Below are 144,179 nucleotides of genomic sequence, written 5' to 3'. Positions count from 1 at the left end.
GCGAGCCTGCAAAACACGTATTATCAAGCTCCTGCGGTAGCTGATTTAAGAGTGGACAGCAACTTTCTGTTGAAAATTGACTGTTTGCTGGGTGGTTCGAATCCATCATCGAGAATGGTTCATGGTGGAGTACGTGTTACGCAGACTAGTACACACTCTCTTACAGAGGGGGAGGGGGGGGAATTCGTTATGGGAAGAATACTTAGGCCATGGCTAACTGTTCTGCTTGAACATACCCTACCTCATATGGGTGCCAGTCAAGCAGCCTTTACATAAAGTACATGTGCCGTTTAGTTAGCAGGATACAGGTACTTAGAAGTCATGGATAGTGGGCAGATAGTTCAGTTTCTATCTACCACTAGCGAACCCGGCAGTGCTTCGCAATTGCTACATGTCTATAGGAATGTCCTAATCTCCTTCTCCCCCCTCTCACTGTACATCTCTTCCTCCCTCTCTCTCTCTCTCTCTCTCTCTCTCTCTCTCTCTCTCTTTCCATCTCCTCCCCCACCCTGTCTGTCCACCTCTTCGTCCTCTCACTTCTCCGTCCAACTGCTCCTTCCCGTTCTCGCTGTCCATCTCCTGCTCCACCCTATCTCTCCACCACCTCGTCCTCCTCTCTCTCTGTCCCTCTCATCCTTCCCTTTCTCTATGTTCATTTCCTTTCCCCCTTCTCTGCCCATCTACTTCTCTACCTCTCTCTGATCTTGACCCTTGTTTATTGTTATTGCAGTTTCAGATTCTGTAGTAGTATTCCAATCATAAACTGATAAGCAATAAATACAACTTTTCTGTTTTCTGTGAAAACCGGATGTGAGGTGGAAATCAGGGCAACACATTCTTGTGTATAGAATTTTTGGTTAAAAATACACATAATGAGAAGAATGTGTATGGGACCAACATTTTTTATAATTGTTCGAATGCTCTACTGTCGTAGTTCAAACCGATTGTGAGACACAAACCAAAACCACACATATTCACATAAAAGCACAGCATTTTCTTTCTCGCAGTTAGTTTTAGCAGAAAACAGCTACATTGTTGTTTGAAACAGATATAGCCATATGAATCCTTATTAGATTGTCCTGTAAGTAAATTGGTCAAGAACTTTCGAGATTTTCGCAAACAACATTTCCGTATTGCGTACATTTATATTACATATTAAAAATATATCGGCTATGTTCATCCGTGCTTCCCCTTCATGTATTGCTAACTTAGCGCCCACTGCTTCGCTCCCGTAGGCTGTATAGTGTGCTCGGAATTTTTTTGCTGTTTTTTTTATTTTCCTTTAAACGAGTTTTTGTGTTGTTCACATATTGCAACGTCTTCTAAATTTTTCGTGCTAGTTAAGGCCATATGAACGGGGTGTTTCAAAAATGTCTTTACAACTTTGAAAATTCGTATAGATTAATTCATACTACCTACAGGGGTGATTGTAGCGTCAATTTGTAGGGAAGTATATCAAATTTTGTCTTGTGTAATTTGCTGGTGCCGAATCGCAACGTAAGGAGCGCTAGCGTCAGTTGCGTTAAATATGGCTGCCTTCGCTGGACCAAAACACCCGTGTGTTTAGGTTTTAAGAATCGAAGCCGGCGGCACCAGTTAAGCGTAATTTTCGTACCAAGTACGCTAAAGATTTTCCTAGTAGGCCTACAAGCTATGAGTGGCATAAATGTTTTGTGGAAACAGGGTGCTCGGTAAGACATGGGAAATCATCAGGTCATCCAAGCACATCTGACGACGTCGTTGAGCGAGTGAGACGTCGTTTTGTTAACAGCCGTACGAAATCGACCAGGCGTCCATCTCGTGAACTGCAGATATCACGTACCACTGCTTGGCGTGTGTTGAGAAACCGTTTGCATTTGATACTGTACAGACTGACGATCGTACAAGCGCAAAAAGACGTTGATAAATTTGCTGGCAAGAACTTCTGTGCGGATGAGGATGAACATTTCTTGGACAAAATCATCTTTTCTGACGAGTCGACTTTTCCCTTAAGTGGCAAGGTTAACACGCATGGCTGTAGGATTTGGGGCAGTGAAAATCCACATTAGACATTGCAACATGTTCGTGATAGCCCTAAACTGAACGTTTTTTGTGCATTGAGCAATAACAAAGTGTTTGGCCCCTTTGTTTTTCGTGAGAGGACCATCAACAGGATAGTGTACCCGGATATGTTACAACAGTTTCAGACACCACAGATCGATTAGGATGGCCAAGAACGAAATGTTTACTTCATGCAAGAAGTGATTGCATTCTAAGTCAATCATTTGACCGTGATGCACCAATTGGATGGCCCGCGCGCTCCCCAGATCTGACACCACTCGATTTTTCTTGTGGGGATTCATCAAGGATATCGTGTTTGTACCTCCTATACCGGCTTCTCTACCTGAACATAGAGCAAGAATCTACGCCGCCACTGAGCAAGTTACACTTGTAGTGCTACAGCGAATTTGGGAAGAAATTGACTTCCGGTGGGATGTGTGCAGGATAACCAAAGGAAGCCACACACAACATCTTTAGTATAAGGTAAAAAATCTTAGTGTGTTTCCATACAAAAACTCACTAAACCCAGCTCTCTAACTTCTTTCAATAAATTTATGTGAATTTTTAAAGTTGTAAAGTCTTTTTTGAAACACCCTGTACTTCTGACCAAAAAGCGATTCTGGTAGCTCGAGTCGGAGGCCTTTGTCAATCCTGCCTTTTGAGATCTTGTGGTGATATTTCCACAGACACTTTCATCATATTTCTTTATTTCTAATCAAGAAGTCGAACACCAATTTTCATAGATTTAGCTTTAAAAATTTGTAATATGAGGAAATATTTTCATAAAAATTTTCGTCTGTTATTTCACCCCCTTACGGCTTAAATTTACGAAAAACACTGAAAAACGTTGTTTTTATTTCCAACCAAGAGCCCAAAGACAAATTTTCAGAGATTTAATTTCAAAAATAATGAAATATTTGCCTTAAAAACTTTCATACCCAATTTTAGTCTCTTAGAGGTCGAAGTAGAGAGGATATAAAATGTAGACTGGCAATGGCAAGGAAAACGTTTCTGAAGAAGAAAAATTTGTTAACATCGAGTATAGATTTAAATGTCAGGAAGTCGTTTCTGAAAGTATTTGTATGGAGTGTAGCCATGTACGGAAGTGAAACGTGGACGATAAATAGTTTAGACAAGAAGAGAATAGAAGCTTTCGAAATGTGGTGCTACAGAAGAATGCTGAAGATTAGATGGGTAGATCACATAACTAATGATGAAGTATTGAATAGAATTGGGGAGAAGAGGAGTATGTGGCACAACTTGACAAACAGAAGGGATCGGTTGGTAGGAGATATTCTGAGACATCGAGGGATGACCAATTTAGTATTGGAGGGCAGCGTGGAGGGTAAAAATCGTAGAGGGAGACCAAGAGATGAATACACTAAGCAGATTCAGAAGGATGTAGGCTGCAGTAGGTACTGGGAGATGAAGGAGCTTGCACAGGATAGAGTAGCATGGAGAGCTGCATCAAACCAGTCTCAGGACTGAAGACCGCAACAACAACAGAGGTTGAATTTTCAAAAACCATGAAACACATATTTTTTTATTTTTAAACCGAGAAGTCGAATACCAATTTTCATATATGTTTCTCTAAAAACGATTTATTAGTATTTTAATAATGATTTGTTAAAAAAACTATTTTACCCCTTAGTGATTGAATTACCAAAACTTCTGAAGTACATATTTTTTTAATTTCTGACTGAGAAAGCAATTACCAATCTTCGTAGTTCTAGCCTCAAAATTTCCTCAATAGCGACATATTTTCAAAGAAACTTTCATCTTTTACTTCACCCCATTAGGGATGGAATTTCGAACAATCCCTTACTAAACGATACCTACAGTATAAGATAAACATCCTCTCGAAATCTCGAATTTCTATCCTTATTGGTTTGAACTGGGGCATCATGCGACAGTTAGTCAGTCAGTCAGGACATTTCCTTAGCGTATATAGCCTACGTCAGTCGGAATGTTCGTTAGTTTATCAAATAAAAATCTGAAGTAAATCGGTCAAGTACATTTCGATATTTATGGTAACAACGATTCTCCTTTCTATTTAAAAATTTATTCATATAAGATGGCACTCCAGTAGGTACATTAAACACGAACGTATTCGACTGCAACATTATGTCAAAATTTCAAAGCAATCAATGAAGAACTTTCCGATATTTAAAATGTCGTACAAACGAACATTTATATTTACACAGATTACTTGCAAAGTAAGTAAGAATCCCAGTTACTAGTCAAAAAGACACTGTGTGATTCTAGTACCTTACGGAATGTAGTAAAACCTATACAGAGCTAAGAAAACAGGACAGACAGGTGAGTACAATGCAGGTATGTACAGCCGAGAAGAACTGTCTCAAAGAGTGATAGAAACGGTTGTGAAGAACAAAAAAAAAAAAAAAAAAAAAAAAAAAAAAAAAAAAAAAAAAAAATCCGTGTGTTCTAATCATATTTTGAAGATGGATGCGAATTTAGAGATTACTCACGTTCGTGAAGTACATATGTTACCGTCTGGCACGCTTCCGGCACCATTTGTTACCGATGTCAGGACAGGCCAACATTCAGGACGCTGTCGCAGGATGGTGGGCAGGTTCAAAATGGTTCAAATGGCTCTGAGCACTATGGGACTCAACTGCTGTGGTCATCAGTCCCCTAGAACTTAGAACTACTTAAACCTAACTAACCTAAGGACATCACACACATCCATGCCCGAGGAGATGGTGGGCAGGGTGCAGGGAGCGAGGGACCAGTTCCTCGGCCGTCGCGTAATCGTTACCAGATTAATCTCATATTTTATTTAGCAAGAGCTCGTACAGTAGCCAAAGGTAGTGTCTCAATGGTTCCACTGGCCGACCGTGATTTAACAACGAAATTCGTAAAATGCCGAGGAAGCAAAGGCTGTTGCACTCTCGGTTCAAAAGAGAACGCGCAAATGCTGCCGACAGACAAAGGTTATTAGACATGCGTGAAGCCTGGCCGAAAATTCGAGAAAATTCAGGTCCTTGCTAAAATCGCTAAGCGGGTCTAACGCTTCCATCCCCACACTCGTTGACCAGTCTGGCGCGACAGCTGAAGACAGCAGAACGAAAGCCGGAATTTTAAACTGCGCGTTTAAGAAATCGTTCACGCATGAGTATCTTTCATACATACTGTCGTTTGACCATCGAACAGATTCCCGTATGAATGAGATAGTAACACGTATCCCTGGCGTAGATACACAACTGAAAGGGTTGGAAACTAATAAGTCCCCAGGTCCGGATGGAATCCCAATTCGGTTTTACAAACAGTACTCTATGGCATTAGTTACTTACTTAGCCTGCGTTTTCCTCGAATCTCTCTCTCAGCGCTAAGTCCCAAGCGACTGGGAAATAGCGTGTATAAGAAGGCGAAAAGAATGGTGCCGCGATTCGGCTGGTAAGGGAATCTCGAAGCCGATGTATCCTCTCCTGAAGCAAACTGGCAAACAACTATTGTAACTGGTCCTTGATGTTCCGGATATTGGAAGTGGGACAGAGTTGACCTCAAAAAATGTTCAAATGTGTGTGAAATCTTATGGGACTTAATATGTAAGGTCATCAGTCCCTAATCTTACACACTACTTAACCTAAATTATCCTAAGGACAAACACACACACCCATGGCGGAGGGAGAACTCGAACCTCCGCCGGGACCAGCCACACAGTCCATGACTGTAGCGCCCTTAACCGCTCAGCTAATCCCGCGCGGCAGTTGATCTCAGAGGTGCTCCCACACATGTTCTGTTGGGGGTGAGTATGGGGATCTTGCTAACCACAGGAATACCTCAACATCAAGCAGACAGTTTACAGAGACACATGCCATTTGTGGCGAGCATTGTTCTGTTGAAAAAGAACACAAGAGGATGCAGGATGTCCTTGACGTACAGCTGTACCATCAGAGCTCCCTCAATCACTGCGAGCCATGACCTGAAGTCACATCTGGTGCTATGACACCAGGAGTAACAATCATCTGACTCTCCAACACTTTGGAAAAATGGAACCTTACCTCAGGGCGCCGCCACACTTGCAGGGGGTAGTCATCTGCGGTAACGCAGAACGGCGGTTCGTAGCTGAACACAATGCGACGCCATTCCAGTTTACTGGTCACTACACCACTTCAAACGAAGTCGTTTTTGTTGTAGTGTTAATGGCACCCTACGCATGGGACGGCAATTCCCTAGCGCAGAAGTCCCTAGTCTCCCATCCGTGGTGCTGTTTGACACAAAGTGTTTGTAGGCAGTCCGCTAATTGCTCTCGGATGGTAGCCACAGAAGTGAAGCGGTTACCATCCGCTTCGTGTGTACAGCTACGTTCACTTGTGTCGATCAGATATGCTCGACCGGTAAATTGACGACGAATATGCCAGCCATCATGTACCCCTACTGTCCAACATTGTGGCATTGCCACATCCGAATGTCCCACAATTCTCGTTGTATGATTCGACAAGCCAGATAAATGAAGAGCTACAATGACGCTCCTTTCAAAGCCTGTCAGTTACCGATAACGCTGTCCTCCACAGTGAACACTCAGCATCTGACTCTGACACCTGTATACAGGTGTGGTAACAACACTAACCATGACAAACATTAATGCATTCTGGGGTTTGCTCTACATGTCACACTGAATTGCAGTTCATTCTTTGGCTCTGAGCACTATGCGACTTAACTTCTGAGGTCATCAGTCGCCTAGAACTTAGAACTACTTAAACATAACTAACCTAAGGACACCACACACATCCATGCCTGAGGCAGGATTCGAACCTGTGACCGTAGCGGTCGCTCGGCTCCAGACTGTAGCGCCTAGCAATTCATTCCTTCATGGCATGAGTAGTCTATATAGACTTCCAAGCCAGTGGCAGAATCTCAATGATTAACATATATGCATATTTAGGTCTACGGATTATATTGTACTCAGGATGTTAATTATAGCTGTGGAATTACGTTTGATGGTGAAATTCGGATACGTCCTTCCAGCTTAATAGACAATCGCTCAAAAGATCTTTTTCATTCATGCATTTTTCCTAAGAAGTTGTCAAACAAAAGAATGGCAGCAGCGATAACAATTCGCGCACATGAACAATTTACTGCAACTACCTACTAAAACAGATGCTCTGACTGTTGTATCTTGTAATATTATTCTGATACGTTATACTGCTCCCAGTGGGTGCAGAAATCTTTGATGATTAAATATTGCTGCTACCATTCTAGTTATAATTTTTGTTTTACGAGTATTTATTGTAATGAAAATCCTGATCTGCAATCAGGGTAAGAAAAATGTTTAGCGATTCATAATCGTTTTACATTCACAGATATATATGTATTACTGTGAATATCAATTAAAATTAATGATGCTAACACAGCGTACACGTCAGTATGTAATAATTCATTTTAAATAACGGTTTTGGCCCTTGGACAGTAGAAATTCTTTGTCAAAAGATTCAAGGTTTAGCATTATTTCCTTTTCCTTAGGTAGTAAGTATTCACACTTACTTTTAATTTTTGGGCTACAACAATTGCCATTCTCAAGAGTGAAAGAAATTCGAAGTTACCCGGGATTATCTTTTGTATACTCCCCCATTTGGACTAGTCGGAGGGAAACCCTACTGAAAACCTCAAGCAGAGTTTTCAAGTTCTTGAGATACAATTATGACATGATCGGTCGTAGCAATAATATTGTTATATGAATCTTTTTGTGTTCATATGAAAGTTATGAAATATGAACATCTCTTGTGGACAGGCTGACAATAATTTTCAAGAAAGTTAGTTTGTGATACGTATAATACGATATTCTTTATTTGTGGTAAAGGGTATGTCATTGGGATGTTGGCGAGAATTGTTGTGGATTAGTCAGCAATACTAGGTCTCGAAATCTGCATGAAGGCTTATGGTAAGTATGGGTATCCTCCTGTGAATAGCGTCACACAGCAATACTGATGGCGGGAATACACGAAACAAACGAAGAACAGTATGAGACAAAATTATGGATAACCTTCCCGAAAGAAACCAGATTGTGCAAGATTCTGGTACGAGCAGAGAATATACAAATATTATAAACATTATCCGCTTTATACGGGGATTGGAAGTGATTTGGGTATAGCATTATCCACCTGTAACTGGGATCGGGAGTCATTTTGATATAGCAATTGTAAGGTACCTCTTATTTGCAGATAAGAGAGCATTTTAGTTGAATTTCCAATTTTTTTTATTTCGCATATGTGAAGTGAATGTATCAACACTGCTCTAGGTTGGGAGTAAGGCCCGTTTCATACTGGGACACTGGTGACGGTTGCCAGTGATGGTCACCAGTGGCTGTGGTGAACGCTCCTGAATCACTGGTGCCCGACACCGCAGGTGTTGCCAACTGATCAGTTAGTGAAATGGACTCGTACAGGGGTACCAACTAAATTTCGCTGGCGTTTTATGGTCCGAAAAATAAGGTACTAAATTTTTAAAAAGAACATATAACTTACCAATTTTGTTTTTCTCACCCATGCTCTTCTCATTGAAATCAGGCACAAACTTCGTTATAATTTCTTGCCACGCATTATTTTTCATCACTTTGTTGCTACAGTCATCGCTTTTCACATCTGAAATAGCAGGACGACTTTCTACTTCACTTATATGATCTTCCGTGTCAATCAGACATAAACTCGTGGCTACAGTGTGTACAGTATAATGTACAATGAATGTTTCGTGTCGTTGTCTCAAAAATGACTGCCGCCTGTTGGCAAATCTGGAGGGCTGTGTCTGTGACCTGTATACCAGTGCTAAGACTCCAAACCGATGTCCGGAGGTGACTGCTATTAAGGGGCTTCGGAAAGGCTCAAAATCATGAAAAGTTCAATTTTTACTTTTTTGCGTTTTCTGAATCTGCAGACTATTACCTTTTAATAGATATATAATTTATTCAATTCCGAAGACTACAACTATTTTTAAATTTTTTTTGAAATGTGTTCTACATGGGCGTGGCCCACTGTGGCGCTGTTAAACTGCTGTCAAATGGTGTTATTATTAACGTCCGTGTTCATCAGGTACATTTTAGTGATGTGAGATAAAGTATGTGTTGTGGCTAACCTATGATGGTTCAATATATATCGCTGGTGTGATTGTCGATTGTTTTATGTTTATTTACTCTGTCGTTGCCTCGAAAATATTCGTAATTAATTCTGTTTCTTGAGTCTCTGTTTTGTTGAAGTGTAATAATGAGTAAAAGTAAAGTTATTAGAAATCCTCTGAAGGCTTTTAAGAAAAGGAGAAATGTTGGAAAGCCAAAGCTGTGTGTTATTACTGTAAACAATAAAGACGATAACCAAGTGAGTGAACCTAACCTCTCAAGTACACCTGCCCATAGCAGTCAAAGTGGGAAAGAAAATACTTCACAGAAGAAGCTTGGTTCAATGAGTGAAAACTATGAATGTTTTATGGGCGAATCGGATGTGAATGAAATATTTGATATGTCGGTTCTCAAAGGAATTTTTTCAAACTGTGTAAGATGTATTCATTGTAGTGAAGTTGGTCTGGAACTCTTCATAATAAAGCACGTAGGACTTGCTAGTGAAATACAACTGAAATGTGATAAGTGTTCATACATGACCACCTTTTGGAACAGTGTTGCAGTAACTGCAACTGAAGAAAATGGTAGCAAAATCTACGAACACAACAACGAGCGATGCTTTCTTTAGACAAGGAACGCCTTCGGGCTGCAGACAGGGCTGTAAAGAGTCTAGAAATACAAGCAAGAGTAAACAGGAGGAGGAACAAGAGGAAGCTGGAGGAGGAGTTTGCAGAGGATGAAGATAATCCATCCTATGGACCTGGAATGCACTAAAAAGTTAATCCAATCTTTGTCGCTCGATTCCCAAAACTTTTATTTTCGCATACTAATTACATGTTTTCTAAGGATCTTCCAAACATATTTGTTTAAAACTTTCAGTAAATGTTACACAGTACCTTCTACATTATTTAACACAGCCTTTTTCCAAAAAACTGTATATTTTTGAATATATAAATAAAAAATTGCAAAAAAATGTTGTGAATTTTCATTACAATTGAAAAAAAATCATCTTTAATAACTGAACTAAAATTTTGTAAAATCCCTGTGTTAAGTTGTAGCCCATACTCCAATAAATAATCTGTAAAAAGTTCAACTTCCTACCTCAAATACTTTGTGAGGAAAGATGTAATTTATAAGCGTTATTTTAACATTGCAAGTATAGGGCGTTCCGGAGCCCCTTAACACAGTGACCCTGTCCGTCCATGTGCCGAGGGTGAGTCACTGCTACGTCACAGTGGCTCTGTGAAGCAGTGTAGTGTCCCGGTGTGAATGCTCCAGTTCAAACGAATGTATCTCTGTCGGCGACCGTCACTGGTGACCGTCACCAGTGTCCCAGTGTGTGAAACGGGCCTAACTGACGAGCGGTAAGTTCCCACGCTGGTTAGCAGAGACGGTTGACCATCCGGCGCTTTCAGAGCCAGTGGGATGAGGTGTCGATGCAGAATCGCTCGTGACGTCAGCAAAGCGATGTGTAGGGAAAGTACATTTATTCTGGCAGGAGTAATTAATAAATATTTGCTAACAAAAGTTCCCTTTTGTCTCTCAGGCATTAGCAGGAGTCTACGAGTCACTATCTTTCAGTAATTTTATAATGCCAGGAAACGCTGATATTAATAAAGAAATGAATAACTTTGGTGTCACCGAAGACGTACGATCTTGTACACTGAATTTACAGACTGTGCACCATAGTTCGCAGCTGTCGGTAGGATGCCTTTCGATCTAGTCATGCGATAGACCATGCTCTCGTACCGTTAATAATTAGCTTTTAACCAGTGTGAACAAGTTCATTTCACAGTGTTTTATAAAGAAACGCATCATAAGGGTATCCCATGTACAAGTTATTTGCACAAAAGCTTCTTCCTGATTCATTACGTAAAAGATACACAGTAGTATTGCATTTTCAGAATCCAACGGCGCTGTTATGGCTCTAGAAGGGGACATAAAACTGCGAGAGCATCTTCACATAACAGGTATGAAGAATTTCTACACTGCGGGTCACTAAGTCAGTTCAAGGACGGTCTGGCTTAATTATCGCAAAACTCGGTTGGGGAAGCGTGGTCAGCTATACTGTACGCCCCTTAAACCACCATCTAAGGACTCACAGGCTAAACTGAGACATTTCTGGAGGTTTACTACGAGTGTGGGTGGGCGGGGGGGGGGGGGGGGGGTTCCTCCACAGTCTGAGATTGAAACTGATGTTATCGCAGACAAACATTACGCATCCAATAGTAATCTACATCGAATCATCATTTAAACATAGGAACAAGCTCCAAACTGCCAAGTTTCTGTAAGCCTGTTATACTTCTACAAACACAGTCATAGATGGTATTTGTATAGTACACAGAACAGATGTTTTTACAGAGTGAGTATTTTCAATGTCACTCAACGCCGGCCCCGTTCCTGCATCATCAACACTATTTGGTAAGCCGCATTCATCGATTAGCTTCACCGCTGTGTACGGCGGCTTTCTTACCAAAGTCTGGGCGCTCAGAAACCTTTCAGTTGTCCTCCACGCCACAACATTAATTTAATCATTTCGTGACGCCATGTCCCATCCCGTACCCAAGATCGTTAAGTTCGCACCACAGTCTCACAAGAATGAGGCGAGTAAACAATCGCGGCACTCAGCTTGAGCAGATGGACTTACACAGTTCTGTTCCTCCAATCTGAAGCACACGCATCACTATTTCATATCGCAACACTACGAATTCGAATCTGATTGCTTTTGCGCATACCAGAGTCAGTCCGACTGAAAAAAAAAAAAAAAAAAAAAATGGTTCAAATGGCTCTGAGCACTATGCGACTTAACTTCTGAGGTCGTCAGTCGCCTAGAACTTAGAACTAATTAAACCTAAGTAACCTAAGAACATCATACACATCCATGCCCGAGGCAGGATTCGAACCTGCGACCGTAGCGGTGCTCGGTTCCAGACTGTAGCGCCTAGAACCGCACGGCCACTGCGCCGGCAGTCCCATTGATCTAGCGTTCATACATGCACACAGACTGCCATAGAATTACCCACCAATTCAAGTCGTATATGTGAAACTTAGTATTAGGGACATATATAACAAACAATTTATAAAATATGGTTGGAGAAAAACGGAAACCTCTGCTCCTGGGGCATTACTATCGGCCCATACCTGAAGCTCTCCTTTTAGCACATTATCTTTTCATTAGTCATAGTACAGTCGTACGCTTTTACTTGCCTGTAAGGATGGTATTAATACAAGTATCATATCCTCGTTATGTCAGATAACAACGGCACAAAATACTAACTGGGATATATTCAGCAACCTCGAAAATACTGGCGCATTCAAAAATCTGAATTAATTGAAAGAACACAGTCTAGGGACTCACTGTTGCAAAGTCAGCTGTTAATTGGTAAGTCTTTTTTATGGAACTCGACTCCTAACTGGTACTACTTTTGGCGCCCTCGCACGCCCAAGCGATAATGCATTGACAATTTGTTACACTCTTTAACAATAGCTGACTAGGCCAGCGTGTCTACTTACAAAATGTTAACATTCCATGCGTATTGTCTTTCTTACATAACAAATAGCATTTGTAACTTGACAACATATTTACAAGAATAATATTCAGCACAACTAATAAAACAATCTTAGCAAAACACGTAAAACATGTATGATCATCCACAGAGTTGTTGTGTTACAAAACCACCCGTCTGCTAGAGGTCTCAATTATTTGAGGGCTGCTGTTGATTTCTTCATCGATTTTCAGAAATGATTGTGAGCGTTTGTATAATCACTGTTGTGTGATCTGGTCATATCTGTGGACACCGCCCTGGTTGTCCTAATCTTGTCAGATGCACAGTGGAATCAGTTAACTAGTTACACCAGGTCGTCTACTAAGAGAATTCCTACTGATAGTTTGTTGTTAATCATGAAATGTCAGTGAAACCGCTCGGCCGAGTCGAGTCGTGCTAAGTGTGGCCCTGCTCGAACGGAATTTATGTCTGTTCGTTTTGTGTGCTCGGGGACTCCAGAACCGGGGTTAGTATTCTGTAAGTTGGAATAGAGAGTCTAGTGGGAAGTTACTATTCAATTGATCTGATCATTGTTTTAAATTCTTCCACCAGTTGCATTCTGTAAGTTATAACAGTAAATTTGGCTGGTTGTGTTGTTGTTGTGGTCTTCAGTCCTGAGACTGGTTTGAAGCAGCTCTCCATGCTACCCTATCCTGTGCAAGCTTCTTCATCTCCCAGTACTTACTGCAACCCACATCCTTCTGAATCTGCTTAGTGTATTCATCTCTTGGTCTCCCTTTACGATTTTTACCCTCCACGCTGCCCTCCAATGCTAAATTTGTGATCCCTTGATGCCTCAGAACATGTCCTACTAACCGGTCACTTCTTTTTGTCAAGTTGTGCCACATACTCCTCTTCTCTTCAATTCTGTTCAATACCTCCTCATTAGTTATGTGATCTACCCATTTAATCTTCCGCATTCTTCTGTAGCACCACATTTCGAAAGCTTCTATTCTCTTCTTGTCTAAACTATTTATCGTCCATGTTTCACTTCCATACATGGCTACACTCCACACATATACTTTCAGAAACGACTTCCTGACACTTAAATCTATACTCGATGTTAACAAATTTCTCTACTTCAGAAACGCTTTCCTTGCCATTGCCAGTCTACATTTTATATCTTCTCTACTTCGACCATCATCAGTTATTTTGCTCCCCAAATAGCAAAACTCCTTTACTACTTTAAGTGTCTCATTTCCTAATCTAATTCCCTCAGCATCACCCGACTTAATACGACTACATTCCATTATCCTCGTATTGCTTTCGTTGATGTTCGTCTTATGTCTTCCTTTCAAGACACTGTCCATTCCGTTCAACTGCTCTTCCAAGTCCTTTCCTGTCTCTGATAGAATTACAATGTCATCGGCGAACCTGAAAGTTTTTATTTCTTCACCATGGATTTTAATACCTACTCCGAATTTTTCTTTTGTTTCCTTTACTGCTTGCTCAATATACAGATGGAATAACATCGGGGAGAGGCTACAACCCTGTCTCACTCCCTTCCCAACCACTGCTTCCCTTTCGTGTCCCTCGACTCTTATAACTGCCATCTGGTTTCTGTACAAATTGTAAATAGGCTTTCGCTCCCTGTATTTTACCCCTGCCACCTTTAGAATTTGAAAGAGAGTATTCCAGTCAACATTGTCAAAGGCTTTCTCTAAGTCTACAAATGCTAGAAACGTAGGTTTACCTTTCCTTAATCTTCAAAAATGGCTCTGAGCACTATGGGACTCAACTGCTGAGGTCATTAGTCCCCTAGAACTTAGAACTAGTTAAACCTAACTAACCTAAAGACATCACAAACATCCATGCCCGAGGCAGGATTCGAACCTGCGACCGTAGCGGTCTTGCGGTTCCAGACTGCAGCGCCTTTAACCGCACGGCCACTTCGGCCGGCCCTTAATCTTCCTTCTAAGATAAGTCGTAAGGTCAGTATTGCCTCACATGTTCCAACATTTCTACGGAATCCTAACTGATCTTCCCCGAGGTCGGCTTCTACCAGTTTTTCCATTCGTCTGTAAAGAATTCGCGTTAGTATTTTGCAGCTGTGACTTATTAAACAGATAGTTCGGTAATTCTCACATCTGTCAACACCTGCTTTCTTCGGGATTGGAATTATTATATTCTAGTTGAAGTCTGAGGGTATTTCGCCTGTCTCATACGTCTTGCTCAGCAGATGGTAGAGTTTTGTCAGGACTGGCTCTCCCAAGGCCGTCAGTAGTTCTCATGGAATGTTGTCTACTCCCGGGGCCTTGTTTCGACTCAGGTCTTTCAGTGCTCTGTCAAACTCTTCATGCAGTATCATATCTCCCATTTCATCTTCATCTACACCCTCTTACATTTCCATAATATTGTCCTCAAGTACATCGCCCTTGTATAGACCCTCTATATACTCCTTCCACCTTTCTGCTTTCCCTTCTTTGCTTAGAACTGGGTTTCCATCTGAGCTCTTGATGTTCGTACAAGTGGTTCTCTTATCTCCAAGGGTCTCTTTAATTTTCCTGTAGGCAGTATCTATCTTACCCCTAGTGAGGTAAGCCTCTACATCCTTACATTTGTCCTCTAGCCATCCCTGCTTAGCCATTTTGCACTTCCTGTCGATCTCATTTTTGAGACGTCTGTATTCCTTTTTGCCTCCTTTATATACTGAATTTTTATATTTTCTCCTTTCATCAATTAAGTTCAATATTTCTTCTGTTACCCAAGGATTTCTACTAGCCCTCGTCTTTTTACCTACTTGATCCTCTGCTGCCTTCACTACTTCATCCCTCAGAGCTACCCATTCTTCTTCTACCGTACTTCTTTCCCCCATTCCTGTCAATTGTTCCCTTATGCTCTCCCTGAAACTCTGTACAACCTCTGGTTCTTTAAGTTTATTCAGGTCCCATCTCCATAAATTCCCACCTTTTTGCAGTTTCTTCAGTTTTAATCTACAGTTCATAACCAATAGATTGTAGTCAGAATCCACATTGCCCCTGGAAATGTCTTACAATTTAAAACCTGGTTCCTAAATCTCTGTCTTACCATTATATAATCTATCTGATACCTTCTAGTATCTCCAGGATTCTTCCGTGTATACAACCTTCTTTCATGATTCTTGAACCAAGTGTTAGCTATGATTAAGTTATGCTCTCTGCAAAACTCTACCAGGCGGCTTCCTCTTTCATTTCTTAGCCCCAATCCATATTCACCTACTATGTTTCCTTCTCTCCCTTTTCCTACTCCCGAATTCCAGTCACCCATGACTATTAAATTTTCGTCTCCCTTCACTACCTGAATAATTTCTTTTATCTCATCATACATTTCTTCTATTTCTTCATCACCTGCAGAGCTAGTTGGCATATAAACTTGTACTACTGTAGCAGGTGTGGGTTTCATTTCTATCTTGGCCACAATAATGCGTTCACTATGCTGTTTGTAGTAGCTTACCCGCACTCCTATTTTTTTATTCATTACTAAACCTACTCCTCCATTACCCTATTTGATTTTGTGTTTATAACCCTGTATTCACCTGACCAAAAGTCTTATTCCTCCTGCCACCGAACTTCACTAATTCCCACTATATCTAACTTTAACCTATCCATTTCCCTTTTTAAATTTTCTAATCTACATGCCCGGTTAAGGAATGTGACGTTCCACGGTCCGATCCGTAGAACGCCAGTTTTCTTTTTCCTTATAACGTCGTCCTCTTGAGTAGTCCCCACCCGGAGATCCGAATGGGGGACTATTTTACCTCCGGAATATTTTACCCAAAAGGACGCCATCATCATTTATCCATACAGTAAAGCTGCATGCCCTCGGGAAAAATTACGGCCGTACTTTCCCCTTGCTTTCAGCTGTTCGCAGTACCAGCACAGCAAGGCCATTTTGGTTAATGTTGCAAGGCCAGGTCAGTCAATCATTCAGACTGTTGCCTCTGCAACTACTGAAAAGACTGCTGCCCCCTCTTCAGGAACCACATGTTTGTCTGGCCTCTCAACAGATACCCCTCCATTGTGGTTGCACCTACGATACGGTCATCTATATCGCTGAGGCACTCAAGCCTCCCCACTAACGGCAAGGTCCATGGTTCATGGTGAAGGATTTGGCTGGCAGTTTCTGTTTAATGCACTGGATCATTTTATAAAATTCTGCCGACATTTGATTTCTAAAACTGGTAACAGTAAATTCGTTGGGCAGTTGCTGTTCATTTCATTGAATGCTGCTCCATGTTGATTTCAATAAGTCGTAACAGTAAATCTGGTGCACGATAGATGTTTGACTCAATGGGTCCTTTATCTAAATACTGCCAACAGTCACTTTTCTTAAATTGTAGTAGTAAGTCTTTCTGGCAGCTGCTGCTTTAACACTCATTTTATCCAAATTCTGTCAACAGTTGCTCTTATTAAATTCTAATAATAAATGTTGTTAATATTGATGCCGTTCAATCGCTGTGTTGAGCTTTTTTCGTAATTCTGCATGTCATATACTTTGGATCAAGTCTTATGAATGGCTGTTAGCGGCATATACCTGGCATATTTTACATTTTTCAAATTTCTTGCATGGTTAGGCAAAGTGCTTTGTTTAAATTCATATAAACTTAGTCTGGTAGAACACTTCACCACTCAGGCTCCCTACTGCTTTGAATGGTACCAGAGTGTGGTGGTAATTAAATGGCAGGGTTATCATCCTTCCTAGTGGTAGGGGTAGAAAATTTACTAGATTTTTTGTTACCAGTGTTCTAAGAAACATAAGGTAAATCATCAGTCAGAAGCCGATTCTAGTGATCTCCTACCTGATGAAAGATTTACTAAGATATGAGCTTGCCATCTGTGGGGGAAAGGCAGAAGGCAGAGTACCCGAGCTGACACAGCAGTTGCGCGGAGCGCTAAGTCGCCATCTTGTCGTCACCACCAACACTGTAGGGGCAGTAATTGGCGCCTGCTCTGTTTGCAGCGGCCTCCCGGATACTATACAAGCCAGCCTCCACTTATTGCACGGTAGTGGGTCCACATGCACGTAAGTATTTCGCGTTTAGGCGCAGTTAAATCATCTCATTCACCATGTCACTCTTATCCTAAACAGAAGTCAGTAACTGAAGCATTTCGTGATAAAGTGATTAAGTTGCAGCTTGAAGGAAGTACTTTGAACAGACAAATTAATGCGGATAGGGAACAGGCTATTGGTCCCGTGGAAAGTGGAGATTCGAGAACAGACTGTGTAGGAGAAGGGGATGGGCTGTATACTTGGAATTGTTTAACAAAATGCCCAGTCCTCTTCTATCTGTCATTTGGTGGATTTTTGGGTTTACGATGAACAGTAATGATCAAATAGTTTAATTATTATGGTTGAAACAGGACTATTGAGACCTGCTGAGAAAGGAAATGAAACTCTCAATGAAGTTTATGATTGGTCAATAAGTAATAAAGTGAAATTGCACATAAAGAAAACTAATGCCATGAATATCAGTTTGACCAAGAAAAATTACAATGTTAAATTACATAGGCTGTGTAACAAATGCAAAATTTCTAGGAATGAATAATGATTCTCAGTTGAAGTGGTGTGAAAACACAAAAGTACTTGCAAGCAGAATGCCATCAGCATGTTATGCCCTTAGAGTCCTGTCATCAGTGTGTAACATGCAGTGTCTTTTAGTTACATACTATTCATATGTACACTCAATTCGTAGCTATGACATTGTTTTTTGGGGAACAAATGCACAAAATATGAACACAATTTTCAAACTCCAGAAAAGAGCCATAAGAATAATAGCCAAAAACACTAGTTGAGCTCATTGTTAAGATCTGTTCAGAACACTGGGGATTTTAACTGCTCCATGTGAATACATTTACCAGTCAGTTGTACACGTCAAAAATAACATTGATAAATACTGCACAAACAGCTCTGTCCATGACCATGCAACAAAAGATAGACTCAACTTACATTTATTGAGAAAAAAAGAAAAACATAAAACTCAAAACACCATTTTCTACCAAGGAATAAAACTGTACCATAAATTACCAAAAGAATTTAAAGAAATTTCAAAAATACATTTATTTAAAAATGCAGTTAAAACGTACCTGTTATGCAATACATTTTGTACATTGAAGGATTACTTAGCTAAAATGGAGTAGTAGTTTGATAAAAAATGTTATGCAAATAAATAATATTAATAATGATTATAAGACACCCAACATTTTACATAACACCTTCACTTTATGTTTTTTCCTTCTTTTTTCCTTTCTACAAATACTTACCCCCAAGCTATGCATAACACAATACTAACACCTCTTCCTCTTTCTGAGCTTGACATCTCACTCATTATGAAGGGATGCTGACTCAGTTTTTCAGGATAGCAAATGGGAAGTTGCGGTACAGAAAATGGCCCAGAAACCACCAGTGTGTGTGTGTATGTGTGTGTGTAAGTGTAATGAGTGAAGTTTTATGAAACAATGTGTGTATAGTGTGTGAAGTGACTGATAGTGAGATATGAGTGAACAATGTGGCATTACATTATTCAATAAGTTATCTGTAAAAAAAGTATTGTATATCAGGAGTAAATCTAATGATTGTCTCTAACTAGAAGTTTGTAAATATATGTATACACGAATTAGCTTATTTTAAATTGATCTAAATTTGTAAATACTTTGACATGTCCTATATCCTTGTAAAAAGAGATCTACAGATGAATAAAGCTACTACTACTACTACTACTACTACTACATTTCTGGAATTCGTACATACTTTGGATGTCTTAAACGCTAAACGTCAATTTTGAATCGCTTATTATTATTTGCGCTGTTTGTTTGGTCAGAGTAGCCGTGTCGCTGGAAGATGTGTCCTTTTTTGTCATCGCTGCCTGGCAGCGATTAGCGCCGGATTTCTATCTTGAGAGTAGGAGTGAATCACACTCCGAGCAGAGGACTCACGGCAACATAGACGTAAAGTTAGGAGCATCTTTGTTTAAGTCAAACGATTTGTGTTTGAATATTTTGAAATAGAGGAGAAGAATTTTAATAGTGATTTGGAATGAAAAGAGTATGAAGAGGAACGAAAAGCATATACAATGTCATGTTAAAAGATAACTGACCCAAATCTTTACAATCCATCATTTTACAAGCAAAGGTTACGTAAAAGAAGACAGCGATTATTTTTTCATTAAACACAAAGGCATAGCAGAACACAAGAGCAAGAAGAGAAACAATAACATCTAATTTTCAAACAATGGAAAGTCCAGGATGGATTTTGCTCGCCATAATCCATTTTCTCTTACAGGATAACGCACAGAAGTATGCAATAATTCATTCCAGATAGTAGTGACAAAACTGCTAGCATATATATATTTGCACAGGTGTAACATGTACTGTCAGTAAGTGGTGGAGATATTTAATTTCAGTGCCTTACACTGAGCTATAATCAGGGTTCTTCCATTAAATGTAAAATTCTTATTGTAGGTGCTGTATATGGAGTGAAGACTTAAGGATTAATTATAGATGAAGTATGTGAAGCGATGATTTATGAATTTTTATATTGAGGACATGATTAAATAATAAGAAGTGAGGATAGCCAACTTTTTATGACTATTATGCAGACATTTAAGATTTACGTTATGAAGTATAGAATATAGATTTTACGGATTGCTGGGGATTACGTGTTGATTTTATCCGTGGTGCTTACATTGTTGATTGTGTTTTGCTGTGTTTCTCTGATGAGTAGTATTTCTAATGGTTTACGATAAGGTGTTGCCAAACGATAATACAAGTCTATTAATTTACAGGAAGGTAAACACTTTGTTTCAAGAGTGTGCACTTTTTTGTGGATAGAAACGTAAAGGGCGTGAGACGCTTATTGCCATATATTTACTTTGATGAATTTGTGACTTCGCTTGCGCTAATGGATTTTTTTGTCATTGACATGATAATACCATTTCTCATTCATTTTCAACTATAGTTCACCGACTTCTTCAGAAAGACATAGTTTCTTAATTATTTTCATTCTGTATGTGCACTTTGATTGTTCGTAGGTATTAAATACTCTTCTTGATACCACTTAAATTTTGCGTTTTGGGTAGTTATAACCGACTGGCACGTGCGTAGGTTAAGGTATTGTGATCACAGTATCATTTACTTTATGTTTTGTGAGTGACAGACGACAGACAAACGTAATAATTTCCTTTTTTCTACAGCAGCAAAATATTGTGCACATTCCTTTCTTTTCCTTCTCTTTACCCTGTATCTACTCGCATTTATTCGATTACATAAAAAGAAACAGTCTGCAGAAATCACTATTGTACCCTCGCATAACAGCACGAGTGGCCCACTCATACTCAAGTAAAAAGTAAGAAGACTGATAGCAAAGTTTGCCAGTTGACATTTTCACAATGGATCGTACATGTAATGACTACTATATTTTAATGTTTCTTTCCTCGCATAATATAAAACAGATTTAAATTATGATTATTATTTTTCAGGTGACACTATCGACACATCTGTATAAATTGTAATTTTGTCCTGTATACTGAGAATTTACCACACTTAGTTTTAGATAAATGTCTTAGCTATAGTTTCTTTCACTCTATTGTAACAGAATATGAATACTTTGTGAAAGCAGCGCATTCATGAACTCAGAGTTACTCTCTGCACTGTAAGAAAGTTCGACGTATTATGAACGTTTTCTTTACCACGACATGCCACATCGATTATCATGATTTTAGATGATTTCACAGACATTTGATGGAAATCACCTGTCAGTACCTTTTGTGAATGGTCTGCCTCTGAATTGTCAAGCACAGCATCCACTGAGTCCACTCTTAGTCACCGCATAAACAATCATGGTACAATGCTTTCATTTTATGATTTATTACAACGTTACAAGTGCTAAAAGGCACTTCAACATATGCTAGGTAGTGTACTGCATACACTCATGTCAACAGTTTCGTGTACAACAATCACGAAAAGACATTGCTTCGATACATACTTGCTAGGATTTAAAGACAATGTAATCACAGTCAGTCTCACGAGATTTTGTGTAGAATAACTACAAAAATAATAATTCCACGAGTGTCATTTTTTCCCATCATTGATGCCTTCATAACTAGTGTACATTAATGTAGTGGACAATATTCTTTAACTTGTGCACACTTCTATGAAACGAAATGTAGCATATTCTGACTGCACCTCAGCACCAATGTAAGCAACGTTTGTAATTTTACTTGGAGTGCACCTGAGCTTGAAATGCACAAAGCTGTTTGCAAATTAATTTATGTGCGACTGAACGCCACTACAAAACAAAAAAAAAGTTTTTTATGAATTCTTTACAGTGCATATATGCACGTATATGTTGTATGTTCTGTAATCTTTTTATGTTTGTCCATGATGTATTGTACTACTTCCTAGTTTACTATTACTTTTGTGTAATATTGTATAGACGAGTTTTTCAGTAAATCTTCGCCATATCCAAAAATCACCCTGCAAAATTCTGGTCAGAGAGGCCGTAGGATCGTGAAACAGGTCTATTTGCAGTTTGGTATTTGCATTTCTGGAATTTGTACATACTTTGGATGTCTCAAACGCTAAGCGACAATTTCGAATCGCTTATTAATCGCGCGCAGTCTTGGGTCAGAGTAGCTGCGTCGATGGTAGATGTGATTTCTTTCTTTTTTTACTCATTGCTGCTTGGCAGTGAATAGTGCGGGAGCTCGTTCGTTAGATATGCCGAGCAGAATACTCGTGGCAATGTAGACGCAAAGTTAAGTGCATCCACATCTACGTCCATACTCCGCAAGCCACCTGACGGTGTGTGGCGGAGCACCTTTGAGTACCTCTATTGGTTGTCCCTTCTATTCCAGTCTCGTATTGTTCGTGAAAAGAAAGATTTTCGGTATGCCTCTGTGTAGGCTCTAATATCTCTGATTTTATCCTCATTGTCTCTTCGCGAGATATACGTAGGAGGGGGAAATGTACTGCTTGACTCCTCGGCGAAGGTGTGTTCTCGAAACTTCAACAAAAGCCCGTACCGATCTACTGTGCGTCTCTCCTGCAGAGTCTTCCACTGGAGTTTATCTATCATCTCCGTAACGCTTTCGCGGTTACTAAATGGTCCTGTAACGAAGCGCGCTGCTCTCCGTTGGATCTTCTCTATCTCTTCTATCAACCCTATCTGGTACGCATCCCACACTGGTGAGCAATATTCAAGCAGTGGGCGAACAAGTGTACTGTAACCTACTTCCTTTGTTTTCGGATTGCATTTCCTTAGGATTCTTCCAATGAATCTCAGTCTGGCATCCGCTTTACCGACGATCAACTTTATATGATCATTCCATTTTAAATCACTCCTAATGCCTACTCCCAGATAATTTATGGAATTAACTGCTTCCAGTTGCTGACCTGCTATATTGTAGCTAAATGATAAGGGATCTTTCTTTCAATATATTCACAACACATTACACTTGTCTACATTGAGATTCAGTTTCCATTCCTTGCACCATGCATCAGTTCGTTGCAGGTCCTTCTGCATTTCAGTAAAATTTTCCATTGTTACAACCTCCCGATATGCTACAGCATCATCCGCAAAAAGCCTCGGTGAACTTCCGATGTCATCCACAAGGTCTTTTATGTATATTGTGAATAGCAACGGTCCTACGACACTCCCCTGCGGCACACCTGAAATCACTCTTACTTCGGAAGACTTCTCTGCATTGAGAATGACATGCTGCGTTGTGTTATCTAGGAACTCTTTAATCCAATCACACAATTGGTCTGATAGTCCATATGCTCTTATTTTGTTCATTAAACGACTGTGAGGAATTGTATCGAAAGTCAAGAAACACGGCATCTACCCGTGAAGCCATGTCTATGGCCCTCAGAGTCTCGTGGACGAATAGCGCGAGGTGGGTTTCACGCGATCGTCTTTTTCGAAACCCATGCTGATTCCTACAAAGTAGATTTCTAGTCTCCAGAAAAATTATACTCGAACACAATACGTGTTCCAAAACTGCTGTGCTGAAGTAAAATGATTTGTGTTTGATTATTGTGAAGCAGAGGAGAAGGATTTGATGTGTGATTTAGAATGAAAATAATATGAAGAGGAAATAAGGTAATGTTTTTTTTAAATTGGCAGTAGAGTCGCGAATAGTTGGAATCATTGTTGAATGAGACATCCATATCAAACAAGTTTATATTTTTCCTTAAAGATTGAGTAATTTTCACTGTAAGGTACTTTTAATGTTTATTAATGATTTGTCTAACATTTGTAGGAGTTAGAGTTTGATATTAATGTTCCCCTTTCTCAATGTTAATGAGTATTATAACATGAACTGCAAACAAGTAACAATAAATGAGATAATTATGAACAGTTTGTGAAAGGAATATTTGATCTAAGGGCATTGTCCACATCCTCGAGCCAAGTCATTTTTATTTACAGGAGTGTCTCACTCAATGACGTGTATAACATAGTATACTTGTTGTCTGGACCGTTGCACTAAGCTCTCAGCAACTGTAGCTAGAAATTTGCAACTGGCGCACAGAGCACCGTGTTCCCAAGTAACTAAATTAAGAGGTAAAATATTTTCGTTTCAGAATGAGTTTTCTACGAAAATTATCAATCCACAGGGACCATTTCATCAATAGCATTATTAGGCAGATCATTAATACACAGGGCCACTTTGTTTAATTAAAGAGATTAATAGAAAAGTTCAGGATTTAATCAGTTTTCACATACTTTAGAAAGATTATAAAATAGGGCCAAATTCATGTTATATTCTCGCAGGCAGATGTTTTCGGTTTTTCTCGCAGGTGAAAATGCAGAATGTCACCCACAGCTAAGCAAAAGTAAAGTTACAACCAGTCAAACAAGCCAGAGCTTTTAATTTTTAAAGGAAAATTTTATGGTTAACTCTCCGATTGCAGAATCAGGACATGGTTTTGCAACTTACAGTTAACGTGATATTCCAGGTCATGTTTTCTTAATCTAGAGCAAACTGAGTTGAATAATTGCTGATGCCTTCACGGAAAATTGTCGCAGAGCAGATTCCGCCAGAGGCTACTAGAGAATAACTTGTCCAGTCGATTCCATAATGAACTTGTTAAGCGTCATGTTTACCTTCTCCAGGGCCATGGGGAGAGCTTGTCCTGGCAGTAGCTTATAAAGGCTGTTACTACTTTATTTCTTAAGATGCCTGATGTAGAGATCGTGAACAGAATTATAGTGGGGATTCGTTCTGAGAATTTGCCGAGAGTGCTCTTTGCAAATGAAGTACAAAGCTTCTCTGATTTAGATGAGTTAGTGGCAGATATCGAGAGGTTTTGTTTTAGTGATAGCAAGTGGGATTCCATTGGTGGTACCACTAACTTAGTGGGTGGGGAAACTCCACATAGGCAACGTCCACCATGGTATAAACATAACAGGGGGGGGGGGGGGGACATGTTTTCGGCACAATTTGGTGCACGATGCTCCAAAGATCCAAGGAAAAGAAAACCAAAGCTGACTCCAGAGGCGCACAGATTGTGGAGCCGCCTCATTTCCATTGCCAGGAAGATGGTGCTTTTTCTAAGAATCCAGCAGTAGTCATGGCAACTGAGTTCACTGTGGTAGGCGTATTGGGCACCAAGGTTCTGTTACGGTGCGATTTTTTTAAACATACGTGGTGTCCTCTGAATTATATTGATCAAGAGTTTACGTTTAAATTTTGTTCAGGGCCGGAATACCCTTTATGTCACCATAAGAACCACTGAGGAGTGTATTTGGTTATAGAGAAATGGTCTCCTTTTCAGTTGTCTCACTTGAATCTAGAGCAGGCTAGGGCCTTATTACACGTTTTGCAATAATATCCAGAGGTTTTGAGGGATAAGCTTGGTGCCACCAAAAAAATAGAATATAATATTCAGTTAACAGGTAGGGAACCGGTGCGGCAGTCGCCTTATCTCTCCTGTAGAGTGTATTCAGTATACGCCTTAGAGGCACTGGCAGTGTTGTTCGGGTTGGAATGTTTTCATTCTATCTTGAACAAAAGTTACTTCACCTAGAGACACACTATTAAACATTGTTGTGGGTTCTGGTCTGACCCTGTAAGAATGGAAATTTACACTAATGGGCAGTAAGGATTTCAGTGTTCCTTTTAGAAGTGCATCACATGAAGGGTTTTAAGAATCAAGCAGTCGATGCCCTAAGTCGGATTTTTCCTTAGGAGGAAGAACACATGAAGTTTTCCAGTGGGATGTTTGCGAGAGATCAACATTAGGGCAGATTCCGATCTTATTTGGAGATTTAAGGGAGCAGTAAGATGAAGGCCCACATTTACATCAGATTACGCATCAGCTCTGAAATGGGAGAGAAGTTCTGAGATATTGCCATAATCTACATCTATATCTACATGGATACCCTGCAAATCACACATAAGTGCCTGGCAGAGCCTTCATCGAAAAACCTTCATAATGATTCTCTATTATTCCGCCCTCGAACAGCGAGCGGAAAAAAGCGAAAGCCTATACCTTTCCATGCGAGCTCTGATTTCCTTTATTTCATTCTAATGATCGTTTCTCCCTATGTAGGTCGGCACTAACAAAATATTTTCGAACCTGGAGGAGAAAGTTGACGATCGACATTTCGTGATAAGATCCCGCTGCCACGAGAAACGCTTTTCTTTTAATGATGTCCACCCCAAATCAAGTACGGGGTGTCCCAAAAAGAATGACCCGATTTTAAATAGAATTGCCGACCGCGGTGGCCATGCGGTTCTAGGCGCTGTAGTCCGGAACCGCGCGACTGCTACGGTCGCAGGTTCGAATCCTGCCTCGGGCATGGAAGTGTGTGATGTCCTTAGGTTAGTTAGGTTTAAGTAGTTCTAAGTTCTAGGGGACTGATGACCTCAGATGTTAAGTCCCATAGTGCTCAGAGCCATTTGAACCATTTAAATAGCATTATTTATTAGAAAGAAGGGCTTAAACCAACAAACTGCATACTAAATTACTCAGAAAAGACAAAAGTTTATAAAAATCTATCATAAATCTTCAATGTGTCCTCCATTGGCTGCACGGATGACATCTAGTCAATGGCCAAATTCATCCCAAACTGTCACTGAAGCTACAGCAGCTGATATTGTGGTCAAGGTAAGGGAGGAACCTAAACTCATTGTTTAACATATCCCCACAGGAAGAAATCACATGGTTCTAAGTCAGGTGACCTAGGAGGCCAAGAGTGTAAAGCCCGGTGTCATGGTCCTGTACACTCTATCTAATGTTGAGGCACGTTGGCATTGAGCAAATTGTGCACGTTGTTGTGCCAGTGCGGTGGTGCTCCATCTTGCTGATAGATGAAACTGTCAGAGTCAAGTTGTGGGAATATCCAATTCCGTAGCATTGCTAGATAAGATTGTCCTGTTATAGTTTCTTCCTCAAAAAAGTAGTGTCCATAAACCTTGCTTTCCGAAACAGCACAAAAATCATTCACTTGTGGTGAAACACGTTCCTGTTCAATTGTTTCAAGAGGATATTCGAGCCCCCATATATGCTGCCCTAAAATGCTCGTCGGATTTGTTCCACTGTTTGTTCAGGAACGCGTGGCCGGCCAGGACTTTTGCCTTTACAGAGACACCCTGTTTCTTCAAACTGTTGATACCACCGTCGAATGTTCTTTGGTGATGGTGGTTTAGCACGAAATCGAATATGAAACGCCCGCTGAACAGCGATCACTGACTGAGTGCGACTAAATTCAATAACACAATACGCCTTCTGTTGCGCGGACGCCATATTGCACGAAACTGGCTGCACGCTCCAGATCAGCGCTCGTAGCGACATCTAGCGGATATTTTCTGAAGCTCTATACCATGCCGATTACATCTTGCGCTGTTTCAGTTACCTAGTGACATTCGTCTCAATATTATTACAAGTTAAAATCGGGTCATTCTTTTTGGGACATCCTGTATATTCTCCAAGACAATCTCTACATTATTTCTCGATAACAGAAAATTTGGTGCTCTTCTTTGAATTTTCTCGATGTACTACGTTAATCCTTTCTCGTAAGGATCTCACACCACTCAGCAGTACTCCAAAACAGGATGGATAAGTGTAGTACAGGCAGTTCTTTAGTAAAAATGGTTCAAATGGCTCTGAGCACTATGGGACTCAACTGCTGAGGTCATTAGTCCCCTAGAACTTAGAACTAGTTAAACCTAACTAACCTAAGGACATCACAAACATCCATGCCCGAGGCAGGATTCGAACCAGCGACCTTAGCGGTCTTGAGGTTTCAGACTGCAGCGCCTTTAACCGCACGGCCACTTCGGCCGGCTAGCTCTTTAGTAGATCTGCTGCATCTTTTAAGTGTTCCGCCAATAAACCACAGTGTTTGGTTCACCTTCCCCACTGCATTTTATATGTGGTTCTTCCAATTTAAGTTGTTAGTAACTGTAATTCCAAGGTATTTATATGAGGTTTAAGCCTTTACATTCGATTGATTTATGGTGTTATCGAAGTTTGACGGATTCCTTTGAACACCATGTGGATGACCTCAAACTATTCATTATTTACGATCAACTGCCAATTTTTGCACCATACAGATATATTTTCTAAATTGTTATGCAGTTTGGTTTGATCTTCTGATGACTTTACTGGACCATAAAAGACAGTATTGTCTGCAAACAACGTAAAACGGCTGCTTAGATTGTCTACTAAATCGTTTATATGTAAGTAGACAAGGAACAGCAGAGGGCTTATAACACTATCTCGGGGAGCGCCAGAAATCGCTTCTATTTTACTCGACGACTTACAATCGGTTTCTACGAACTGTACCTCTCTGGTGGGAAATCACGAATCCAGTCGCATAACTGCGAGGAAATTCCATAAGCAAGCAACTTAATAACAAGCCGCTTCTGAGGTACAGTGCCAAAAGCCTTATGGAAATTTAGAAATTTATGCACTCTGTCGTCAGGCCACGAGTGGCCTACCGGGACCATCCGACCGCCGTGTCATCCTCAGTGGGGGATATGGACAGGAAGGGCGAGGGGGCAGCACACCGCTTTCCCGATCGTTATGATGGTATTCTTGACTGAATCCGCTACTATTCGGTCGAGTAGCTCCTCAATTGGCATCACGAGGCTGAGTGCACCCCGAAAAAATGGCAACAGCACATGGCGCCCCGGATGGTCACCCATCCAAGTGCCGACGACGCCCGACACTGCTTAACTTCGGTGATCTCACGGGAACCGGTGTATCCACTGCGGCAAGGCCGTTGCCCTGGAAATGTAGAAATATGGAATCAATTTGAAATTCCTTGTCAATAGCACTCAACACTTCTTGTGAGTAAAGACCTAGTTGTGTTTCATAATAACGATGTTTCCTAATCCGTGTTGACCATCTGTCAATAGACCATTATCTTCCAGGTAATTCATGATGTTCGAACACAACTGGTGTTAATGATATAGGCCTGTAATTTAGCGGATTACTCCTAATGCCTTTCTCGAATACTGGTGTGACCTGTGCAACTTTCCAGTGGATTTTTCGTCGAGCGAGCGGTTGTATACGATTGTTAAGTAAGGAGATATTGCATCAGCATATTCTAAAAGGAACCTAACTGGTTTACTGTCTGGACCAGAGGATTTGCTTTTATTGAGTGACATGTTTCACTACTCTGAGAATATCTACTTCTAAGTTACTCATGTTTGTAGCTGATCTTCATTAGAATTCTGAAAATATTTTTTTCGTCCTCTTTGGTGAAGAAATTTCTTTAGGCTGTATTTAGTAAATCTGCTTTGGCAGCACTGTCATCAACAGTGTTTTCATTGCTATCGCCCAACTGCCGCTTGCATACTTTACATACGAACATAATCTCTTTAGATTTTCTGTCATTTTCGAGACAAAGTTTCGTTGTGGAAACTATTATAAGCATCCTGCATTAAAGTCTGTTGTGTCTAGTAATCCTGCATACTCACTTCGCTAGAAAAACAATTTTTTTTCTTTATTGTTATTTTAGACACCTTGTGCAAAGGTGGGCTGTCAGCAGCATAATACGCTGCTCTTCAGCCGAGAGTGATACAATATAAAACATAATGGAGGTACAGATGATACAAGACATATGGCAGGTAAAAAACTGTAGACACTGAAAAACAATATACACGAAGCCGTTCACGCTGGGCATGAAAAAACACTAAAACCTGTGGACACGGCGCACAAAACACGGACGACTGCGACGGCACAGGTGAACAGTGGTGGCGTGACGGCGAAAGAACACTAAACACAAAACGAAGGCAATCAGGGAGGGAGAGCTGGCGGAAGCCACCTTGGGAGAGGGTAAGGAGGGTGGAGAGATGGAGACCGGGTGGAACGTGGGAATACAGGCGTGGCAGTGGGCGGGGGTGGGAGAGGATGGGTGAGACAAGCGCGTGAGGAGGATCGAGTTTACGGGAGGTGTACAGGATCTGCATCCTTTCAAGGAAAAGGAGGAGGTGGGGGAACGGAATGAGGTTGTACAGGATCTGTGTGGGGGAGGGGAGACGGATGCGATAGGCGAGGCAGAGAGCATGGCGTTCAAGGATCTGAAGGGATTTATAAAAGGTAGGGGGGGCGGAGATCCAGGCCGGATGGACGTAACAAAGGATAGGGCGGATGAGGGATTTATAGGTGTGAAGTATGGTGGAGGGGTCCAGACCCAACGTACGGCCGGAAAGGAGCTTGAGGAGACGGAGTCGGGAGTGTCCCTTGGCTTGGATTGTCCGGAGATGGGGGTCCAGGAGAGGTGATGGTCGAGGGTGGCGCCAAGGTACTTAAGGGTGGGGGTGAGGGCGATTGGACAGCCATAGATGGTTAGATAGAAATCGAGGAGGCGGTAGGAAGGGGTGGTTTTGCCTACAATGATCGCCTGGGTTTTGGAGGGATTGACCTTGAGCAACCACTGGTTGTATCAAACGGTGAACTGGTCAAGATGGGATTGGAGAAGGTGTTGGGAACGCTGCAGGGTGGGGGCGAGGGCAAGGAAGGCGATGTCATCGACAAACTGGAGAAGGTGGATGGGGCATGACGGCGGCAGCATGTCCGCCGTATACAAAAGGTACAGAAGGGGGGAGAGGATGGAGCCTTGGGGCACACCGGCGGAGGGAGAAAAGGTGTAGGAATCCATGTTATGGATGGTGTGTAGGAAGGACCGTGGGAGAGAAAGGAGCCGATCAGACAGACTTAGTTAATGGGAAGGGCGAAGGTTTGGAGCTTGAAGAGGAGACCGGAATGCCATACGCAGTCATAGGCATGTTCGAGGTCCAGGGAGAGGAAGATTGCAGAGCAACGGGAATTAAGCTCTTCGGAAAGGAGACGAGTGAGTTGGAGGAGAAGGTCATCGGAAGAGCAGGACGGCCGAAAGCCACACTGGGTAACGGGAAGGAGGCATGCTGGCAGAGATTCTGGTGGATGTGTCGGGTGAGGATGGATTCCAGGACCTTGGTGAAGACCGAGGTAAGGTTGATGGGATGGTAGGAGGAGACAGCTGATGGCGGTTTACCGGGTTTAAGGAACATCAGGATACGGGAGGTTTTCCACAGGTCAGGGTAGTAGCCGGTGGACAGGACTACATTGTAGAGCCTGGCCAGGGTGGAAAGAGACAGGAGCTTCACGAAGGTGGCAGTAGGTGACACAATCGTGACCAGGAGCGGTGTTGTGTTTTGTGCGGAGTGTAGCAATGAGATCCTATGTAGTGATAGGAGCATTGAGTTCCGTGTGTGCAATGTTGTCCAAGTACTGGAAACCAGGAGCGAGGGGAGGGACAGAGGTGTCAGTTCAATCGCGGACATCCGGGAAGAGGGAGTAATCGAACCGGGGATCGTCGGGGATGGAAAAGACATCGGAAAAGTAGATGGCAAAATGATTGGCCTTACTAAGGGTGTCAGGGAGGGGGTGATCATCATGGAGAAGAGGATAGTAGGGGGAGGGTTTAGTTCCGGTAAGGCGATGGAAGGCGGACCAGAACTTGGACGAGTTTATAGGTAGGGTAGCAGTTAAGTGGGTGCATGTCTGTCGCCAGTCCCGGCATTTCTTAGCTGCGAGCAAGTTTCAGATGTGTCACAGGAGTTTCCAGTGGCGCCATAGTGTGTCCGGGTCATGCGTGTGGAGGAAGGCACAGTAGAAACGGCGGGATTCACAGAGGAGGAGAACAGCCTGTGGGGGTAAGGTAGGATGGTGGGGGTGGATGGCGACAGTAGGGACGTGAGCCTCCATGGCCTCAGACAAGGTCTGCTGGAGAAAGGAGGCGGCATGGGTAACATCGTCAGGGTGGTGGTAGGTGAAGGGGTGGCCTTCGACCTGGGTGGAGAGGGTATCCCAGTAGGCATTCCAGGCAGCACGGGAATAATCATGGACGTACTTCGGGGGAGGGTCACGACGAGGGTCGGGGTGGGGCCAACGACCATCTGAAACGGTGAGGAGGACAGGGAGTAGGACGCTACCAATGGGGTCCAGGACATCCACCGCTATGTGGCCAAGAAGGTTGGGGGAGGAGAGGATGACATCGGGAGTGGAGTTGGATTTGGGGCGTGTCTGCTGGGGAATGGGGACAAGGTCGCCTTGGAGGGTGGAGAGGAACCGATGCCACCGCCGTAACTGGGTGGCAGAACGACTAAGGATGTTGAGGTCGGCGGCGATCACATAGGAGGAGAAGGTACGATCAATGTGGGAGAGGAAGTCGAAAGGAATAGGGGCGTTAGGGCGGTCATAGATGGTGGCACAGGGGATGGTAAGGCCAGGGAAGAAGAGACTAAGGATCAGGTGTTGGGTGGGGTCGGGAAGGAGAGGTTGGAGCCGAACCGGGATCTGGCGGTGGTGACCAATGGCAACTCCGCCACACGCAATTGGGAGGGGATTGTCGGAGCAGTGGAGAAGGTAGGGCGAAGTGTGGATGGTGTGGTGGGGTTGGAGGAAGGTTTCATTGAGGAGGAAGGCATCCACGCGGTCGGTTGCAAGGGTGTACATGAAGAGGTTCTTGGTGGTGGGAAGGGAATGGATGTTGTTGAATAGGATACGGGGCTGCCGCACCATGACAGGAATTCAGATGAGGGTGTCGAGATGGGAGAAGTTGAAATGGGCCTGGTTGTGGGAGTAGGTGGCATACATTTTTAGGTGGAAGACGGAACAGGCGGCGAGGGAGACCTGTTGGAGGATGTGAGGGCGCTGGAAAGGGTGGACATATTGCAGGACAATGGTGAGGAACCTGGTGATGTGCTCAGCGGTGGGGTGGGGTGAGGGTTCGAAGGGAACTGCCAGGAGGGGTGGGGGCATCCAGAGGTCGGACAGGGATGATGAGTTCAGGAGTTGTTGGATGGGGTCAGGCTTTACATTTTGGGAGTAGGTGGGATGGGGGAGATTGCAGGTATTACAGGACGGTGGGGACTGAAGGTTACGGCACTGCTGGAGAAAGTGTGCTTGCCTAGAATGCGGGCAGGTGGGGGCCTCGCAGCACTCAGCTGTAGCGCAGACACCTCTGGCTTGAAGAGGAGGGCACCCTCCTCCAGGAGATGGTCAATGGAGGAGGCGTCCTCAGAGAAAACCCGCATAAGGCAGGTGGGGCCGGCTGAGTTAAAAATGTGGTGGACTGCCCGCACCTCCAGCGAGGGATGCGCCTTGAGCTCTGACAACACCTCCTCCTCCGTGATCGTCAGACTAAGCCGAGTGATCACGGCAGTGAGGGTCGGCAGGTGACGCTGGGGTTGGGGTTGGCGGGTAGGAGATGGAGAAGGAGCAGAGGTGAGGGAGGCGTTGGGGCCAAACCGGGTGATGGGGAGGCAGGAGAGGATGTCAGTATGGAGGGTGGGGCTGGGGGAGGAGGTGAGAACTGAATCCCATCTGGGAGTGAGGAATGAGATGGGGGCACCAGGGAAGTGTTGGCGGAGGAGGAGGGAGAGGTTCCGGGCCTTGAGAAGGGAAGGATCGGGATGGGAGAGGAGGTATTTGTATAAAGAGGGGGGTGAGGAAGAGGAGGAGGCGGAGGGAGCAGGGCCAGGCAGGGAGACATCCATGGGAAGGAGGACGGGGCGGGGCCTTCTTGGGAGCGGAGGAGGTGGTGGTGCCACTAGGGCGTTTAAGGGCGGCGGAAGGGTGGGTGGTGATATGAGGGATGGGAGCTATAGGGAGGTGGCAGGAAGTGGCAAGTCCCAGCGTGGACGCAGTAGTCGGCGTCGGAGATGGTGATGGTGAAGGCGACGGCAACGGCGATGGCGGTGGCGGTGATGGTGAAGCCGATGGGGAGAGCTGGGCATGGGCAGTGGCCCATCGGGCCACCACCCTAGCTGGAGCTGCTGACAGGCTGGGGGAGTGGGGGGAATGGTTTTGAGGTAGAGGAGCGGGAGGAAGAAGATGGGGAGGGGGTGACAAAGAGCGAGGGAGAAGGGAGAGTTAGAAGAGGAGGGATGGAAAGAGGGGGGGGCGACTGGGCACACCATGTAATGGTGGTGGTGGCGGTGGAGGGCGAAGTATACACTATGGCAGTGGTGGTAGTAATGGCAGTGGTGGTGGGGGCTGACGTGACGACAGGGAAGAACTATAACAGTACAGGACGAAAAAGAGAGGAAAAAACCAGGTACGGAAGAAGGCGGGCGAAGACGGACGAAGACGAAGACCAGAGGTCCACGCTGCTGGCGCTGGCGGCGGCTGGCAGGAACGCCGCAGCTGCTGCTGCCGTGGACAGGGCCAGGGCCGCTGCTGCTGTTGCTGCTGCTGCTGGCTGGACCGCTGCTGCTGGTTGGCTGACTGGACTGCTGCTGCTGCTGTCGCTGCTGGCTGGACCGCTGCTGCTGCTGCTGCTGCTGCTGGCTGGACCACTGCTGCTGCTGCTGGCTGGACTGCTGCTGCTCGTTGGCTGGCTGGACTGCTGCTGCTGCTACTGCTGTTGCTGCCGCTGCTGCTGGCTGGACCGCCGCTGGCTGCTGGCCGGGACCACTGCTGGCTGGCTGGCTGGACTGCTGCGACTGCTGCTGCTGTTGCTGCTGCTCGGCTGGACCGCTGCTGCTCGGCTTGCTGGACAGCTGGACGGCTGACCGGCTGGACAGCTGGCACCTGCAACCCTAATGCTTCGATTAATGCTGGAATTGCTCAATCGAAGGGCAGTACTTGTAGCGAGGTACCGCCAGAGATGCTAGACAAACAATAAAACTGCTCTTATTAATGAGTTTTATTACAACAAGACAGGTACAAATACTTAACTTTAATAGATGTGTCACAAGCAAAGGGAGACATACAAAGTAATCAATCTTTTTCAGAATAGATAAACACAAGTCTGTGCTACGTTGAAATTGCTAATGATATAGGCTACGATACGTCGATTAAAGAAGTGTCTAACGTTGAAGCTGCTATCGAAGTGGGCTGACACAAGTTAGGGGCGGCGCTTATGTCCCTTCACCTAGGGGTCGCTACTGTTGCGTTGTCGTCCTGGAGGGTGGTCGGTCAGCGTGCGATTGGCTGACCTCTTCTCACAGCCTTCTCTTCCCTGTCGGGCCCGACTGGCGTGCCGGCGCTGACTTTACGCCGTAACAAAAATCTTCGCTAAATTTTGAGCTTCTGTAAAACATCGGCAATCGTAGAGACTTTGTGTTCATTTAAATCTGGCTTGCTTTTTTCGTTGTTTTTCCAATTGTGTTCTGACCCGTTTTGTGTACCATGGGGGATCAACACCGTCGTTTGTTAATTAGTTGGCATAAATCTCTCAATTTCTGTCGATACTATATCTTTGAATTCAAGCCACATCTAGTCTACACTTACATTGTTAATCTGAAAGGAGTGGATATTGTCTCTCAGAAGGCGTCAAGCGATGTTTTTACATGCTTTTTTTTAACTATATTTTTATCTTTTATTTTTGGAGAATTTGGGACTAAGCAGTATTCAGTCTCGCTACGATAACTCTGTGTTCATTAAGCAGTGTATCTGTGATTCTTGAGTGTCTCCCGGCGTATTTGATAATCAAAATATCCACGGGTGTACTGCCGGTCTACAGTGTCCAACGGGCACAATATTTCGGCGATCATACATGTCACCATCATCAGGTGAACTGACGGACTGAGCTCCTGTGAACGTGCCGGCACGGAGATCCGTGCACTATGGCTGCTCAGGGGGAACTGGGTTCGGTCGCGGCGGCGGCCGATTTAAATACCCTCCGCCCGCGGCGCGCTCACTCCGCCGTCCGCGCCCCCCGCCACGGTCGCGCGGTGGAACAGAGTGCGACGGCGTCTGAGATGACGTCGGTGTGATGGCTCTGTCCGCCGTGGTCGTCACAACTATACGTTTGCTCGATTTACTCTCGATTAACCCAATCGCTGGTTCCCAAGCCTTGCTAAGATTATAGCCACACTCACGGTTTATGAGGTCGTCATTGGTGCGAATTTCGATGGCCTCTCTAACAACGCTGTCCCAGTATCTCGACGTCTGTACCAGAATCCTCGTGCGTTCATACTCCATAGCGTGATTTTCCGACAAACAATGTTCAGCGACCGCCGACTTGCTCGGATACATTAGTCGAGTGTGCCTCTGGTGTTCACGGCATCGATCCTCGACGGTACGCATCGTCTGACCAATATACGACTTGCCACATTGACACGGAATCTGGTACACGCCTGCCTTCCTCAAACCGAGGTCATTTGGCGCTCCCCACCAGTGCACGAGTTTTATTCGGAGGACAAAACACAGTTCCGACCCGGTGTTCCTTCAAAATGCGGGCGATTTTCCCCGAGAGTGCGCCTGTATATGGGATAAACGCAGCGCCTACCTCCTCCCTCGTGATATCATCCATCTCCACAGGTTGTGCTGTAGTGGGTGGGCGGAGAGCACGTTGAATCTGCCACTCTGAGTACCCATTTTTTTGAAATACAGTTCTCAGACGTTCCAATTCTGTTTAGATGCTCGTTATTTGTTCAGGATTATTTGTTGCTAAGAGATCACGATTGTTTTCACAACCGTTTGATGGGCTCATGAACTAATTGCTAATTTTCAGAGAATGGGTTTAGCACAATTTTGGATGATGTTTTACACGTACCTCCCGATTTAAATATGCATTTTGGCCGACGTGTCGAAGGTAAATTCGAACACCACCAATTATAATTCTATGAGTCAGATAAATTAGAAATTAGACTCAAGTTTTCTACGAACCTCTCAGCAATTGTTTCACCTGAGTTGGGAGATCGGTAAATAGATCCAATTATCATTTTATTCCGGTTGCCAAGAATGACCTCTACCTACACTAACTCACGGGAAGTATCTGCTTCAATTTCGCTAGAGGATAAACTACTTCCAACAGCAACAACGCGGCACCGCCAACTGTATTAAGCCTACCCTTTCTGAACACCTTTATGTCCTGCGCAAAAGTTTCGGCTGAAAGCATCTCCGATTTTAGCCAGTGCTTACTATTAGCGCTAGGAGCTCTGGTACTTTCCCAACACAGCTACGACAGTTTACAACTATTACACCGATGGTTCCTAGATTTGTGTTCTTCCTGTGCTCGACCAGCATCCTTTCAGACTAAAGCCCTTTTTGGGTTTCCCCTAGACCCTCCAATCTAAAAAAGCCACCCAGTAAACGCCACACAGCCCCTGCTACTGGCGTAGCCCCCTCTCTTAAAAAAAAGAGACGCTTCGCTTTCGAACTCGGTAGGATAGGAGAGACAAGTCATATTTCCTCAAGGAGTTGGTTCCCGCTGTGTTTCAATATTTTCATCGTTCATTGTTTGGCCGTATCGATCTATTATGAAAATAAAAGCAACACCTAACCTGGCCTACCCTGAATGGGGACGTCAAGCAGCTAGTGAATCATTGCCAAGACTGTAATAAGGCAGAGCCCAGTCCGAAGACATGTCGAGGGGAACTTTCTTCAATTCAGGAGGAGAATCCAATGGACAAAGTGTTCTTTTCGATTACTTTGGTCCCTTACTGTGCTCTGCAATTTATTCGTAGTACACAGCGCCATTTTAGGTTTTTCTGGCAGTTGGTGAGCAGGTCAAGGACCAATGGAGCCCCGATTGAGCATCTAACTCAGTATATGGTACTACCAAAGTACTAGTGAGAGATAACGCACTACCATGTGCCTCAAATGAATTCAAGAGCTTCTACTGAAGCAAAGGGATGTCCTGTGTGATCGCAACTCTCTATTACCCCCAGCCCTGCTTCGCCGAGCGGGTGAACCGCAGTTTAAAGTCGGCTCTCAGCATCTTTCGTTTACAGTCGGACTTCAAATGGGATCAGTGGACTGAATTTTGCATTTAACACTGTTGTTCATGAGATCCAGTAGGCAACTCCTGCTATCTCGATAATCATCTTGCAGTGAATTCGCCCTTTTCCAATTTACGAAGAATCAATCATTCAACGCCAGAGGAAAGTGATCCTGAGATAATGAAGAGAAATTTGGGAAAACGCTAACTAAAATGTTCATGCTACTCGTTACAATCAGGGAAGGCGTCCTGTCTCGCTTAGGATGGTTAGCATGGGGTATTTAAAGTTTTCCAGGCACAAACTAAAGGGGCGCAGAAGTAACCTCGAAAATGCTACATAGATCCGTGGGGCGTTGTAAGATGGTTCAAGCCATCTCCATGATCAGTTACCTGATTCAGGATCCACCTTACCAAAAACTTATTAGGGCCTACATGAGTCAACTTACACTACTGGCCATTAAAATTGCTACACCAAGAAGAAATGCAGATGATAAACGGGTATTCATTGGACAAATACATTATCCTAGAACTGACATGAGATTACATTTTCCAGCAATTTGGGTGCATAGATCCTGAGAAATCAGTACCGAGAACAACCACCTCTGGCCGTAATAACAGCCTTGATACGCCTGGGCATTGAGTCGGACAGAGCTTGGATGGAGTGTACAGGTACACCTGCCCATGCAGCTTCAACACGATACCACAGTTCATCAAGAGGAGTGACTGGCGTATTGTGATGAGTCAGTTGCTCGGCGACCACTGACCAGACGTTTTCAATTAGTGATAGATCTGGAGAATGTGCAAAAAAACATTATCCCGCGTCCGTCCGCTCTTTTCATCAGGCCGGCCGGTGTGGCCGTGCGGTTCAAGGCGCTTCAGTCTAGAACCGCGTGACCGCTACTGTCGCAGGTTCGAATCCTGCCTCGGGCATGGATGTGTGTGATGTCCTTAGGTTAGTAGTTCTAAGTTCTAGGGGACTGATGACCACAGATGTTAAGTCCCATAGTGCTCAGAGCCATTTGAACCATTTGAACCATTATCCTGCTGAAACGTAGGGTTTCGCAGGGGTCGAATCAAGGGTAGAGCCACGGGTCGTAACACATCTGAAATGTAACGTCCACTGTTCAAAGTGCCGTCAATGGGAACAAGAGGTGACCGAGACGTGTATCCCCATACCATCACGCCGGGTGATACGCCAGTATGGCGATGACGAATATACGCTTCCATTGTGGGTTCACCGCGATGTCGGCAAACACGGATGCTGTAAACAGATCCTGGATTCATCCGAAAAAATGACGTTTTGCCATTGGTACACCCAGGTTCGTCGTTGAGTACACCATCGCAGGTGCTCCTGTCTGTGATGCAGCGTCAAGGCTAACCCCAGCCATGATCTCCGAGCTGATAGTCCGTGCTGCTGCAAACGTCGTCGAACTGTTCGTGCTGATGTTTGTTGTCTTGCAAACATCCCCATCTGTTGACTCAGGGACCGAGACGTGGCTGCACGATCCGTTACAGCCATGCGGATAAGATGCCTGTCATCTCGACTGCTACGAGGCCGTTGGGATCCCTTGTCTATGGCACTCAGCACTTCATGTGAATAAAGAGCTAGTTGTGTTTCACAGGAACGATGTTTTCTAAACCTATGATGACTGTGTGTCAATAGACCGTTTCCTTCGAGGTAATTCATAATGTTCGAACACAATATATGTTCTAAAATCCTGCTGCATATCGTCGTTAACGATATGGGCCCGTAATTTAGTGGATTACTCCTACTACCTTTCTTGAATATTGGCGTGACCTGTGCAACTTTCCAGTCTTTGGGTACGGATCTTTCGACGAGTGAACGGTTGTATATGATTGTTAATTATGGAGCTAATGCATCAGCGTACTCGGAAATGACCCTAATTGATATAAAATCTGGCCGGCCGAAGTGGTCGTGCGGTTCTAGGCGCTACAGTCTGGAGTCGAGCGACCGCTACCGTCGCAGGTTCGAATCCTGCCTCGGGCAAGGATGTGTGTGATGTCCTGAGGTTAGTTAGGTTTAACTGGTTCTAAGCTCTAGGCGACTGATGACCTCAGAAGTTAAGTCGCATAGTGCTCAGAGCCATTTGAACCATTTGATATAAAGTCTGGACCAGATATTCAGTCTCGCTACGACAAACCTGTGTTCACAAGTTTAGTATTAGTGGGAAGCATAGGAGGTAAAAATTTCAGAGGGGAGACCAAGAGATTAATACAGTAAGTAGATTCAGATGGATGTGGGTTGCAGTAGTTATCTGGAGATGAAGAGGCTTGCACACCATTGAGTAGAATGGAGACCATATGAAACCAGTCTTTGGACTGAAAACCTCAACAACAACAACAACATCAAGAGATTCCAGATGTTTACGGCTCCTGTTACCAAACGTTTGAAAAGGCCGAATTACGTTTTCCGCAATGCAATTCTAACTGCTACATCTTCAGTAATGCTAGAAAAGAAGATTCCTACATTAACCATACGCAAGTAATTTGCGTTGGCCGGCCGAGGTGTCCGAGCGGTTCTAGGGGCTACAGTCTGGGACCGCGCGACCACTACGGTCGCAGGTTCGAATCCTGCCTGGGGCATGGATGTGTGTGATGTCCTTGGGTTAGTTAGGTTTAAGTTGTTCTAAGTTCTAGGAGACTGATGACCTTAGAAGTTAAGTCCCATAGTGCTCAGAGCCATTTGAACCATTTTTGAATTTGCGTTGCACGGAAACGTAATATATCTGGATTACGTGCAGAGCTACTTCCGCAGAAGATGTAAAGAATTTATAAAGATGCAGCTGATGGTAGGATGTTGAGAGAACCACGGTAAGTCGACGAGCCTTAGTATGAAATCCCCTTCCAGTTACTACCATTCATAAAACAGAGGCCACTACACAATGAAAGAGTATTGTCATATCGCTGGTTTAGTTGTGGAGTATCTTTGCGGGCAGCAGCGTCTGTAGAGAGTCGAGCGCTGGACACGGAACTGTTATGTTGTGTAGTGTGTAGCTCTGCATGTGAGAGGCATTGTTAGCATGGAAGTTGAAGTGTTGCTACAAGTGCTATTATAGTAAAGGTATGATATATGGAAATGGTTAAGAGGAAAGTGCGTCAAGAAGTAATTGAAAATGAGCAGTGCCTTCAATAACGTATTTATGTATCCTCTCGTTGCGTGTCGCACAGCATCGATCATCCACGCCGTGTACGGTCTCCCAGAATGAACTAATGTGAATCAGTAAAAATTAGTTACCATAAAAGAGGGCAATCAAGTGCCAGTGTCTTGTAGCGAGCGCGAGAACGTGCGTTCGGTCATCGCGTTTCCGCATTGTCAACAATCAGCCTCGCCGCGACGGTTACGCGCACGCTCGTACAACTGAATAACTGTGAACTGAAAAATTAACCTGACGAACAGTGTTAAATATCATTACTAGTGTCAAAGAGGACTGGTACCAAATATCTGTGTATGCGTGACGAGCGTAAGAACTTTTGTTCGATCATTCGGCTTCTGCATCATCACCAATAATCCGCCTCGTGTTCGGTACGCGTACGCTCGTCCAAATGGACAGATAATCATCAAGACTGTCAGTTGGGGTAAACATTTACGACTTATAGTGTAAACAGTGGAACCTGTGATTTCCATACCATCTCAGAATATAGATGTTCATACCAGACGTAGAACAGTGTTGTGTTTTAACGTCGAGTGGCTCCCCTTATTCGCTTGCATATTTCGATAAATAATTTCAGGCAAGCCAGCAGCAGAGGGGAACAGAACAGTACGACCGCCGCGGGATTAGCAGGTACGTGTGTGGACAGGGCGCACGCTCAAGAAAAGCAGAAACGACAACCAGTTTAGAGGTACCACCCCACCCTTTTGTACCCCCGGGCGTGTTACAACAAGCTTCTGCACAAGGCTGCTTTTTGGTGAAAATGTGCCATATTGAGACTGTGCAGCCAAAGTAGGTTGCCGCAGAAAGTTTCAAAAACGGGCCGCATTTAAAAAGCACCGACATGTAGCGGTAATTTGTTGCCATGTACCACTTGAGATGTTTTCCATCTGTCCGGTCGTAATCAGACACGATTTATCTGACACGATTCTTTTTATCTCGAGTACACATTTCATGCAGTATAATGTGTTCTCGTCAGCCATCACGTTTGCGGCCGGTGTCATTTATTTGTGTTACCAGCGGCACGAGACCGTTGGCGCTATCGGGGGATTTTTATCTGTATCAACCTCCGGCGTCCATGTAAGGGCATGATGCAATGAGAAGTGATACAGATGAACGATGAAATTATCTGGCCGGGCCCTTAGATGGAGATCAGAAAGTAGCTGAAGCAGTACCCGAGTACCCAGCGAGCGCCGCGCTGCTACAGCCTAATGTCTGCGGAAGAAGCCACGGCGACGCCGCTCAGGGTAGCGGAAGCTCCTTCCGGAAAAAAGAAAGGCGATGGTGGCGCTGGCGGTGGACGCGGCGGTGTCAGGAAACAGTACATCGCTGCCATAGCCGGTGAGTTACAATGTTAAAAAAAAAAAAAGAATAGGGTGTGGGGTAAGAGCGAGGTAGGTGTGAAATGGAGGGGGGGGCAGGGGGGAGGGGGAGCAGGTATCGTGGCCTTTCTCTTCTATGAATCGTCAGTCTTCTGACTGGTTTGACGCGGCCCGCCGAGAATTCGTCTCCTGTGCTGGCAACGTCTTCATCTCAGAATGTCACTTGCAACCTACGTCCTCAGTTATTTGCTGGATGTATTCCAATTCCTGTTTTCCACTACCTTGCTTTACAGTTTTTACCCTCTACTGTTCCCTCTGGTACCATGGAAGCTGTTCCCCAATGTCTTAACAGATGCTCTACCATCTCGTCCCATCTTCTTGTCACCATTCACCATATATTCCTTTCCTCCCCAATTCTACAGAGGAGCCCCCGATTCCTTACTTTATCAGTCCACCTGATTTTCGACATATGTTTGTAGCACAACATCTCAAATGCTTCGATTCTCTTCCGTTCCGATTGCCCGACATTCCATCTGTCACTACCATACCGTGCTGTGCTCCAAACGTACATTCTCTGAAATTTCTTCCACAAATGAAGCCTTATGTTTGATACTAATAGATTTTTCGTGGCCAGGAATGCTCTTTTTGCCAGTGCTAGTCAGCATTTTTTGCCCTCCTCGCTCCACCCATCACGTGTTATTTTGCTGCCTAGGAAGGAGAAATCCTTACCTTCGTCTACTTCAAGATCACCAGTTATACCGTAGATCTCTAGAAGAGCGTAGCGTTCCGAAGGATTGGAAAAGGGCACAGGTCACCCCCGTTTTCAAGAAGGGACGTAGAACAGATGTGCAGAGCTATGGACTTATATCTCTAACGTCGATCAGTTGTAGAATTTTGGAGCACGTATTATATGCGAGTATAATGACTTTTCTGGAGACTAGAAATCTACTCTGTAGGAATCAGCATGGGTTTTGGAAAAAGACGATCGTGTGAAACCCAGCTCGCGCTATTCGTCCACGAGACTCAGAGGGCCATAGACACGGGTTCCCAGCCGGCAGCTGTGGCCGAGCGGTTCTAGGCGCTTCAGTCCGCAACCGTGCGACTGCTACGGTCGCAGGTTCGAATCCTGCCTCGGGCATGGATGTGTGTGATGTCCTTAGGTTAGTTAAGTTTAAGTAGTTCTAAGTTCTAGGGGACTGATGACCTCTGATGTTGAGTCCCATAGTGCTCAGAGCCATTTTTTTGAACACGGGTTCCCAGGTAGATGCCGTGTTTCTTGACTTCCACAAGGCGTTTGATACAGTTCCCCACAGTCGTTTAATGAACAGAGTAAGAGCATATGGACTATCAGACCAATTATGTGATTGGATTGAAGAGTTCCTAGATAACTGAACGCAGCATGTCATTCTCAATGGAGAGAAGTCTTCCGAAGTAAGAGTGATTTCAGGTGTGCCGCAGGGGAGTTGCTATACACAATATACATAAATGACCTAGTGGATACCAACGGAATTTCTCTGAGGATTTTTGCGGATGATGCTGTAGTATATCGAGAGGTTGTAGCAATGGAAAATTTTACTGAAATGCAGGAGGATCTGCAACGAATTGACGCATGGTGCAGGGAATGGTAATTGAATCTCAGTGTAGCAAAGTGTAATGTGCTGCGAATACATAGAAAGAAAGATCCGTTATCATTTAGCTACAATATAGCAGGTCAGCAACTGGAAGCAGTTAATTTCTTAAATTATCTGGGAGTAGGCATTGGAGTGATTTGAAATGGAATGACCATATAAAATTAATCGTCGATGTAGCAGATGCCAGACTGAGACTCATTGGAAGAATCCTAAGGAAATGCAATCCGAAAACAAAGGAAGTAGGTTACAGAACACCTTTCCGATCACTGCTTGAACACTGCTCACCAGTGTGGGATCTATACCAGATAGGGTTGATAGAAGAGATAGAGAATATCCAAAGAAGAGCAGCGCGCTTCGTTAAGGGATTATTTAGTAATCGCGAAAGCGTTGTGGAGATGATAGATAAACTCCAGTGGAAGACTCTGCAAGAGAGACGCTCAGTAGCTCGTTACGGGCTTTTGTTGAAGTTTCGAGAACATACCTTCACCGAGGAGTCAAGCAGTATATTGCTCCCTCCTGCGTATATCTCGCGAAGAGACCATGAGGATAAAATCAGAGAGATTAGAGCCCACACAGAGGCATACCGACAATCTTTCTTTCCACGAACAATAAGAGACTGGAATAAAAGGGAGAAGCGATAGAGGTACTCAAACTACGCTCCGCCACACACCGTCAGGTGGCTTCCGGAGTACGGATGTAGATGTAGATATGTAGATGTAGATATAACGTTAAGATTTTTGCTGTTTTCATTTCCGCTACTTCTCATTACATCCGTCTTTCTTCGATTTACTTTCGATCCATGTTCTGTGCTCATTAGACTGTTCACTCCAGTCAACACATCTTGTAATATTTCTTCACTTCCACTGAAATAGCAATGTGATCTTAGGATCCCATCACAAATGTCCTTCCCCCATCATGGCTTAAACACACAATGCACACAGTGTATCATAACTAAAAGGGGACACTGAGAAGCTTGAAAGTATGCGATAACAAAAGGGCAAACGTTCCAGTAAACATGGGCCTGCCAGCACGACGTTTGCGAGATAATCGCTAATTTATGGTTACCAGTCGCTACTGAATTCAGTATGAATTAGTGTCCTAGTGATAGTACAAATTTTTTAAATGTAACCTTTTCGATAAAGTACTCATCTAATTGGTCTCAGAATTCACCCATGTCGCATGGTTGACGAATGTGGCATGCAATATGGGACATCATTATTTTGCTGCTCGTGTATGTCTACATCAAACTCTACACACCTGCTCTGCAGTTCACACTTACGTGCCTGTCAGGGGGTTCATCCAACTCGTCGTCGGCTGATACTCGTATCCGAGTTTTCATTTCTCTCCTGAGATTTCCTTTGTCACGGTTCAGGCGTGGAAGTGTCGTTGATGGCTTAGCAATCCAATCCTAGCGTGGAACAGGCGGCCACAGACATTACAGCTGATGGAAGGTGGAGGACGTGGCTGAGCCTGGAGGAGTTTACGTCTCTGGCGTTTGTCATTCTCCATTCTTCGACGTTCCAGCTCAAAGTTTTGAAGAGCATTTGAGGTAACTGAGCGCCAGCGACTTCGGTCTTCTGCTATTGTGGACCAGTTACTCGGATCGATGTTCAAGTTTTTCAGATTTTTCTTGTACTGATCCTTATAACGTTTGAGAGGGGCACCTCGTGGCCTTTTACCTGTGCTCACTTCGCTGTACAGCATTTGGCGTGGAAGTCTGTCATTTTTCATCCGCTAGACATGTCCGACCCATCTGAGTTGATGCCCAATGATAAGAGCTTCCATGCTATGCATTTTTGCTTTCTCTAGAACAGCCGTGTTGGATATGAAGTCATCCCATTTCAGGTTCATGATATATCTTAGCTTCTGTTGGTTGAAGCGTTCTAGTTTCTTCAGATCGCAGCGATATAACGTCCAGGTTTCGCAACCATATGCATGTGGGCAGGGCATGGAGGTTGCTGTATAACACTATTTCTTTACCGTTACACTCTCCAACAGCGCCTGCAATAAATGAATACTTAAATTTTTCCGTGCGAGCTCCGATTTCTCTTATGATCATTTCTCCCAATGTAGGTAGTGCCAACAAAATATTTTCACATTTGAAGAAGAACGTTGTAGACCGAAATTTCCTGAAAAGATCTCGCTGAAACGAAAAATGCCTTTCTTTCGATGGTTACCACCTGAACTCCACTATCGTATAGGTGACACTCTCTCCCCTACTTCGCTATAATACCAAACGAGCTGCCCTGCTTTGAACGTTTTCGACGTCCCCCTCAATTCAGTCTGGTCAGTATGCCATACCGCACAGCTCTACTGTAGCAGAGGACGGACAAGCGTAATGTAGGCAGTCTCTTTAGTTGCATCTTCTAAGTATTCTGTCAACAAACCACAATATTCCGTTTGCCTTACCCCACAACCTTATCTGTGTGATCGTTCCAATTTAAGTTGTTCGTAGTTGTAACTCCTCGGTATTTAGCTGAATTCACGGCCGTTAGATTTGTGTGACTTATTTTGTAGCAAAAATTTGACGGATTCCTTATAGTACTCGTGTGGATAACCTCACACTTTGAAAGGTGGCTACACTGAGCCACTGCGCCAGAGATTGCGCCAAAGAGTATTATTCAGCCGCTTCCACAGTGCTTGTTAAGAACTCGTGGTAGTCAGTCCTTGGGCAGAACTTGTAGTAGTCTGTGCTTTTTGGGATGTGCTAGTGGTCGTAGGGAAGAGTGCTTGCTGAGATGTGATACTGAAAAGTTCTTGTTGAGATGTGGTAGTAGCGAGTCGGTGTGGAGAGATTGTACTGTTTAGAGTGCTTTTCATCAATATAAACGAAGGTAAAAAAAAAAAAAATTTTTTCTTTTCTCTCTCATTATTTCAGTGTCCTGAATAATGCGTCATTACAGGTTCAGTCAACAAAGCATCTGGCGCGTGTTCTTGTATTAGAGTGTAATTCTGGGTTTCTTGCGCAATTATAGTATTTCTAATTTTTTTTATCACGCCAGTATAAATGATATTTAAAATTTCTTGTCTTATTGAAGAAGAACCGTGCCAGATGTGTACGTTGAGTCATACTTCCGCACACAGAACAGTTATACTTGTGCCTTGGTTTTGTAGGTTTTATAGTTGCTGGGGACTTAATTAATTATATGTGTTAACGAAAATTTTCTTTCATTCTTTGTTGTTGTTCTATGCAGTCAGATTGCGTACTAAGACTAGTCAGGGCCAACCGTTTACGAGACTTGCGTAATCGGACATACAGTTACTAAAAATATTTGCATTTTATTTAATTAAGCCCTCATGCACGTGGCGACCCTCGTAACTGTATGTCCGATTACGCAAGTCTCGTAAACGGTTGGCCCTGACTAGTCTTAGTACGCAATCTGACTGCATAGAACAACAACAAAGAATGAAAGAAAATTTTCGTTAACACAATTAATTAATTAAGTCCCCAGCAACTATAAAACCAACGCAACAACAAGCACAAGAGTAACTGTTCTGTGTGTGGAAGTATGACTCAACGTACACATCTGGCATGGTTCTTCTTCAATAAGACAAGAAATTTTAAATATCATTTATACTGACGTGATAAAAAAAATTAGAAATACTATAATTGCGCAAGAAACCCAGAATTACACTCTAATACAAGAACACACGCCAGATGCTTTGTTGACTGAACCTGTAATGACGCATTATTCAGGACACTGAAATAATGAGAGAGAAAAGTAATTTTTTTTTTTTTTACCTTCGTTTATATTGATGAAAAGCACTCTAAACATTACAATCTCTCCACACCGACTCGCTACTACCACATCTCAACAAGAACTTTTCAGTATCACATCTCAGCAAGCACTCTTCCCTACGACCACTAGCACATCTCAACAAGCACAGACTACTACAAGTTCTGCCCAAGCACTGACTACCACGAGTTCTTAACAAGCACTGTGGAGGCGACTGAATAATACTCTTTGGCGCAATATCTGGCGCAGTGGCTCAGTGTAGCCACCTTTCAACTTTTCATTACTTGTGGTCAAATGCCACTTATTGCGTCACACAGAAACTGTGTCATTTTACAATTGTTTTCGATCTTCCGATGACTTTCTTGGATGGAAAATGGCAGCACCATCTGCAAGCAATCTAATACGGCTGCTCAGACTATCTCCCAAGTTGATTATGCAGATTAAGAGCAGCAGAGGGCATATGACACTTCCTTGGGGAACGCCAGACATCACTTCTGTAATAAAATGGAACACTTACAGCCGTCCTTACGATGTTATTTATTATATGGCTACCACTTTCGGTGCTTCAGCAAACCATCTTCAGGCCTTAACTGACGCTGAGGGGCTTAACTCCAATCGTATACATCATTCATCAGTCGCCAAAATCTATGACCTGGTTTTCGGAGACTACCTATAACAACGATGGCGTGTCTCCAAGTTGGTAGTCTGCGAAATCATGGACGTTCTAAAAACTTCCAGATAATGGGCTATGACGTCTAAATTAGTTGCAGACAATAAAGATTTTAGCAGTTTTGTAGTTGTCGTTTTCATTGATAGTTTTACAATGCACACTGTAATGGGTCGACAACATTGAAATCCGATCTTTATGGAGGCAAGGAAAGATTTGTTATTTCATACTTAAGTTCAAGAAACCCGTCACCGACGTTTCTAGGCGTGTGGGCAGGGCATGGAGTTTGCTGTATAGACAGGAAAAGGAAGGGTGTGTCAAACGACCCATATAGTAAATGACTTCCGGTTTTTTGGGGGTTAAAAAAGTTATCCCGTGTCGAACTTTGTACGGGAAAGTAAAATTCCGAATTAATATTTTCTCAATAAGTTATCTTCTTCTTCTTCAAACAATGGAAAGCCCATGATGGAAAAACGACAGTATTATGAAATGGATTGAGGAGAATCTGAGTCACAGACAGCCACATCTGAACTTTCTAAACGTACGTGTGCTATGTATCTGAGCTTTCGGCCAAAAGGCCTTCTTCTAATGTAGGAAACACACACACTCGCACAAACACAATTCACTACTGAAGTGGCTGTTCTTTGCCGCACGTTGGACGCCAAATCAAGTGGCTCTTCGTGAGGCGTATATTTGTTTATTTATTTATATTTTTCTCGTTTGTTCGGTGTCTAGAAGCACGCGTGAATGTAATTGTGCGGTCCAATATGCAAAAATTGATAAATTATTTTTAGTTGAAATCTATCATTCAAAGAAATTTAAATATAAGCTATGATTTTTGACTTTTGAGTCATTTTATTATTTTATAAAATTATTTCAAAATTTGTTTTACTTTTAGGTAACTCACAACTGAGCAGTAAAATCATCAAACATAATGGACTGACTTACTTCCAAGAAATTTACTTGAGAATGAAACTATAACAGGATTATAATTAGCCTCAGCGTATTTGTACTTTAAGAGCGAGGACTCAAATATTGAAATTATTGTGGACCCACACAATACTCGAAGAATACTCCTGTTACCATCATATTCAGGCTGTGGCAGTCGAATCCTGGCTCTCGGCGTAAGCTGGAAAGTAGAATCTTAAAACTAATGTTGATCTACTCTGCGGCTCATTGCTGTGAAAAAATGTCTGTTACATGTTAAAGCGGGCGTTCCCTGCGCTTCCGCTATGATTTAGCTTTGTAGGTCGGCGCGTAATGGCGTCAGTTGAAGCTGCGGGCGCTAAAATTGTGGAGCTGTAAACGTCTTAAGAAAAAATAATTCAATGCAAGGAACATGACAGAGGGCTCACTGTACATCGAAATAACTCACATATAAACTTTAACGTACAATATTAACAAGGTCAACAGTATAAATGCTTACATTACTTTCGTGGTACAAGATGTATGCTTCGTGTTACTAGAAACAAGCGAAGAGAGAGGAAGAGAAGAACAATCTAGGACAGTCGTTCTCCCTTGTTAATAGCATAGAAGTTATTACATTTAAAGAGTTTACTCCTTGATACTAAGATTAAATGTAATATTTAATGTAATACAGGAAAAGTTTACGCCGTATATGCGATCGATGAAACACATAAGGTTCGTGTACATTTATTTCGTCACGAAATACATTCCCCGTTCTAAGCATTTAAAAAAAAAATATCTTTGCGACACAACTGCCACTGGGACAACACCACTACCTTTGTCCCGCATCTGCAGAGTGTTGCCATGGATATTAATGGATTTAGTATGCTTGGTTTAACGAATGGCGTGATATCTTTTCAGCCACCACCCTGTAAGGTAAGGGAAGACGGCACAATCTTAATAGAACTGCATTTTTCAAGAGCCTTTGGAATGATCAGAGTCGTTAAAGGACTGAGAACCTGGAATTACTGTTTAAATGCACCTGCTTCATTAGCTGCAACATTGCAACAGAGTTCACGGGGAGCTCAAGTATTTCGACAGGACATGGAACACAGTGTACTGAGAACAAGCGAATTAGTTTTCTAAAATAGATCTGTTCTGTGTTTGTTACTTTTTGTGTCGGATGCTGCTATTCACTTATCGTGCACTAAGAGAAGCTTAGAAGCTCCAAGATGTAGACCATACTTTTTATTGCAATCTGTATCAGCAATACGGTAAACGGCCCAGGGAGTTGACTTGATAGTATATTTACTTGTACTTTGCCCATAATAGTCTTGACACTGTACACCACTTTGATGAGTAATCATGGTTTGATTCCTCATGAAACTATAACAAAAACTGCCGTTTGCTACATAGTCCCTGTCAAATATCAGCAGGAGGACTGCAGTATCACCTGCTTTTGGCTTTGTGATTGCAATCAAATATTTTCAAATGTGGTTCTGTTTGTCGGATTTCTGAATATTGTATGAGGAAAATATAATTATAGGTATTTAGCAGTCTAGCACAGTAGACTTTTCGCTTGTAGTAATGATAAATATATGAGTAGCATGACATTTACATGAAGGCATATATTTTTATTTGTGTTAGGAATATTTGTTTGTTACTTTTTACGTATGTATTTGACTTTATACTGAAGTTCTCCCGTGAAAGAATAGCACAATTTTCATTTTTCACATTGTGTGCTAAATAAGTCTTGAAAGATCAAAAGATCAAAAGGCCTTTTTCGTTAAAGGAAGCTTGAAAATATACAAAAAGGCGATCACTGCCTTACGATACTATTGACATTGATACTTTTGTTCCCTTGTTATCGAGACATAGATATAATTTTAGGTGTTGCCAAAGATACCTAACATTATATCGATTCTGGTGTTAGAACATCCCCAGCCCGGATTCCAACAAGATACCTGACCTGGCCCAACATCGCACTGGCGCGCGTTAATGATCACGTTAACGGAGTTCTAAGCTTTAATAGTGGCCAAAATTGGCGCATATGAGGACTGGAGTAACGACGTGTCGTCTATAGGTATATTTAGAGCTTCATACTACAACTACAGCGACCGTAACTGCACGAACACAATCGATTCTGCTGAGCGTCATTTTTCTACAGTTTCTGGTGTGTTGCTGTAGTGTGATGGTATTAATCTTACTTCAAAATATTAATCAAGATTTCATTTCATTACTTTCATCAGTATCTAAACATCACATTCAGTTTAAGTAGGAATATTTTTTATCACAGCGAGAAAGCAAATCCTTCCTTATGAAACTATGTTTCGCCATAAAAAGTTAATAATTTAATTTTTGATATGAATTATTGCTTTGTGCGTTTAGAAGCCTCCTCGTCGTTGGATTACCAGCAAAAGTGCATAAATGAATAAAATTTAATACATGAACTGCGATGGAAATGCCGCAAGAGCAATACAAGAACACTAAAAGTGTTACCTAACAGCAATTGTGTGAAGTGCGAAATCACAATGATATTACATGTCTCATGCCTGAGATAAAAGTAAAAAGAAAACTACTGAGATAAATGTCAAGTGGACGCTGAAATTCCGAAGTTTTATCTGCCACTGGTTGTTTATACAGACCTGTGCGTTGTGAGATCCTTTAAATGAGGTTGCTCGTAGGTGCTATCAGTGCCGAGCCGATAATATCATTGGTTTCAACAAGATACCGCTTTTCATCTAGAGGTCTACCGAGAATTTCGAGTCCTTACTTCGAGGGAATTCCAGTTATGATTACAAAAACGGTGACACTTCTTTGCTGTAGAGTTTCTTGACAGGTAACGCGTGGGTTTCGGTAGCGTATCTGTGGGACGAGTAGACTTTCAAACCACTCATCACCAATGGAACGCTTCATAGTAGGTGTATAATTCACAGTAGATCAAGTACGATAAAATTTTCCCAACTTCTGGAAAACACCGAAAACTTTGTAAGAAATTGGAGAGTAGACTTTCAAACCACTCATCACCAATGGAACGCTTCATAGTAGGTGTATAATTCACAGTAGATCAAGTACGATAAAATTTTCCCAACTTCTGGAAAACACCGAAAACTTTGTAAGAAATTGGACATAAATTTGCTAATGATAATACACCATGCGGAATATATGTCTTTTCTCGTCACAAAATTCACTTAAAAATTCCGAAATCTTTACACACCCATCGAAATAATTATGCCGTCACTTTACCACACTTTTGATGTATGAGACACTGTTAGATCCGGCAACTTATCATTTCCATCGGAACTACTACTACACACGTCCGAACTGTTTCATAGCTAGGGTCCGACTCCTCCCTAGAATACTTTAAGTCTTCTCTACCAGCAGAAAAAGGCGCGCGAAGAATATTGCTTTACCATTGGTCAGTTTACTCAACAGCCAATAGCAAAACAACATTATCCCGCGTCCGTCCGCTCTTTTCATCAATAACCAATCGCAAAATAGTAAACCTAACGACTGCACTTTTTACCGACGTAATTATCTAATATGCTGAAGTTTTGTTTATTCATAAAGTTATTTATTATTGTCATTTATACCTGAATTAACTTTCCCTTTACCATAAACATTCTTTACTAATCTATTCTACAAAAATCTCCTTTGTCCACATCCATACTTATGAGAAATGTTCCCACACTAAATCCCACTACATAACTCGTTAAACAATTATCTTCATATTAACCTTAAACCACACTCACGCATCATTCATACTGCTAAAACACATTTATAACATTTTACCTACACAAGAAGACATAATAACACTTTATGGAACAGTTTATGAAAAACATTCTATTACTTTAGTGCACTCTAGTGGGCACAATCGAAACTAAATCAGTCCCCTATCCAATACCGTCCTCTATCGGCTGATACATAAACTAATTGCGCGTCCAGTCTCGCGTCACCATCTGTCATTATCCAGCTCTGAGACACATATCCCACTTAACCGCCTCCAAGGCAGGATCGGTATATGGCGCAACGCCTCATAGTGCAGTATCACGTGGGGCAGTGAATCGAAGGACGAAGCAAAAATTATCAAGGTAAACATAACGCAAACCGATAAACAAACTTTCTTATGGATTGTAACAAAACAAGCACTGGATGTATGGATATGTCACAAGAACATTTTACGAAGTGAGACTGACTCCTACAATTCGTTTCTCAAAGCGCAAATGGGAAATGAATTTTCCTCTTGCCGTATGTCAGAAATGTGCCATCGCTGGGCAAAGTGAATAAAAAGTTTGCATGCTTTCAGCCCTGTTATTCTTCTTCAGTAATTGATATTAATCTGGCGAATCATGTAATAAAAGGAAGATAAGGATTTTGCAACACATACTGTGTTCGAATATTATGAATTACTTCTAAGAAAACGATGTATTGGCACATAACTAGCACGGATTTAGAAAGTGTCGTTACTGTTAAACATAACCGGTTCTTTGTTCACACAAAGTAATGAGTGCTGCAGACAGAGAATCTCAAGTTTATTCCATACTAGCTGAGTACGCGGCATGGGGTACATATTTACTCGAATTCTATTATTCTATCTCCTGCGTTCCACTCACTAATACCAACTCCCTCTTCCTCCCCCCCTCTCTCTTCATCTAGTCCACTCCCTCCCTCTGTCCACTGTCTCCATTCCCCATCCCCTATCCATCTGCTCCTGTACCTTTCTGTCCATCCCCTCATGCCCCTCCCTCTGTCCATCTACTTCTTCTCCATCTCCTCCTCACCCTCTAATTCCATCTCATACTCTAATCTCTTTTTGTCCATCTCCTTATCTCCCCTTCCTCTGTCCATATCCTCCCCCCTCTATCTCTGTCCATCTCCTACATTCCATCTGTCTATATCCTCCACCATCTCTCTCTGTCCACCTCCTTCACTACATCTCCTCCTGTTTCTGCCTCTGGCCTTCTCCTCTTGTTCATCCCTCTGTTCACTTGCTCCTCCCCCTCTTCCTGTCAATCTGCTCCTCCCCTTCTGTCCACTACATCCACCCCTTTTCCCTGTCCATAATCTCCTCCTCCCCCCCTGTTACTGTTAATGTCCTCCTACTTCCACTCATTCTGTCCATCTTGTATCCCACTCGCAGTCCATCTCTTCCTACCTCTTCCTATTGTTCATCTCCTCCACCCTTATATTTCTGTCCATATCCTCCACTTCCCATACTGTGTCCATCTGCTCCTCGTCCTCTCTCTGCCCACATCTTCCTCCCCCTGTTCCTGCATCTCCGTTCCTCTTTCCTTTCTCTGTCCAGCTCTTCTTCCGCTATCTCTTTCCACCATCTCCTCTTCACTTTCTCTGCTTACATCCCCCACCCCTTTTCCATCTCCTTTCCCCTATTGTGTCCATCTCGTCCTTTCCCCTCTCTCTCTCCGTCCATTTCCTTCTCCTCCATTCTCTCTCCAAGTTATCACCCCCATTCCGACAGGTAGATGCTGGTTATGACTCTCACCATAAAAAATGAAATGAGCGTATGGCATCGTTGGCTGGGGGGGCCCTGTTTGGGGAAGTTCGGTCGCCAAGTGCAAGTCTTGTTTCATTCGACTCCACATTGGGCGACTTGCGCGCCGGTGATGAGGAAGAAATGAAGAAGAGGACAACACAACACCCAGTCCCCGAGCGGAGAAAATCTCCAACCCGGCCGTGAATCGAACCCGGGCTCTCTTGCATGGGGTGGCGTGCACGTTACTACCCATCTAAGCAGGCGGACATGGTCGCAGTAATTCTTTCCAGACAGTAATATGTTCTCCAAGTTTGTTCTGAATCGATCCAGGGGGTTTAGAGAGCGTTTTCTGTATCGAAATTCGCCCTGCATTTAAATTCTTACGCTGCTCAGTTTTTATGAGGCCATATATCATGAACTATGTGTTGACAATGATGTATTTTGGCAGGTACGTCCAGTAGTATACGTGCATATCCTCTGTGAAATGTGTTGCGAATAGATCAGTAGTAAAGAAGTGATAAGTTAAAGTGGCATTCATGATGCAACAATTTTTCACGCATCTCAATATGTAACGTCATATCCCCTCAGCTATGTGTCGTGCAATAATGTATTTTTGTAGGTACATTCAGCACATATATGGATATTGTCTGCAAAATGTGTGAGATAGTAGCAAAGATGGGATAAATTTAAACGTCTTCAATGGTGTGGCAGTTTTCCACGCTTCTGTGTGTTTACGAAGTTCTATCTCCTGAAGCATGAGTCACACAATGATACAATTTTGCTGGTACATTCAGTGGTATATGAGAATGTTGTCTGCAAAATTGGTCGGGAATGCAGATAGTAGTAAAGAAGTAATAAATTACATCGGCATGCCTAATGTCGCAGTTTTAATCCATGAACAGGGAAAATGTAGTAAGCAATAAAAATTTTCCTGCTTTCATCAGCGAGACAAAGTTTTGTAAAGGTTTGAAATTATGCCCAAAGTTTGTTGCAGGTCTCCAAGTGCCCTCATTCTCAAACACTGGATGAATATAGTCTGCTGTTTGTGTGTCGTGAGCTACTATATTTTTTCACCCAAACCACATCCCTTTGACAGGTGCGTGATTATTGTCCCTACAGCGGCTGTTCTCAAACAGCAAGCAGTGTGTGTACCAAGTTTGTTTGAAATCGGTCAAGTGGTTTAGGAGGAGTTGTGGCACATACATACATATATACGTAAATCCATTTTTGTAATACGAATGGGTTTCTAGATATATAGAAGGCTTTTAACGCAGTTCCTGAATAGCGGCTTGTAATCAAACTGCGTGTCTATTGAGTACCGTCTCAGTTGTGCAACTTGATTTATGATTTTCTGTCAAAAAGGTCACAGTTCGTAGCAGTTGCCCAGAAGTCATCTAATGCAACCGAAGTGATGTCTGTGGTTCCCTGAGAAAGTGTTATGGGCCATCTGCTATTCTTCTCCTATACTGCATGTACTGAAATCGCATCTGATAAACGTCAGGGAGGTACTTAATTTAAGGGCGGCAGCAGCGTGCAGCTCCATCGTGTAACGGTTAGCACTCTGGTCCTCTACTCTAGAGATCCGAATTCGAGTCTCGGTGGAACCTTGCGATATGTTTTGCGATCGTTTCTGGAAATGTGGTGGAGCTGGTTATTGAGATGGTGTACGCCGAATTTTTGATAGAACAATGTAATGCAAATTATTATTAGTGGTCAGTATAAACGAATTTAGGAGGCAATCTCAGCAGCCATCATAAAGAATGTTCGTAACTGATGCTGTCGTGTACTGTCTCGTGAAGTCATCAAATGCGAATTGAAAACTAATTCAGTCAAGACATCAGCATGGTGCGAAAAGTGACAGCAGACCTTGAACAATAAAAAGCGTGCCGTCCTACATATGAGCACTAAAAAAATTCATTAAATTTCTGTTTGAATGAAGGTTATTGATTTTGCTTAATCTACATCTACCTGGGTACTCTGCAAATCACACTTAAGTGCCTGGCAGAGAGTTTACGGAGCCACCTCCACAATAACTATCATTCCACTCTCAAGCAGCGCGGGGAAGAAACGAACACCAATATATTTCCGTGCATGTTCTGATTTCCCTTATTTTATGATAATCATCGCTTCTCTCTATGGAGGTCGACGCCAACAAAATATTTTGCATTCAGAGGAGCGTGAAATGAAATTTTTGAGAAGATCCCGCAGCAACGAGAAACGCCTTTTGTTTTAATGATGTCCATCCCAAATCTTGTAACATGTTCGTGACACTACCGCTCGTATTTCTCGATGATAAGAAACGTGCTGCCCTTCTTTGAACTTTCTCGATGTACTCCGTTAATCTTATGTGGTAAGGATCCCACACCGCGCAGCAGTAATCCAAAAGAGGGCGGACAACAGTTTGTTGGCTGTCTCTTTAGCAGATCTGTTGCATCGTCTTAAGTGTTCTGACAATAAAACTGAGTTTTCGACTCACTTTCTCCACAAAATTTTCTATGTATTTTATCCAATTTCAGTCGGTCGTGATAGTAACTCCCAGGTTCAAAATGGTTCAAATGGCTCTGAGCACTATGGGACTTAACATCTGTGGTCATCAGTCCTCTAGAACTTAGAACTACTTAAACCTAACTAACCTAAGGACATCACACACATCCATGCCCGAGGCAGGATTCGAACCTGCGACCGTAGCAGTCGAGCGGTTCCGGACTGCGCGCCTAGAAATTCCCAGGTATTTAGTTGAATTTACGGCCTTTACTTTTGATTGATTTATCGTGTTATCGAAGTTCGACAGATTCCTTTTAACACTATGTTTTTGTAAGATGGACACTGATGAGCCAAAACATTAAGACCACCTGCTTAACGGCTTGTTTGTCCGCCTTTGGAACGAAATACAGTACTGATTCTGCGTATCAGTGATCCAACAGTTTGTTGATAGGCTTATGGAGGTATGTGGCATTAGAAGTCTACGCTCACCTCATGTATTTTGCGTAAATAACGGTGCGCTGATTCGTGCACATTGTCATGGCGTCCTATAAGGACCCAGATGGGTTCCATAGGATTTACATCATGAGAGTTTTGTCGCCGAGACATCGGCGTGTGTTCACTGTAATGCTCCTCAAACCACCGCAGCACGGTTGTGGCTACGAGAGACGGACAATTATACTGCTGAAAGATGGCACCACCCTCGGGGAAGATGTAACACGGAAAATGCAGGATGCATGGCACCTGCTATCGATATATAACTTTTTTTCTAATTGTATGTAAATATGTGTAATTTAAATGCTTTCTTTTAATAAGTAAGGACATCGCTTCACTGTATGAGTACGTTTAAATAGAAGTCTGTTGACCTTTCATTATATTTATCTGTGTTTTACTGTGAAACTCATAAGCTCTGGGAAAAAGCCAGAGGAATTGTTATTTGCATCGACTAGCAAAGATAACAGCAGTGCTTGTGCGTTGTAAAGTCTTTGGGTAGGGAGTTGTTGCGCAGAGCGCGCGGAGAGAGCGGGAGACGGGTTCCAGCGCTTGTAGTGTGCGAAAGTGTGGTGTCAACGCTCTCGCAGCAGAGAGCACCATTTCGGCGGCATCATGCACGCGCGCCGGCCAGATGTCTAGCAGCAGGAGGAAGCACAGTGGACGGGCGGAAGAGGCTGTACTAATTACAATTGCCCGTTCCTATCATTAGCCGTGGCTCCACAATATGCTACCATCTTCAAAAGGAGCAGAAGTTCCAGCTACACAGATTCGTCGTCAGCTCCGACTTTCGTCGTATGCACAGCACTGAAGTAAGACTGTTCATTGTTAGAAAGTATTAGCGGCTAACCCACCAGCACAACTGAATGTGATTTTATTGATAAGATTTATTTAAATAATAATCAGTTAAACTCAGGGCGATTGTGTCCTCATTGCTCCCAGACATTGTTACCAAGTAGGATCCTTGTTCTTTTTTTTCCTAATATGCTAACTGAGTGTCATAAGAAATAAATTGAATAGTTACAGCCAGTTTATTAATGAATAATCTCTCTTTTAAGAATCTTAGCCCCAGTCTACATTCAGTTAACTGTTATACATCAGAGGCTCCAGTAAATGATAAAGTAAAACAATTTCATTTTCCAAGTTTGAGAATCAATCACTGGAAAAATCCAAATCTAAAGAAATGCACAATTTAAGAGTGCGGAAGTTTTATTTTACATATAGCTTGGAGCACATGGCTGTTTGTTTTGGTACGTATTATAGTGTTTAATTCTGTTCAAGTCAGTAAAATAAGTAACGGCAGAATAAAAAGTGCTTGGTTTTTTTCTACATTTCTTTGATGACGTTATGCTGAGGTCACTGAAAGTCATTGTTCACATAACGAAGTTCAATACTAACATACAGTTTAATTACATATTTTCATGTCATTACTAGATAGCGTTTTTCAAAATTTAATGCCAAACATAAAGTGAGAGTGACTTCTCAGTTTGCTTTATCATTACATACTCACTTAAAATTAGTGTCAAAAAACGTGACAACCTTCAGTTGCCACGTCAGTGTTTAATAATAAATGTTTTTCTTTCCCATCATCTTGTACAGGATTTTGGATGTAAATTGCCCTAGTGGGCTGGCGACCGTTAGTTATTTCCTTTTCGTTCATTTGTGTAACTTTTGCATTCATGATCAATGGTACCCCTTTGTGTCCAGTGTTGCTCGTGAGTGAATGCACAAAATAACTTTCATTTTCCAAATTATAGCCCTGTTCGATTTAATTACTTTTTATTTTTAGTAGCCTTTCCATCAGAAGTGTCGGTTGTACACTTTCCTCCTACTTATCGGTATCACTTCTTCGATAGCCTTGTACAATTAGAAAAAATCCATCAGGCATACACGCGATCCGCGGTCATATTTTATATCGCAAGCAGGACAGGCCAATTAGTAAGAGGGAGTTTACAAAGACATCAAGCACGAAGGGATGCAGGTGGTTTTCAGCTGTCAGCGTGGCATCGATTACTACCACAGGTCCCATGCAAGCGCAAAAGAATGTCTCCCACAGCATAGTTTTGCTCCCACCAGTCTGCGTCCGTGACGCGCTGCACGTTTCCAGCCACCGTTCACCTCGATGACGGCGTTTGTGGAGACGAAGAACGACCTCTTGTAGCAAAAATGTGATTCACTAGAAGACCCGACACGTTTCCATTGATCGACAGGCGAATCCAGATGCTCTCGTGCCCCCTACAATTGTAACTGACTATGTCGTTGGGTCAACGTTTGAGCACATAAATGGTGGTCTACTGAGGAGCTCCATGTTCAACAATATACGATGAACAATGTATTGCGAAACATTTTTGCGTGCACTAGCATTGTGCTCTTTCGGCAGAGATGCCACAGATCACCATCAGTCCTGCTTTACAGAGAATACAAGACTTCAAACCACACGTTTTGTAAAGAGTCGTAGACCATTTGGTGCCTAGTGGTAGTTTAACTGTCCTTCTACCTCTTTCCGTAGATGCTGACGATAGTAGCACATGGACATTCGACTAGCTTCACCGGTTCCAAGATACTCGTTCACAGGCTCTGCGTCACAAAAATCTGTCCTTTGAACAAACCGTTTACCTTAGTGGATTTCCCCATTTATTGCACATATCTTCGCTACGGTGATCGTCTGTCTGTATCAGCTCCGTTTGCATACTTTTGTAACCGCGTCACGTGGCCTCAACGCCACAAGGCGGCATTCAATGTCGTGTTGGGCAGTATCTTTACGTTTTGTCTTATCAGTGTATAACTCGGGAAGTTTGACGTGACAAACATTGCGACAGGTGAAAAACCGGTTTTGTGAGGTAATCAGACGTTTGTAGCTCTTTTGTACAAGGGAGTTGGTTGTTAGGCCCGATCCACACTCATACTACATGATATGCGATACGATACGTGATGCAGTTCGCGATACGACACAGGCGCAACGCGTATCGGCGGAGCGCATAGAGACGTAGTTTGAAGCGATTTGAATGGTTCACACTGGGACGGCAGCGATGCAGCTCCGTCACGTATCTTGTCGTAAATCGGCCAGCACTATACGGAGTACTGGTCTCACCACACAACCTGTGTCGTGCGATACACGGCTACGTTCGTCTCTGTGGTTAGGTTCTCTTCTTTTCGCATAAAAGATTGAAAGCCACTGTTTTTGGATTCTCGCGTGTTCCCGGCTACGCAATCTTTATCATTCGATTTTGAGGGCACTATTCGGTAAACAAATATACGAGGGTTGACTGAAAGGTAATGCCTCCACCTTCGTGGCGCTTCAACAGTTGGCAGCATTGGTATGTGTCAGGTACTGGCTTCTTCTGTAGCCTCTTCTCTACAGCTCCAGTTGGCGGGAAGCCTTGTTACAGTGTTAAGTATGGAACCCTGCGCAGACGGTCGGTCAATGTGATTTAAGCAACGTGCAGTCATTGAATTCTTGACAGCAGAAGGTGCCACCCCAAAGAAGATACATCAGAGAATGAAAGAAGTTTATGATGATTGTGTTGATGTGACTACTGTGCGTCGTTGGGCGAGTAAGTTTAAAGATGTTGAGGCGGGAACATCTGCGTGAGAGACAAAGAGTTGGACGTCCTGTGACAGCAACCACCGAGTTTCACAAGCAAAATGTTGACAGATTGATTCAGGACGATCGTCTTATCACTCAGAGAGAAATTGCATACACAATCGGCATTTCACAAGAACGTGTCAGTCAAATTATTGGCTATCGGAAGATCTGTGCACGATAGGTACCCCGGATGCTGACTGTTGAAATGAAAGAGCACAGACCTGAAATTTGCCAGGAACTCCTCTCGCGTTACGAGAAGAATGAAGGTGACGCCTTTCTCCATTCAGCTGTGACAGGAGACAAAACGTCAGTCTATGGAATATCGACACAAAGACGCTCCCCAGAAAAAGAAATTTAAGACGCAGCCTTCAATTGGAAAAATCGTGGCCACAGTTTCCTTGCTCGTGGAACAACAATAAATTCAGAGCGTTACGTCACAACGCTGCAAATTCAGAATCGACGGCCAACAAGGGTCCGAAAGAAAAAGGGAAATGTTTTCCTGCAGCATGACAATGCCAAACCACACACTTCACGTGCCACCACAGCAGAACTTCAGAGACTGAATCTCACCACCGTACGACATCCTCCATACAGTCCAGATTTAGCACCGTCTGACTTCCATCTATTCCCAGTAGTGAAAGACAATCTGCTGGTACATCATTATGCTTCTGATGAAGACGTTGATAGAGCTGAGAGACAGTGTTTGCGGAAACAGAGTGTCGACTTCTTCCGCGACGGCTTCTGAAAATTTGTTCATTGAACCTTCCTGGCAGATTAAAACTGTGTGCCGGACCGAGACTCGAACTCGGGACCTTTGCCTTTCGCGGGCAAGTGCTCTACCATCTGAGCTACTCAAGCACGACTCACGCCCCGTCCTCACAGCTGTACTTCTGCCAGTACCTCGTCTCCTACTTTCCAAACTTCACAGAACCTCTCCTACGAACCTTGAAGAGCTAGCACTCCTGGAAACATCCCCCAGGCTGTGGCTAAGCCATGTCTCCGCAATATCCTTTCTTGTTGGCAGAAATGTATCCAATTGGCTGATGATTATGTGGAAAAGTAAATATTGGTAATTAAAGATCACACTCTAAGGATTATTTCTGCGTTTGATCTATTAAAATATTTCCATCCAAACCCAATTAACGAAAGTGGAGGCATTACATTTCATTCAACCCTCGTATTTTTCCTCGTCTTGCAGCCTAGAATCACAGGTTTATAATGAGCTAGTTTTCTTTTCGCTATTGCCCATAGTTATTGAAATACTTGGCAAATAAATAAACCACCAAGCATATTTTGAACAGATCGCAGTGAAGAATGCAGTCGATGGCCAGTTTACGTTTGGTTGGTTGTAGGTCATACATTGCTGCATACAAAGTATAGCTAACATACCGAAATTGTTTTAGCGGTGGAAGGAGAACGATACCTCTTCAGTTCTCAGGAAAACAAGTGACGTCTGTTGGAGGTTGTCCGCTATGAGGTTGGCAGCTACGTGCCTCACGCTGTTCTATAGCCATCTGCTATAGCCTCCTAAGCGGAGTTGCCTCGTGTGTCTCTTTTTCGTACGCTGCCGATACAAGCTGAAGCTAGAAGTGAGAAACTTACTGAAACGAAAAGACACGGGGAGTCGTCAGCTAATGAAGCTTACCGAATATTCTCCCGATTTCGGGAAAATTAATGACACATATAAAAGACATTGGAAAGCTAAATTCCTGTTGCTTCTGAATGAGCAGTTGGACGAAATCGAGACGGACACGTCGCGATATTTCTTATGAGCACGGGCTTCTTCCAGTTCTTCAAATGCATTGACTGCCCACGAGCAGAGTTCACCACCCCCTGCTACACCATTAACACCATTAATGATGAACTATCTCACAAATACAGCAACGTTTCTTCTGAATACTCATCAAGGTGAATAACATATTTTGGAAAACTGAACTGTTGACGAAATATCGTCCTAAGTTTATTAATTTGTAACCGTTATTCATACTTGTACCACACTGAATGAAGTAGCATATTAGGCGGTGTTACAAAAATAAACTTTTAATGGTGGCATTTTTAACGTGATTCACGCTATTTCACCAAGTTACCTTATTTTAATGAGTAGGAACTCAACACGAGAGATAGAGAGTAGAAAATTTGTGTCCTGCTTTGTCAGCGTAGCTGGTTGCTCCAAAAAGTGGAAGCGTGGAATTTTTCATGCTGAGAGACCTCACGAGAAACCACAGCTGATCTACGTCCGATATACAGGTTGTTACAAAACGATACCGAAAAACTGACGAACAATAGGCGGAAGGTCTCGCAATGTTGTTTGTTGTTCATCGACTGTTTCCGACTGCCACGATTGGTAGTGGGGAAATGGGGCTATATGCTGTGTATACAGGCCTTGTATCCTATGAACGCGACCCTCCTTTGCCTCGGTGGGTGACAGTTTCAGACACTGGTTTCCATCTGCAGTTTATTTTTCTCCTGTATACCGAAAAATACTAGAGATTTTAGAGAATTGCAGGAGAAAAATAAACTGCAACTGGAAACCTGAGTCCAAAACGGTCACCTATCGGGGCAACGGAGTGTGCGTTTGTAGGAGGCAAGGCCTGTCTGCACAACAGCTAGCTAGCTCTGTCTTCTCCACTGGCGATCGTGGCGATCAGCCGTGATCATTGAATAACAACACTGCGATACATTCCACCTACAGGCCGTCAGTGTTGTGGTGGCGTAATTGTTAGCATTTCTGCCTAGCGAAAAAAGAAGACCTGGGTTCGAGCCCCAGTCGCAGAACAAATTTTACTGAAACAGAGGATGACAGACTAAAAGCCGAAATACTAAATGTCTTTTTCCAAAGCTGTTTCACAGACAAAGACTGCATTGTAGTTCCCTCTCTAGGTTGTCGCACAGATGACAAAATGGTAGATGTCGAAACAGACGACAGAGGGATAGAGAAACAATTAAAATCGCTCAAAAGAGGAAAGGCCGCTGGACCTGAGGGGATACCAGTTCGATTTTACACAGAGTACGTGAAGCAACTTGCCCCCCTTCCTGCAGCGGTGTACTGTAGGTCCCTAGAAGAGCGTAGCGTTCTAAAGGATTGGAAAAGGGCACAGGTCATCCCCGTTTTTAAGAAGGGACGTTGAACAGATGTGCAGAACTATAGACCTATATCTCTAACGTCGATCAGTTGTAGAATTTTGGAACACTTATTATGTTCGTGTACAATAACTTTTCTGGAGACTAGAAATCTACTCTGTAGGAATCAGCATGGGTTTCGAAAAGACGATCGTGTGAAATCCAGCTCGCGCTATTCGGTCACGAGACTCAGAGGGCCTTAGACACGGTTTCCCAGGTAGATGCCGTGTTTCTTGACTTCCGTAAGGCGTTCGATACAGTTCCCCAGAGTCGTCTAATGAACACAGTAAGAGCATATGGACTATCAGACCAATTGTGTGATTGGATTGAAGAGTTCCTAGATAACAGAACGCAGCATATCAATCTCAATGGAGAGAAGTCTTCCGAAGTAAGAGTGATTTCAGGTGTGCCGCAGGTGAGTGTCATAGGACCGTTGCTATTCACAATATACATAAATGACCTTGTGGATGACATCGGAAGTTCACTGAGGCTTTTTGCGGATGATGCTGTGATATATCGAGAGGTTGTAACAATGGAAAATTGTACTGAAATGCAGGAGGATCTGCAGCGAATTGACGCGTGGTGAAGGGAATGGCAATTGAATCTCAATGTAGACGAGTGTAATGTGCTGCGAATACATAGAAAGATAGATCCTTTATCATTTAGCTACAATATAGCAGGTCAGCAACTGGAAGCAGTTAATTCCATAAATTATCTGGGAGTGGGCATTAGGAGTGATTTAAAATGGAATGATCATATAAAGTTGATCATCAGTAAAGCAGTTGCCAGACTGAGATTCATTGGAAGAGTCCTAAGGAAATGCAATCCGAAAACAAAGGAAGTAGGTTACAGTACACTTGTTCGCCCACTGCTTGAATATTGCTCACCAGTGTGGGATCCGTACCAGATAGGGTTGATAGAAGAGATAGAGAAGATCCAACGGAGAGCAGCGCGCTTCGTTACAGGATCATTTAGTAATCGCGAAAGCGTTACGGAGATGATAGATAAACTCCAGTGGAAGACTTTGCAGGAGAGACGCCCAGTAGCTCTGTACGGGCTTTTGTTGAAGTTTCGAGAACATGCCTTCACCGAGGAGTCAAGCAGGATATTTCTCCCTCCTACGTATATCTCGCGAAGAGACCATGAGGATAAAATCAGAGAGATTAGAGCCCACACAGAGACATACCGACAATCTTTCTTTCCACGAACAATACGAGACTGGAATAGAAGGGAGAACCGATAGGGGTACCGAAAGTACCCTCCGCCACACACCGCCTGGTGGCTTGCGGAGTATGGATGTAGATGTAGAAGTTACGTTAGTGGCCGGAGGGGTGACCTACCTGCACGCGCCAGCACCTACAACTTCGACGATTCGTAGCATCGTTGGATGACGTCCCAGTCGTGGGTTCCTATCCTCAATTTGTTTCTTAAGGCAACCTCCACAACTCCTCTAAGTTTGTCAGTTTCATTTTGTAACACCCTGTATACAGCATCTTTTGATCATGAAATAATGATAAAGCACAATAATGTCCTCTTCAGAACAGCTCACAATTGCTACTGAAATTGAAACAAGAGCATGATTCGCGCTGTCTTTATACTTTTTCTATGGCGAGTCGCATCACATGTCATATCAGATATTGTATCATTTCAGTGGGAACACAAGCATCCCACTGATAAGTGTCGTGTCGTGCGGCCTTTATTGCAACATGTCGTATTGCATATTGTATTGTCACAGTGTGAAAGTTCCTCACTGGTTCCATGTGAGGATGACCGTAGAGTGTATCATCGTTTGGAAAGGTATTTGAATCACAATGTCTGACAATTCCTTTTTGTTCAGTCATCAGTCTTCTGACTATTTTGATGCAGCCCTCTACGAATTCCTCTTCTGTCCCATTATTTCAGTGTAGCAATTGCAGTCTACATCCTCAATTATTTGCTGGATGTATTCCAATCTCTGTCTTCCTCTACAGTTTTCACCCGCTGTAGCTCCTTATACTACCACGAAAGTTGTCCTGTGATGTCTTAAGAGATGTCCTATCATCCAGTCCCTTCTCCTTGTCAGTGTTTTCCATATATTCCTTCCCTCACCGTTCTGCAGAGAACCCCCTCATTGCTTGCCTTAACTGTCCATCTAATTTTCAACGTTCTCCTGCAGCACTCCATCCCAAATGCTTCAATTCTATTCTGTTACAGTTTTTCCACAGTCCGTATTTCACTATGCTGTGCTCCAGACGTATACTCTCAGAAATTTCTTACTCAGATTACAGCCTATGTTTGATGCTAGGTGACTTTTCTTTGTCAGCAGTGCCCTTTTGCCAGTGCTAGTCCGTTTTTTATGTTCTCCTTTCTCTGTCATTTTGCTACCTATGTAGCAGAATTCCTTAACTTTGTCTACTTCTTGGTACTCAATTCTAACATCAGTTTTCTCGCTGTTCTCATTTCTGCTACTTCACTGTAGTCTTTCTTCTATTTACTATCAATCCATACTCGAAACTCATTAGACTGTTCATTCCATTCAACAGAACATGTAATTCTTTTTCACTTTCACTCAGGATAGCAATGTCATCGTTGAATCTTACCTCTGATATCCTTTCACCCTGAATTTTAATCCCACTTATGAACTTTTATTACTATCATTGCTTCCTAGATGTGTAGACTGGACAATAGGGGCTAAGACTACATCCATTGCCACCAGTTTTAATCCAGGCACCTCGTCCGTATTCTTCCACTTTCATTGTTCCCTCTTAGCTCTTGAACATATTGTATATTACCCATCTTTCCCCTATAGCTTACCAGTATTTTTCTCAGAATTTCGAACCTCTCCACCGTTTTACTTTGCCTAACACTTTTTCCTGGTCGTCAGGTCCTACGAATATGGGTTGATTTTTTGTCCAGTCCTGCTTCTGTTATCAACCGCAGTCTGCCCCAATATGGCAACGCCTGAAGTGGACCAGATTTTTTTTGTTATAGGATGAAAAGTGGCGGTGGCACTTAGTTATTTTTTTTGGTTGTTCCATTTTCCTAAGGGGCCCGGGTTCGATTCCCGGCAGGGTCGGAGATTTTCTCCGCTCAGGGAGTGGGTGTTGTGTTGTCTTCATCATCATTTCATTTCCATCTGGTGCGCAGGTCGCCCAATACGACGTCGAATGTAAGAAGATCTGCACCACGGCGGCCGGACCTGACCCGTAAGGGGCCTTCCGGCCAATCTACATCTACATCTACATCTACATGATTACTCTGCAATTCACATTTAAGTGCTTGGCAGAGGGTTCATCAAACCACAATCATACTATCTCTCTACCATTCCACTCCGGAACAGCGCGAGGGAAAAACGAACACCTAAACCTTTCTGTTCGAGCTCTGATTTCTCGTATTTTATTTTGATGATCATTTCTACCTATGTAGGTTGGGCTCAACAAAATATTTTCGCATTCGGAACAGAAAGTTGGTGATTGAAATTTCGTAAATAGATCTCGCCGCGACGAAAAACGTCTTTGCTTCAATGACTTCCATCCCAACTCGCGTATCATATCTGCCACACTCTCTCCCCTATTACGTGATAATACAAAACGAGCTGCCCTTTTTTGCACCCTTTCGATGTCCTCCGTCAATCCCACCTGGTAAGGATCCCACACCGCGCAGCAATATTCTAACAGAGGACGAACGAGAGTAGTATAAGATGTCTCTTCAGTGGACTTGTTGCATCTTCTAAGTGTCCTGCCAATGAAACGCAACATTTGGCTCGCCTTCCCCACAATATTATCTGTGTGGTCTTTCCAGCTGAAGTTGTTCGTAATTTTAACATCCAGGTACTTAGTTGAATTGACAGCCTCGAGAATTGTACTATTTATCGAGTAATGAAATTCCAACGGATTTCTTTTGGAACTCATGTGGATCACCTCACACTTTCCGATTTTTATCGTCAACTGCCACCTGTTACACGATACAGCAATGTTTTCTAAATCGCTTTGCAACTGATACTGGTCTTCGGGTGACCTTACTAGGCGGTAAATTACAGCATCATCTGCGAACAACCTAAGAGAACTGCTCAGATTGTCACCCAGGTCATTTATATAGATCAGGAACAGCAGAGGTCCCAGGACGCTTCCCTGGGGAACACCTGATATCACTTCAATTTTACTCTATGATTTGCCGTCTATTACTACGAACTGCGACCTTTCTGACAGGAAATCACGAATCCAGTCGCACAACTGAGACGATACCCCGTTTTTGTCAACCGATATGTCAGAACTGCCTCTCTGGTGTCTTTACCCAGCCTGATCGTCATCTAACTGATCCACGATTTTCTTTTCCAATCTTCTGCATACCATTCTCGTCAGCAAGTAGGATGCACGAGCTGTTCAGCTGATAGTCCGAGTGGCTTCCTCCGACAGCCAACCTGTCGGCGGTAGCTGCCGGCGCCGTGCTGGGCTGGTCGTCGCCGGCGCTGGTGCGGATGCCGCTGAACGCGGAGCAGCAGTCGTGGGCCGGCTCTCTGGTGGCGGTGGGGGCGACGCTGGGCCCGTGGGCCGGCGGCTGGGCGACGGGCCGCGTGGGGCGGCGCGGCGCGCTGCTGTGGGGGGCGCTGCCCTACCTGCTGGGCTGGGCGCTGCTCATGGGCGGCCTCGCCTCCTTCTGGCTGCTGCTCGCCGCCAGGGTGGTGCTCGGCGTCGCCGTCGGAGTCACCTTCACCGCGCTGCCCATGTACGTCGCAGAGATAGCAGAGGTGGGTCACTCCCTGCAGCTGGACTGTCACAGAAACTGGGTCCGCAGCTGTAGACATCCAGTCTCGAGCCTCACATGATCGGGACTCTTACCACACTGTCCACATGGCAGGTGGGCACTTTATAGCTCTGTTAACTCCTCAGTGTCGTCACGGCGTAACTGGTGGCTACAGCGAGAGGAACTTATGTTACCGATTTCTGATACGCAGTAACTCAATCAGGTGTGCAGTATGTTAGTCACTCCATCCCTCACCACATAGTATCATCCACACCCACGGTCTTTTACACGATCCCAGCCACTCTGGCCACTCATATGTCTTCCTCTGAACCCCTAGTGAAATCAGGATACCTGACAACGAGGCAATCTGTCGCACTTATAACAGTGGGTGGTGGGCTACTCCTCCTTCTAACAAACTGTATGTAGCAAAGGGGACCACTTCTGTGTTCTGTTCCTCCTACAATTCCTCACAGAGGCAGCCCACGCATCTACAGCGAATCTGTGTTGGCTACTCATCTTACGTATGGGTTCATCCTGTTTAGTGAGCTTGCTCCACTCCACTCCCACCGCCACCCATCCACTCACTGTATAAGGGAGTTCAATATTTTTCTCAAAGCACTCCAACGAATCCAGAGCCTTGAAGATTACTTATTCTTGACTCTGGCTGACCAACAAAGAAAAGTCGAGTAGGTTTTACGCTTTCTTCGACTGTGAGAGTTCTGCTCCTGACATCGAAGTTTTAACCACAACAGAATCAGACATGGGTCAGTTGCGCGAGGGGTGCTTCTAGCCACATGCGAGCCATGGCAGGTCACCGACTGTCTCTGCCCTATCTATTGGATTCATCCTTGTTTTACTCTTTTCTGTTCTGTGATCTCCTTTACTATTCCATTTAATCACTTTTCACTCAACTACTTGTTTCATTCACTTTGTCGTGCTAAAAGATTATCTGCAATTCTCGCTGTATTGTGTACTACCTTATTTTATTTGGCAACCAGTTGCAGCGTTTTACTACGCTATCTTCGGGCCCCTGACCGACGTGTAGGAATAATCTTGCTGGCTTGTGATCGAAACAGGGGCCCGCAATATCGGTATCAGTAGATATCTGTTACAGTGATCACTTCAACCATCGCCTGCCGAGTCGGCAGAAAGGTGTTTAATTTGACATCCTCTATCAAACAGACGGGTCCCGCAACCATCGCTGAAAAGATGGGCATACGGAGACTTCTGTTCTTTCTACAATTCTTCACAGAGGCAGCCCTCACGTTTATGCCAATTCTGTGTTGGATACACTCATCTTAAGCATTGGTTCATACTGTTGAGTGAGATGGCTCCACTAAAACCGCCTGCTCCACCCCCTCCCCCCCCCTCCCCCCCCCCCCCCCCCACACACACACACACCGCACTCACTGTATGAGGCGGCTGAATACTTTTCTCATAGCACTACAGCGAATACAGTGCCTTGAGGATTATTTATTGTCGATTCTGGCTGACCAACAAAGAAAAGTCGAGTATATTTTACACTTTCTTCGACAGTGTGAGTTCTGCTCCTTACATTAAAGTTTTAACCAAAACAGGATCAGACATGGGTCAACTGTGCGGGGGCGCCTCTGGCCGCATGCTGAGCCGTGGTGGGGTGCCGACTCTGTCTGCCCTATCTGTCGCCTTGACCCTTGTTTCACGCTTTTCTGATCTTTACAACAGTTTTAGTCCCTTGCCTTCGAACCGCCTAGACCCTACACTCCCCTTATATTCCATACAACTACTACAACCCAAGGTTTCGTTATTGCCCCAAATTCCTCGATTCTACAATGCTACACACCAGAGCAATCTGTCCGGATGGTGTTTCCACTAGCAGGCAAGACTACCCTTTAATGGCTTGTTTAGTGAAGGAGAGGCCGATGACCATGTAGTTAAGTCTTCTTACATCCTAATCGCCACTGTGGCCAGAACCCACGCACTGCTACCGATGTGTCGCGCGCTCGATAAATAACGGGAAGTATTACTCCGCAGATTCACTCGAAAATGCTTACTGGCTGATCTTGACAGTCCTCTGCACTGCTACACTATCAAATCGGTCTAAATAAAACTTGCTAGAATCACTTCTTGCCGGTGACACGGGATTAAACTTCAGATTACTCCGCAGTTAACAATTAAAAGAAGTGTATCTGTCTAAGTGTTTTCAGAAAGATTTCAACATCAAATCACTGGACTGGAAAAGCTACACCACTAACAGTTCACACCTAGCCTCCTGATGGCTCCTAGCAACTTCCGTCTATGATCTCCGTTACTATTCCATTTAATTACTTTTCACTCAACGACTTGTTTCATTCACTTTGTCATGCTAAAAGGTTATCTGCAAGTCCTGGTGTATTGTGTACTACTTGTACGCATTTTTTCTGATCTGAAGTACAGTTTTCCTAGTTAAATGCCGGCCGGAGTGGCCGTGCGGTTCTAGGCGCTACAGTCTGGAGCCGAGCGACCGCTACGGTGGCAGGTTCGAATCCTGCCTCGGGCATGGATGTGTGTGATGTCCTTAGGTTAGTTAGGTTTAATTAGTTCTAAATTCTAGGCGACGGATGACCTCAGAAGTTAAGTCGCATAGTGCTCAGAGCCATTTGAACCATTTGAACCTAGTTAAATACTGTATGTTTCCCACGTTTCACTGTGGGACATACACTTTAGCAATGCGAAACCATTGTAATGAATGACTTTTGGATAGGCTGTTTTTATCTACTTAATCTCTGATGTTGGACACTTATGTCAGCGTATCAGTAGCGCCCTCTACAGGCTGTAGTAGGTCCTGCCTCCATACCTATATGTCTCCCTCAGGTAATAGTTAGTAGTTTTTTATGTACCTGCGTGTGTAAAGTATTTGAAGTTGATACTTTATCAAAATACAGCCACTGGTGTGTCGTGCCTTCAGCCATGTTATTATGTACCGCTAAATTCATTTTTTATAGGCTTGGCCTTCAGCTATTGTGACATTAGTGTATTTTTCCATATAGTTTTTCCAGATGTGATGATGGCAGCGGGACTTTTATTTATTTAGTTACTTAGCTTGTGGCTACGTCATTGAGAATTACTATTTACAGTTTTCCTAATTACAAGCTAATATCCACTACACAGCTCTAGTCTACTGATCTCTCTGTCACTACCAGGAACTCTGCTGGATCACCAGCGAAAGCTCTCGGAGGAGACTGATGTACGACAAGGTGAAAAGTCTGCTTATCAGAGACACATTCATAATTTGAAGCAATTATTTTCTTTCATTTGTGCAGGGAATCAGCACACCTGTGAATGTCGCTTTTTTCAGATGAGAACCGACCAGATCTTGCATGGTAATTGAAACTAGGTGACTTGGTCGACGTGTAGGGCATCTTAAGTTGCTCCATCGTATGATTAATCTGCCAAGTGCATCTATAGCAAGGTTTAAGTTTTATAAATTTTTGTACACAGTTCAGCTACAAAACTCCAAAATATACAACATTTTTCGTGTTTTTGGATACTGTGTGGTCAGAATATGAAGTGGTATTCCGAACTATCTGTTTGTGAAAGGAAAACATCCAAATGTCCACGCGAAAAACTCTGATCGTTAATCAGTTCCAACATATTTGAACGTCTGGACGAGAGCCTTGTCTATTGTTACTGCAAACTGAATGGGTAAGTCATTTGCAGTCATTGGCACACGGGGTATGAGATATTTATTTACAGCTACTGGATTTGTGAGTATAATAACTTCAGTGACATTGCCGAGTGTATTTTCGTTCAGTCGTTGCAACTCCAAAAAATGCGCGCTTTTCTTCACCAGAAGCGTTTTGCTTTATTGAGGTACAGGATCACCAGTGGTGGTGATACCCGCTTGATTTCTCGACTACATCGGGAAATGCCGCCTGCTAGCAAATCGTTGATGCTTTTCTTCTTTGGACACTGATAGTTGTGCTATGATTTTTAGTTGCTCTGCAGCACTATGCACTTTTTTATGTTTTTCACAGCACACTGTTTCCTGTTTGTTTTTGTACTTCTAAGTATGTATCGTGGTTTATGTTTAGTAGTGTTGCCAACATAATCTTTTTTTTTTTTTTTTTAGTTGCAACGACAGAAAGAAAATACCCTCAAGAATTATAACGCAACTACGGACGATACGGCCACAAAAATCGTGAATTCAGTGACATTGGTTCACATAATTTTAATCTGCGAACGGATGACATTACAAAGTAGTTGCAAATATTTGTACTGTGGTAGGATAGGGCGTCATGAACACCACGCCGGAAATGCTGACCGGTGGGGCGATCGGTGTGGGAAAGGGGATGCGTTTGAAGGTCACTCCTGTACGTATTTTTTATATTTATTATATTTTTGAATATCTCGAAAACTATGGCCTCCATCACAAACGTGTACCAGCGCATAATTTAACTGCATTAAATTTCCTACAAAAGGTCCTGTTCGTTTTTTTCTGTAGGACTAATAGTTTGCGCGTAGCGAGCGAGAGAATACAAGGTGCGACAATAAAGTAATGAGACTGAGGTGGAAAAAAAAAGTTGCTTACCGTTTCAGTCAAGTTTAGTGTTGTCCCCTTCAAAGTAGTTCCCTTCTGATTCCACACACTTTTTCCAGCGCTTCTGCCATTGATGGTAACATTTCCGGAACCCATCTTCTGTAATATCCTCTAAGACTCTCGTCACAGCATTTTGGACATTTTGTATTGTTTGAAAATGGTGTCCCCTGACCGCCGTTTTGACTCTTGGAAATAGAAAAAGTCGTACGGAGCGATATCTGGCGAATAAGGTGGCTGTGGTAGTACTGAAATTTTTTTTGAGTTAAAAATTGCTGTACTGACAGAGCAGTATGGGATGGCGCATTATCGTGATGCAGAATCCAATTATCAGCAATGTTGGCACAGACACGAAGAACTCTTTTACGAAGTCCTTCTAAAATTTCTTTGTAGTAATATTGGTTAACTGCTTGTTCAGGAGGCACCCACTCTTTATGAACAATTCCCTTGGAATCAAAGAACCACACAAGCATGCATTTCACGTTTGACTTTGACATGCAAGCTTTTTTTGGTTAGGGTGATCCCTTTGAGCACCATTGCGAACTTTGGCGTTTTGTGTCTGGATCGTACTGAAAAAAAAAACAACTTTCACCACCAGTGATAACACGGCTCAACAATGCTGGATTGATTTCCGTTTGCTCTAACAGATAGGCTGCCACATTTTTCCGTGTTTCTCGCTGTTGTGGTGTGAGAGTTTTGGGGACCATTTTTGCACAAATCTTTCTCATACTAAGATCTTCAGTTATTGTTAGACGAACTGTTTCTCGATTGATTTTCAGTTCTTCTGCAATCATTTTCAAGGACAATCTTCGATCAGATCATACGAATTCACGCACCCTGGCCAAGCTGTCATCTGTCCGTGAGGTTGATGGTCGTCCACTGCGGTCTTCACCTTCAACATTCGTTCTGCCTTCACTAAACATTTTATGCCAACGAAAAACTTGAGCTCTTTACGTTATATCCTCTTCAAAAGCCTTCTGAAGCTTACTGTAAGTTGTCGTCGCGTTTTCACTCACTTTAACGCAAAAAGTAATGTCATACCGTTGGGCAATATTATGCGGTTCCATTTCCGTGACGAGAGGCACTGGATTGTGTGAACCGCAACATCCATTTAAACAAATTAGAATTCTATGGTGTCACGGGCAGTGCTGCAAAATGGTTCAAGTCATACCTCGCTAACAGGAAACAAAGGGTGTCAGTGCAAGGGACTAGTGAATTAAGTCATCAGTCATCATCACAATAGGAACAAATTACATATGGTGTCCCACAAGGATCCATCTTAGGGCCATTGCTCTTTCTTGTGTACATTAATGATCTCTCATCAGTTACACTGCCAGAAGCAGAGTTCGTTTTGTTTGCAGATGACACAAGTATTGCAATAAACAGTATGTCGAGTGTAATTCTATAAAGATCTGCTAATGATATTTTCATGGATATTAATAAATGTTTTAATGCCAACTCACTGACATTAAACTTCGAAAAGACTCACTATATGCAATTCAGGACTTGTAAGAGGTTTCCACCCAGCATATGCATAAAGTATGAAGAAGACCAGATAGACGAGGTTGACAGTCTTAAATTCCTGGGATTACAACTTGATAACAAATTCAGTTGGGAGGAGTACACCACAAAACTGTAGAAACGCCTTAACAATTCGAGTGTTAGCAGACATAGGCGACATAAAAATGAAAAAGCTTGCATACTTTGCCTACTTTCATTCCATAATGTCATATGATATAATATTTTGGGGTAACCCTTTAAGTGAAGCAAAAGTTTTCAGAGTCCAAAAGCGTGTAATACGTATTATTTGTGGAGTAAATTCACGGACGTCCTGTAGAAACCTCTTCAAAGAGCTGGGTATACTAACTACTGCCTCTCAGTATATTTACTCCTTAATGGAATTTGTCCTAAATAATATATCTCTTTTTCCAACAAACAGCACAGTTCATACACACAGTACCAGGAACAAAAATGATCTGCTCAAGGACTTAAAAGCACTTACTTTAGTTCAAAAAGGGATCCACTACTCAGGAACACTCATCTTCAATAATTTGCCAGCAAACATAAAAAATTTAGTTACAAATAAAGATCAGTTTAAAAGGAGCCTGAAAGACTTACTAGTGGCCAACTCCTTCTACTCCATTGACGAATTTTTTAATAGAAACAAATGATGTATTGTATATACTCATAGTATTAGTATTGTTATTTCAGCTTAAAAACAACAAAAAAAAACAAATAAAAATATTTGACAAGTTCCACATCCACGAGGATCTCCGCAGCACCGATCTATGGAACGAAAAACTAATCTAATCTAATGTAATCTAAGAGACGCAAACGCATGTTAACTTATTACAGCACAACTCATGACTGATCAGTTGCAATGATGTCCCGCATGGACTAGAAGCAGGACCAAGGTCAAAGATAGTGAGCCTACGCAAGCCTGCAGGGTTGCCACATCTTGCTAAGAAAATCGGTCTCATTACTTTATTGTTGCAACTCGTATGAAAACCTCGCAGTGGTTTAGGAAGACCAGCTGTAACTATGCGGGTTGCATAAAATGACAGAGCGGAAGGGACATCTGAATCGCCCTGTAGACTATACAGGGTGGTCCATTGATCGTGACCGGACCAAATATCTCACGAAACAAGCGTCAAACGAAAAAATTACAAAGAACGAAAATTGTCTACCTTGAAAGGGGAAACCAGATGGCGCTATGGTTGGCCCGCTAGATGGCGCTGCCGTAGGTCAAACGGATATCAACTGCGTTTTTTTAAACAGGAACGCCCATTTTTTATTACATATTCGTGTAGTACGTAAAGAATATGAATGCTTTAGTTGGACCACTTTTTTCGCTTTGTGACAGATGGCGCTGTAATAGTCACAAACATATAGCTCTCAATTTTAGATGAACAGTTGGTAACAGGTACGTTTTTAAAATTAAAATACAGAACGTAGGTACGTTTGAACATTTTATTTCGGTTGTTCCAATGTGATACATGTACCTTTGTGAACTTTGAGAACGCATGCTGTTACAGCGTGATTACCTGTAAATACTACATCAATTAAATAAATGCTCAAAATGATGTCCATGAACCTCAATGCATATGGCGATAAGTGTAACGACATTCCTCTCAACAGCAAGTAGTTCGCCTTCCGTAATGTTCGCATATGCATTGACAATGCGCTGACACATGTTGTCAGGCGTTGTCGGTGGATCACGATAGCAAATATCCTTAAACTTTCCCCACAGAAAGAAATCCAGGGACGTCAGATCCGGTGAACGTGCGGGCCATGGTATGGTGCTTCGACAACCAATCCACCTGTCATGAAATATGCTATTCAATGCAGCTTCAACTGCACGCGAGCTATGTGCCGGACATCCATCATGTTGGAAGTACATCGCCATTCTGTCATGCAGTGAAACATCTTGTAGTAACATCGGTAGAACATTACGTAGGAAATCAGCATACATTGCACCATTTAGATTGCCACCGATAAAATGGGGGCCAATTATCCTTCCTCCCACAATGCCACACCATACATTAAACCGCCAAGGTCGCTGATGTTCCACTTGTCGCAGCCATCGTGGATTTTCCGTTGCCCAATAGTGAATATTATGCCGGTTTACGTTACCGCTGTTGGTGAATGACGCTTCGTCGCTAAATAGAACGCGTGCAAAAGATATGTCATCGTCCCGTAATTTCTCTTGTGCCCAGTGGCAGAACTCTACACGACGTTCAAAGTCGTCACCATGCAATCCCTGGTCCAAAGAAATATGGTACGGGTGCAATCGATGTTGATGTAGCATTCTCAACAGCGACGTTTTTGAAATTCCCGATTCTCGAACAATTTGTCTGCTACTGATGTGCGGATTAGCCGCGACAGCAGCTAAAACACCTACTTGGGCATCATCATTTGTTGCGGGTCGTGGTTGACGCTTCACATGTGGCTGAACTCTTCCTGTTTCCTTAAACAACGTAACTATCCGGCGAACGGTCAGGACACTTGGATGATGTCGTCCAGGATACCTAGCAGCATACATAGCGCACGCCCGTTGGGCATTTTGATCACAATAAGCATACATCAACACTATATCGACCTTTTCCGCAATTGGTAAACGGTCCATTTTGTTAGGGGTAATGTATCACTGGCGGAACGTTACGTGATACCACGTACTTATACGTTTGTGACTCTTACAGCACCATCTATCACAAAGCGAAAAAAGTGGTCCAACTAAAACATTCAAATTTCTCTACATACTACACGAATGTGTAATAAAAAATGGGGGTTCATATTAAAAAAAAAAAAAAACGCAGTTGATATCTGTTTGAGGAATGGCACCGCTATCATGCGAGCCAACCATAGCGCCATCTGGTTTCCCTCTTCACGCTAGACGAGTTTAGTTTTTTTTAGTTTTTTCGTGTGATGCTTATTTCGTGAGATACTTGGCCCTGTCACTATCAATGGATCACCCTGTATGTCCTTCGTTCGCTCGCACGTGTCGTCGCCGGTGTTTTAGTTATTTTTACTCTTCCATGTGTGTGTGTGGTTCGCGTACTCACCGCCACGTGGCGCAGGCGTCGGTGCGCGGCGCGCTGGGGTCGCTGCTGCAGCTGGAGGTTTCGGCGGGCATGCTGCTCATCTACGTGGTGGGTCCCTACGTGACGTACCACGCGCTGGCCGCGGTCTGCGTCGCCGTGCCCGCCGTCTTCGCCGCCGTCTTCTTCACCCGACCCGAGTCGCCCTACTTCTTCCTGTACCAGGGCAACGACGAGGCCGCCGAGCGGGCGCTGCGGGCCGTCCGCGGAGACGACGAGGACATATCCGCCGAGTTCAGCGACATGCAGGTAACTGCGCCCTATAGGCGGACGTCAACAGGCGTCACCACACGGAATATTTCGCTCTGCAACTGAGTGTGTGCTGTTTCGAAACCTTTTTTCTTTACCTCATCAGAAATAAAACTGGCGTTCTAGGGATCGGAGCGTGGAATGTCAGATCCCTTAATCGGGCAGGTAGGTTAGAAAATTTAAAAAGGGAAATGGATAAGTTAAAGTTAGATACAGTGGCAATTAGTGAAGTTCGGTAGAAAGAGCATCAAGACTTTTGTTCAGGTGAATACATGGTTATAAATACAAAATCAAATAGGGGTAATGCAGGAGTAGGGTTAATAATGAATAAAAAATAGGAGTGTGGGTAAGCTACTACAAACAGCATAGTGAACGCGTTATTGTGGCCAAGATAGACACGAAGCCCGCGCCTACGACAGTAGTACAGGTCTATATGCCAACTGGCTCTGAAAAAGACGAAGAAATGTATGATGAAATAAAAGAAATTATTCAGACAGTGAAGGGAGACGAAAATTTAGTAGTCATAGGTGACTGGAATTCGAGAGTAGGAAAAGGGAGAGAAGGAAACATAGTGGGTGAATATGGATTCAAGGAGAGAAATGAAAGAGGAAGCCGCCTGGTAGAATTTCGCGCAGAGCATAACTTAATCATAGCTAACACTTGGTTCAAGAATCATAAAAGACGGTTCTATACATGGAAGTACCCTGGAGATACTAGAAGGTATCAGATAGATTATATAATGGTAAGACAGAGATTTAGGAACCAGGTATTAAATTGTAGGACATTTCCAGGGCCAGATGTGGACTCTGACCACAATCTATTGGTTATGAACTGTAGATTAAAACTGAAGAAACTGCAAAAAGGTGGGAATTTAAGGAGATGGGACCTGGATAAACTGAAAGAACAGGAGATTCTACAGAGTTTCAGAGAGAGCATAAGGGAACAATTGACAGGAATGGGAGAAAGAAATACAGTAGAAGAAGAATGTGTAGCTTTGAGGAATGAAATAGTGAAGGCAGCAGAGGATCAAGTAGGTAAAATGACGAGGGCTAGTAGAAATCCTTGGGTAACAGAAGAGATATTGAACTTAACTGATGAAAGGAGAAAATATAAAAATGCACTAAGTGGCGCAGGCAAAAAGGAATACAAACGTCTCAAAAATGAGATTGACAGGAAGTGCAAAATGGCTAAGCAGGGATGGCTAGAGGACAAATATAAGGATGTAGAGGCTTATCTCACGAGGGGTAAGATAGATACCGCCTACAGGAAAATTAAAGAGACCTTTGGAGAAAAGAGAACCACTTGCATGAATATCAAGAGCTCAGATGGAAACCCAGTTCTAAGAAAAGAAGGGAAATCAGAAAGGTGGAAGGAGTATATAGAGGGTCTATACATGCGCGATGTTCTTGAGGACAATGTTATGGAAACGAAAGAGGATGTAGATGAAGATGGAATGGGAGATATGATACTGCGTGAAGAGTTTGACAGAGCACTGATGGACCTAAGTCGAAACAAGGCCCCGGGAGAAGACAACATTCCATCAGAACTACTGACGGCCTTGGGAGAGCCAGTCCTGACAAAACTCTACCATCTGGTGAGCAAGATGTATGAGACAGGCGAAATACCCTCAGACTTCAAGAAGAATATAATAATCCCATCCCAAAGAAAGCAGGCGTTGACAGATGTGAAAATTACTGAACTATCAGCTTAATAAGTCACGGCTGCAAAATACTAACGCGAATTCTTTACAGACGAATGGAAAAACTGATAGAAGCCGACCTCGGTGAAGACCAGTTTGGATTCCGTAGAAATGTTGGAACACGTGAGGCAATACTGACCCTACGACTTATCTTAGAAGAAAGATTAAGGAAAGGCAAACCTACGTTTCTAGCATTTGTAGACTTTCTAAAATCATTGGGGGAAGTGGCAAGAAAACGACTATTCACGTTGGTGTGTAGAATATATGAGTCTGGCGATATACCATCTGACTTTCGGAAAAGCATCATCCACACAATTCCGAAGACGGCAAGAGCTGACAAGTGCGAGAATTATCGCACAATCAGCTTAACAGCTCATCCATCGAAGCTGCTTACAAGAATAATATACAGAAGAATGGAAAAGAAAATTGAGAATGCACTAGGTGACGATCAGTTTGGCTTTAGGAAAAGTAAAGGGACGAGAGACGCAATTCTGACGTTACGGCTAATAATGGAAGCAAGGCTAAAGAAAAATCGAGACACTTTCATAGGATTTGTCGACCTGGAAAAAGCGTTCGACAATATAAAATGGTGCAAGCTGTTCGAGATTCTAAAAAAAGTAGAGGTAAGCTATAGTGAGAGACGGGTCATATACAATATGCACAACAACCAAGAGGGAATAATAAGAGTGGACGGTCAAGAACGAAGTGCTCGTATGAAGAAGGGTGTAGGACAAGGCTGTAGCCTTTCGCCCCTACTCTTCACTCTGTACATCGAGGAAGCAATGATGGAAATAAAAGGAAAGTTCAGGAGTGAAAATACAAGGTGAAAGGATATCAATGATAGCATTCGCTGATGACATTGCTATCCTGAGTGAAAGTGAAGAAGAATTAAATGATCTGCTGAACGGAATGAACAGTCTAATGAGTACACAGTATGGTTTGAGAGTAAATCGGAGAAAGACGAAGGTAGTGAGAAGTAGTAGAAATCAGAACAACGAGAAACTTAACATCAGGATTGATGGTCACGAAGTCAGTGAAGTTAAGGAATTCTGCTACCTAGGCAGTAAAATAACCAATGATGGACGGAGCAAGGAGGACATCAAAAGCAGACTCGCTACGGTAAAAAAGGCATTTCTGGCCAAGAGAAGTCTACTAATATCAAATACCGGCCTTAATTTGAGGAAGAAATTTCTGAGGATGTACGTCTGGAGTACAGCATTGTATGGTAGTGAAACATGGACTGTGGGAAAACCGGAACAGAAGAGAATCGAAGCATTTGAGATGTGGTGCTATAGACGAACGTTGAAAATTAGGTGGACTGATAAGGTAAGGAATGAGGAGGTTCTACGCAGAATCGGAGAGGAAACGAATATGTGGAAAACACTGATAAGGAGAAGGGACAGGATGATAGGACATCTGCTAAGACATGAGGGAATGACTTCCATGGTACTAGAGGGAGCTGTAGAGGGCAAAAACTGTAGAGGGAGACAGAGATTGGAATACGTCAAGCAAATAATTGAGGACGTAGGTTGCAAGTGCTACTCTGAGATGAAGAGTTAGCACAGGAAAGGAATTCGTGGCGGGCCGCATCAAACCAGTCGGTAGACTGCTGACAAAAAAAAAAAAAAAAAAGACTTAGAGAAAGCTTTTCACAATTTTGACTGGAATACTGTCCTTCAAATTCTGAAGGTGGCAGGCGTAAAATACAGGGAGCGAAAGGCTATTTACTACTTGTACAGAAACCAAATGGCAGTTATAAGAGTCGAGGGACATGAAAGGGAAGCAGTGGTTGGGAAGGGAGTGAGACAGGGTTGTAGCCTCTCCCCGATGCTATTCAATCTGTATATTGAGCAAGCAGTAAAGGACACAAAACAAAAATTCGGAGTAGGTATCAAAATCGATGGAGAAGAAATAAAAACTTTGAGGCTTGCCGATGACATTGTAATTCTGTAAAACCTACAAATTTCTCTAGCTGTCATGTTAAAATTTGCTTCTTTTGACAAAACAGAGTGGAGTTTACACAATCTGGCCTCGCTAATATGATTTGCAGACGCAACTGCGAAAGAATTCTGAAACAATGGTTTACTAAGTTTATTAACTGAGGAACTGAGTACGCGTAAGGTCAGTATCTTACAAAAAGCATATCCTCGGTGCAAAATAAATGTGTAATGTCTTCACTTATTTTGTTCCCAACCCCATAACGTTTCTCGTTTCATCAGCTATCGATGGCCCTTAAAAAGTCTGTAGTTGGTGGAATACCATGTTAGATAATGAAATTTTGCATAATAGCCGTATGGAAAAAATACTCGTCTTCTTCAATGAGATTTTCGCTCTGCACCGGAGTGTGCGCTGATATGAAACTTCCTGGCAGATTAAACTTGTGTCCCGGACCGAGACGCGAACTCAGGACCTTTTCTTTTCCCGGGCAAGTGCTCTAGAAACTGAGCTATCCAAGCACGACTCACGCCCCGTCCTCACAGATTTATTTCTGCCAGTACCTCGTCTCCTACCTTCCAAACTTTACAGAAGCTCTCCTGTGAACCTTGCAGAAAATGGTTCAAATGGCTCTGAGCACTATGGGACTTAACATCTATGGTCATTAGTCCCCTAGAACTTAGAACTACTTAAACCTGACTAACCTAAGGACATCACACAACACCCAGTCATCACGAGGCAGAGAAAATCCCTGACCCAGCCGGGAATCGAACCCGGGAACCTTGCAGAACTAGCACTCCTGAAAGAAAGGATATTGCGGAGACATGGCTTAGGCACAGCCTGGGGGATGTTTCCAGAATGAGATTTTCACTCTGCAGCGGAATTTGCGCTGATAAGAATCTTCCCGGCAGATTAAACCTGTGTGCCGGACCGAGACTCGAACTCGGGACCTTAGCCTTCCGCGGGCAAGTGCTCTACCAACTGAGATACCCAAGCAAGGCTCGCGCCCCGTCCTCACAGCTTTACTTCTGCCAGTACCTCGTCTCCTAGCTTCCAAACTTTATAGAAGCTCGCCTACGAATCTAGCAGAACTAGCACTCCCGAAAGAAAGGATATTGCGGAGACATGGCTTAGCCACAGCCTACGGGATGTTTCCAGAATGAGATTTTCACTCTTCAGCAGGGTGTACTCTGATATGAAACTTCCTGGCAGATTAAACCTGTGTGCCGGACCGAGACTCGAACTCGGGACCTTTGCCTTCTGCGGGCAAGTGCTCTACCAACTGAGCTGCCGAAGCACGACTCACACCCCGTCCTCACAGCTTTCTTTCAGGAGTGCTAGGTCCGCAAGGTTCGCAGGAGAGCTTCTGTAAAGTTTGGATGGTAGGAGACGAGGTACTGGCAGAAGGAAAGCTGTGAGGACGGGGCGCGAGTCTTGCTTGGGTAGCTCAGCTGGTAGAGTATTTGTCCGTGAAAGGCAAAGGTCCCGAGTTCGAGTCTAGGTCCGGCACATAGGTTTAATCTGTCAGGAAGTTTCACTCTCCTTCTTGCTTGCTATCATCTGCCAAAATTTCATTGTGATATCTCAAACCGTTTATGAAATATGAGGAATGCTGTGAATATTTCACTCTGGCCTTGCCACTGGAGCGGCGCGATCGCAAATGATGGCACTACGTCAGATCACATTTTTCGAGATCGGCGACAGAGAGAAACCTTTACCCAAGGCTAAAGAAAAATTCAGTACCGTATGTTAGCTAAATTTCATACCTAGCCACATGTTATGTAATATACAGCAAACGCAAAAGCACAGTGACCTCTGTTTTTCATTGCAAATTATTTCGAATTTCGCGCAATGTCCTACTTCCACGTAAATATCACAATAACTATGACCGTTCGTTAAGGAAGTGATGGGCACACCATCACGAACTTGACATATAAAGTTACAAGTAAAGCAAATACGAATTTTTTTACCCAATAGTTTCTGTGAAACCTTTTGAGGATGATTGCTGGATGTGCGCCTCGATTCTGTCATCTCCGACTGCCCGAAAGGTGGCAAACACTGTCAGCCTCCCCTTCCAAACAAACGAATGAACTCGCCCGGCGCTTTGGACGAAAACTGGTCACTTCGCATTGGCCACCGTATCTTGCGTGGACTCTACCATGGCTTAATGCATGTCCTGTCACCCTGTCCCTTCTTCCTGTCAGTGTGTTTCACATGTTTCTGTCTTCACTGATTCTGCAGGAAACTTCCTCATTTCTTATCTCATCAGTTCATCTAGTTTTCAACATTCCTCCATAGCACCACATCACAAATTCTTTGATTGTTTTCCTCTCATCTTCTTCACTGTCCATGATTCCCTTTCATACAATGCTGTTCTACAGACGTAAATTTCTTCCTCAAATTGAGTTCAATGTTTGATACTAACAGACTTCTTTTGGCCGGGAATCACCTTTTCACCTGTGATACTCTGTTTCTTTTTTACGTTCTACTTTTCCTTCTTCCATCACACAATATTTTGCTTCGAAGCAAGCAGAACTCCTTCACTTCTTCTACTTCGTGGTCCCCAGTTTTGGTGTTAATTTTGTGGCTAAACTCATTTCTACTGTGTCTCATCCGTTTCGTCTTTCTTCAGTTTACTCCCAGTCCATATTCTTTGCTCAGTAGACTGTTCATTTCCTCCAGTGTCTCCTATAATTCTTTCTCGCCGCACTGCAGATAGCAATGTCATCAGCGAATCTTATTATTAATTTTCTTTCACTCCGCATTTTTATTCGACTCCTATCATACCTTTTTTCCCGTCATTGCTTCTTCGATGAACAGGTTGAACAATACGGGACTACGGCTGCATCCCCGTCTTCGCTATTCTTAATGCGAACACTTCCTTCTTTGTCTTCCATTGTTTAAATGGTTCAAATGCCTCTAAGCACTATGGGACATTGAGGACATCACACACATTCACGCCGGAGGCAGGATTCGAACCTGTGATCGTAGCAGTCTTCCATTGTTGTTGTTCCTTCTTGGCTCTTATAAATATTGTTTATTACTCGTCTTTCTCTGTATCTTCCACCTAATTTTTTAGAATTCCGAACATCTTAGAGTGTTAAACATGGAAGTTAAAATCTTATGGGTTATTAGGTCGCGTCATATTTCTGCTAAACGATCGACGTTTCGACCGCTCTGCTGGGATCTTCTTCAGGATCTTGTGGTGTCCACCATAGAGTGCTCAACTACAATGGACACCACAAGATCCCAGCAGAGGGTTCGAAACGTCGATCGTTTAGAAGAAATATGACGCGGCCTAACAAGTCAGAAGATTTTAATTTCAATGACAACGGCCACGAACGCCTCACGACTTATTATTACACATTGTTTAACTCTTTTTCAAGGTCGACAAATCCTGTTAAGGCGTTTCTACTTCACTATCACTTGATTATACTGTTGTGTGGCAAAGTAAAGGCTACCTTGCAAAATTTTGGTTTGTTGCTTTGATTTTGGACACCAGTGTACTTTTTATCTGACAGTTGTACACTCACACTCAAAACATAAGGATTCTGCAGTTAATGCATGATCTTAAAAAAAGTGTGCTGTGCTCTTATCAGAACTTCACAAGCTATTTTATTATACGATCTCCAGAAACCACAACTTACGGGTACTGAGATTTTTTAGGTTTCCCGCTATTGTACTGATAATAACTGCTGCTGTTACTGAATTTTTTCCTCTATCTACAGGATACTAGAATGCCACTACTAATGTACAGAAGCAAAGCATTCTATAAGTTAGCGTCGTTTCCTTGACGTAGTGTTCGTACTGTTGCAAATTACGCTGGGTGAAATTTTTTCATTGTGTATACTATTGTGTGGCATTAGTGTTAAAGGGAATGTGATGTCCCCTTCTCCATAGAACTCTTCCAAATGACATCTTCATCTCAGACAGCATCAATAAAACTCACCGTATTCCAGATGCATATTGAATATCATTGCAACGTGATTGTACTGCTTCTATCGGCGGATGATGTAGCCCCATCCATTTCTAACATGAAAAAGGAAACAGGTTCAGACTCTCAAAACATTCATCAGTGATCTTATAACCTACAGTTTCACTTTAATTTCTATTCTTAGTGAACCAGTAACTGGCCCCCTCCCACTCACCAATAGTAATTATACACTGGACGAGCATAACCTCAGTAAGTCTCGCTTCAATTTTTTTTGTAAGAAAAGCTAGTGTTTCGCACATCTCAATGTTTATGACTTCATATATACTGATATATGTGTCGTACAGTGACATAATTTTGCAGGTACTTTTAGTGGTACAAGTAGATACTGCTTGAAAAATGTGTTGCGAACAGATATAATAGTAAAGAAGTAGTAAATTAAAACGCCATGTCTGGCGAAGTTTTACTACATGAATGACCAAAATGCAGTAGAGGACAAACTTTTTTCCTTCCATGATTTTGTGAGGGGAGTCAGCGGGAAAAGTTTCGAAATGGTTTGAAATTATGTATAAAGTTTGTTGGAAATTGGTAAGTACACTCATTTTCAAATGTTGGGTGAATATAGTACGTGTAATTTGCACGACGTGAATCACGCTGCCTCAGTACATGATAAAGCACATATAAAAAAAAAGGTTTTGCATCACCCAGGTTCCCAGAAATCCTGAAGATAGGCGTTGACTGTGTATATTGTGTCACAGACACAGTCCCTTTGACTGTTCATAGATGTCACTAAACCATCCCAAAGATGTAAACAGCGCATTTTAGACGGAGGGGGTCCGACAGCCGATCAGTTACAATCATTCCACCAGGAAGGAGGTACACGGCTCGTGTTGTCTATAGCTCAACCATGCCTAGACGGTCAGTACCGTGGTTCGATCGTGTCGGCATTGTTACTTTGTGCCAGGAAGGACTCTCAACAAGGGAAATGTCCAGGCGTCTCAGACTGAACGAAAGCGATGTTGTTCAGACATGGAGGAGGTACAGAGAGACAGGAAATATCGATGACATGCCTCGCTCAGGCCGCTCAAGGGCTACCACCTACGGATTATGGCTCGGAGGAACCCTGACAAGTTGAATAATGATCTTCGTGCAGCCACAGGACGTCGTGTTACGACTCAAACTGTGGGCAATATGCTACATGATGCGCAATTTCACTCCCGACGTCCATGGCGAGGTCCATCTTTGTAACGACGACACCATGCAGCACGGTACAGATGTCCCAACAACATGCCGAATGGACCACTCAGGCCTGGCATCAAGCTCTCTTCACCGATGAGTGTCGCATATGCCTTCAACCAGACAATCGTCGGAGACGTGTTTGGAGGCAATCCGGTCAGGCTGAACGCCTTAGACACACTGTCCAGCGAGTGCGGCAAGATTGAGGTTGCCTGCTGTTTTGGGCTGGCGTAAAGTGGAGCCGATGTACTCCGCTGGTGGTCATGGAAGGCGCCGTAAAGGCAGTACGATGGGTGAATGCCATCCTTCGACCGATAGTGCAACCATATTGGCAGGATATTGGTAAGGCATTCATTCGTCTTCATGGACGACAATTCGCCCGGCCATAGTGCACATCTTGTGAATGACTTCCTTCAGTATAACGATATCATTCAGGCGGTTACATCGCTTAATAATATAACAGTTCACATTCGCAACGCCTTATCTCGCGATTACGTTAACCTGTAGTCTTTCAATGTTAATCACTTAAATACGAGGGTCACTCCAGAAGAAATGCACACTACTTTTTTTTTTAAATCCATCTTCTATTCCACATGTTTGAAAGTTTTACAGTGTGTAGATACATCCTTTAGGAATAATATTTTCATTTCTCCACATAATTTCCATCCCTCTCAACTCCCTTGCGCCATCTTGGAACCAGCGCCTGTATACCAGCACGGTAAAATTCTGGACTAACCTGTTGGCGTCACTGTTTGGCAGCGTGCACAAGGGAGTCATCATCTTCAAACGTTGTTCCACGAAGAGAGTCTCTCAGTTTCCCAAAGAGATGATAGTCACATGGAGCCAGGTCAGGACTGTAAGGCGGGTGTTTCAATGTTGTCCATCCGAGTTTTTGATCGCTTCCATGGTTTTTCGACTGACATGTGGCCGTGCATTCTCGTGCAACAGCAAAACATCCTGCTTTTGCCGCTGTGCTCGAACACGACTCAGTCGAGCTTGAAGTTTCTTCAGTGTCGTCACATATGCATCATAATTTATGGTGGTTCCACTTGGCTTGATGTACACAAGCAAGAGTTCTTGGGAATCGAAAAACACCGTAGCCATAACTTTTCCAGCAGAAGATGTGGTTTTCAATTTTTTTTTTCTTGGGTGAATTTGCATGATGCCACTCCATTAATTGCCTCTTCGTCCCTGGTGAAAAATGATGGAACCATGTTTCATCACCTGTCACAATTCTTCCAAGAAATTCATCTCCACCATTCTCGTACTGTCCCAAAAGATCGCTGCATACCGTTTTTCTTGTTTCTTTGTGATCCACTGTTAACATCCTGGGAACCCACCTGGCACAAAACTTTTTTAACGCCAGCACTTTCAGTATTCTGCAAACACTTCCTTCCCCTATCCCAACGTAGCGTGACAATTGGTTCATTGCGATGCGTCTGTCAGCAGCCACCAATTCGTTAACTCTCTGTACATTGTCTGGAGTGTGTGCAGTACGAGGCCTGCCGCTGCGAGAACAAACCTCAATATTGCCGTGCCCGCTTTCATCACGTAACCTGCTTGCCCACCGACTAACTGTACTGCGATCGACAGCAGCATCTCCACACACCTTTTTCAACCTCCTGTGGATGTTTCCCACTGACTCGTTTTCACAGCACAGGAATTCTACGACAGCACATTGCTTCTGATGAAAGCCAAGTGTAGCAGCCATCTTGAAGACATGCTGTGATGGCGCCACAGGTTGAACTAAGTTTGAAAACAAACGGGAAGGATGTATTTACACACTGTAAAACTTTCACATATGCAGAATGAAAACTGTGTTTTTACAAAAACAGTGTGCATTTCTTTTGGAGTGACCCTCGTATGATACCTAGACAAATGTATTCCCGAAATTTCATTACTCTACATTAATTATTTTTTGATGTTACGTCGTTGGATGTGAAACACTGAAAATAAAAAAGTTTTGTTGCCCATGATAGCTGTTAGATAGGTAGCCTCCAATTAGGACCAGATGGCCACTTCATCCGTTTAGTATACAGACCATTCATGTTAGGGCTCTAATTCCGCAGTGCAGTCTGCAGTCTAATAGTTAATTCTCGGCAACCTTGCGGGTCCAGTAGTTCTCGTAAGATTAGGTGCATCATTTGGAAAATACACCGGTAGAAGCATTGCAAGTATTGGTTCAAATGGCTCTGAGCACTGTAGGACTTAACATCTGAGGTCATCAGTCCACTAGACTTAGAAATACTTAAACCTAACTAACTAAGGACATCAAACATCCATGCCGGAGGCAGGATTCGAACCTGCGACCGTAGCAGCAGCGTGGTTCCGGACTGAAGTGCCTAGAACCGCTCGGCCACAACGGCCGGCTTGCAAGTATTCTGTGAATGCATTCGGTCCAACCGTTCGAGGTGTTGATACCGGCCAACATAGCTGTCAGCCTGTTGGTTGCGGAAAGTGAGACGATAGAGTTCAAATCACGAATAATATTGCATTAACTTCCTGTTCCCAAGCCACCGTGAAGGAATGAATATATAGTAAAGTACTTTAATACAAATAGAGCCGCGCGGGATTAGCCGAGCGGTCTGCGGCGCTGCAATCATGGACTCTGCAGCTGATCCCGGTGGAGGTCTGAGTCCTCCCTCGGGCTTGGGTGTGTGTGTTTGTCCTTAGGATAATTTACGTTAAGTAGTGTGTAAGCTTAGGGACTGATGACCTTAGCAGTTAAGTCCCATAAGATTTCACACACATTTGAACATTTTTTTGAACAATGCAAATAGAGGCATGAGCGGTTTCATAACGAGACGTGGGCTACGTTCCCTCTATTTATCGAGAAATCGCGCCACGTAGCGTCTACAATTACCCAAAAGTTAATGAGCGCAACTGGTAATGTCTGTGTATAGCGTATTATGTACGCCGCTATTTGCGTTTGTTTCATATGTTTCTTCATACGCGACGTCGCCTTTATCGCTAAATACATTAGTCTGGAGGGCGTTGGCTGTTTTTGTTTACGTTTCGGTTGCGCAAGCGGATGACCTCGAGATATATGATGGTCAGTAGAAGGCCAAATATCATTTGGAGGCACTTCGATTCCTTTTCTACCGCACAAAATTACGCCACCGTACATTCAAATGCTTTCGGCGTGCTTGCTTCTCTTTCGAATCTCTTGACGCTAAAACGTGAAGAATCCAAATGCATCTGATTGAACTGGTTTGATTTCATAACAACAGTAAAAGCGACTTATTTCGTCCGCAGTTTGCTGTCAGTTTAGATATTAGCGCTGCAGTGGACTGCACAGATATCATTCGAAACTTCCAGACTCCTAGCCATACTCGTTGAACAGAAACCTACAAGTAGTACAATGCCAGCATATTATAAACTTCGGTTTCTCGCTTCTGTTTGTAAGCTTATTTGTAGTTTCGAAGTGCAGTTGCCGCAAAGCATGGCAAAAGTTAAGTCAGTTGGGACCTAGGATTTCAATGCAGATACATGTGATAGACCTCTCGTCAACTTCAGGTTTACGCATTTATTACCCAGCCGTGTATTAAAAAGTCATTACTTTTTCCTTTCTCTTTATTTTAGAGGTTACAGTAAAACAGTTTCCCAAATTAAAAAAGTAAACTTTATCTAATCCTATCTTTCCCTCCTCCAACATATTTTTAAAATTTGGTGTGACTAAATATCTGTTCCAGAAAATTATTTTTCCTTTTAGAATATTTGCTATGAGGTTTATTTGCTCGCCGATTTGTTATAAAATATATTCACAGGATTTTCTTTCTGTATGAATGGTCCTCGTTATTCTTCTCCAAAGCTACAATCCAGCACATGTAGGCAAATAGAGGCACACTCGAAATGAGCGTTTGACAAACTGTCTGTTTTTCTATACTAAAAGATTTGTTCGCTAATAATTCTCTTCTTTTTAAGCATTTTTTGTTGTTGTAATTCTTTTATGATTGCATTTGTTGCCTTCCGTAATTAAGATCCCTAATATTACAATTTATTAAGTTTTATTATTTGTATTTTTCAGTTTTGTAGTCAGATGTCGAAATCTTTGCTTTGCTTCCAACCATTGTTTTGTTGGTCAGCTTTACTGTTAGTTTTAAGTACAACCTTCTTTAAAATCGTTGAAAATTCGATTCTCAGATCCTACTATGAGGTGAAATTCAGCTGCAAATCTCATGTACTGTATCTGTAAGGGGCTGTAAGTACTAAACTGACAGATGTTTACGGTACGTCGCAGACAACCAGCAAAAGGTAGCAACTATGTCTTACATGCAGTACAGCATTAGTTACGTTTTTTCGTGCGTATCAGAAGGTTTTATTCCCATTAGCAAGAGTTTGCATTAGCACTGGATATGATGTCTCTTTTCCTCTATGTGTCTCTTACCGCAATCTGAAAACACAAAAAAAAAAAATCTTGGAATTTTAGATGTCGGTGTTATGAATCATTATCTATTGTATACCCACCTATAGGCCTTGCGCATACTGAAATTCAATACACGCAATACACCATTCACACCGTTTGGTAAAATACACATTTATAACCACAGAGGAAAAACCTAAAATATTGTTGAAACATAGTAGTATTAAAATAGATTGCAAATCATAATCGTTATTTTAAACAGTTGTTGCTGTTACTGACAGCAACTTCAAGTGACATTCTAATGTGAATATAAATGTAATCCACAAAAATGGAGCAACGTTGTCTGTACTCTTTGGTACATAGTACTATGTTATGATTTAACGAAAACGGTGTGAATAATGTGTTACGTGTTTTTGAATTTCTGTGTGACGAACGAGCGACAAAATGTGTTAGAAGCTAAGTAAATAATAGGTAAATCTGTCTATATATATATATAAGAAAGGTACGAAAACTTTAGCAGGCTCCCGGAAGCGATTAAAAGATATACGCATGATACAGAGCGGACTGTGCAAATAAATTTAAGCTGTGCTTTCAGATCCCAATCTAATCACCACTTTGCAAATTGTGATGTATTCCTAAAGGAGTGACGAATATGTGGAACAATGTTGGTTGTGAAAGTCATTGTTGCACGTTCCATTGGTAGCAGCTTAAGGTGTGCTCTTTGGTCACAACGTAACCGTCACAAACCGGCGGCTGTGACCGAGCGGTTCTAGGCGCTTCAGTCCGGAACCGCGCTACTGCTACGGTCGCAGGTTCGAATCCTGCATCGGGCATAGATGTGTGTGATGTCCTTAGGTTAGTTAGGTTTAAGCGGCTCTAAGTTCCAGGGGACTGATGGCCTCAGATGATAAGTCTCATAGTGCTCAGAGCCATTTGAACAATTTGTAACCGTCACACGGACGTCACTACCGATTTTGAGGAACACTGTGCGAAGTGCGCCGCGTAACGACTCACAGCAAAAAAAGGGCATTTTTACAAATAATAGCCCGTCAAATCTAATTTAGTTCATATATTTTCCGTAAGAAGCGCTGGATCTGGGACGATTGGAAACTAATTCGTAGATTAAACGAAAGAGGCGCAACCATTGTCTTTGTTTATCCTTTCGAAGCTTCCTACAGACCATTCTAACAGTCTGCTAACAAGATTTAGCCCGAAAAATATAGTTTCACCACAGCAGCATCTAAAATTCCAAGATCGATATTTCGCACTGAAGTAAGATCATAAAAAGACGGCTGCAAGGAAAGAGGAACAGAGCAACACATAAGCGGACCTCATATCCCAGAGCCGTAGCTGTTTTTTTTTTTTATGATCTCGTCTAACGGAATTAAACGCACAAACATATATCTCTTAGCAAAACATTTAACCATAGGTGTATACGATAGTGTATGAAGCTGCTTTAGGAAGTCAGTGCTATGATGTTCTCCAAAGAGAAACAAAGAAACAATTAATATTAAAAATCGTAAATATGGACCCAGTTTTATAGATCCTCCATTTTGGAAGTAATTTCTTTTTAATTTCGAAAAAAAGCCCATGCCTGCAAAGGTGTGTGGACTTAGGTTAAACAGGAGCACGATATGGAAGAGTAGGCCTTATGAACCTTAAACGTAGCGACATACAGGGTGTCCCAAAAAGAACGACCCGATTTGACATAGAATTATGTATTACGAAGAAGGGCTTAACACCAACAAGTTGCATACTAAATTACTCAGAAAAGACAGACATTTATAAAAATCCATCAGAAATGTTCAAAATATCCTCTATTGGCTGCACGGACGACATCTAGCCGATAGCCGAATTCATCCCAAACTGAGCGTATAGTGTCTTCGGTCGCTGAAGCTACAGCAACTGATATTCTGGTTTTCAGTTCATCAATGTCACGAGGTACGGGAGGAAGGTAAACACATTGTTTAACATATCCCCACAGGAAGAAATCATTTGGTTTTAAGTCAGGGGACCTAGGAAGCCAAGGTGTAAAGCCTGGTCTCGCGGTCTTGTACGCCCTATGCAACGTTGAGGCACGTTGGTATTGAGGAAACTGCACATGTTGTTGTGCCAGTGCAGTGGTGCTCCATCTTGCTGATAGATGAAATTGTCAGAGCCAAGTTGTGGGAACATCCAATTCCGTAGCATTGCAAGATATGATTGTCCTGTTATAGTTTCTTCCTCAAAAAAGTGCGGTCCATAAACCTTGCTTTGCGAAACAGCACAAAAAACATTCACTTTTGGTGAATAACGTTCGTGTTCAATTGTTTCATGAGGATATTATAGCCCCTATACACGCACATAATGACGGTGAACCTTACCGCTAATGTGGATAGTTGTCTCATCGCTGAATATCAACCGTGACATAAAAGTGTCATCTTCCTTGACCTCTAGAACAGCATTGCTAAAGTCCACTCGCTTCACTTTGTCACTATCTCTAAGAGCTTATACCAGTTGTAATCGGTACGGTTTGAGGGCTAAACGACGCCGTAACACACGCCACACTATCAGGCGCGGTAATGTAAGTTCTCGGCTAGCACGACGCTGAGACTTGGGGAGGCTCCGCTCAAATGCTCGTCGGATTTGTTCCACTGTTTGTTCAGGAACGCGTGGCCGGCCAGGACATTTGCCTTTACAGAGGAACCCTGTTTCTTCAAGCTGTTTATGAAGTGTCGGCAGAAGTGCCAACACCGTGTTGTTTGAGGAAGCCGAAATGCACGCTATAAGCTCACGCAGGATGGCGTGAGGTCTGAAACAGGATACGTAATGAATACTATAAAGAAAAGTACGTAGCGGCTGGAATACGTAACTTTAATCCACAATTGGTGAACATTGGTCTTGTTACTGTACATGCTTCATTAGATACATAGCAAAGGATAAATGGCGCCTTGCTAGGTCGTAGCAATTGACTTAGCTGAAGGCTATGCTAACTATCGTCTCGGCAAATGAGAGCGTAGTTGTCAGTGAACCGTTCCTTGCAAAGTCGGCTGTACAACTGCGGCGAGTGCCAGTACGTCTCTATAGACCTGCCGTGTGGCGGCGCTCGGTCTGGATTCACTGATAGTGGCGACACGCGGGTCCGACGTATACTAGCGGACCGCGGCCGATTTAAAAGCTACCACCTAGCAAGTGTGGTGTCTGGCGGTGACACCACAGTTTATACCACCGTCTAACGTTCTTTGGTGATGGTGGTTTAGCAAGAAAACGAATATGAACTGCTATCACTGATTGAGTACGATTAAATTCAATGACACAATACGCCTTCTGTCGCGCGGACACCATATTGCGCGAGACTGACTACACACTCCAGGTCAGTGCTCATAGCGACATCTAGCGGATTTTTTCTGAAACTCTAGACGATGCCGATTACATCTAGCGCTGTTTCAGTTACCTAGTTAAATTTGGCCGTGCGGTTAAAGGCGCTGCAGTCTGGAACCGCAAGACCGCTACGGTCGCAGGTTCGAATCCTGCCTTGGGCATGGATGTTTGTGATGTCCTTAGGTTAGTTAGGTTTAACTAGTTCTAAGTTCTAGGGGACTAATGACCTCAGCAGTTGAGTCCCATAGTGCTCAGAGCCATTTGAACCTAGTTAAATTTGTTTCAATATTATTACAAGTTAGAATAGAGTCATTCTTTTTGGGACATCCTGTACTATGCGCAAAATACACTCCTGGAAATTGAAATAAGAACACCGTGAATTCATTGTCCCAGGAAGGGGAAACTTTATTGACACATTCCTGGGGTCAGATACATCACATGATCACACTGACAGAACCACAGGCACATAGACACAGGCAACAGAGCATGCACAATGTCGGCACTAGTACAGTGTATATCCACCTTTCGCAGCAATGCAGGCTGCTATTCTCCCATGGAGACGATCGTAGAGATGCTGGATGTAGTCCTGTGGAACGGCTTGCCATGCCATTTCCACCTGGCGCCTCAGTTGGACCAGCGTTCGTGCTGGACGTGCAGACCGTGTGAGACGACGCTTCATCCAGTCCCAAACATGCTCAATGGGGGACAGATCCGGAGATCTTGCTGGCCAGGGTAGTTGACTTACACCTTCTAGAGCACGTTGGGTGGCACGGGATACATGCGGACTTGCATTGTCCTGTTGGAACAGCAAGTTCCCTTGCCGGTCTAGGAATGGTAGAACGATGGGTTCGATGACGGTTTGGATGTACCGTGGACTATTCAGTGTCCCCTCGACGATCACCAGTGGTGTACGGCCAGTGTAGGAGATCGCTCCCCACACCATGATTCCGGGTGTTGGCCCTGTGTGCCTCGGTCGTATGCAGTCCTGATTGTGGCGCTCACCTGCACGGCGCCAAACACGCATACGACCATCATTGGCACCAAGGCAGAAGCGACTCTCATCGCTGAAGACGACACGTCTCCATTCGTCCCTCCATTCACGCCTGTCGCGACACCACTGGAGGCGGGCTGCACGATGTTGGGGCGTGAGCGGAAGACGGCCTAACGGTGTGCGGGACCGTAGCCCAGCTTCATGGAGACGGTTGCGAATGGTCCTCGCCGATACCCCAGGAGCAACAGTGTCCCTAATTTGCTGGGAAGTGGCGGTGCGGTCCCCTACGGCACTGCGTAGGATCCTACGGTCTTGGCGTGCATCCGTGCGTCGCTGCGGTCCGGTCCCAGGTCGACGGGCACGTGCACCTTCCGCCGACCACTGGCGACAACATCGATGTACTGTGGAGACCTCACGCCCCACGTGTTGAGCAATTCGGCGGTACGTCCACCCGGCCTCCCGCATGCCCACTATACGCCCTCGCTCAAAGTCCGTCAACTGTACATACGGTTCACGTCCACGCTGTCGCGGCATGCTACCAGTGTTAAAGACTGCGATGGAGCTCCGTATGCCACGGCAAACTGGCTGACACTGACGGCGGCGGTGCACAAATGCTGCGCAGCTAGCGCCATTCGACGGCCAACACCGCGGTTCCTGGTGTGTCCGCTGTGCCGTGCGTGTGATCATTGCTTGTATAGCCCTCTCGCAGTGTCCGGAGCAAGTATGGTGGGTCTGACACACCGGTGTCAATGTGTTCTTTTTTCCATTTCCAGGAGTGTAGTACTGAAGTCTACTCAGTTAACGAATACCCGAGGACGGACCAAATCTTCTTTTGACCAGTAATAGCACAATCACACGTGTCTCAAGGATAACCGTTTATAGCACAACAACGTACAGGGACAGAAAAACCGTTTTGTTGAAAGTTCCAGGGTTTCTTTCCTGAAGGAAAAAATTAAGGATTCTAAGCGGACTTTGTGTAGTTCGTACGATGGTGCCGGTCCTGCCTGTTGGTCCGGGCTCAACCACTGCTCAAAGGTTTATACAAAAGTTGTATATTTGTTACATACACTCAACGATCTTGTCTCCAACTAGCACTTTTCCTTGGTCTGAAAAAAAATAGGATGGAGGAAGGGAGAAGGTTTATGACAAGACAGAACGTAGATGAAGTAATAGGACGTTCAGTATTGTTTGACAAATATCATCTCCAAGGATGCGACAGTTTGATTCGTAATTAACAAGACTTGCTGTCAACCAAATCAACCAAAACACAACACCCTTCCCACGCCCCCCTCCCCCGTTGTCACTTCGTCACATTCACTTGTTGACTCCCACAGTATTTTGTAAGCGCACTGAAGCATACTACTGACCTTATTCAGGACGTTTACCCTTTCTCCAGCACTGGTTCTCTTTGATCTGCAGCACGAATAGTGAAAGTAATAAGCATTGTTTGAATTGGCAGTGTGAAGTCTGTCGAGTCAGGTGGACGTTGATGAGTTGTGAGGTATGTGGTCTCATTAAAGCTATTACAACGAATGTAGTACAGTTAGTTAACAGGAGATAGATAAAACAATGTAGCGAATGGTTTACACAGAATGTCTCTTTATGTTGAATTCTTTTATGTAACTGGAAGAGTGATCGATAGTAGTGGACTTAACGTGAATGAAAAGTGCAATTACAGTTTCGATACCTTTTATGTAAGAACTAGAAACCCGTGACTGATAAATAATAATAAATTCCAAGAAGTTTATGAAACTTGTACTGTTGTTATTTAATATTTTACCAGTTAGTTACAGTACATACTAATAATGATGACTTTGACATTGGTCGTACCGATCAGGGGGGACGATCACGAAAATCGAATAAGACAGGTGGACGTGAGTTCCATTACTAATTAAACAGCCTGATTGTCGAATGCTAATTGAACTGTGATGACAATTTGCTAATGCCGCTGGTTATATTGTGTTTGTAATTTTGGGTTTTTCTTTTATTTTAAGCTCGTCCGTCTGTATGCTACAATTCTCACATTGTTATGTGATCCTATCTGCAGTTCTGTCCTACATCTATTGTTGTACTTACTGTATGATGAACGGTGTTTGCCCTTTAATGTTTTGTCTTTTCCATAAGAGCATATGTATGTTTGTCATAATGTTGCTGTATAGTGCTGTTTGAAATTCTGCTCTAATGTCATTGTCATCAGTCGGCTGTCTGGTGTTTGTCTACCTGCACTTTTATTTCACTGTAAGAGTGTGCTTATATGCTAACTTCGTAATGTTGTGCTATCCTGATTTTTTGCTACTATGTTTCATTGGCACTATATAGTCATTGTTGGCTGTATGGTCCTTGTAACCGTAAGCCAAAATAAAGAAATTAAAAGAGAAAAAACAATTTGCTAGCACATAGCTGGTAAGTTGGAAATGGAAACACATTCGTGACACATCTGAAGAACGTAACTGCTGCAGTACTTTGTTACTCAAAAAATGTTGACACAATTATTTTCAGCCATAATGGCTATGTTTGTGCACCGTGACTGTGTGGGATAATTATTTATTTCATGTTTCTGCTACCAGTCAGTTTTTATTTTATCCTTAATCATATAAAAGCCTTTCACACAATTTTCGTAACACATAACTCATGCAAATCTATCTGCATCCCATACAGGCTGTGCTATACAGTGTCAACCACAAAGAAGAAAACTAGCAGAAGACAACACAGAAGAAGATTTCGATTTCTAGCCATACACTGCCCCCCTCCTTTCCCCCGAATGTCACACCAGCAGCTACAGTAAAAAACAATGGACAAAGAGTTGTAGATTAATCTAGTTTAAGACTTTTTATTTTTAAGTAATATTTCTCCCTATGTATGTACGAGGGGGGACCCAAAAGAAACCGGATTGTTGTCATAAAAAATTTATTAATGAACCTTTTTTCAAAATTACTTCAGTCACCTTCAAAATACTCTCCATTACATGCGATGCGCTTGTCAAGTCTCTTTTCCCACTGTTGGAAGCATGTTTGGAACTCTTCAAGTTTGATATTGTCCAGTGCCCTTTGCGAAGCTGTTTTACCGCCTCCACATCGTCATAACGCTCCCCTCTTAGCGTTTTTTTTTCACTCGTGGAAACAGGAAAAAGTCTCACGGGGCTACTAGGTGCGGCGAATACGGAGCGTGGGTAACGACAGACCACCTCTGAGATGTCAAATAGTGGGTCACTCGTAAGGCCGCGTGTGCTGGAGCGTTTTCGTGACGCAGAAACCAGTCACCTGATCGCCAAAGTTCCGGGCGTTTCCTCCTCACATCCTCTCGCAGACGCCTTAAAACATCCAAGTAAAAGTGCTGGTTAACAGTCCGGCCAGGGGGTACGAATTCCAGATGCACAATTCCACGAACATCAAAAAAGACAATGATCATCGTCTTCACCATTTGACCTCACTTGCCTTGCTTTTTTTGGTCTGGGAGTTGGGAGTCCTCCACTGGCTTGACGCTTGCTCGTTTTCATACCCGTAACACCAACTCTCATCCCCTGTAATGACTTTGTTCAAGACGTTTGGATCAAGTGCAATCTCTGTTTCAAAGTCATGGCACACATTCATGCGGATGGTTTTTTGCTCCTGTGTGTGAAGGCGCGGAACAAATTTAGCAGCAACACGTCTCATGTGCAAATCCTCACTCAAAGTCCGCTGGCACGAGCTCCAACTGATTCCTGTCTCTGCTAAAATTTGGTCGATCGTTTGGCGACGATCCTCGTTGATCTTTTCGCGGACCTTTTCAATGTTCTCCTCATTTCGCGATGTTGAAGGGCGTCCAGAACGAGCATGGTCTTCAACACACATCTCACCACGTTTAAAGAGCCCAAACCACTCGAAAACCTGTGTGCGGCTCATAGCGTCCTCCTGGAAAGTTTCTTGAAGCATTGAATGTGTCTCTGTTGCAGTTTTTTAAAGCAGGAAACAAAATTTCACACACACATTCTTTATTCTTTTAAAGTTGCCGTAACGACTTCGCAGAGGTAACCCGCCAACAGTCAGAGAAACACCATAGCACACTTGCACGTTCAGCTCTATACCAGGGGTCTCCAAACTACGGCCCGCGGGCCGAAACCGACCCGCGTTAGCTGGCCGAACATCCCCGGTATCCGGCCCGCCAAGTATTTGAGGTGGCACCTATACAGCCAACAACTGAGTTTCGAGGCCTATCGCGACCAATACATCTCGACATTGGCTCTGCTACTCGCTACAAGACTGCATAACTAAACTTATTGTTGGGCCGCTTGAAATAACAATGCGTTGACATACTCTACCTCTGTTACGTCTTGCAGTAATAGTGTTGCTAACAATGATTTTGAGATTTCGTTAACTTTGCAGGACGCTTTCGTGAAGAATGTGCAGTGACATACTTTTTTGTCGGTGAAATTCGCCAGACTAAAATACGCCAGAATTTCGGTCAGGTACGTCCATCAATCAAAATTATGTAATTAAATAAAAATCATAGTTCATTTCAGTGCTAGCTATTCCCACAACCTTAGGTTTTTGCGATTTCATCTTTCCTTTAGCCTTACATTACGGTGGTCGTGGAGTGCTAGGTGCTTTAATCCCACTAGGTAGATCTTGGCCCTTATGACTTCGTGGAGGAGTCAATGTGGCCCACGGACTAAAGAGTTTGGAGACCCCTGCTCTACACTGACGCCGTCTGCGCAGCTGTTTCATGAAGGTCTCTACTAACACCATCTAGCGTGAGAACCCTGCACTATGTCAACGAGTGGCAGTGTCCTCGGAGTCCAGTTCCTTTTGGGTCCCCTCTCGTATGTACAAACGCCTGAAGATGAACAGAACATGTTCGAAACGCGTTGCATTATATTAGATTAAGCGTAAAATGTGTTGTTGTTGTTGTCTTCAGTCCTGAGAGTGGTTTGATGCAGCTCTTCACGCTACTCTATCCTGTGCAAGCCTCTTCATCTCCCAGTACTTACTGCAACCTACATCCTTCTGACTCTGCTTAGTGTATTCATCTCTTGGTCTCCCTCTACGGTTTTTACCCTCCACGCTGCCCTCCATTGCTAAATTTGTGATCCCTCCATGCCTCAGAACATGTCCTACCAACCGGTCCCTTCTTCTTGTCAAGTAGTGCCACAAACTCCTCTTCTCCCCAATTCTATTCAATACCTCCTCATTAGTTATGTGATCTACCCATCTAATCTTCACCATTCATCTGTAGCACCACATTTCGAAAGCTTCTATTCTCTTCTTGTCTAAACTATTTATCGTCCATGTTTCACTTCCATACATGGCTACACTCCATACAAATACTTTGAGAAACGACTTCCTGACACTTAAGTCTATACTCGATGTTAACAAATCTCTCTTCTTCAGAAACGCTTTCCTTGCCATTGCCAGTCTACATTTTATATCCTCTCTACTACGACCATCATCAGTTATTTTGCTCCCCAAATAGCAAAATTCCTTTACCACTTCTTTAAGCGTCTCATTTCCTAATCTACCTCCCGCAGCATCACCTGATTAAATTTGACTACAGTCCATTATTCTCGTTTTGGTTTTGTTGATGTTCATCTTATATCCTCCTTTCAAAACACTGTCCATTCCGTTCAACTGCTCTTCCAAGTCCTTTGCTGTCTCTGACAGAATTACAATGTCATCGGCGAACCTCAACGTTTTTATTTCTTCTCCATGGATTTTAATACCTACTCCGAATTTTTCTTTTGTTTCCTTTACTGCTTCCTCAATATACAGATTGAATATTATTGGGGAGAGGCTACAACCCTGTCTCACTCCCTTCCCAACCACTGCTTCCCTTTCGTGTCCCTCGACTCTTATAACTGCCATCTGGTTTCTGTACAAATTGTAAATAGCCTTTCGCTCTCTGTGTTTTACCCCTGCCACCTTTAGAATTTGAAAGAGAATATTCCAGTCAACATTGTCAAAGGCTTTCTCTAACTCTACAAATGCTAGAAACGTAGGTTTGCCTTTCCTTAATCTATCTTCTAAGATAAGTCGTAAGGACAGTATTGCCCCACATGTTCGAACATTTCTACGGAATCCAAACTGATCTTCCCTGAGGTCGGCTTCTACCAGTTTTTCCATTCGTCTGTAAAGAATTCGCGTTAGTATTTTGCAGCTGTGACTTATTAAACAGATAGTTCGGTAATTTTCACATCTGTCAACGCCTGATTTCTTTGGTATTGGAATTATTATATTCTTCTTGAAGTCTGAGGGTATTTCGCCTGTCTCATACATCTTGCTCACCAGATGGTAGAGTTTTGTCAGGACTGGATCTCCCAAAGCTGTCAGTAGTTCTAATGGAATGTTGTCTACTCCCGGGGCCTTTCAGTGCTCTGTCAAACTCTTCACGCAGTATCATATCTCCCATTTCATCTTCATCTACATTGTCTTCCATTTCCATAATATTGTCCTCACGTACATCGCCCCTATATAGACTCTCTATATACTCCTTCCACCTTTCTGCTTTCCCTTCTTTGCTTAGAACTGGGTTTCCATCTGAGCTCTTGATATTCATACAAGTGGTTCTCTTATCTCCAAAGGTCTCTTTAATTTTCCTGTAGGCAGTATCTATCTTACACGCAGTGAGATATGCCTCTACATCCTCTAGCCATGCGTGCATAGACATTTTACACTTCCTGTCGATCTCATTTTTGGGACGTTTGTATTCCTTTTTGCCTGCTTCATTTACTGCATTTTTATGTTTTCTCCTTTCATCAATGAAATTCAATATTTTTTCTGTCACCCAAGGATTTCTACTAGCCCTCGTCTTTTTACCTACTTGATCCTCTGCTGCCTTCACTACTTCATCCCTCAAAGCTAGCCATTCTTCTTCTACTGTATTTCTTTCCCCCATTTCTGTCAATTGTTCCCTTATGCTCTCCCTGAAACTCTGTACAACCTCTGGTTTAGTCAGTTTATCCAGGTTCCATCTCCTTAAATTCCCACCTTTTTGCAATTTCTTCAGTTTTAGTCTACAGTTCATAACCAACAGATTGTGGTCAGAGTCCACATCTGCCCCTGGAAATGTCCTACAATTTAAAACCTGGTTCCTAAATTTCTGTCTTACCATTATATAATCTATCTGAAACCTGTCAGTATCTCCAGACGTCTTCCATGTATACAACCTTCTTTTATGATTCTTGAACCAAGTGTTAGCTATGATTAAGTTGTGCTCTGTGCAGGCGGCTTCCTCTTTCATTTCTTACCGCCAATCCATATCACCTACTACGTTTCCTTCTCTCCCTTTTCCTACTACCGAATTTCAGTCACCCATGACTATTAAATTTTCGTCTCCCTTCACTATCTGAATAATTTCTTTTATTTCATCAGACATTTCTTCAATTTCTTCGTCATCTGCAGAGCCAGTTGGCATATAGACCTGTACTACTGTCGTAGGCGTGGGCTTCGTGTCTATCTTGGCCATAACAATGCGTTCGCTGTGCTGTTTGTAGTAGCTTACCCGCAATCCTATTGTTTTATTTATTATTAAACCTACTCCTGCATTACCCCTATTTGATTTTGTATTTATAATCCTGTATTCACCTGACCAAAAGTCTTGTTCCTCCTGCCACCGAACCTCACTAATTCCCACTATATCCAATTTTAACCTATCCATTTCCCTTTTTAAATTTTCTATCCTACCCTTAATTGGGCAGGTAGAGATTATTTACGACGGATGAAATAAAGAACCAAGTACGTGAGGCGCGGTCGTATCAAAGGTTCTTGCGACAGGCTAATTGGCAGCATGGCGCCTCTGGTATCACCCTGTTTGGTTTTGGGTGTCCAGGAGGCAGTGGAAGACGCGAAGAAGAACGAGGCGTCTTTCCGCGACCTGGTGTCGACGCGGGGCAACGTGCGCGCCCTCTACCTGACGCTGGGGCTGATGACGTTCCAGCAGCTGTCCGGCATCAACGCGATGCTGTTCTTCGGCGAGGCCATCTTCAAGATGACGGGCAGCAGCATCGACAGCAGCGTCTCGCTCATCATCGTCGGCATCGTAATGCTGGCAGCGTCGTGCACCACGCCGCTGCTCGCCGACCGCCTCGGCCGCAGGATCATGCTCATCGCCTCCGCCATCGGCATGTGCATCTCACAGGTACAGCCCACTGCAACGTTTCCTCCCGCCTTTCCTGTGAAGCACTGCCCGTATACTGCAGTCACAACATCTCGATCTGTCGAACCGTAGCGTTCGCGACCACCTTTCCATCTGACGTCAACTTATCATCATCATCATCGTCATCATTTAAGACTGATTATGCCTTTCAGCGTTCAGTCTGGAGCATAGCCCCCCTTATAAAATTCCTCCATGATCCCCTATTCAGTGCTAACATTGGTGCCTGTTCTGATGTTAATCCTATTACTTCAAAATCATTCTTAACCGAATCCAGGTACCTTCTCCTTGGTCTGCCCCGACTCCTCCTACCCTCTACTGCTGAAACTATGAGTCTCTTGGGTAACCTTGCTTCTCCCATGCGTGTAACATGACCCCACCATCTAAGCCTGTTCGCCCTGACTGCTGCATCTATAGAGTTCATTCCCAGTTTTTCTTTGATTTCCTCATTGTGGACACCCTCCTGCCATTGTTCCCATCTACTAGTACCTGCAATCATCCTAGCTACTTTCATATCCGTAACCTCAACCTTATTGAATCCACCCAGCTTTCGCTCCCGTACAACAAAGTTGATCGAAAGATTGAACGGTGCACAGATAACTTACTCTTGGCACTGACTTCCTTCTTGCAGAAGAGAGTAGATCGTACCTGAGTACTCACTGCATTAGCTTTGCTACACCTCGCTTCCAGTTCTTTCACTATGTTGCCATCCTGTGAGAATATGCATCCTAAGTACTTGAAACCGTCCACCTGTTCTAACTTTGTTCCTCCTATTTGGCACTCAATCCGTTTATATTTCTTTCCCACTGACATTACTTTCGTTTTGGAGATGCTAATCTTCATACCATAGTCCATACATTTATGATCTAGCTCTGAAATATTACTCTGCAAACTTTCAATCGAATCTGCCATCACAACTAAGATCCGCATATGCAAGACTGCTTATTTTGTGTTCACATATCTTAATCTCTCCCAGCCAGTCTATTGTTTTCAACATATGATCCATAAATAATATGAACAACAGTGGAGACAGGTTGCAACCTTGTCTTACCCCTGTAACTACTCTGAACCATGAACTCAATTTACCGTCAACTCTAACTGCTGCCTGACTATCCATGTAAAGACCTTTAATTGCTTGCAATATTTTGCCTCCTATTCCATAATCTAGTAGAACAGACAATAACTTCCTCCCAGGAACGCGGTCATATGCCTTTTCTAGATCTATAAAGCATAGATACAATTCCCTGTTCCACTCATAACACTTCTCCATTATTTGCCGTAAGCTAAAGATCTGGTCCTGACAACCTCTAATAGGCCTAAACCCACACTGATTTTCATCCAATTGGTCCTCAACTTATTTCAAAATAAAACTTCCTGGCAGATTAAAACTATATGCCGAGCCAAGAGTCGAACTCGGGACCTTTGCCTTTCGCGGACAAGTGCTCTACCAGCTGAGCTACCCAAGCATGACTCAGGCCACGTCCTCACAGCTTTACTTCTGCCAGTACCTCGTCTCCCACTTTCCAAACTTCACAGAAGCTCTCCTGCGAACCTTGCAGAACTAGCACTCCAGGAAGTTTCATAGCAGCGCACACGCCGCTGCAGAGTGAAAGTCTCATTCTGCAAACAGCCCCCAGGCTGTGGCTAAGCCATATCTCCGCAATATCCATTCTTCCAAGAGTGCTAGGTGTGCAAGGTTCGCAGGAGAGCTTCTGTGAAGTTTGGAAAGTAGCAGACGAAGTACTGGCGAAAGTAAAGCTGTAAGGACGGGGCGTGAGTCGTGCTTGGCTAGCTCAGTTGGACGCCGGCACGGTAGCTCAGCGTGTTCGGTCAGAGGGTTAGCTGTCCTCTGTAATAAAAAAACTGAGTGAATGAATCAATAACGAACTTCAACAGGCGTCAGGTGACGTCCGCCACGAACAATTGAAACGGAGCGACCGCTACGGTCGCAGGTTCGAATCCTGCCTCTGGCATGCATGTGTGTGATGTCCTTAGGTTACTTAGGTTTAATTACTTCTAAGTTCTAGGCGACTGATGACCTCAGAAGTTAAGTCGCATAGTGCTCGGAGCCATCTGAAGCATTTGAACTATAACGAACAAGATGATTTTTTTTTTAAAAAAAAAAAAAGAGTTGGTAGAGCACTTGCCCGCGAAAAGCAAGGGTCCCGAGTTCGAGTCTCGGTTCGGCACACACTTTTAATCTTCCAGGAAGTTTCATATCAGCGCACACCCCGCTGCAGAGTGAAAGTGTCAGTCTCTTGTTGTAAAATGTTTGGGAAAATTTTGTGGTTTCATTAACGTAACTGCTGAACCATAACATCCTTCTTTCACTTGAACTTTAACGCACACTACTGCAGTAATATACAAGCGTCGTTCCGAAAGGTACGCCTCCCATTTTTATTCATGGAAACTACAGGAGATACATAAATCACAATAGCGCAGCTAAACAGAGTAAATATTTCAGCTTCAGACTGCCATTTTTCCATATAGTCACCACCATTCGTTATGCACTTGTGCCAACGATGAACCAGTCTGCATGTCGCGCTTGTAAAACTCGGAACCGGCTGACGCTAACCGCCCCCTTACAGATTTGACAACAGCATCCGTGTCTTGAAAATGCTGGCCACGTAGTCCAGATGCCGAAAGAGATGGAAGTCTGAAGCTGCTAAATCGCGATAGTACGGTGGATGTGATAAGACAGTCCTGCCGAATTTTGCATGGTCGCAGAACTGGTGTGGAGCCTGGCGTTGTTATGTTTCAGGTGAAAATTGGTCTTCTTCTACATCTACATCTACATCTACATGATTACTTTGCAATTCACAATTAAGTGCTTGGCAGAGGGTTCATCGAACTACAATCATACTATCTCTCTACCATTCCACTCCCGAACAGCGCGCGGGAAAAACGAACACCTAAACCTTTCTGTTCGAGCTCTGATTTCTCTTATTTTATTTTGATGATCATTCCTACCTATGTAGGTTGGGCTCAACAAAATATTTTCGCATTCGGAAGAGAAAGTTGGTGACTGAAATTTCGCAAATAGATCTCGCTTCGACGAAAAACGTCTTTGCTTTAATGGCTTCCATCCCAACTAGCGTATCATATCTGCCACACTCTCTCCCCTATTACGTGATAATACAAAACGAGCTGCCCTTTTTTGCACCCTTTTGATGTCCTCCCCCAATCCCACCTGCTAAGGATCCCACACCGCGCAGCAATATTCTAACAGAGGACGAACGAGTGTAGTGTAAGCTGTCTCTTTGGTGGACTTGTTGCATCTTCTAAGTGCCCTGCCAATGAACAACATTTGGCTCGCCTTCCCCACAATATGATCTATGTGGTCTTTCCAACTGAAGTTGTTCGTAATTTTAACACCCAGGTACTTAGTTGAATTGACAGCCTTGAGAATTGTACTATTTATCGAGTAATCGAATTCCAACGGATTTCTTTTGGAACTCATTTGGATCACCTCACACTTTATGTTACTTGGCGTCAACTGCCACCTGCCACACCATACAGCAATCTTTTCTAAATAGCTTTGCAACTGATACTGGTCTTCGGATGACCTTACTAGACGGTAAATTACAGCATCATCTGCGAACAACCTAAGAGAACTGCTCAGATTGTCACCCAGGTCATTTAAAAAGATCAGGAACAGCAGAGGTCCCAGGACGCTTCCCTGGGGTAACCTGATATCACTTCAATTTTCCTCGATGATTTGCCATCTATTACTGCGACCTTCCTGACAGGAACTCACAAATCCAGTCGCACAACTGAGACGATACCCCATAGGCCCGCAGCTTGATTAGAAGTAGCTTGTGAGGAACGGTGTCAAAAGCTTCCCGGAAATCTAGAAATGCGGAATGAACTTGAGATCCCCTTCGACAGCGGCCATTGCTTCGTGCGAATAAGGAGCTAGCTGCGTTGCATCACCTAGATCTGTCGAACCATAGCGTTCATCTACATCTACATGAATACTCTGCAAATCACATTTAAGTGCCTGGCAGAGGGTTCACCGAACCACCTTCACAATTCTCTAATATTCCAATCTCGTAAAGCGCGCGGAAAGAACTAACACCTATATCTTTCCGTACGGGCTCTGGTTTCCATTATTTCATCGTGGTGATCGTTCCTCCCTATGTAAGTCGGTGTCAACAAAATATTTTTGCATTCAGAGGTGAAAGTTCGTGATTGGAATTTCGTGAGAAGATTACGTCACAACGAAAAACGCCTTTCTTTTAATGATGTCCATCCCAAATCCTGTATCATTTCTGTGACACTCTCTCCCATATTTCGCGATAATACAAAACGTGCTGCCTTTCTTTGAACTTTTTCGATGTACTCCGTCAGTCCTATCTGGTAAGGATCCCACACCGCCCAATAGTATTCTAAATATGGACAGACAAGCGTAGTGTAGTGTGATGTGCGTACTGTAAGACCTTCGGTACACACACCATCAGATTATTTGACTTGTCGCTCTAACGAAGTAGGCGAGTGTCGGCAATATGTCTCGTGGTCTTATCGTGGCGTGTTTATCTTCTGCCATTAGGTCAGACGATAGAAATGCCACTTGCACGTTTATAGTAGCAGATAGGTGGCGCAGTGCTTAGCACGCTGGACTCGCTTTCGGGAGGACGACGGTTCAATCCCGTCTCCGGCCATCCTGGTTTAGGCTTTCCGTGATTTCCCTAAATCGCTTCAGGCAAATGCCGGGATGGTTCCTTCGAAAGGGCACGGCCGATTTCCTTCCCAATCCTTCCCTAGCCCGAGCTTGCGCTCCGTCTCTAATGACCTCGTTGTGGACGGGACGTTAAACACTATTCTCCTTCTCCTCCTAGAGTAGCAGATTGACGGTGACCAACTTTCAACAGAAATTGATTAATTTTCACACACATTTATTAAAATAATACAAAGGATAGATATTACGTAACTTGATTCTGGATGCTGTTTACAATTGACAATCTGAAGTTCCTTTGGTCTTGGTACGTTAATATTATTCTCACATATATCTGATACTTGACAAACTGTCTATACATTTCTCTTCATGGCTATGTACAGGAATATGATAATCTTATTAGGCGCAGACTGAAACTTGACTACAGACTAATGCAGACTGACTAATCGGAGGTCTGTACACTCGTTATAATACCTCGGGCGTTCAGGTATCACTGCGCGAGTGTGATCCGCGAGGAGAAAAGGTTCTACGTTAGCAGCAATCTCATTGGCTGTGTTACATATTAATACCTGGATCGGCGGAAGCAGAATTTGGTCCGTCTCTAAGACAGCGCCATTTCATAGTGCGGAGACGGACGAGCGCTGCGCCTGCGCTGTTGTACTTAGCGGGGCGCGCTCTAGTGGGAATGTTGTGTACGCGCTGACTACGCGGAACTATGTACACAACATGTAGGCAGTCTCCTTAGTAGGCCTGTTACAGTTTCTAAGTGTCCTGCCAATAAAACGCAGTCTTTGGTTAGCCTTCCCCACAACATTTTCTGTGTGTTCCTTCCAATTTAAATTGTTCGTAATTGTAATACCTGGGTATTTAGTTGAATTTACGGCTTTTAGATTAGACTTATTTATCGTGTAACCGAAGTTTAACGAGTTCCTTTTAGCACTCACGTGAATGACCTCACACTTTTCATTATTTAAGGCCAACTGCCGCTTTTCGCACCATTCAGATATTTCTTCTAAACCGTTTTGCAATTTTTTTTTAATCTTCTGATGACTTTATTAGTCGATAAACGACAGCGTCATCTGCAAACAAACGAACACAGTTGCTCAGATTGTCTCCCAAATCGTTTATATAGATAAGGAACAGCATAGGGGCAATAACACTACTACCTTGGGGAACGCCAGAAATCACTTCTGTTTTACTCGATGACTTTCCGTCAATTACAACGAACTGTGTCCTCTCTGACAGGAAATCACAAAAAAAATGGCTCTGAGAACTATGGGACGTAACATCTCAGGTCATCAGTCCCCTAGAACTTAGAACTACTTAAACCTAACTAACCTAAGGAAATCACACAAATCCACGCCCGAGGCAGGAGTCGAACCTGCGACAGTAGCGGTCGCGCGGTTCCAGACTGAAGCGCCTAGAACCCCTCGGCCACCAAAGGCCGGTCAGGAAATCACAGATCCAGTTACATAACTGAGACGATATTCCATAAGCACGCTATTTCACTACGAGCCACTTGTGTGGTACAGTGTCAAAAGCCTTCTGGAAATCCAGAAATACGGAATCGATCTAAAATCCCTTGCCAATAGCACTCAGCACTTCATGTGAATAAAGAGTTAGTTGTGTTTCACAGGAACGATGTTTTCTAAACCCATGTTGACTGTGTGTCAATAGACCGTTTCCTTCGAGGTAATTCATAATGTTCGAACACAACATATGTTCTAAAATCCTGCTGCATATCGACGTTAGTGGATTACTCCTACTACCTCTCTTGAATATTGGTGTGACCTGTGCAATTTTCCAGTCTTTGGGTACAGATCTTTCGTCGAGCGAACGGTTGTGTATGATTGTTAAGTATGGAGCTAATGCATCAGCATACTCCGAAAGGAACCTAATTGGTATACAGTCTGGACCAGAAGATGTGCTTTTATTAAGTGATTTAAGTTGCCTCACTACTCGGAGGATATTTACTTCTACGTTACTCATGTTGGTAGCTGTTCTCGATTCGAATTCAGGATTATTTACTTCGTCGTCTTTTGCGAAGGTATTTCGGATGGCTGTGTTTAGTAGCTCTGCTTTGGCAGCACCGACCATCTTACCATCGGACGTAAACTTATTGCAAAATGTTTGGGAAAATTTTGTGGTTTCATTATCATAACTGCTGAACCATAGCATCCTTCTTTCACTTGAACTTTAGCGTACACTACTGCAGTGATGTACTAGGGTCACTCCGAAAGTAATGCCTCCTATTTTTATTCAAGGAAACTACAGGAGATATATAAATCACAATAGCACAGCTAAACAGAGCAAATAGTTCAGCTTCAAACTGTCATTTTTCCACTATTCAACTACATTCGTTATGCACTAGTGCCAACGATGAACCAGAGTCTGCATGTCGCGCTTGTAAAACTCGGGAAAGGCTGACGACTACCGCCTCCTTACAGCTCTGACAACAGCATCCGAGTCTTGAAAATGTTCGCCACGTAATGCAGATGCCCAAAGAGATGGAAGTCTGAAGGCGCTAAATCGGAATAGTACGGTGGATGTGGTAAGACAGTCCGGCCGAATTTTGCAATAAGTTCGTGGTCGCAAAACTGGTGTGGGACCTAGCGTTATTATGTTGCAGGTGAAAGTTGGTCTTCTTCTCTGGCCTTACCCTAGAAAGTCGGACTTTCAACTTAGTTAGTGCCGTCTTGTAGCGTGCTGAATTGACAATTTCTCCAGGCTACAAGACATCCAAAAGATATCCAAAAGAGCGGGATACCAATTCGATTCTACACAAAGTACGCGAAAGAACTTGCCCCCCTTCGAACAGCCGTGTACCGCAAGTCTCTAGAGGAACGGAAGGTTCCAATTGATTGGAAAAGAGCAGAGGTAGTTCCAGTTTTCAAGAAGGGTCGTCGAGCAGATGCGCAAAACTATAGGGCTATATCTCTGACATCGATCTGTTGTAGAATTTTAGAACATGTTTTTTGCTCGCGTATCATGTCATTTCTGGAAACCCAGAATCTACTCTGTAGGAATCAACATGGATTCCGGAAACAGCGATCGTGTGAGACACAACTCGTTTTATTTGTTCAAGAGACCCAGAAAATATTAGATACAGGTTCCCAGGTAGATGCCATTTTCCTTGACTTCTGGAAGGGGTTCGATACAGTTCCGCACCGTCGCCTGATAAACAAAGTAAGAGCCTACGGAATATCAGACCAGCTGTGTGGCTGGATTGAAGAGTTTTTAGCAAACAGAACACAGCATGTTGTTCCCAATGGAGAGACGTCTACAGACGTTAAAGTAACCTCTGGCGTACCACAGGGGAGTATTATGGGACCATTGCTTTTCACACTATATATAAATCACCTAGCAGATAGTGTCGGAAGTTCCATGCGGCTTTTCGCAGATGATGCTGTAGTATACAGAGAAGTTGCAGCATTAGAAAATTGCAGCGAAATGCAGGAAGATCTGCAGCGGATAGGCACTTGGTGCAGGGATTGGCAACTGACCCTTAACATAGACAAATGTGATGTATTGCGAATACATAGAAAGAAGGATCCTTTATTGTATGATCATATGATAGCGGAACAAACACTGGTAGCAGTTACTTCTGTAAAATATTTGGGAGTATGCGCAGGGAAGGATTTGAAGTGGAATGATGATATAAAATTAATTGTTGATAAGGCGGGTTCCAGGTTGAGATTCATCGGGAGAGTCCTTAGAAAATGTAGTCCATCAACAAAGGAGATGGCTTACAAAACACTCGTTCGACCTATACTTGAGTATTGCTCATCAGTGTGGGACCCGTACGAGGTCGGGTTGACAGAGGAGATAGAGAAGATCCAAAGAGGAGCGGCTCGTTTCTTCTCTGGGTTATCTGGTAAGCGTGATAGCGTTACGGAGATGTTTAGCAAAGTCAATTGGCAGACTCTGCAAGAGAGGCGCTCTGCATCGCGGTGTAACTTGCTGTCCAAGTTTCGAGGGGGTGCGTTTGTGAATGAGGTATCGAATATATTGCTTCCCCCTACTTATACCTCCCGAGGAGATCACGAATGTAAAATCAGAGAGATTCGAGCGCGCACGGAGGCTTTCCGGCAGTCGTTCTTCCCGCGAACCATACGCGACTGGAAGAGGAAAGGGAGGTAATAACAGTGCCACGTAAAGTGCCCTCCGCCACACACCGTTGAGTGGCTCGCGGAGTATAAATGTAGATGTAGAAATCACAATAGCACAGCTAAATAGAGCAAATATTTCAGCTTCAGACTGTCATTTTTCCACATAGTCACCACCATTCGCTCTGCACTTTTGCCAACGATGAACCAGTCTGCATGTCGCGCTTGTAAAACTTGGAACCGGCTGATGCTAACCGCCTCTTTACAACTTTGACAACAGCATCCGAGTCTTGAAAATGCTGCCCACGTAGTCCAGTTGCCCGAAGAGACGGAAGTCTGAAGCTGCTAAATGCAATAGTACGGTGGATGTGATCAGATAGTCCTGCCCAATTTTGCATGGTCGCAGAACTGGGGTGGGGCCTGGCGTTATTATGTTTCAGGTGAAAGTTGGTCTTCCTCTCTGGCCTTACCCTGGAAATTCGGACTTTCAGCTTAGTCAGTGTCGTCTTGTAGCGGGCTGAATTGACACATTCTCCAGGCTCCAGGACAACCGAAAGAACGACACGCGGCTATTCCAGAAGACTGTGCACATCACTTTGCCTGCAGACGGTTGTGTCTTGAATTTCTTCTTTGATGAAGAATTCGCATGTCGCCATTCTATGGACAGTGTTTTGGATTCCGGCTCGTAGTCATGATACCAAGTCTCATCTCGGTGACGATGCTACTCACAAAATTGTCACCTTCAGCTTCATATTGTTCCAGCAGGACCCGACAAATTTGCATTCGATGAGTTTTTTGTTCTTCTGTAAGCATCCGAGGCACCCATCTCTCACAGACTTTGAGATAACCGAGATGTTCCAACATTGTTTTCGTGGCATTACAGCCGACATTCAGCTTTGCACACACTTCTCTGGTCGTTATACGCCGATCAGCACCGACGAGTTGATCAAGACGCTCTTCTTTGCGAGGGATGACAGCTGTGCAGAGTCAGCCGGGCCGTGGCTTGTCATACACATCCTTTGCACCACTTTTAATGCTTTATCCATTGCCTCACATTGCTCACGTCTATTGTATAGTCTCATGTGTTCAAATGTGTGTGAATTCCTAAGGGACCAAACTGCTTAGGTCACCGGCTCCCTAGACTTACACACTACTTTCACTTATGCTAAGAACAACACACACACACACCCATGCCCGGGGGAGGACTCGAACCTCCGGCGGGAGGGGCCGCGCAGTCCGTGACATGACGCCTCAAACCGCGCGGCGACTCCACGCGGCTTGTATAGTCTCCATACACCTTCCGCATGCATCGATAGATTTCAATTGGCGCAGTTTCTTCACTAGCGAGAAATTCAATCACACATCGCTGTTTTATACGCGCGTCCATATCAGACTCCATTTTGAACACTCCTCTGCTGGCGGCAACTACCACAGAACAATGGAACCACCTGCAAAGGAAAGAGGAAGGTTCAAGCAATATACCATCTGGCGCGGACGTCCAGAGTCACCGCAAAAAAATAGGAGACATTACTTCCGGTACGGCCCTCGAATATCAATTCATTAACCATATTTAGTATTAATTCTAGCTGCATAACCGCTTAGCTGGAACAATGCTGCCTGGAACGCTCAGCAATCTCTAACGATGGTATGGTACAGCTTCTTTGATTTGCACATTATCTCAATCGTATTAAAAGTGATTCCTACTCTTATTCGTATTATTCTCCGGGACACTAATTTCGCCCTATACCATGGACCCTGGAAAAGCGTGATGACTCTTGAGAACTGGGGGAAGCAACATTTCCATACTTCAGTGTCACTGTGTACAATGTCATCCTAAGTTGAACAGTAATTTATTTTATGAGCCTCTACGTTAATCAGATAGGCAACTGACTTCATACTGAGGCTTCGACTCGACGACATAGGGACAAATGTGTCAATATACAGGGTGGGCGGGAAGTCCCTGTAACTCTTGTAATAGATTAGATTAAATTAGACTTCCTTTCATTCCAATTGGTCCGTAGGGAGGAGGTCCTCCAGGATGTAAAACATGTCAGAAAAACAATAATACATGACAAATATTTAAAAGTCAAATAAATAAGCTAATGTGCCTTTCCACAGGTCCCAAGTTGAATGATCGTAATTTTTTTAATGAACACTATTTGAAAGAATCATTTTACAAACACTAATATACTGGAATTAAAATAAAAAAGTTTTTTATTTATAAGGTAATAAACATGTAATAGAACTACTATAATACTTATTTATAATGAACACATTACTGCACTGAAATTGTGCAGAAGTTGTATTGTACTTTTATACACACATACACACACACACACACACACAAATCAGTTGGTTCTACTGAGAAATTCATTAATGGAGTAGAAGGAGTTGGCCACCAATAAATCCTTTAGGCTTCTCCTTCACCTTTTTGTAGAAGAGTGACTTTAAATCCTTGTGAAGATTATTCTTATTTCTAGTATTGATTCCATGAACTGAGCTGTTTGTTTGAAAAAGTGATATATTTTTAATGACAAATTTGATTAAGCAATCAATATATTGGGAAGCAGTAGTCAATATCCCTAGTTCCCTAAACAGGCTTCAACAGGATGTTCTTGAGTTCACACCAGATATAACTCTTCCTGCACGTTCTTGTGCCTGGAAAACTTTAGCCTGGTTTGATGAATTACCCAAAAGATAATCCCACATGGCATTATGGAATGAAAGTAAGTATAGTATGCCAGCTTTTTCATGTTTATATCCCCTATGTCTGACACAATTAGCATTGCAAATAGAGATTTGTTAAGATGCTTCAGCAGTTCTGTGGTGTGCTTCTCCCAGTTGAATTTATTATCAAGCTGTAATCCCAAGAATTTAACACTGTACACTTCTTCTATGTGCTTGTCATCGTATGTTAGGCATATACTCGTGGGACACCCCTTATAGTTCTGAACTGCATGTAATGTGTTTTTTCAAAGTTTAGTGACAAAGAATTGGCTAGGAATCAGTGATCAATGTCCAAAAATATTTTACTAGCCGATCTTTCTAAGACTACACTTTATTTGCTATTTATTGAAATGTTTGTATTATCGGCAAACAAAACGAACTTGGCATGTGGTAATGTTACTAATGAAAGGTCATTGATATACACAAGAAAACGTAATGGCCCTAAAATGGAACCTTGTGGGACCCCCATATGTAATTAGTTCCCATGATCGTCATTTTTTTAATGAACACTATTTGAAAGAATAATTTTACAAACACTAATATACTGGAATTAAAATAAAAAAGTTTTTTATTTATAAGGTAATAAACATGTAATAGAACTACTATAATACTTATTTATAATGAACACATTACTGCACTGAAATTGTGCAGAAGTTGTATTGTACTTTTATACACACATACACACACACACACACAAATCAGTTGGTTCTACTGAGGAATTCATTAATGGAGTAGAAGGAGTTGGCCACCAATAAATCCTTTAGGCTTCTCCTTCACCTTTTTGTAGAAGAGTGACTTTAAATCCTTGTGAAGATTATTCTTATTTCTAATATTGATTCCATGAACTGAGCTGTTTGTTTGAAAAAGTGATATATTTTTAATGACAAATTTGACTAAGCAATAAATACACTCCTGGAAATGGAAAAAAGAACACATTGACACCGGTGTGTCAGACCCACCATATTTGCTCCGGACACTGCGAGAGGGCTGTACAAGCAATGATCACACGCACGGCACAGCGGACACACCAGGAACCACGGTGTTGGCCGTCGAATGGCGCTAGCTGCGCAGCATTTGTGCACCGCCGCCATCAGTGTCAGCCAGTTTGCCGTGGCATACGGAGCTCCATCGCAGTCTTTAACACTGGTAGCATGCCGCGACAGTGTGGACGTGAACCGTATGTGCAGTTGACTGACTTTGAGCGAGGGCGTATAGTGGGCATGCGGGAGGCCGGGTGGACGTACCGCCAAATTGCTCGACACGTGGGGCGTGAGGTCTCCACAGTACATCGATGTTGTCGCCAGTGGTCGGCGGAAGGTGCACGTCGCCATTGACCTGGGACCGGACCGCAGCGACGCACGGATGCACGCCAAGACCGTAGGATCCTACGCAGTGCCGTAGGGGACCGCACTGCCACTTCCCAGCAAATTAGGGACACTGTTGCTCCTGGGGTATCGGCGAGGACCATTCGCAACCGTCTCCATGAAGCTGGGCTACGGTCCCGCACACCGTTAGGCCGTCTTCCGCTCACGCCCCAACATCGTGCAGCCCGCCTCCAGTGGTGTCGCGACAGGCGTGAATGGAGGGACGAATGGAGACGTGTCGTCTTCAGCGATGAGAGTCGCTTCTGCCTTGGTGCCAATGATGTTCGTATGCGTGTTTGGCGCCGTGCAGGTGAGCGTCACAATCAGGACTGCATACGACCGAGGCACACAGGGCCAACACCTGGCATCATGGTGTGGGGAGCGATCTCCTACACTGGCCGTACACCACTGGTGATCGTCGAGGGGACACTGAATAGTGCACGGTACATCCAAACCGTCATCGAACCCATCGTTCTACCATTCCTAGACCGGCAAGGGAACTTGCTGTTCCAACAGGACAATGCACGTCCGCATGTATCCCGTGCCACCCAATGTGCTCTAGAAGGTGTAAGTCAACTACCCTGGCCAGCAAGATCTCCGGATCTGTCCCCCATTGAGCATGTTTGGGACTGGATGATGCGTCGTTTCACGCGGTCTGCACGTCCAGCACGAACGCTGGTCCAACTGAGGCGCCAGGTGGAAATGGCATGGCAAGCCGTTCCACAGGACTACATCCAGCATCTCTACGATCGTCTCCATGGGAGAATAGCAGCCTGCATTGCTGCGAAAGGTGGATATACACTGTACTAGTGCCGACATTGTGCATGCTCTGTTGCCTGTGTCTATGTGGCTGTGGTTCTGTCAGTGTGATCATGTGATGTATCTGACCCCAGGAATGTGTCAATAAAGTTTCCCCTTCCTGGGACAATGAATTCACGGTGTTCTTATTTCAATTTCCAGGAGTGTATATTGGGAAGCAGTAGTCAATATCCCTAGTTCCCTAAACAGGCTTCAACAGGATGTTTATGAGTTCACACCAGATATAACTCTTCCTGCAGGTTCTTGTGCCTGGAAAACTTTAGCCTGGTTTGATGAATTACCCAAAAGATAATCCCACATGGCATTATGGAATGAAAGTAAGTTTAGTATGCCAGCTTTTTCATGTTTATATCCCCTATGTCTGACACAATTAGCATTGCAAATAGAGATTTGTTAAGATGCTTCAGCAGTTATGTGGTGTGCTCCTTCCAGTTGAATTTATTATCAAGCTGTAATCCCAAGAATTTAACACTGTACACTTCTTCTATGTGCTTGTCATCGTATGTTAGGCATATACTCGTGGGACACCCCTTACAAGTTCTGAACTGCATGTAATGTGTTTTTTCAAAGTTTAGTGACAAAGAATTGGCTAGGAATCAGTGATTAATGTCCAAAAATATTTTACTAACCGATCTTTCTAAGACTACACTTTATTTGCTATTTATTGGAATGTTTGTATCATCGGCAAACAAAACGAACTTGGCATGTGGTAATGTTACTGATGAAAGGTCATTGATATACACAAGAAAACGTAAGGGCTCTAAAATGGAACCTTGTGGGACCCCCACATGTAATTAGTTCCCAGTTGGATGATGCCTGATAGCTTAATACATGTCTCTTTCCTAATAAAACCATTTGTTTCCTGGCAGAGATATAACATTTGAACCATTTTGCAGCATTTCCTGTTACACCATCATGTTATTCTAATTCATCTGCTTTATTTTAGCACGTGTGCTTCCTAAGTATTAAGTGTCCATTATATCTGTATATTCCCAATCGAGCTGTAAGCACATTTGCATATGCCTCCACGTTCTTCTTGACATATTTTTGAGCATGTCCGGTGTTACAGTGCGAAATGCATCCTCAACAGCATTGCGTAGTTCTTTGTAGGACAATGACGAGGTTGCAGCAAGACGGTGTGCCTCCTAACTACGGTCGTGAAGTGCGCGAGTTCCTAATTGAACACTTTCCAGGACGGTGGATAGGTCATGGTTTATCAGCAACACCTGTTGTGACCTCACCTCACATCACATCTCGTTATGGAGAGTCATCAAGGTGCATGTATCTGCACATGCAGCCTGTGTGGCCCCTTTCCTCAAGCTGAAGTATTAGCCACGTTTGTAACACGTGTCAATAAATGGCGCCAATCACTCTCCTTTCAAAAAAGTGTGGTCCAAGCAGATGTGATGTCATCGCTGCCCATATCATTACGTCAAGCGAGTTCCTTTCTAACTCGACTGTGTAATGAGGATTCTCTTTGGCCCAAACGACAATATTTCGAGGAAGTGAGCTGCGATAAATACAACATCCATCTGAAAACATAACCTTGACAGGATTCACTGCATTTGGAAACTACATAACAGAGCACGGCGTGCTAAAACACGATCATTCTCGTCTGTATCCAAGAACTCGTTTACGAACATCAGTCGAAAAGGCCTGAGTTTAAGGTATTTCTTCATGTGACTTCGTATTATTATCCTCGATATACCGAGTTCCGATGCACGTTTGAGTGTCGACTTCATAGAAGATTGTGCAATCGAAACAGGGACCCCAGCCATGTTTCTTCTCGTGCCTTCTTCCTTCCACTCCGCAGTCTCTCTTTGACACTGCCAAAGGCAAAAGCACGTTTTTTGCAATACGGAGGTGTTACCTTTCGCTGCGGAGCCTTATTAAATCTTTCCTGGAATGCTTCCATAGAATGTCTCATTGTCTTACCCTGTATGTTGTCGTTCGTGAACCCACTCACTTGTCACTAAGTGCTCCTCAGTAGTGTAACTATGCTCACATCTGCCATGGGTACAAATTAAAATCCGACTGCGACTACGAAAACATGTAAACATGAACTACAACAATTGATTCTAACAACTGATAAGAAGTAACGTAGCTACTATCCTGCATAACAACATTCGATACTGAACGGGGTTACAGGGGTACAGGAACTTCTCGCCCACCGTGCATATCCACCATACATTCTCTAAGTGAAGTGGTCTTTCTATTAGAGGTTCCATAAGAAAATTAGGAATATGGTGAGCTATGAGTGAGGTTCAGAGAAAAAGTGACTCATGTTTTATGAAATGGAAGTTTATTAACAGAAAAATCCCTTCATTCTCACTGCGTGTGTAGTGCACCGAGAAACAAAAACAAATCAACGTGGTTCCTTAAGGTGCATGGAGGATTACTACCAATATTCTTTAACATTAACATCAGTACGCGAAATGTGGGTACTTTAGGGAGTGAAACAACTCTAAATCTCGCAACATCCAAGTCTACTATATTCCATAAACGCTCGATAATTCCAACAAATCACATCCTATCGAATAGCTCTCTGGTCTATGGGTATTCACTCTATTCAAGGAGTTGAGTGTGAGGCAACGATATGGGCCTATTGAGAGTGGGCACTAACCGGTAAAAATGTAATAAAATTGGTAAATTTGAACACTCACAAGTTTGACACACATTAAGGTATTCCTTCTATTCGAGGAGATGAAAATTATTTGATTAGCCATCTCCTAGTGGGAGGAACAACACTCACAATCCACATGGTAGCTGGCACTACACAGATGTACAAATTTAAGCTGAATAATCATACACGAACGGAAAAGCTATCAGAATGATGACAATAGAAAACATCAGTAAACTGAAGGGCGTGAGGACTTCACACAATGCTAATTTGGTAGGAAGGGCCGCACTCGTAGTTCACGGAAAAATAAACAAGAGTAATCATTTCAAATATTAATTTCATACAATGGAAGTATGTATTAATACTAATAACCACGGAAGAAAGTGCTGAATCCCACTATCGATCGTGCTGAATGCATTGGTTCAGCATCAGGTGCAGTTTTTTTACGATGTGTGTTTGTGTGTGTTTGTGGGGGGGGGGGGGAGGGGGGGAATCATTGGATCGGTCGCAAAAGCGCTAAACTTGCTGGTGGCTGCTTGGCCAGTCAAAAGATGCTGATTAAAAAAGGCGGTTACTGGACATGGTTGAAAATAATCCAGTGCAAAATTTCCATTTTGTACAATCACTATTTGGTCACTCAAAAGACGTTAACAAGGCGAGATGATCGTTGCTTCAGACCACTCCAGGTTAGGAGCATGTTTGAATATGACTCAATGGAAAATTACCACGAGTCTACACAGAAAGAGAAGGAAACTGCCCTGATATCTACCGGTACATTCAATTATTCACACATCAAGACATTTCAGAATTGAGTCATGATGGAGACTACGGAAAGAAAAGACGTTGCTGATGTGAGCTATGAAGTAGAACAAACTGGTCCCTATGAATTCCTTCACCGAGCACAGGGTAGAAGTATGATAAAAATAGCAGAAAACTAAGTTGCCGGACTGAATCCGAAGTGTTTTAAGTAACCTTTACATGGAAGGGGGTTGTACCACCCTCCTTTCGGTATTCCATGGGCCAGACTGAGAGTGCTGTCTGGGATACGGAAATATGCGCATTCTGCTTAAGTTAAGTGCATGGCTGTAGTAGAGAGGATGTCCAATGCTGGTTATAACACTATAGCAACAAAAGCTTTTGTAAAGAAGAGAATTTTTTTAACATCTGATATTAACTTAAGTGCTATGAAGTCTTTTGTGTACATATTTTTCTTGAGTGTAGCCTTGGACGGAAGTGAAATGTGAAGAATAAGCTGGTCAGACAAGAAGAGAATATAACCTTTTGAAATATGGTGCTGTAGAATAATGCTAAAATTAGATGAGTAATTAGGACGCAGGAAGTACTAAATCAACTTGGGGAAAATAAATTTATAGCCCAACATGACGCCTACTGAGGCATCAAGTAATAGTCAATCTGGTAACGGGCAGGAATTTGAAAGGGTGGAAGAGTATAAATTGCAGAGGGAGACCAATGGATGTATACAGTAAGAATGTTCAAATGTATGTGGGTTACAGTAGTTAAAATAGAGATGAAGAACCTTACACAGGAACATTGTATCAAACCATTCTTTGGACTAGAGACCGCAACAACAACAACGACAATGAAATGTATACATTACTGTGTTTCGCTGCTGATTGTAACAATAAACTAAACATTAAATTTAAGACTTTTTGTGTGAAGATGCTCTTCAGTGGATTGCCAGGACTTGCACCATAGGCAGTTCTTTATTTTAGACTTAAACTGCGCCACATCATCTACATAATATTTAGTGTGATCGGGTAGGTTGTTGAATATACATGTGCCCATGTATGTGACCCCTGTAAAGGTTGTGTCTGGTTCATGTTTTATGTTCTTGCTCTCAAGACATTCACTATTTTTTTGGGAAATAGATATGTTAATAATGACAAAGGAGATTAATGACTGTATACAGATAAACCGTGAAGTAGTTGTCAAAATCTATAGTTTTTTTAAGAGGTGTTTGCAAGACGGTCTAGAATTAAACAAATATAATTCTGTTTACATGCTTCTATATTCTCAAATTACTGTCCTTCTACGGTGAGTCTTCCCAGAAAATTATTTCATAATTAATTAGTGAGTGTAAACAGGCGGAATAAATTAGTTTATTCAGTTTTAAAACACCTATAGCAGCAATCATGCGTACTGAAAACAGCTGAATTGTGAAGTTTTATTAATTCTAGGGGGTGAGGTTTCCCGTTAAGGTTGTGATCTATTTGTAGCGCTAAAACTTTGCGTATTGTACTTCTTATATTTCATCTAGGGTCGTTTTGGTAATAATGTCTGATTTCTTCAAATTGTGGGTACCTGTGTTTTATCGTTGATATAGAACTCTTTTCGCGTTGTTTCTGTCATTCGGATAAGATACAAACAAACATGATCCTAGCAGGCCTTGAAGGACCAACGCTACCGACCAGCCACCGTGTCGTTCTCAGCCTCTAGGCATCACCGGATGCGAATACGGAGGGGCATGAGGGACTGATGACTCCGTAGTTTGGTCCCTTTACTCCCCAGACCAACGGACGGACATGTGGTCAGTACACCCCTTTCTCGGTCGTTGTCAGTTTTCGTGACCGGTGCCGCTACAAACCCTCAATTGGCCTCACAGGGCTCAGCGTACCCAGCTGGTCAACAGCACTCGTTAAATACGGACGGTGACCCATCCAAGTTCTAGCCGAGCCCGACAACGCTTAACTTTGGTGATCTGACGGGAACCGGCGTTCCACTGCGGCAAGGCCGTTGGCATTCAGATAAGATAAAAATAAATAAAACCCATGACCCTGCCGTGTGTACTATTTTATAATTACAAGTTTTAGTGATATATAAATTGCAGTAGTTCGAAAGAAAAACACCTCTTGCATGCTGTATATTTGTTTTCTTTATTTTATTTGGGCACCGAGACGTGTTTTTCCCTGTTTACAAGGCTTTTTCAGTGGGTGTCAAATCAGATTCATGATTCGTAAGAGAAACAGCTTTGTGTCGTCTGGAAAATGGTTGAGAGCTTACGGTTCTTCTTGTGTTCTCTCTGTTGTCGAAACTTAGCACTGTAACTGCCATTTTCTGTGTCCAACGTGAATGAAGGAACCTTTTTCTATTGTTAGATTTTTTAATGCTACGAATACTCTGGTTCCTAACAACATATTTCTTATATCAATTGCAGTATTGTGATGGTTTTGTCAGTATTCTAGACGATTGCCTGTAGATGATGGCTGAAACAACAGCAAAGAAAGCCGTTTTTCTGCATGTATATTGTGGTAGGTTATTTATGTATAGCAAAAGAATAAGCAGGTCCAAAATTTAACTAAATACTCGGGGCACATTAAAAGCAACAATTTATAAATTTCTCCAAAATGATTTTATGATTTGAAATGTCGAATACTTTAGACAGATCACAAAAAATGGTGATGAGCATGTATCATAAAATGAAATATACTAAAGATCCATTAATATTGCCATCACGATTATACACTCCTGGAAATTGAAATAAGAACACCGTGAATTCATTGTCCCAGGAAGGGGAAACTTTATTGACACATTCCTGGAGTCAGATACATCACATGATCACACTGACAGAACCACAGGCACATAGACACAGGCAACAGAGCACGCACAATGTTGGCACTAGTAGAGTGTATATCCACCTTTCGCAGCAATGCAGGCTGCTATTCTCCCGTGGAGACGATCGTAGAGATGCTGGATGTAGTCCTGTGGAGCGGCTTGCCATGCCATTTCCACCTGGCGCCTCAGTTGGACCAGCGTTCGTGCTGTACGTGCAGACCGCGTGAAACGACGCTTCATCCAGTCCCAAACATGCTCAATGGGGGACAGATCCGGAGATCTTGCTGGCCAGGGTAGTTGACTTACACCTTCTAGAGCACGTTGGGTGGCACGGGATACATGCAGACGTGCATTGTCCTGTTGGAACAGCAAGTTCCCTTGCCGGTCTAGGAATGGTAGAACGATGGGTTCAATGACGGTTTGGATGTACCGTGCACTATTCAGTGTCCCCCCGACGATCACCAGTGTTGTACGGCCAGTGTAGGAGATCGCTCCCCACACCATGATGCCGGGTGTTGGCCCTGTGTGCCTCGGTCGTATGCAGTCCTGATTGTGGCGCTCACCTGCACGGCGCCAAACACGCATACGACCATCATTGGCACCAAGGCAGAAGCGACTCTCATCGCTGAAGACGACACGTCTCCATTCGTCCCTCCATTCACGCCTGTCGCGACACCACTGGAGGCGGGCTGCACGATGTTGGGGAGTGAGCGGAAGACGGCCTAACGGTGTGCGGGACCGTAGCCCAGCTTCATGGAGACGGTTGCGAATGGTCCTCGCCGATACCCCAGGAGCAACAGTGTCCCTAATTTGCTGGGAAGTGGCGGTGCGGTCCCCTACGGCACTGCGTAGGATCCTACGGTCTTGGCGTGCATCCGTGCGTCGCTGCGGTCCGGTCCCAGGTCGACGGGCACGTGCACCTTCCGCCGACCACTGGCGACAACATCGATGTACTGTGGAGACCTCACGCCCCACGTGTTGAGCAATTCGGCGGTACGTCCACCCGGCCTCCCGCATGCCCACTATACGCCCTCGCTCAAAGTCCGTCAACTGCACTTACGGTTCACGTCCACGCTGTCGCGGCATGCTACCAGTGTTAAAGACTGCGATGGAGCTCTGTATGCCACGGCAAACTGGCTGACACTGACGGCGGCGGTGCACAAATGCTGCGCAGCTAGCTCCATTCGACGGCCAACACCGCGGTTCCTGGTGTGTCCGCTGTGCCGTGCGTGTGATCATTGCTTGTACAGCCCTCTCGCAGTGTCCGGAGCAAGTATGGTGGGTCTGACACACCGGTGTCAATGTGTTCTTTTTTCCATTTCCAGGAGTGTATTTCGGTTTGTTGCAGGGATGAAAAACAGGTATTAGAGATTTTCTACTCCACTGAACAACAGAATGTAGACTGATGCAAAAAGAATTTTCAGTCTGCATTGAGTGTCAGTTGATCGGAAACTTTGTTGCACATAAGAACTACCAGACTAGGACTCGAATTTAAGAGCTCGGCCTTTCGCAGGGAAGTAGTCTACCGCCTGGACTATCGAAACACGACTCTCGATCCGGATCGGAAAAGCATCTGCCCACGAGACGCAAAGGTGCCATGTGCGAGGTCTGGTCCAGAGATGATAAATGTCCACAACATGACCTCCTGTCTCAACTACACACAACATTAATAACCTCAATGTATACAGTTAAAAGCGACGTCGTGGAGGCTTACAACTCGAGATACAGAGGTCGCGAGGTTGGCGCTACAAGGTCTCTGAGACATCTTTCAGTAACCTCCTTCCAGTCACATACGTCGTTCATTGAAGCTCAGCGTCACTACGGATGTGGCCATAGTAAATGTGAAATGTGATCAGCCAGTGGCCGATAATGGAACATCGCAGATGACGGGATAATATACCCAAAACTGCTGCTGGCTGTACTACAGTATAGACCGACCGCTGTGGCCGAGCGGTTCTAGGCGCTTCAGTCCGGAACCACGCGGCCGCTACGGTCGCAGGTTCGAATCCTGCCTCGGGCATGGATGTGTTGAAACTTCCCCTTTGAACAATTTTATATATGACTGTGCTTAAACTGACACACAATATTTTGTTAGCGCAACGCAATCTGACTTTCAAAATTCCCTACAAAAGAATGGCCCTGACTAACATTAAACTATACCTTTCACAAATCACTTACCTCACAAAAATCTTCGCTGCTCAAGCTACTGCAATACAGCGAGCGCCACTACTGCCAGCTAAATAAAAGATTCAAACTATGGAAGGCACTAACTACTGATAGGGATAGTTAGCAAATGAAAGATATTAATAGAGAACAAACAATGTATTTACCTTGATATCATCATATATAAATATAGCAGTTCATGAAAAATTACAAAACTCCGCCATCTCTCTCCCCACATCCACCACTGCTGGCGGCTCACCTCCAACTGCGCAACGCTACGCGCTGTTCACAGCCAGCTGCCTAACACTACAATGGCGAGTATTACAACAATGCAAAGCAGCCACAGACTGCACACAGCACAGCCAGTGATTTTCATATTGAGCGCTACGTAACGTTGCCAATAAGAAAACATAAACAGCCTACTTACATAGCCCCCATGCTCCCCACAAAAATTTTTTACAAATGGTGTTGGGCACTGGCCAATACAGATTTGACAAAAATTTTTCACAATTACAGTAACAATGATATAAAATGCACACACTTATTGATACAACGTTGGTCAAAAGCTCAAATTTTCTCACAGTCCCTAAAGACAGTCCTAATCGTACATAACAGGAGAATAGCAGTGTTTGTCTCAAAGTCTGAGCAGTAAAAGAAAATGCACACGGAAGTAGTGGATTTCCATGCAGTCTTGAAGAAGCAGTGTTGTCCTTCCAATGGAAAGACAGTGCTGACTCTTGACATGCTGACAGGTAATGGGCCACAACAGAGCAAACCCACTGCAGAGTCAGTCGAAGTTTTGATGAATATTGGTAGGTAGGTCATCACAGAGCAGACCCACTGTAGTCCTGGTAGGGATTACGATATTGGTGGGCCACCAGAGGCGCAGACCCACTGCAGTCCTTGTAGAAATAATGGTATTGATGGATCATCAAAGATGTAGACCCACTGTAGTCCTTGTAGAGATAATGGTATTGGTGGGCCACCAGAGGTGCAGACCCACTGTAGTCCTTGTAGAGATGACCAGCAGCCATCTGTTGCGATTGTGCAGGTGCACATACACCATCGAAGAGTCTTGCGGAGAATATAGCAAGTCCATAAACCACCACTTGTGCACTCACAAAGTTTTTGGAATTGTCCTTAGAACCAGCAATGCTGTTATCCAGTCCCTTGCTGAATCATTAACACACATGCAAACACTAACAGTCCCTACTTCTCACATATTGTCCATATACTATGACCAACAAAAACGTGTGCAGTGAAATGGAACTTACAAGTTAATAATATCATGAACTGGTGACAATTACAATTTAATAACATAAGAATACAATTACAAAGGTACAGAATACATCATTAAAGAACATAACAATACAGATAACATTTGTAGTAAAACAGGCGTTACAAAAGAATAGAAATAGACATATACGTCAGTGTTACAGGAATTATGACAGGAGTACATACATAAAAGATCACAATAACTTTTGAAACATCAACTTCACACATTAGCATTAACACAAAACAGAGTAAATACTGTCTAAACATCTTTACAAAGTAAATAACATATTATTAATGCCAATTATATTCGAGGATAACAGTATTCCTCATCATAGTGAGTGTAGCTTAATATTAAAAGAAGAAAAAATTCTATGAAACTACACAGAGACAGGAAGAAAACAAATATACAAGGGTACACAAACATATAGTGGGATAACACCAATAGGAAATGACAGGGTTCGTTTTCAGTGTAACATTTGGTACTGCAGTCCAACCCAAAACTTCATATATCTTTCCTCTTATTTCATCCTTTGTTTCCACCAAAAAAATTCTATCTAAGCATGCTTTCTGTATTTATATGTTCACACATTTCTTACCTCAACATTTATTTCCAAGAAAATCCTACCTATACCTGCTTTCTGTACGTTTTTCGTATAGATTCTCAATGCATTTCTTCCAATTCATCGCAACTCATTCTCTTCTATAGACTACCCCCTCTTAAGCTAACTTAAATCTACTGAGCTCAGATGCTAAACTAAGGGACGAGGCAATGCAGCATCACATAACAAATCAACACAAACAGCAATGCAAAAAATGCAAATTGACAAAGCTAGCAGCATAAATGAGCAAAAGTCAAATTCAATAACACTATGCCTGGCAAACAGCAGCAACTTATACCTAAACATGACATAGCGCAAGCAGAAAAAATAATACAGTAAAAACAACAATGCAGATAAGGGAAATGTATATTCACATCTTAATATCTATGTAATTAAAGTGGTGCACCACAAATTATTCTACAAAAGAAATTACCAAGTACTTGAAAAGAAAATTATAGATGCAGTTACTGGTATTAGTCCCTTCTTATTGTTCTCTCCATTTGAAGAGCTCCTTTTTCGAAGAATGTGGATCAGAAAATAATTATTTAATAAATCTGTTGACAGAAAGTGTTCACATTAGCAAATGCATTTAATTTTATTTTATGAAACCAATGCTGCAACACAGCTGGAAAACAGATGTCAAATGAAATAAGCAATTACGCAAACCAAAGCATAAAAACATCATTCAATAGCTATGTGACATTTCATAAGTTAGTAGAAATTCTCTCAACTCTCGTAGAAAGACGCTTGTCGTAATCAGGTGTGCAGATGTAAAAATATTTCTCGTCATTTCATTAGGCATTTCAGTTAATATCATAAATTACGAGCTCCACATTATACTTTCAACAAGGAAATGTCAATACCGAGGATAATGGCCTTCCCTTTTGTTTTCTACCTGTGCTTCCGGAAAGGCTAATGGCTTTTTTTTTTTTTTTTCGGGCGGCTGTCGCCCAGGTGGGTGCCCGCGACGCATTATGTGCAGGTGGTCACTTAACTTTCTTACGGAAATATTTACGACACCAGCTTCCGCTACGGTGACAGTCTCACATAAAAATATTTCACAGGTCAAGAATTAGCGTTGCAAATCTGTAGAAACAAAATGCTATTGATATAACAGTGTCCAAAAAAATTTTCGTCTGCATTGTAATACATTCACGAATATACACACACATTTCATAACTCTTAAAGTACGTTTCTTGGTTTCCAATATCCTTTTCATAAATCAGAGTCCCTAAACACTACTCATTATTCCTTACCTCATTATACATATACATATTCGTCGACACTTCTTCAATATTTCGTCATTATAAATATGAAGCATATTCAAATAACTCGTATAGCCTCAGCCTATTAATCATAAACATACCTCAGCAGCATAATACACATCGTCGTCGTAAAAATAACATCATAACACCTCAGTCAAATCTCAAAATCGTCGTAGCTTCCTCCAATAATTAAAAAAAATTCTCTGCTCATGTCAAAAGTGTCATCTGCCTCAAACGTACTTTAAAAATCATGAATCCATACCAAATACATCATTCAAAGCTCTCATAGTATCACAATGGTTCCGAAAAAATATGACCATTTCACAAAGTACAGACAAAATACAATTTCATAAGTGTGAAGTTAGCCAACTGTATAATTGCGTAAACATGTGTCACTGATGTAGTAAAATAAATGTTTGTCTCTCTCAGTTAAATAATCAGATAGCTGTGTAATTTGTGTGTTAGAGAAATAAGGTACCGATGTGTAAAGTTGTATAAGCAAATACCATATTAGCTAGGGTTCCTTGTGGTTGCCACACACATGGTACACAAAGTAAGCGTGTACCCCCCTGAGGATTTATGTAATTATACCCTCAGGTGTTACAGATTACAGCAATGAAATGAAATATATCACGGAAAACTTTCTTTGTAATTCAAAAATCTTTAAAAATAAATGTTTTAAATTGATCACTCAAATACGTGTACTGTAGCGCTAAACTGTGCGTCTTGTAACATAATCTCTGTGGAAGTGTCGTAGTTATCGTCCTCCGAAAGCTAAGTTCTGCAGAAGTCAATGTACTTACCTCATGATAAACAAAAGTGAAATGCTTTGCGTATAGATATCATAGTTATTATGGTTATTGGCGTGATGAAGAAAGTACTGTACAGTAACGTATTGTTGTGCCAAAAAAAGGCTGTCTCATTGTTGCTATACCACAAAAGTTACTACTAAAACCTGTTTTACTTTCCAGAAGAATTCAGAAAACTGTGCAGATATAAAACAGATACACCGCAAAAGCAACATTGTAAATTGTCACTCATTAGTAGCGTCGTGATAAAAATCGTGTAGCTGTCACATAAACTAACCTCTGTGTCATCTGGTATCTCTCAGAAAGCACTTTAAATTCAGAATGTATTTTCAAATAAACCAAAATGTTGCATTGAAATCTCATTAGCAGTACTGGTAAATGTTCTAAGTATGTGAGCCTTATAGTCGTTACGTAATCGTACAACTAACAAGCAAGAATGTACACACACAATAACACTGTGACGTCTGTTCACTATAACAATGCATTCGTCATTTCTGTTTAAATAAGTTCTCTTGGTTCTGGATTGGATATTTAACTTCAAACATTGTTGTATGTTAACAGATTCTAAGTCTGACAAAGCATATTAGTAATGTGAAGCGAAAAATTTTATGACAAAGACTAAGTTAAAAAGCAGATTATCTTTCAATAAATGGTTTTACATGTGAAACCTGGTGTAAACCTTTACTGTTCATAGTACTCAGAGTTTGAACTTGAATGCAATTGTCATGCGGTATACGTCGGCAAAGAATACTGGAATTTTTCTCAAGGTTAGCGTCTATGTTATTTTTCTCTGAGCCAGCCGGCGCACGTGGGTGCCTACGGCGCGAGTCATTGTCTGTCTCTTTGTTGGCGCGCGTTGTTATTGGGATTAGGAGACCTAACTTCTACAAATTCGCCTTGCCGAGAGGGCCCAGCTCTGTTAGAATCCCGCCAGTTCTGATGAAATTCACGTCTGTCGTTTTGTCGGTAGTTTACATAGTTTCTTGTTTGTCGGTCATGTGGTGGAGAATTTCTCCCTGAATCGTAACTGCGCGCTGAACTGTTGCGTCTGAAAGTATTCTGTCTCCCTTGAGAATAATAGTTCTGGTTACCATATTGTCTGTTTCTCTGATTGTCTCTGTGATAGTCATTACTACGGAAATGCGATCTTTCTCTGTAATTATTACTACTCTGCCAACGGTTGTCGTACGGGTGGTGTCTATTTTGGTCACGATTTGCGTTGTAAGAATAGACCAGTCGTGTCCGGTTATTGTTTCTGTCGTCACGGAATAGTGACGGATGTGACCTGTAATTGTTGTGTCCTTGTTTTCGCGTTCCGCGATTATCAGTGTCAATTTCTAGTTCTTGTAACAGTCCCTGAAAAGCTTCAATGTCGTCTTTGCAACGTCCTGCCAAAATAATATGTCGTAAATGTTCAGGTAATTTGATTAAGCAAATGCGGATGAGTTCTGAGGGGCTGTATGGGTTTGAAAGATACTGATTCTTGTGCAACATGTCTTCAAAATATTTCACAAGACTGGAGAATTCAGATTGTTCGAAATGTTTCATCATTATGATACCATGTTTTACGCGGTCTTGTGTGGCTTGAGACCAATATGCTGAGAGGAAGGCATGGTAAAATTCTCCTTCACTGTGGCAATCGTGAATGGCCGATCGCATTCTTACAGCTGGTTCATTCTCCAAGTAGCCACACATAAATTCTAATCTGTGTTCCAACGACCAGTTGGGAGGAAAACAATGAGAGAATTGATGGAGCCATGCTTGTGGATGAATGTCGTTGCCAGAATTCTTAAATGTTTTGAATTTACGTGTAGTAATGAACAGCTTATAGTCAAAATCATCATGTCGGCGAGTCGCATGTCGGTCATTGTTACGTCGTGTCGGCTGTTCAGTCTCAAAATTCGGTGCACATTGCCAATTTCTTTCATAACTTCCGAAATGCCCTGTGTTATTATTTTGTGGCTGTTCCGTATTTCTGTGTCCCTCTTCCCGTATTGGGGCGCGAGTATCCTCTGAAATACGTAATTCTTGTATTAACTGTGTCAGCTGATCTTGTACTTCCCGGATTTCTCTTTGGTGTTGCGTATTAATCTGATTCTGATTTTGTTTGAATTTCCTAATTTGTTCGCACTCTTCAGTGTCAGTGAAGGCTACAGGTCTTGTGTCATTCAGATCATCATCTACCTTTGTAGATAAGTTAGTGAACTGATCTGAAAGTTCAGCTACTTTATCCGATAGTGAAATTATTTCCTCTGTATGTTTTTCTGAACCAAGTTTCAGAGTATCTACTGTGTCCTTTAAGATTTCCTGAGTTTTTGCAAGTTGCGTAACCGAATCGGTAGATGCAACTGAGTCAATTTTAGCTTGCAAGGTGTCGTGATTTTCATGAACAATGGTTTGCAGTTCTTTTATGGCTGCTTCGTGGTTCTGTAATACATTTTCATGCCGCGAAAAAATAGGTTGAAAATGCTCACAAATTTGTGTTTTTACGTCATTACAGACTTTTTGACATTTCGATTCAATGTTATGTAACTCAGTAGTTAAATCTTCACGTGTTTGTTCAAGTGTGGTGTCTAACTTTTGAAGATTTTGTTCCATTGTGTCTAACTTTTTGAGATTTTGTTCCATTGTGTCTAACTTTTCAAGCTTTTGCTGTGTTTGTCTCTGATTTTGTTCCATTTGTTGCATTAATTGCAATAATAATGTATTAGTGTCTGGAATCTGTTTCTCTACGCTTTTCGGCAGTGCATTTGCACCGACAACATTCACATTTTGACAAGCAGAAAATGTGTCTTGACTTATTTGAGAAAACGGTGATGACCCAAAACCTGAATCTACAGTATTTGCGAAATTGTGTCCTGTCATTTCGGATTCCTGAGGCGAGCTGTTGCCGACCGATCGATCGATAATGCTTCCCTGTTCACTACCTGTTTCACTGTCTACACCATTGTTTGCAGCCCGCTCCATTTCCCTATTCACAATTACCAAATTACTACTTTGAACGTCAGTTAATTCACTACTCGGTGGCGCTAACACACTGCTTTCGTCTTCACTGTCATTTCTCAGTTTACTTTGGAGCCTAGTATTACGTTTTTCACACGCCATAATTGTCACAATATTTCACACGACAACGCAGAAAAGCACAATTTGAAGATCAAAAATAAGAGAACACATTAACATAGCACTGAAAATAATATCTAGTTAATTGCAGCTGCGAAATACTTGGTGCAAATCTACATGCATGCCACAACTGTTTTACTGTACAACAATGAAAGACTGCAACTACAAAGGAGATTTTCTCTACAATTACGCGCTAGCAATAAACAAAATCTACACTAATTACACAAACTACAAGAAAAAATCAGAAGATTCCAGTGAGGTATCCTCGGCTAAGGGTCGACATATGAAACTTCCCCTTTGAACAATTTTATATATGACTGTGCTTAAACTGACACACAATATTTTGTTAGCGCAACGCAATCTGACTTTCAAAATTCCCTACAAAAGAATGGCCCTGACTAACATTAAACTATACCTTTCACAAATCACTTACCTCACAAAAATCTTCGCTGCTCAAGCTACTGCAATACAGCGAGCGCCACTACTGCCAGCTAAATAAAAGATTCAAACTATGGAAGGCACTAACTACTGATAGGGATAGTTAGCAAATGAAAGATATTAATAGAGAACAAACAATGTATTTACCTTGATATCATCATATATAAATATAGCAGTTCATGAAAAATTACAAAACTCCGCCATCTCTCTCCCCACATCCACCACTGCTGGCGGCTCACCTCCAACTGCGCAACGCTACGCGCTGTTCACAGCCAGCTGCCTAACACTACAATGGCGAGTATTACAACAATGCAAAGCAGCCACAGACTGCACACAGCACAGCCAGTGATTTTCATATTGAGCGCTACGTAACGTTGCCAATAAGAAAACATAAACAGCCTACTTACAGTGTGTGATGTCCTTCGGTTAGTTAGGTTTAAATAGTTATAAGTCTAGGGGACTGATGACCTCGGGTGCTAAGTCCCATAGTGCTTAGAGCCATTTGAATCATTTGTACTACAGTATGACACCATCGTTACACTCTAAGCCGTTTTCAGACATTCACAGAAAGGAGACTGTGAAATGAATACTCCTTTCCATCCGGCTCTATGTGTATACGCTCTTGGAATTCCACTTTTTTTAAAAAAGAAAACCAAGGTAAACTAAAGAGAAAACTGAAAATAGAAATCACCATATTTGTGTGTGTCCACTCGAAAACGTGTGGCTTGTCATGTGATTCTTAGAAAGCGTGAACCGCATGAAATAAAAAGCAGTTCTACATAGTACTTTTTTGCTTGAATATAATCGTGGTCGAAACAGTATACGGTGAAGCAGTTGATAAACTTAATTTTTTTTCCTCTGTACATAGAAATGTCCTGATGGAACCAAAATTAAATTATTACAACGCCTATTCTCCTTCGGTCCGCCAATTTTACTAAGTTGGAGTCAAATGTGTTCCCTACAGCCTTGATACGGTTTCATTGACGTGACATATTTTTTCATGCAGGTTGTCCTGGCAATATATTTCCAAATGGCTTCATCAGGAAAAGATGTCTCATCGCTGGGCTGGCTTCCTGTAACGACATTCGTCATGTACATTGCCGTCTACCCACCTGGTAAGTCTCCCTGACATCAGTCACTGATTCAGCAATTATACTATTCTGAAAACTCTATATTTCGCATATGATATAGTTTCTGGTTAATCTGCAGACCAATAAGCATGTCATAGTAACTTTCTTCGTCTGTACACAATGTATTCATTCTGTGTCTTCATTCAGGTCGTTAGAGAGAACAAGAAGTTCCAAACTGTGTTTAATCAAATTCTTTGTACGTCACAATTTTGATACTCTTGTTGCTGTATATACAAGATTACTTAATTATAGTGGAATACTGAGGTAAATATTTAATAGATGTCAGGTACTAAAGTTGCAGATGTTTTTTTCTTTTGTTTTTTAAGTAATGTGCATTCACTTTGCCATATGTTATGTAGTAGGTAAGAATCTTCGATTTCCTCATTTTTCTTGTAATTGTGCCACTCTTATTTGATAGTATTACTTCATGAGATGTTATTTCCTTGGTCTTATGATTCGAAGTACTGTACATCTTTCACATTAGTGACAGCTGACTTTCTTACTGTGCTCAGTGTACATGGGTACTGAGAATAGTTCTTAGGTCCATCAATGATAATATGTCCTCAATATAATACTGAGATGAGAACATTACACAAGTTCTTTTTAAAGTACGTTTTTATGTATACCAACGTAAACTGCTAAAAACTTCATTTTACTACAACTAGCTTCGACTTTCTACTTCATGATCTGGCAGACTTAAAAAGTTCAAAATGATTTATACCACATATTGGGTACTATAATTGAGAAATATTTTACACTTACAGACAATGCTCTGAACTCTAGTCTAGGGATGCAAGCATCTGGTGGTGTACATACATTAATTTATTAAAGCAGTGTACCACAACTGAGTAAGGAGGATGTTGCTCATTAGTAATTCAGTAAGCACATTCAAGCGCAATAATTTCATCGCCGATGTGAATCATTTGTTACAAAGGAAATTTATTTTATTAACAGAATCTTCCATCGGTTCTTGGTAGAACAACATTATAATAAATTAAAAGCACCAGTTTGCTTTTGTTCTACAATATTACTTTTATTGTTAACCGGTTTTCGGTTTACAAGGCCATCTTCAGACATTTACTGAGTATTATCATCAAAGAAGTTAAATGTTAGCAGACAACATTGGAAGAGAAGTAACACATCTCGACTGAAGTAGAAACATACAGTAACTAACATCTTTGCAATGAAAAAATGAAAACTGAATAGTACATAAATAACAACGGAGTAGACAGGAAAACCTTTAGCACACAATAGGAATAGCTTGCCTACGTAACAGTTTCTATCAATAAACAAAACTAATAAAATAAAATAAAATTAGTACTAGACAAGGCTGCATCAGGAGGTATGAAACATGGAGAGTGATACACAACCAATTAAAAGAAGAGACAGTTATCAATGTAAATACAGAATACATAAGGAACTTAAGTAATAGCAATAACATAAACAGAAATAAATAAGTACAGGAAAATGGAGGTGTTTGAGGGAACTACAGTTTGTGGAGTGTGGTGGTACTGCATTTTAACATTAACATTATAATCAAAGCAGAGGCTGTGTACCAGTTTTCATTAAATAAATGAGCAAAGTGAAATATGAACAGTATTTGATGAGACAACTACAAGGGGTGTTAAACATGGACAGTAATACAAGTACCAGTTAAACGAAAGCCTTAACTATTGAAACTACAGTCTATGTAGAATACAAAGACAACTTCAACAAAATAAAACAACTTAATGAATACAGAAAAATGGGAATATGTAGGAAGAAATACTGTGGGAAGTAAGGAACAACAAAGATGATTATATGAAGTTTAGGAGAGGGGAAGTGTTGAGCTGTGTCTGGTCATTTAGGATGACATTTAGGATGAGATGTCATCCTAAATGACCAGACACAGCTAAACACTTCCCCTCTCCTAAACTTCATATAATCATCTTTGTTGTTCGTCTCATCCTAAATAACCAGACACAGCTCAACACTTCCCCTCTCCTAAACTTCATATAATCATCTTTGTTGTTCATCTCATCCTAAATGACCACACACAGCTAAACACTTTCCCTCTCCTAAACTTCATATACTCATCTTTGTTGTTCCTTAGTTCCCACACTATATCGTCCTACATATTTCCATTTTTCTGTATTCATTAAGTTGTTTTATTTTGTTGAAGTTGTCTTTGTACTCTACATAGACTGTAGTTTCAATAGTTAAGGCTTTCGTTTAACTGGTGCTTGTATTACTGTCCATGTTTAACACCCCTTGTAGTTGTCTCATCAAATACTGTTCATATTTTACTTTGCTCATTTATTTAATGAAAACTGGTACACAGCCACTGCTTTGATTATAATGTTAATGTTAAAATGCAGTACCACCACACTCTCAAACTGGAGGTTCCCTCAAACACCTCCATTTTCCTGCATTTATTTTCTTCTGTTTATCTTTTTGATATTGCTTAAATTCCTTATGTATTCTGATTTACATTGATAACTCTCTCTTCTTTTAAATGGTTGTCTATCACTCTCCATGTTTCATGCCTCCTGATGCAGCCTTGTCTAGTACTATTTTTATTTTATTTTATTAGTTTTGCTTATTAATAGAAACTGTTATGTAGGCAAGCTATTCCTATTTTGTGCTAGAGGTTTTCCTGTCTACTGCATTGTTATTTATGTACTGTTCAGTTTTTACTTTTTCATTGCAAAGATGTTACTTACTGTATGTTTCTACTTCAGTCTAGATGTGTTACTACTCTTCCAATGTTGTCTGCTAACATTTAACTTCTTTGGTGATAATACTCAGTAAATGTCTGAAGGTGGCCTTGTAAACCGAAAACCGGTTAACAATAAAAGTAATATTGTAGAACCAAAGCAAACTGGTGCTTTTCATTTATTATGACATTTATTTTACTTGAGGTTATCTGAAACATCGGTCTCAAGCAGCTACTTTACATTAACAGTAGTGGGAACATTTCCATAGCACCTCTCCAGTTCGTTGAGCATTCCTGGTTGGTTGGTTGATTCAGGAGATGGGACCAAACAGCGGGGCCATCGGTCCCATCGGATTAGGGAAGGAAGTCGGCCGTACCCTTTCAATGGAACCATCTCGGCATTTGCCTGAAGCGATTTAGGTAAATCACGGTAAACCTATATCAGAATGTCCGGACACGGGTGTGAACTTTCGTCCTTCCGAATGCGAGTCCAGTGTGCTAACCACTGCGTCACCTCGCTCGGTCGAGCATTTCTGTGACGTCGACACGCCACCTACCATAGACACATTGGTGATGCAGCGCACAGCTCTTCTCTTGTCTCTCTCTTCCTTTGATGCTCTTTGGTAACGGACTTAGATCGATGAAGTTACAAATTAGTTGCACAAGCTATAATGCGACCATAGGAATTTACAATTTAATGATTCTATTTTATTAAGAAATAGCACCGTGTGCATCGGACTACCCAACGCCGTGCTACAGCTAAATTTCACATACGTCTAGTAATAATAATTATCTTTTACATGTAGAGTAATAATTGATAACTTGAAATTAGACAGGAAGAAAACATCAACGACAATTGTACGGTTGACGTAGGTTTGATAATGTTGTAATATAATGTAGCACTAAATCGTATAACAACTTAGTATCGTAATAAATGTGCTTATCACTCACATGATCATACATGCAAACTAAACTGTTAGTCATGAATCAATCAACATTGAGATTTATATAGACGATACCACAGAGCTAATAAAACTTAATTTACTATAAAGACGAAACAGTATGTTCGTAAAGAAACTTTATACTTTAGTGCCAAGCTTCATTAGTAATCGAAATATACTGTGATAACGAGTTTTGAAAAAAATTGTCAATAAAAGAAGCTAGTTGTCTGAACCGTGTTTAATTCTTAAATTGCAGCGCTTCAACGAAAAAAGTTATCGAGAATCTGTTCTGTTGAAACAAATTTGACTTAGTTGGATTGTTACTGTAGAAATCGTAGTTCAGTGGCAGATAAACAATTTTCTTATTCTTCTTTATTCCTTCTGTTGTAGTGCTACGTTAAGTATTTCATGATGGCAAACCTCTTCTTCTGGAACCTCCATACATAACCACGTTATAGCTATTTATCCATATGCTTTTCCCCTATCATCATAAATCCACACAGATGTACTGAGAGCATCACAGAGTGACAACGACAGACTGACGCAGACTACAATAACTCAATGCAGTTACAATAAATAAAATATCTGCCTAACGAGTGCATTTCCCTTACTGGCACGACTGTATGTATTACATACTTTGCTTCTTTTTATTACACATTAAATAGTTTGTGTGTTGTTTACATTTGAATGAATTAATCACAAAATTATAACATCTGCAATTTCTAGTTCGCTCAAACAGAAAAATGACAGCATTTATGCAAATAATTCCTTAGGATAGTAACATGTGACGTTATTTGTTTTGCAGAATGTCGGCGCATGCTTGGAAATATCTCAAAATGGACTATAAATTGAAATGTACAGATATACGAATGAAAATAATGCTATTCCTTTACCTCCTTCATAAGCGAATCATTCTCCAGTAGGATTCATCCCCCCCCCCCCTACCTGTCTCTCTCTTTCCAAACTCATTGTCACTGGAACCACGAACCTTGGCGAAGTCGGGTGTCCTGCGTGCCTCATAGTTACAGATAACTGTACAGTAGGTACATGCATGCAACCGCGACTAGGGGATATCCATGAAGACGCCAAACCGGTCCGTGGTTTCTGAAGATGGGCAGCAATGTTTTCAGTATTTTCACGGGCAATAATCTGGATGGTTTACTGATATGGACTTGTAACTTTAGCTTACATGGATTCTCTGTGGTGGTACTATAAACGCCTGAAAACGAGGAGGAACTAGAGCTGTTAAGCTGTTATTTCTCTCCCCCCCCCCCCCCCCAGGTTATACAGATCTATTGTATAATTAAATGATGATGGCATCCTCTTGGATAAAATATTCCGAAGATAAAATAGTCTCCCAATCGTATATCCAAGCAGGGAGTACGCAGGAGGAAGTCGTCATCAGAAAAAACAAAAAATGGCATTTTGCAGCTCGGAGCGTGGAATGTCAGATTACTTAATCGGGCATGTATGTTCGAAAATATTAAAAATGGATAGGTTGAAGTTATATATAGTGGGAATTAGTGAAGTTCAGTGGCAGGAAGGACAGGACTTCTGGTTAGGTGAGTACAGGTTATAAATACAAAATCGAATAAGGATAATGAAGGAGTAGTCTAATAATGAATAAGAAGCTAGGAATTTGGGTAAGCTGCTTTGAACAGTAAAGCGAACGCTTTATCGTAGCCAAGACAGACACAAACTCAACTGCCAGCACAGTAATATAAGTTTATATGGAAACTGCTCTGTAGATGAAAAAGAGATTGAAAGAATATGTAACGAAATAAAGGAAATTATTCAGATAGTTAGAGGAGACGAAAATGTAATTGGGATGAGTGACTGGAATTCGACTGTAGGGAAAGGAAGACAAGGAAAAATAATAGAACATGTACTGACGAAAAGGAAAGACAGGGGGCGCTACCTGGTAGAATTTAGCACAGAACATAATTTAATCATCGCTGACGCATGGTTTAAGAATCACGAAAGAACGCTGTATGGATGGAAGAGTCCTGACGACACTAGAAAGTTTCAGATTAATTATATAATGGTAAGAGAGAGATTTAAAAAGCAAATTTTAACCTGTAAGTTATTTTCAGGCTCAGATGTGGACATATATACACACAGATACGGCCGTCACAGCCCCTGCAGACCAAGCCCTGGTTCCACAAACTGCTTCCATTACTTTCTGTTATATGCTCGGTGCCTCCACGGGTCTTCAGCACTCAGGGTTGCCAGGTCCTTCCCTAGACTGTCCATCCAGCGATGCGTTACCCGTACTACGGGGCACCTGGTGTATGGTGTCCAGTGAAGCGCTTTGTTCAACTGTCTTTCGTCTGGCATACAGGCTAGACGGCTTGCTCATTGGATTCTTCTGCTATTCAGCTTCTGTAGGATTGTTAGTTGTGCCATGGAGAGATAGACTTCTTCGTTCTCCATCCTCCTCCATTCCCCATATCTTCCTAATTTCTCTTCTTGCAAATATTAATAGTTATTCCTTTTCTCGATTAGTCATGCAGCAGATTTCTGAACTCTGGACTCTGACCATAATGGTTACGAACTGAAGGTTAAAACTGAAGAAACTCAAAAATGTAGGAATTTAAGGGTACCGGACCTGGATAATCTGAATCAAAATCAGCGGTCAGAGGGAGCAAGAGGGAACGTTGGACTGAAACAGGGGAAAGGAATATAGTGGAAGAGGCATGGACAGCTTTGAGAGTCGATATAAGTTGAAGGAGCTGAGGATCACGTAAGTAAAAAGAAAAAGCCTGGTAGAAATAGTGGGCTAAGGCAGGTTATATTGAATTTAATTAACGAAAGGACATAGTATAAAAGCACACCAAATAAAGCAGGCGAAAGGGAGATCTATATGTGAGACTGTGAAAACGCAAAATGGCTAAGCACGAATAGCTACAGGGAAACTGCAAGGCTGAAGGGAATGCTTGTCTAGGGGAAAGATAGATGGTGCCAATAGAAAAATTGAAGAGAGCCTTGAATATAATAGAATCAGCTGTAGATGCTCAGATGGCAAGCCAGTACTAAGCAAACAAAGGAAGAGCTAGAAGTGGTTATAACTGTGGTGCAGGTGCTCACGAAGGTCCGGTGCGGGCTGTCATCATCATCGTACGGCAGCGAAGCTTGCTAATTAATGTGGAACCGACTTACGCTGATAAAAATTAGTTCCAGTTGTGGCCACCAGGTGTAAATCTGGAGCTGTACAATGACTGTGTGACATCAACGCTCTCATTTGACAGGACATAACATATTATGGAGCCTTGGGAGAGCCAACCCTGACAAAACTCTACCATCTGGTGAGCAAGATGTATGAGGCAGGCGAAATACCCTCAGACTTCAAGAAGAATATAATAATTCCAATCCCAAAGAAAGCAGGTGTTGACAGATGTGAAAATTACCGAACTATCAGTTTAATAAGTCACAGCTGCAAAATACTAACGCGAATTCTTTACAGACGAATGGAAAATCTGGTAGAAGCCGACCTCGGGGAAGATCAGATTGGATTCCGTAGAAATGTTGGATCACGTGAGGTGACCGTACGACTTATCTTAGAAGAAAGATTAAAGAAAGGCAAAGCTACGTTTCTAGCACTTGTAGACTTAGAGAAAGCCTTTGAAAATGTTGACTGGAATACTCTCTTACAAATTGTGAAGGTGGCAGGGATAAAATACAGGGAGCGTAAGGCTATTTACAATTTCTACAGAAACCAGATGGCAGTTACAAGAGTCGAGGGACATGAAAGGGAATCAGTGGTTGGGAAGGGAGTAAGACAGGGTTGTAGCATCTCCCCAATGCTATTCAATCTGTATATTGAGCAATAAGTAAAGGAAACAAAAGAAAAGTTCGGAATAGGTATTAAAATCCACGGAGAAGAAATAAAAACTTTGAGGTTCGTCGATGACATTGTAATTCTGTCACAGACAGCAAAGTACTTGGAATAGCAGTTGAACGGAGTGGACAGTGTCTTGAAAGGAGGGTGTAAGATGAACATCAACAAAACGAGGATAATGCAATGTATCGAATTAAATCGGGTGATGCTGAGGGAATTAGATTAGAAAATGAGACACTTAAAGTAGTAAAGGAGTTTTGCTATTTGGGGAGCAAAATAACTGATGATGGTCGAAGTAGAGAGGATATAAAATGTAGACTGGCAATGGCAAGAAAGGCGTTTCTGAAGAAGAGAAATTTGTTAACATCGAGTATTGATTTAAGTGTCAGGAAGTCGTTTCTGAAAGTATTTGTATGGAGTGTAGCCATGTATGGAAGTGAAACATGGACGATAAATAATTTAGGCAAGAAGAGAATAGAAGCTCTCGAAATGTACTGCTACAGAAGAAGGCTGAAGATTAGATGGGTAGACCACATAACTAATGAGGAGGTATTGAATAGAATTGGGGAGAAGAGGAGTTTGTGGCACAACTTGACCAGAAGTGGGAATCGGTTGGTAGGACATGTTCTGAGGCATCAAGGGATCACCAACTTAGTACTGGAGGGCAGCATGGAGGGTAAAAATGGTAGAAGGAGACCAAGAGATGAATACACTAAACAGATTGAGAAGGATGTAGGTTGCAGTAGGTACTGGGAGTTGAAGAAGCTTGCACAGGATAGAGTAGCATGGAGAGCTGCATCAAACCATTCTGTGTACTGAAGACCACAACAACAACAACAACAACTGTAGAGGATGACTATGACGGGATGAAAACGGATACCAAAGGCGATGCGGAGGGCACGGCTTAGATAATGTGATAAATATTTGTAGTTTTAATGTTGAATTCTGCGGTTAGTGGATAGCGTTCGTGTGCGGACTGCTCGCAGGCTTCGGCGCGCTGCCGTGGGCCGTGATGAGCGAGCTGTTCCCGGCCAACGTGAAGAGCGTGGCGTCGTCGCTGTCGGCGTCGGTGTGCTGGTTCCAGTGCTTCCTCATCACCAAGTTCTTCGCGGACCTGGTGGCCGCCGTGGGGGAGGCGGCGCCCTTCTTCGGCTTCGGCGCCTGCTGCGTTGCGGCCGCCCTCTTCGTCTACTTCCTGCTGCCCGAGACCAAGGGCCGCACCCTCGAGGAGATACAGGACATCCTCAACTCGCGGTAGCCGGCCTCCTCGGGACCGCTGTTGTCCCAAAAAGTACTACCCGCTCAGAGGAAGCGTCGACTTTCCGGGTGTACAAACCAAAGACACTTGTGCGTGTGCAGTGAAATTACGTAACTTCAAAACGGTGGACTCCAGAACAAGATCACTGCGATGGCTGGCTCCAGAAGGCCACAGCGGAACTCAAATGTGGCAATTCGTGCACTGCTATACACTCCCTGGTGCCATTGTTACATCTGATGACTAAATCCTCTCTCTCTCTCTCTCTCTCTCTCTCTCTCTCTCTCTCTCTCTCTCTCCCTCTCTTCTCAGGATCACAGGCCCTGCAGACCACCCGCTGCATCAACGATCTGCTTCCGCCGCCTTCTATTTCTCGCTGCCTCTCTCCACCCTGCCCAAATTCCTAATGTTGCGATGTCGTTCTGTAACCTCCCCCTCTCTTATCGACCTTAATGACAGTGAAAAATTAAACCGCGTGTACCTAATGGAAATTTGGGAAAAGCAATCGTCTCCGAAGTTAATCTGTCGGTAAAGAGGGAGGAAAGGGTTACATCTAAATGAAAGCAAAAATTCAAATGAAATTGGTGGAAATTAATTT

General features: G+C 42.8%; 1 protein-coding gene and 1 pseudogene across 1 annotated transcript; one reads left to right on the top strand and one right to left on the bottom strand.

Annotated features, from left to right (window-relative positions):
- Nucleotides 1-28,750: 28,750 nt before the first annotated feature.
- On the bottom strand, nt 28,751-28,868 carry LOC126476156 (5S ribosomal RNA; annotated as a pseudogene).
- Nucleotides 28,869-68,862: 39,994 nt separating this feature from the next.
- LOC126474208 (facilitated trehalose transporter Tret1-like) lies at nt 68,863-143,869 on the top strand. The gene is made up of 5 exons (XM_050101672.1): nt 68,863-69,132; nt 78,261-78,530; nt 103,846-104,154; nt 134,729-134,837; nt 143,313-143,869. The coding sequence occupies exons 1-5, from the start codon at nt 68,863-68,865 to the stop codon at nt 143,582-143,584; spliced, it is 1,230 nt and encodes a 409-aa protein (XP_049957629.1). The 3' UTR covers nt 143,585-143,869.
- Nucleotides 143,870-144,179: the final 310 nt, after the last annotated feature.

Source organism: Schistocerca serialis, chromosome 4 (assembly GCF_023864345.2).
Source record: "Schistocerca serialis cubense isolate TAMUIC-IGC-003099 chromosome 4, iqSchSeri2.2, whole genome shotgun sequence".
In the NCBI taxonomy this organism is placed as follows: Eukaryota; Metazoa; Arthropoda; class Insecta; order Orthoptera; family Acrididae; genus Schistocerca; species Schistocerca serialis.
Note: the sequence above shows the minus strand (reverse complement) of the source record. Positions and strands in the feature narration are given on the sequence as shown.

Coding starts and splice junctions, on each gene's coding strand:
- LOC126474208 (XM_050101672.1), top strand. CDS start 68,863: ATGCCGCTGAACGCGGAGCAGCAGTCGTGGGCCGGCTCTCTGGTGGCG. Junction 69,133..78,260: donor ACGTCGCAGAGATAGCAGAG/GTGGGTCACTCC, acceptor CACGTGGCGCAG/GCGTCGGTGCGCGGCGCGCT. Junction 78,531..103,845: donor CCGAGTTCAGCGACATGCAG/GTAACTGCGCCC, acceptor TTGGGTGTCCAG/GAGGCAGTGGAAGACGCGAA.